The 143,565-nt window shown below is 41.8% G+C and overlaps 5 protein-coding genes across 11 annotated transcripts; 2 read left to right on the forward strand and 3 right to left on the reverse strand.

Annotated features, from left to right (window-relative positions):
- The first annotated feature begins 7,902 nt into the window (after positions 1-7,902).
- Positions 7,903-64,150, forward strand: ACO1 (aconitase 1). 2 transcript variants are annotated; one of them, XM_032860343.1, is made up of 21 exons: positions 7,903-8,027; positions 29,209-29,327; positions 30,397-30,565; positions 31,846-31,983; positions 38,342-38,411; positions 38,539-38,722; positions 39,429-39,568; positions 41,328-41,499; positions 42,272-42,372; positions 43,490-43,606; positions 44,716-44,875; positions 46,155-46,290; positions 47,384-47,468; positions 48,209-48,365; positions 49,787-49,911; positions 51,935-52,039; positions 52,734-52,876; positions 55,649-55,796; positions 60,343-60,465; positions 62,249-62,434; positions 63,290-64,150. In XM_032860343.1, the coding sequence occupies exons 2-21, from the start codon at positions 29,231-29,233 to the stop codon at positions 63,401-63,403; spliced, it is 2,670 nt and encodes an 889-aa protein (XP_032716234.1). In that variant the 5' UTR covers positions 7,903-8,027; positions 29,209-29,230; the 3' UTR covers positions 63,404-64,150. The 2 variants fall into 2 exon arrangements, with proteins under 2 accessions (XP_032716234.1, XP_032716235.1); XM_032860344.1 differs by lacking the exons at positions 55,649-55,796; positions 60,343-60,465; positions 62,249-62,434; positions 63,290-64,150 and adding an exon at positions 55,411-55,545 and having other exon boundaries at positions 7,928-8,027.
- Positions 64,151-68,306: 4,156 nt separating this feature from the next.
- On the reverse strand, positions 68,307-105,521 carry DDX58 (DExD/H-box helicase 58). 5 transcript variants are annotated; one of them, XM_032860348.1, is made up of 18 exons: positions 105,407-105,521; positions 100,122-100,256; positions 95,358-95,539; positions 94,150-94,297; positions 92,539-92,661; positions 90,946-91,044; positions 90,369-90,522; positions 89,527-89,785; positions 88,417-88,579; positions 86,866-86,985; positions 83,527-83,684; positions 82,458-82,593; positions 81,311-81,459; positions 77,978-78,068; positions 75,571-75,741; positions 74,162-74,313; positions 70,918-71,061; positions 68,307-68,880 (listed from the first exon to the last, which is right to left on the reverse strand). In XM_032860348.1, the coding sequence occupies exons 1-18, from the start codon at positions 105,510-105,512 to the stop codon at positions 68,584-68,586; spliced, it is 2,787 nt and encodes a 928-aa protein (XP_032716239.1). In that variant the 5' UTR covers positions 105,513-105,521; the 3' UTR covers positions 68,307-68,583. The 5 variants fall into 5 exon arrangements, with proteins under 5 accessions (XP_032716239.1, XP_032716238.1, XP_032716241.1 ...); XM_032860347.1 differs by having other exon boundaries at positions 90,946-91,047; XM_032860350.1 differs by lacking the exon at positions 105,407-105,521 and adding an exon at positions 105,074-105,090 and having other exon boundaries at positions 90,946-91,047.
- Positions 105,522-115,932: 10,411 nt separating this feature from the next.
- Positions 115,933-126,558, reverse strand: TOPORS (TOP1 binding arginine/serine rich protein, E3 ubiquitin ligase). 2 transcript variants are annotated; one of them, XM_032860345.1, is made up of 4 exons: positions 126,446-126,534; positions 125,339-125,457; positions 124,750-124,947; positions 115,933-119,490 (listed from the first exon to the last, which is right to left on the reverse strand). In XM_032860345.1, exons 2-4 carry the CDS (start codon positions 125,375-125,377, stop codon positions 116,560-116,562), a joined length of 3,168 nt encoding a protein of 1,055 aa, XP_032716236.1. In that variant the 5' UTR covers positions 125,378-125,457; positions 126,446-126,534; the 3' UTR covers positions 115,933-116,559. The 2 variants fall into 2 exon arrangements, with proteins under 2 accessions (XP_032716236.1, XP_032716237.1); XM_032860346.1 differs by lacking the exon at positions 125,339-125,457 and having other exon boundaries at positions 124,750-124,944; positions 126,446-126,558.
- On the forward strand, positions 126,317-127,053 carry SMIM27 (small integral membrane protein 27). The gene is made up of 2 exons (XM_032860352.1): positions 126,317-126,491; positions 126,833-127,053. Exons 1-2 carry the CDS (start codon positions 126,447-126,449, stop codon positions 126,953-126,955), a joined length of 168 nt encoding a protein of 55 aa, XP_032716243.1. The 5' UTR covers positions 126,317-126,446; the 3' UTR covers positions 126,956-127,053.
- A 457-nt stretch (positions 127,054-127,510) lies between these two features.
- On the reverse strand, positions 127,511-138,757 carry NDUFB6 (NADH:ubiquinone oxidoreductase subunit B6). The gene is made up of 4 exons (XM_032860354.1): positions 138,471-138,757; positions 136,327-136,419; positions 131,153-131,197; positions 127,511-127,690 (listed from the first exon to the last, which is right to left on the reverse strand). The coding sequence occupies exons 1-4, from the start codon at positions 138,648-138,650 to the stop codon at positions 127,622-127,624; spliced, it is 387 nt and encodes a 128-aa protein (XP_032716245.1). The 5' UTR covers positions 138,651-138,757; the 3' UTR covers positions 127,511-127,621.
- Between the last annotated feature and the right edge of the window lie 4,808 nt (positions 138,758-143,565).

Here is a 143,565-nt window from a genome sequence, read left to right on the forward strand (position 1 = left end):
TGAACAAGGCCAATTTTTAGTACGGCATATATGGAGGAATTGTTGAACAGCCACAAGGCCCCAAGAGACACTAACAGGTTTGCACTTAGCCAAACCCATCCCGTGAACCAGGCCCCAACGATAAGGGGAGCCTGGGTGAAGAGAGGACCCCATCACACCAGTGGCTTTACTTCAGGGGCTCTAATGTGAATCTAGTATCCCCACAGTAGCAGCTGTCGCTTTTCCGTATCAACGGAGATGCTGCTGGAACCAGGCTACTAGGTCCTTGAAGATCCAATTTCCAAGTGTGGGGAAAAAATTTTCAGTTTGACAAGTGAGGTATATCGGGGCTTTTCCTTATTCGTTGTCAAGCCCGCTCTAACTCAAGCCCAAATGGGGACATTTTGCAAAGTCACACGTCTTTATGGGTCAGGCTTTCCTGTAACAGGTCAGTAGCCATACACCCTCCCCAACCTTCAACCTCCCATCTCCCCTCCGGCAAGCCCAGTTTTTATAAAAGAGCACTTGGAGCCTGGAACAGCAGGTGGCGATGTTGTACTAGGGAACTGCCTCTTTGACTTTTGAAATTAACTAAAGCCGTGATTTCCATTTCTTCTCAGATTTTATATTCCTTTTTGCTAGACCACCACTAAGAGGACAGAGATTACCTCTCTACATGCCACCATCCTTGAATGAAAGAATCCTTTCTGGACTTCACACAAGTATTCACATATAACAAGCACATAGAACGTAAATATCAATTATACACTTGGCAGTAACAGACAGTAGTACATTGAATCAGTCCAAAAAGCCCTCCCTACCAGATCACTTGAATTTTCCTACTTCACAGAAAATGTTACCCAAACCCCATCAGCTGATTTTTGGATGCCCCCCACCCGTCCTCCAGCAAGGATCCCATCCTTGGCATTACTAACATTTGGGGCTCGATAATTATTTGTTTGGGGAGCTCTCCGTGCACTCTAAGATGTTTAGCAGCATGTCCTTGCTTCTACCCACTACATGCCAGTAGAACACACCCTCCCTCCTCCAGTTGTGACAACCCAAGGTATCTCTAGACATTGTCAAATGCCACAGAGTTCGAAGCGAGGACTAAATCACCTGGTTGAGAACCACCAGCCCATGGAACATGGACCAATGGACCAATGAGTCTAATAGGCATATAAAGGGTTACAGCTGTTGGAAGTCTAGAAGGTGGGAGGACAGAGGAGGAGGAAGGTAAGCTTTGGAGGATGGCTTTTTTCTTTCTTTCTTTTTTTTTTTTTTAATCCTTTGTCTCTTGAAGCCAGGCTCCACCATATTCTTGCAGCTTTCTCCTGAGTCCTGGGTGCCTTCAGCTACCCTAGCACCTAGCACCCCAACCCCCTCCACTAACTGGGAAGGATTCCAGCCTGGGCAGTTGGATACAACAAAGCTAAAAATATTTGAGTTTCTTTGTCCTTGAAGTTCCTCAAGCACACTTAGCTTTCTCCTTAAAGCAGCTAAAGTTGGGGTGTGGGGGAAGGGAGGAATCAGAAAGTGCGAGGAACAGAGCAATCCCTCGCCAGTAAGCAAGGCTTCTTACCAACCCCCAGGTTCAAGCGGCTGCCAGCAGCCTGGGCTCATCCAAACCAACACCGGTTTCAGATCCACTTAAGTTTCCATCCCCATACTGCCGACATCATTAATCTAAACTTTGGGGATCCCCTGACTCAGCTGCTTTTGACTGCCCCACTGTCACATAACATCCCATTCTCTTCCTACTCTTGAGGAGAGAGAGCACCATCAAAACATCATTAGGGTAAATTGGGTTGTTGGTTTTTTTTTTTTTTTTTAAAGATTTTTATCTATTCATCTGATAGACAGAGATCACAAGTAGGCAGAGAGGCAGGCAGGGGGGGCGTAGGAAGCAGGCTCCCTGCTGAGCAGACAGCCTGATACAGGGCTGGATCCCAGAACCCTGGGATCATGATCTGCGCCAAAGGCAGAGGCTTTAACCCACTGAGCCACCCAGGTGCCGCTGGGTAAATTGTTTCAATCCTGCTTTTTATCCCTTATCCTCTAAATGTAATTAACAGGGTCAGGGGAGGGCACACTTTGCACCTTGTTCACGATTTGAGTAAAACCATTTGCTACTAGATCCTGGAGAGTGTTCTCTTGCCCACTAACACAGCCCATTGGGTCTTCCAGAAAGGCATATCTCTGCCAGCATCCCATCCTGTCACCAAAACTGTCAGAAACTAAGATTTTACCTTACACATGCTAATAATTTAGCCTGTTACTGTTGTCGTGGATGTTGGCAGAAGACACAAGATTCTTGGGCCAGAGATAAAGTACTTTATTACTCACACACAGCAAGTAGCATGAAAATAATGTCACATCAGTTGCCTGTGGGGACAAGGTGTAGAGGGCCCAGGTGTTGCTATGCATACAGGGAGTCTGCTTTGTAGCTTAGGAAAAATGAGTTTGGGGAATCCAGTGCTTTTAGAGTAACTGCAAGACAGGAAGAAAGAAATACCCAGAATGAAGGACGAAGAGAATGAGGAGAACATAGGAGCATAGAGGCTGTAGTAAGATTTTTGAAAAGTGGTTACCCTAACACACGAAAACAGTCTCCTCATAAACTGGAAATGAAATGAGTCCAATTAGTGACAAATTTGCTATTTTTCTAACTCTTATTTGTCAATGTTAGCAAATAATTTTCTTGGAAAAAAAAATGAAATAAGTCAGTAGCAGCTGTCTCAGAATAACGATGTTACTGGTCCTGACTTCCAACATCTCCATCCCCCAGGACAAGGAGCATTTTTACCTGTGTACACCTAAGTTATAGGGCTGTATCAGGGATCTTTGGACTATAATCAGGGAGAAGAAGTCCTGAAAATAAATGAATAAGGAATTCTGGACTAAATGGTGTTGGACCAAAGTTCCCTCCCAGAACACGCAAGTTCCTCTTCTTTCCTGCGAAGGATAATTTATAACCTCAGATCATCCAATGATTTCACTTAAATAAAATTATACTTCGTTGCATAGAGGTTAAAAGCACAGGCTTGGAGTTAAATCAGCCTTTGTTCAACCTCAGCATTACAATTTGCCAGTTTGGGGACCAGAAGTAAGTTATAAAATCACTCTGCATCTGTTTCCTTATTGGTGAAATGGTAACAATGTCACCAAGCCTCAAAGGGTGGTTGTGAAGATTCAGTGGGACATTTAATCACATTTGGCTTTTATCAGTAGTTATGTTGAGGGGGGTGATGTTTAAAGCAGATGACCAGTTGTTCCTAGTTCCTTGGGAAAGCAGCTTAAGGATTCAGGCACTGAGGCAATAAGAAAGGGAGCACAAAAACTAAGTATATGACAGGTGTGGAAGGGGGTGGCAGTTGGGTATTTGTGGGGGGCCAAAATAAGGCTAATCACTACCTTTCTTTACTATGAATAGAGTTTTTGTTTTTTTTTAAGATTCTATTTACTTATTTGACAGAGAGAGAGACAGCAAGAGAGGGAACACAAGCAGGGAGAGTGGGAGAGGGAGAAGCAGGCTCCCTGTAGAATAGGGAGCCCGATGCAGGGCTTGATGGATGGGGGGCTCAATCCCAGTGCCTGAGCAGAAGGCGTAGACGCACTGAGCCACCCAGGTGCCCCTGAATAGAGCATTTTTTAAAGGAACGTAAAACATTTCATTTCAAACTTCCTCAAGTATGAGGAAGATATACATTTAGTGATGAACACAGGTATTCTAGAGTTCCCTCAAAAAAGAATTTCAGGAAGGACCACCTTATACTTTATGCATTGCCAAACAATGTTTCTGCTGTGTGCCATGCTAAAGAACATGGAACAAAGTATAATAAAGCAGGCAGGAAGAAAGTGACATGGTCTCGCCCTCATGGGCATATATTTCAGACAGCTGCTCCCTAGTGCCAATCTGTGGACATGCTAAAGTAGAATCACCTGCAGGGTTTAGATTCCTCCAACACTGAGCACCGATCCCACCCCTGACCTGATGAATCAACATTTTAGGTGGTGGGAGACATAGGAGGCGGTGTTCTTTTCTTTTGGGGGGTGGGGAGGGGCAGAAGGAGACAATGAGAGAGAGAGAGAGACTCTTAAGTAGGCTCCACGCCCAGGATAGAGTCTCACTCGGGGCTTAATTTCACCACCCTGAGATCAATTTCATCAGCCTGAGCTGAAATCCAGGGTCAGACACTTAACCGGCTGAGCCACCCAGGTGTCGCAAGGAGGCACTTTTCTTAATAAGTGCCCTCTCATGATTCCAAGTAACAGTCTGGGAACCACCACTGGTGTTTCTCAAAAGATGGTCAGACTCTCAAACTCAATCTGCAAGAGAATGGCATGTGAATGTATGTTTTCAATGCACCAGGAGATATGAGAAATGTGCTCTCAGATTGCCTTTCTCTGACACCATTTCCTTTTTATAAAATGATATGTGTCAAAGTGCATTATAAATTCAAAAGTGTGATACTAAGTTAGTTGGGTAGTTTTTAGGACCTTTCTATAAACTGAGGAAGACCAGTTTACACAAGTAACTGAAGTCAGTGTAGAGTACAACAGGGCACTTCTCAGAACCTAACAGGTCTCTGACCACATCTTCATGGTTCTTCTTATGGCAGCAGAAACTTCTGGCAGGTGAGACTGCTAGAACAGTGCAGTGGCCTCAACTGAAGTCCCTTCTGCACTAGCCCCTGGAGTTATCTGCGGTCCCTGAGCAGCTCCACACCTGGATGACTTCTTCGAAGAAGATCCATAAAGTCTATACACTCCTCTAGGCCACTTGCAGTCTTTTGTGCCACGACAGAAATATTTATCAGGCGAACCCTGTATCAGTCTAGTAACATGGTTCTAAACCCCATCAATGTTTAGCTTTCTTAATGCACCATGAGATCCAAGTTCAAGAAGTGAGATGCAGAATGAGGAAGACACTAGACGGGAAGGAGAGGACAGACTGAGGGTTAGAGAAGACACTAAATTCCCATTTTAGATGCGAAGAATGGCAGGTGACTTTGGAATATCTGGGTGGTGCTACCCCACAAATGGCTGGAAATAAAGCATATGGAGATCTGAAGATGGGTAAGAACAGTGACAGAGACCTGACAGGCTTCCACTAGACGTTGCACGGAGTTTGCGTGGAGAGAAAATAAATTAAGAAAAACTCACCAGCATATGGAGTCACATGTAAAAGGAGAGGAGAATAAGTGCTGTAAAGGAGCCTACGAAAGAGGGATCGAAGACAGATGCAGTGATCACCAGAGCCAAGGGCTCTGAAGCCAAAAGGAGGTTAAAATTTCAAGGAAAGACTAGTCACCAGTGTCAAATAACACGGAGCAGTCAGTGAGGACAAGAACAAAAGACAGGCCAAGTGGATTTGCAATCTGCATGTCACTGGTGACTTTCCTGAGAGCAATGGAGCCCTGTGATGTGGGTACTACAGGTTTCTCCCTCTCTCCTAAAGTGGAGCGTTCCTAGGAAACAGAAATGGCAGAAAGCAAAGAAGCAATCACCATTAACTTCTGTGGAAAATTTTTTGAGCGTTCTGAGACTTAAAAAAATAACTTCTTGGGTGCCTGGGTGGCTCAGCAGGTTGAGCCTCTGCCTTCAGCTCAGGTCATGGTCCCAGAGTCCTGGGATCGAGTCCCGCATCGGGCTCTCTGCTCAGCGGGGAGCCTGCTTCCCCTCCCCTCTCTGTCTCTCTGCCTACTTGTGATCTCTCTCTCTCTGTCAAATAAATAAATAAATAAAATCTTAAAAAAAAAAAAGAAAACTTCTTTTAAGCTTTTCTGGTACCTTAGGACACATCTTGCTAAGGGATGCACAAAATCAATCGAGATAAAGCACAGTTGCTCACAGACACGGTCCAAAGTTATGGTGGCTTGATGTTGGGTTGCTGACTGAGTGTAGTTCTGGGAGAAGGAGCTTGGCGGGGCCGCTCTCCCCATATAACAGCTTGCTGCAAAACAAACATTGGGGGCACCTGGGTGGCTCAGTGGATAAAGCCTCTGCCTTCGGCTCAGGTTATGATCCCAGGGTTCTGGGATCAAGCCCCACAATCGGGCCCTCTGCTCTGCACAGAGCCTGCTTCCCCTCTCTCTCTGCTCGCCTCTCTGCCTACTTGTGATCTGTCTCTCTGTCAAATAAATAAGTAATTAATTTAAAAAAAATGAATGCTATTTTCACTTTTGTCTTTTTTGTAAAATTCTTTTAAGATTTCTTTCAGTTAGCAAAAAAAGGTAAGAATATAGGTCTTTCATAAAATTGAAGTGGTGGAATACCGACTCTTAAAAAGTAAGAGATACCTGGATTTTCTTCATGGTTTGGGCCAGTGTTTTACTAATAAATTCCAATTTCCTTTAGAGTTTTGATTTTATCATTTTCTGTCAAGGATTATCAGTTATCATATTAGATGTCTGTTATCATTGAACATTACCCTAACTTCCAAGGGAACTCTATAATTATTTTTCAGAGTTTGTGGTGGAACTCTGGCATACGGTAGACACTCAGGAAAGTTTGTTCAATGAATGTTCATAAGAAGAACGGGTGAGTGCGAATTTAGGAAGCATGTGGGAAGAAAGTCTTCTTCCATATTGGAAATACAGTAAATATCTCATCTTTCAAAGTTAAATGTAACCCTTTATATTTAAAAATTAGATGCAGGGCACCTGGCTGGCTCATTCGTCGGGCATCTGCCTTCGGCTCAGGTCATGATCCCAAGGTCCTAGGATCGAGCCCCATATGGGGCTCCCTGCTCAGCAGGAAGCCTGCATCTCCCTCTCCCACTCCCCCTGCTTGTGTTCCCTCTCCCACGCTCTCTGTCAGATAAATGAATAAAATCCTTTTAAAAAAAATTAGATGCAATTAGGGAATAGCTGTAGCTTGGAAGACAGGCATGAAGACTGAATCCCAGCTATGGGGCATTCTGCATCTGCAAAATGGGGTAATACTCTTCACTTCACAGGACAGATGGGGGAGTTGAATTAAATAAGACACGTAAAGATCCAACCATAGGACCCTGCACAGAGAAGCAGAGTGGTAACTAACCGGTAGCAGTGTTAGTATTAGCTATTCGCTATTCGTCCTACAGGCTGTTTATTCAGATGCTCAAGACAGAAAACTACAGTAATCTTCGATATAAGTTGGCAGGAAAACCTCGCCACTTTCGACCTAAAGGTCTAATCACTTCTTTGTACTTACATTTGCTGAAGAAGAAGGCAACCCCAACCAACCTATCGATTGATAAAAAGCGGATCTTGTGACGAAGGCGCACACAGTGTCAACTCTCAGCCATTTCTCTGACATCCGACCAGTGATCAACCTGCATTATAAAGTGTTGTCACACGTTTAAAAAAATTTTTTTTACACTAGAAATTCTGCATTCATAACCATGGAAACGTCGAAGTCCTATGATGTTAGCATAATTCTGATGCCCATCTGGTACGTTTTGCAAGGAATTCAGGAGGGAGTAGGCGTAGGGGGTGGACACAAGAAGGTGAAAGGGGGCGAGTCGGTGGGGAGAGGGGTAACGTGACTACAAGTACCAGAGCAGCCAAAGAATAAAGTCTCCACCTTTACGGCCAAGTCATTTTTAAAAGCAAAAAAAAGAAAAATGACTGCATTTCTTCCCCACGCCTTCGGCTCACTTCCCAGCGGGAACCGGACAGTCGCACCCTATACCTCAGAGTGAGCGAAAGCCACCCGCGTCCCAGGCTGTGGTCCCGCAGGGGTGGACCCAGCCGAGCACGCGGCGGCCCGCTTCCTGCTGCGGAGCCCTTAGCCACCGCCCCCTGCCGCCGAGGGCGAGGTCGCCGGAGCCGGGAGGGGCGGGGCAGCCGGGACAGACTCCGCCCCGCCCCTCCGACCGTAGCCCGGCTGCGCCCGAGCCCGGCGCCCCCCGCTCCGCCCCTGCTCCGCCCACCCGCCGGTGGCCCAGGGGGACGCAGGGGGAGGGGCGCGGAGGCGGCGGCCCCTGGAACAGCGCGGCGTAGGGGAGCGCGCTCTGCACTTGGAGCCTGCCCGCCCGTCAGATCCTGGCTGTGCATTCAGCGGTGAGTACCGGCCCGGCCCGACGGATGTCCCGGGGCGGGAGCGCCCGCCGGCCTGTCCCCGGGGCAGTTGGAGCGAGCCTCTTCCGCGGCGCCTGAGGCTCCCTCCCCGAGAGGGACTGACGTGAGCAGAGCGGCCCGGGGCTGGAGAGAAGCCGGGAAGGCCCAGGGGAGAATCGGGGAGGGGACTAGCTCCGGGCAATCGACCTCTCCGCTCGTCTCCAGCCTGTGCCGCGCGGGCGACAGGATTCAGGGACTGGAAATGGCTTTCCTCGTCCCTCCTTGCCTTGACTGTGCATGCCGCTGGAGAGTCCTCGCCGAGGTTGTGCGGGCCTCAGGGGGAGTCCTCACCCAGGCTCTGCAGGCCGGCCGAACTGGCGAATCCTAACCTAGAAGAGGGTGTGCGGGCCTCTCTGGGGTGTCCTAACCCCAGGAGGGTGTCCGGGCCTCACTAAAGGAGTTCCCACCGCGCCCGGTCTTACGGAATAGGGAAATCCTCACTGAGCCGGCAGGTCGGGGAATCCACACCAAGTGATAAGGGGCAAATGGAGTGAGGTGGAAGGGTTGGGCACAGAGCCTACCTTCATAGATTCAGAGATCCCGGAAGGAGCATGGGCTGCCTTTCCTAATTGAGCCAGACATCAGAATGGAACATCTTTCCTGCAACACACATAACCCTCCTCTCAGGCTTGGGGGCGGGGAGACACAGCCTCTAGGACAGCAGTGCTTAAACTTTTGGGGCTCTCAAAAACCCCTTTACGCTCATGAAAATTCCTATACCAAAGAGCTTTTTTTTTATGTGGGCTGTATTTTGTATATTTACCATATATATAAAACAAAATTTACCGTATTTAATAATCCATTTTTTAAAATAGTGGACCTATTATATATTAACATAGCACTTTATGAAAATATCTGTATTTTCCAAAACAGAATGTTACTGAGAAGAGTGGCATTGTTTTATATTTTTACGCATATCTTTGATGTCAGGTTTATTAGAAGGCACCTGGATTCTTATATCTGCTTCTTCATTCAGTCTTGCAATATCCCATCATGTTGCTTCTGGAAAACTCTACTGTACACTCCTGAACACATGATGGTGAAAAAGACAAATTGCATCTTGGTGTTATAATGAAAGTTGTTTTGATCTTGTGGATACCAGCTCCACACTTTGAGAACCACTGGTGTAGGAAATGCTTTGGAGGCTTAAGTCATTTGTCCTGCCTGTTGCTTGTGTTGCTTGCTCTAAATGGAAACACACACCACCCCATGCATGGACAATGTTAACCTCTGGAATTTGGGACCAAGCTTGATCTCACTTTGGAAACTAAGTACTAGGTTCCCACATAAGAGATGATGAACCCCAGTAGCCTCCTGAAAACTCAGCAAGGCTCACAGATGGCTTTGGTTGTTACTGTGCCCATAGAGCTGGCCTGTCTGTGTGCCCTGATTGCAGCGGTGATATGGCAGAAAGGACCTGTGGGTTCAGAGAAGTGGCCACGGGGAGCCCATGCCAAGTGTGTAGGGGTTGGTGTGAAGTTACCAAGTAGTCAAAAAGTCATTTCCAAAAGAACATTGCCTTCCTTTCCTCCATGGTCAATGCTGTTTGTACTTGTGTAGCCTAAGAGCTTATTGAATTAGTATCAGGATTCCCCAATCTTGGTGCTCTTCCACTTTCCACTTTTAGAGGTGTACCAGCTGGACCAGCCCTGCCTCAGCCCCTTCCAGAAAGCCATGTTCAATGCCCTGGTGTGTCGTGGGTGGGATCCCTCTCTGGTTTCTTTCCTCGGCTTCATGCTCTGTGAAAATAAGTTGCAGATAGAAATTACATACATGTGTACACCAAAGGAGAATGATTCCCCGACTCTCCTCCCTTTTGCTCCGCCATCCACAGAGCCTCTCCTGCTCTGATGAAGCAGCTTGGATACTGAGAAATGTTGAGAAATGTTAAAGCTGATAGTTGAGAAATGTTAAAGCACATAAGTGGATTGCATCTGTTGTTGCCCTGGCCCCAGGTGGGAGAAGGGAATGGGATCGCTGTGCACCAGCTGTGTTTTTGGAGTAAAACTCCACTTTGGTAGTAGGGGGTCTCTTATCCCTTCTGCACTTGTTTATTGACTGCCTGCTTTACCAAGGGCCCAGTCCCTACTGGACACTTCGGAGTAGTGAGCACAAACAGATGCAGTCCCAGTCTTTCTGGAGTTACGGTCTGGTAGCTTAGGTAACTGCTGGTTAATGGAGCCAGTCCACTGTTGAGTGTTTGCATGAAACCTGGTCCTGCGGGAAGAACACTACCGCTACCAGTTGTGTGATCTGAAGCACATGCTGAAAAAGCCAGAGTCCCAAGCCGTGACGATAACGATAAAACCAACACTTACTACTATATGCCTTCTTTTCTCTGTTCTTCCTTTTACGGAGGAGGTGACTCCCTGGGGGGCAGCCAGACCCTGTATTGGGAAATGAGCTCTAGTCGGTTCCAGTCACTGGGGCAGCCTTGGGCAAGACACTCTCTGGGCCTCAGTGTCTACATCTTTAAAGTGGGTGGTTAGGCCACTGATAACCAAGGAGCCAGTGGTTTGCATTGGCATTTGTACATCTCTTCCCAGCTCCATGTTCAAGGGCATCACATTTTTTTAGCTTTAAGTTGGCCGTTATGGGAATATCCACACCACGGAAATCAGGACATGGCCGAATCAGGGCTCCCGCACCACAGAGAGCAAGTAGTTAGAGGTTTCCTGGCACACCGGTGCTGTCGTGACAGCCCACGTGCTTTTCGTGTGTTTGTACAGCTGACCCTTGAACAACATAGCAGACAGGTCGGGGTACTGACTTCCTGCGCAGTAGAAGATCCAGGTATAACTTTTGATTCCCCAAAAACTTCACTACTAATAGCCTACTGCTGATCGGAAGCCTTACCAATGATACAAACCATTACAACACAGTTTGTCTGTATGTGTATGATATGCTGCATTCTTATAGTAAAGCTAGAGAAAATAAAATGTGAAGAAAATCGTAAGGAAAATAACATTTACTTTACTGTACTTTGTGGATCAGTGGACCCATGTAGTTCAAATCCTTATTGTTCAAGGGTCACCTGTATTTTTTAAAAAAGAAACTCTTTAAGGGTACCGGGGTGACCCAGTCAGTTAGGTGTCTGTCTTTGGCTCAAGTCTTGGTCTCAAGGCCAGAGGATAGAGCCCTGTGTCAGCAGGGAGCCTGCTTCTCCTTCTCCTTCTGCCTCCCCCACCTTCCCGCTTGTGCTCTCTCTCTCTCTCCCTTAAATAAACAAACAAGATCTTTAAAAATAATTATAATAATAAAATAAATTCTTTCGCCTGGACAAAGACACTGAATATGGGGTATGTGATTCAGTTCCTCCAGAACTTTTCACAGGGAACAAACAGTCTGTTTTCTATCATATCCTAGAAGATGAATCAACAGACTTTTCTTTAGGCTTTGTGGGCTCTACAGTCTCTTACTGTCCTTGCACCTTTTCAGCTCTGTTGTTGTGTGAAAACAACCACAGACAATATGCAAATGAATAGGCACAGCTGGGTTCCAATAAAGTTTTATTTATAAAAACAGGGGCTGGGCCATAGTTTACAGACCCATCTTAGAATGTCAGAACAGGAGCCACGCTTTGAGGAGATGATTTCATGGAAAGGGACATTCTTTAGGACTTTATCCATGAATACCACAGATTTGGTGCTCGAGGACACACAGCTGGAAGAGCCAACTGCAAAGGATTTGGAGTCGATTGAAAAAGAATCCATAGTACGTTGTTTAAATCAAGGCCAAGTATGTTCCCCTTTTGAGGACACAGCCATGGATGGTGAGGAGGGAAGATGTCTTTATTCCCAACTGCCTCTCTCTTAGGAGCCAGCTCAGATATTATGCTGGGACTGATAGACCTGCAGTCTAAACCAGCATGTGAATTTTGGGCATTCTTGGGCAAAAATCAATAGTGTTTCTAACAGGTATTCTGATTCCTGGGAGAGGGACAAAAGTGTTAAAAACAGGAGGGGAAATCATCATTACATGTGTTTATATTATATACATTGTGGATTACATTGTGTGTGTGTATACACACCTATACGTGCATATTTGTCTATATATGAATATAAGATATGTGGCTGTGCGATTATTGTTCCATGTATTTAAAAGAGTCTTAGGAATGTTTAGAAGACAGACATACCAAGCTGTTACCAGTAGCCAGTTCTGGGCAGTGAAATGGGGTAGAAGAAAGACGGGAACTCTTCACTTACTACTCTTTGTAATACTGTGTTTGCCTACCCTGCAACATTCAAGTATTGCTTTTATAACCTAAAAATAAAACAAAAAACTAAAATCCCAACAACCGATACTTTTTGAAAGAAAATAGAATTATTTCTCTGGTGAGAATATTACTACCACCCCTTCTCCCCTAATAAAATAAATTATTTTAACTGTCACATCACAATTCTGAACTAGCATATATACTACTATATATATTAATTCAAAATAATATTGGAAGAGAGGCCTCTCAGATCAAAACATGTTAGTAGATGACTTAACCCCCTGTCCAAGATTACAAGAACCAGACGAGTGTTCTTTTATGGACTATTATGCAGCCCTTAGATTACTTGTAAACATTGTAAAATGTTTTTTCATGAACCTGTCATGAAGTATAGTTTTTAGATTAAAACCAGGTTACCCAAGAATAGTTTCCTGTGGTCCTGTTTTCATGAGGAGAGAAAGCACATGCATGCGTATATGGGCTGCACACACATGCACAAAGGCAAATGATATGCCAAAGGCTCCGTGGTTTTCTCTTGCTGGTGGGGTGAAGTTGCTTTTTAAATTTTCTTCACTTTGCTAATCAGTATTTTCTAGCATGTATTAAACAAGTATTAAATTTAGTAGAAGTAGTAAATTCAAACAGCTATTAAATTTGATAGGACCAAAAATAACCACCCAGTTACTTGTATCTTGGGGACAGCACAGTTGCCTTCATTTTCTCCTGACATGTCTCATAGCAGATGCCTGCCTACTCCCTTTCTCCAGTGGGAAATAGAGAAAAAGTATGGAGCAAGAGGCATGGGGAACCAAAAACGGGCCCACGGACAGACCTCAGTCAGGCTGTGCTTGTCCACTTCCCTGTGGAGCTGGCTCCAACCTCAGCCCCTCCCTCTTCCTCCAGGTGACCCAGAGGTTAGAAAGTGCATAGGATTAGTGCCATTACCTGAGAAGCTATCAGCTGACCTTCTTCCTAGAATAAATGGCCTTTGTTTCGTTTTGTTTCTTTTCTTTTTTCAAGTAGGCTGTATGCCCAATGTGGAGTCCAATATGGAGCTTGAACTCAGGACCTTGAGATGAAGTTATCAAAAGTCAGACATTTAACCAACTCAGCCACCCAAGCACCCCCCTTTTTAAGCTATTTTTATTTTTTTAAAGGTTTTTTGTTTTGTTTTGTTTTTTTATAAATGCTAGCTGCTTTTTTTTTTTTTTTTTACAGATTTTATTTATTTATTTCACAGACAGAGATCACAAGTAGGCAGAAAAGCAGGCGGGGGGGGGGGGGGAAGCAGGCTCCCTGCCAAGCAGAGAGCCAGATGCGGGGCTCGATCCCAGGACCCTGGGATCATGACCTGAGCCAAAGGCAGAGGCTTTAACCCACTGAGCCACCCCGGCGCCCCTTTAAGCTATCTTTAATGGAAAATTTCAGATATATAAAGAAGTAGAGAGTATAAACTCAGCTTCAACAATTGTGAACATTTGGCCAATCTTGGTCCATCTATACCTTTCCCCAAATTCACTTATTTTCTTCCCTCTTTGAGGAATTAGCATCTTACTTTCAACTGTATAAATTAACAAAAACTTATTATTTATGGTGTCTTTTTTTAAAAGCATGCACTGATGCTGTAGGAAAATTCTTCATATTCTACCCTAATGTCAGCCCAAATGAACAACTGCCCAGCCCTTGAGCCCTTGCTGTGTTTCCTGCCTCCCTGTGTTTGCATTCATTCTTCTCTCTGCCTACGAGTCTAAATCAGTCTGCTCTCATTTCTTCTCCCAGTGCTCTGTAAAGCCTTTCTCAGTTCTCCAGGCTATAGCTGTCTCTTTCCTGGACCTTCTTTATGACCCTTATTTAGCATATCATAGTTATTTGTGTCCTTATCTTGGATAAGCACTGTTAGACTATACTGTTCTTATGAAACAAGGAGTATTTTCCTGACCTCCCTCTCCAGTGGTACTTCACAGTGCTTAATGCAGAGAAGGTGCTCAGAAATATGTGCTTAATTAATTTGACTTGATTACATTCACTGAAGAAAATTTTCGATTATAAAAGAAACGCATCACACTTAAAGGAAAACGTTCAGATACAGCCTGGTACCGAAAACATTTGATCTCACCTGCAAGGATTTTATTTTATTTTTCTAAAGATTTATTTATTTATTAGAGAGAGGGGGAGAGCATAGGGAGAGGGATAAGCAGACTCCACATTGAGCATAGAGTCCAATGTGGGGCTCTGACCCAAGACCCCAAGACCATAACCTGAACCGAAATCAAGAGTCGGGAGTCCTAACCAACTGAGCCACCCAGGTGCCCCTCACCTACGAGGATTTTAAGACTTTAAAGAATTGTAATGAAAAGAATTTTCAATTTGAGCCAATATAGAAAGGCAACTTTTTTTGAGGAAAATAATTTTTCTTTATGGTCACTTGTCAGTTTTTCACATATATATCTGGAACCTATAGCTCTTCTCTGCTTTGTTAGAATGCTTTTTTACCCCAGCTAGGTAAGAGTGACTCTGACTCTATTTTAGAATATCCATTGTGTTTTAAAACGTAGATTTAAATCTTCAGTAACAGAAATAGGCTACACGTCGGACGCACAGGCCACATGAAGTAAGTTGATACCAATCTCATGGATGCTGGTAGCTCATAGGTATAGAGTTCCCTGTGCACACCGTGCTGCACTGTTGCTGTGTATAACTATCAGAGCAGCCCTCGGGAGCTGGACAGAGCAGCCCAGGGCAGGTATGGTTACCTTAAATCTGCAAGGATACAAACCTGGGTTTAGGGAGATGGAGTGAATCTTGCCAAAGGCAAAAAGAAGGGGAGTGTGATTTTAGGCTTGGATTGGAAACCCTAGGGCTTTGGGATTAGGTGTTGCAAATGTGCAAAGATAGGAAACTGTCTTTTTCAATATCGTATGTCTTTGGGAGACAGACCAGGTTGCTGAGGTAAGTTATGTATCCCTTAAGGCCATAGAACCACCGAAGTGATCTGGTACTTCTTGAAGCAGTCATTTCTCAGATCCCTCCTCTTCTGCCTTAGTCTTTTGCCATAAGAATGAATCCACTTTCTGATGAATTAGCAAGGCTGCTATGGCTAAGTGCCGGTGTGGTTCTGTCTCATTGTCTTTTCTTGGCTTAAGGAGAGCTCTGAGCAGGCCCATCTTTGGATAGTGTGACTTGCCTAGGCTCTTGCTCAAACAGATGTGTATGGAGGACTTCGTTACTCCTTTGCCTCATCATCCTTTTATAACCTTTTTTTTTTTTTAAGATTATTTATTTATTTATTTAACAGAGAGAGAGAGAGAGAGAGAGAGAGACACCACAAGTAGGCAGAGAAGCAGGCAGGGGGCAGTGGGGGGCGGGGAGCAGGCTCCCTGCGGAGCAGAGAGCCAGATGCGGATGCGGGCTCGATCCCAGGACCCTGAGATCATGACCTGAGCTGAAGGCAGAGGCTTAACCTACTGAGGTAGTCAGGCACCCCCTTTTATAACCATTATTGTAAAATTACAAAGCACAATATGTACACTGTAGTGTAGTTCATGAAGAGGTTTTGTCAGCCTAAGGGTATCCTCCTACATGATCACCAGGTTTGAATTTTGGTTTGAGAAGAGGAGAGGTGAGTATACCATTGCTGATGGTCTCTTACATGCAAGAGCTATGCTAGGAGAGACATACAGAAAGTACAGTTCTGTAATAGTGGTGGCAGAAGGACGAGTCTCAGGATTGGTTTTAAGGGTGGTAGGTTTCATAAAAGCTTTATTTGTTCAGTGAAGTAATCAGTTGCATTTTTTTTTTAAGTAAGCTCCACATGCAGCATGGAACCCAGTGCGGGGCTTGAACCCACAACCCTGAGATCAAGATCTGGACTGAGATTAAGAGTCAGACGTTTAAACGAATGAGCCACCCAGGTGCCCCATCAGTTGCATCTTAAATGCTGGTGTTGTCTGTATTACTGACATCAGCTCATCCTTTCAAAGTTACCTATCATGCCAATTTTGCCAAAGTCAAGGATATTTTAGGGGAAATAGAGATTGACTTTCTAGTCTTGACACATGTCCCTTGGAGTGTGAAGATTGTTTTAATATGAGATTTCATTTTTTAAATCCATTTGATTAACTTGGGTTTTCGTATGAGGAGTGACCATAAGTTCCATCACTTGTGCCGCTGACTTGAGGCAACACAGTGCGAGAGTCAGCCCGGCATCACAGGGCCTGGTTTGACCCCCAGCTTAGCCACTTACCAAGGCTTACCAGCCTTGGCATATTACTTAACCCCTCTAGTCCTCAGTCTTACTGCTTGTAAAATGGGATTGTGATGCCGTTCTCACAGGGTCGCTAACAGACCACGTGAGACAACGTAGCTGAGGTGCCTGGCACCCCCAGGCACCCAGCACGTGTCCCCAGCTGCAGTGCTCACAGACAGATGGAGAACTTTTGGCACAGTGCCTACATGCTGCTTCCATTCTCCCGAACTTTTGTCCCAGCCCAGAGCTCCTGAGCTCCAGACCCACATAGGCAGCCACCTGCCAGATGTCTTCATCCCAAAGCCGCCACCACTAAAACCAGTATCTTGGCTCCGGTCTTGGTAATTGGCTCTGCCAGTTTGCCCAGATGAGTTACATGGGAACTGTCCTGGACTTCTTCCTCATCTCTCTTCTTCAGTCCATTCTGCTTGCTTTACTCTCGCTGAGATCACTTGCCTCTGACCTCATTTTCCAACTTGGTGACAATAACATCGCGGTAACCTGCCTCCCCAATACCAGTCAGCATCCTTCCCCTGAGGCAGTCCCTGTGACTCCCAAGTGATCTCAGAAAATCAAATCAGGTCTCTGGGAGTTCAGCCTCGAATCCTTTCATGGTGCCTCCTGTCTTCAGGATAAATCTGAGCCTTTTTGTGATGTAGACCCTGCCCTTCACTTTTCGCTCCTCTCTTAGCTCTGTCCCCATGAACCCTGTACCTCATTCACCTGGGACTTTCTGACTTCCATGAGGTCACACTTGCGTGCCTTCGCAAGTCCTGTTTTCTCTGCAGAATATTCTTTCAGCCTCCTTCTGTGTAGTTCTGGGAGGCTTGTGGCTGGTGTTGCCTATCCCTGGAGGCCTTCCTGTGCCACCCTCCATCCTACGCTGTTCTTTATCACCATTCACCCCTGCTGTAGCTGTCATTAATGCCTCACCAGTCTATATGTGACCGAAGAGGAATGGGGACTAGTATCCCTTTATCCCAGTGGTTTGTAAAAGTCCTGTGTGTGAATGAACTTGCATCCCTTCTCTAAGACAACCCAGAGAGGCTCAGACGCCAGGTGTGTCTAATGCTATTTTATTGCTTGTCACATCTTTGAGGCAGTGAAGTGGCAATTGCATACAGATGCCATGTCACTGTGTGGACCACCAATGGAACTAGGGCAGAACTGCCTGACAGGTGGGCTCTAGGGTCTGATGCACTGGATTTTGAGTTCTAGTTCCGCCTCTCGACAAGCCTGCCATCTAGCTTCAGATTTCCAGCTCCTGACCACATCGCTGTACTGCTAATGGGGGAAGAATGTGATGGTCCAAAAACAGGAGCATTGGGTCCTCCCAGCAGTTGCCTTGCTTCTGGAAAATCAGCAAATAATGGGTTTATACCTCAAGCTTCTGGGAACTCTACTAGCGTGAGTCATCCTTCTCTGGTCCAAGCAGTTCCGAGGTGGGTGGGGGTAGATGACCTCAGATAGTGGGTGAATTTGTGGGGATAAATGCTGCCCTGTGAGACCCTAGCAGCCTGACACCTTGCCTTTTGCGGTGACACTGTTTCTATTTCCTAAAATTTGGGTTAGAAAAGTTCATTACCAAGCATCTACAAAATTAGTTCAGAAGCTTGAGGAAATCAGGCAGCTTTCTTAAAGAATGGATATCAACTAGACCTGCTCCATAATGCTTTTAAAAGTACAGTTGTCTGTCCCTATCCCACTCCTCCTGCTCTCAGAAGTTAGATCCAATAGGATGTGATTCTGCAAATGTCATTTCTGGGTTGTCTGCAGGTGACATTTTTGAAGCCCCACTGATCGCTGTGGGTTGCTACAGAGTAGGGGACCCACATTCCGAGAAGGGGCTGAGGACTGACCTTAATGAGGAGAGGATGAGGTCAGGAGCCGAGGCCTGGGTCAGGATGACTGTGGGGGGGCCCTGCCCCGCTTCTTCCTTCCTTTCTGGCCAAATGTTTTATGACCTCACAATGACTTTCTCTTCCCAGTGCAGCTTAGGAATTATAAACTCTGAAGTTCACAAAACTTTTTGTGAAACTGCTTGTATTAGCCTGCAGTGATTTCAGAAATTAAAACTATTTCTGTTCTTTCGAGTTTGTGCTACTGCAGTTAATATAAAATGAGCTTAAAGGATGTGTCAGGGAAGTCTTTCTCCTTTGGGAATCAGCAAGCCTAGAACTGGGAGTCTTAATGAGACAGGGGCTGTTGGATCAGACAGCGCAGTGGCCATGGCCATGGCCATGGTCCCCCAAATCCTCACTGTTGCCTTTGGCAGTGGCTGTATACATCTGCCAAGTGAGTCATGATCATTTTTATGACACATCATTAAAAATTTCCAGAGTTACTTAATAATGAAGTTTAAGGAAACAGAAGGGTTAGATTTCAGGAAGTAGCTACTTTTTAAATGCCATCTAGTATTTTCATGCTATGACTTAATTTCACATCAAACTTTAACAAATTCTGACATTGGGAATCTATAATTTAAACCAAGTGTAAAGCTAGGACAGTGCATTGTAGTTGGTCTTTAGTCACAGTTCCTAGAGTGGCCAATTCTGCAGCCTCCCCACCTTGTTTCCTCCTTTTCTGCCCTCACTCACCCTCTTCAGGCCTACTTGCCTTCCTCAGACCCACCTCAGGGCCTTTGCACATGATCTCACCCCTCCTCCAAATAGTCAGTAGCTTGTCCCCTCACTTTCTTCAAGGCTCTGCTCAAGTGGTTGCGTATCAGTGAGATCCTCCTTTCATCTCCCAGTATCCTTCGCGGCCCAACATTCCTTACTACCTTTATCCTGCTTATCCACAGAGCTGGTCACGCTCTGACATTCTGTGTCTTTATTTAGCTGTGTAGTCTTTCTCCTGCCCCTACTTCCCTCCCTTCTCATGGAAGCACCACCAGGGCAGGGACTTTGTCACTTCTGCTCCTGGGTATATCCCCAGTGTCTGAAACAGTTTCTGGCACATATTAGAAGGTTAATATAAATTCATTCATTCATGTATGAATGAATGAATCATGGAATTTTTTCACTTAGGAGGGACTTTTTAGGATCATTGTTATGTTATGTTACAGATTGGGAAACTGAGGCACAGAAAGGTTGTGTGGCTCATTCGAAATGGAGCTCAATCATTTCACCACTGTTAACAGCTCTTTTTAAAAATCCAGGAATACATGTGGAGCCTTCTGGTCAGTTGTCCAGGATGAGACAGGAGAATAAATGAAAACAGACTGATAGTTTAAAAATTTAACAAAAATAAGACAGGTCATTGTGTAATGGCAAAATTTTCTAATACAGAAAGCAGAGTCTTGTTCATGTTCACACTGTAGAATGCACCTCGCATATAATTAGTGCTCAGGAGATATGTGTTCATGGATTTGGTTACATTTTTATAAAGCCATTCCTTTCTGTAAGACCCTGCTTCTGTGCTCTTTTTCTTTTTTTATTCTCTCCCCAAATAGACGATTGTTCTTAGGGCTTCTCATTCAAACTTCTTTCAGTTACAAGTGTCCAATTTATGCGCTTTCTCTATGTGTGTGTGTGTGTGTGTGTGTGTGTAATTTCTTCTACAAGTAGCTAGCAGGATCAAAGAGGTGACCTGGTCTCTGGGAAGATCGAGAGATATTTAGTTATTCCCGTTTTCCAGATGCAACTACATCAAATAAAGCAAAGAACTAATCTTTCTAGTTCTCCACTATGTGGAAAAAATCCAGCTGACAAGCCATGGTGGTTTGCTGGCCTGCATGGTTCTGACCTCAGTCTTATTTATGCTTACATAGACATCCTTGGAATCTCACTTTTGACAAAAAGTTGTTTATAAGTAGAATGATGTTTAGATACACAACAGTCAGTTTGGGAAGTGGGACCAATTAATTTCTCTTTAAATAGAAAAGAAATGAAGCATAGCCAATCCTTATAGTGACCTGAAGTGAACTTCAGAGATGCAGTGACCTTAACTTTAAGAGTTGGAAGCCATGAAAATTCAGGATGGGTATATTTAGGAAAAGTGAGAAGAGAAATGGGCAACCACATGAAATAGAAACCTCGTTATGTTGTTAGTATAGATTTTAAAAAATCCACTCTTGTGTGTCTTTAGATATCCTAAATAAATAAACAATTCAGAGGATGTATTGTCTGCACTTTAGACCATTCTCGACTAATCACCTGCAAACTCAAACTATACAAGCTCTCCTGGAATCCGATATGCACACTCCCCACCCTTCCCCAAAATAAACAAAACCTCTGTCCTCCACACCCTACCACTGGCAGGAGATGACTCTCCTCGGCTCCTTCCTACTGGTCCGCGGAAATCCTGCAGTTGGTTGTGGGGCCCATTCATATCTGTGCCTCTTTCTCTATCATAAGATAACCGAAGAGGATTCAACTCTGATAACAGAAGCAGCTAAATCTTGGATTTATATACTCCAATGGCTGGAAAGTGACTCGGAGAGCTAAATCTTACTGTATCTGTCACCAGCATTTAGCCAAAGTCGCCTTTTTCCATGCGTTTCCACAAATCTGACTCTGCGGGATAGCCCCGTGGTGCGGCATTCCCTGCCATCTGGGTGCGTGGTCCAAGATGTGCTTCTAGCAAGAGTGATGGTTTAGCAGTACGCTGCCCAGACCCCAGACTCTGTCTCCCACACAAAACCTCATGTAGGAAAGACATTAGGGTTGGAAGCTGACAGGGACAGGACCCATGGGCAGAAAAAGCTGCATGGCCCATTATATACCTCCAAGTTGGGAGGGGGTAGGGATAGTGTAAGCCTCCCAGGTGTTTTGGAAACAAGGTTCTCAGGATCCTGAGGGGACTTATCTATTGTTGGGAAAGGTCATTTAATATTGTTTAGTAAAAACACAGTCATGGGACCTTTCAGATGTATACCAGTGAGTCATATGCTTGGAGGGTGATTTCTAACATGTATATGGGGGGGAGGGGGGAGAGATAAAGGAAGTTCCCAAAGGAATTTTTTTATGTTAAAGTAGACCGACAGGATCTTGGGGTTTGGGCTAAGATTGCCTTCTGCCCTTAGCAAACAATTCAACATCAAGGGAGCTGAGTCCCTAGAAGAATGTCACTCTGCCTGTTTCAAAAACTTGTCAATGGGCTGGAATTAGTAAGGAAATTTAATAATCTTTCTTTTGCCTTTGTTTCCCACATCAAAACCCATCTGCAAGATTGTTGTCTGGGCTTGGAAGTTAAGTCGGCCTAACAGATAGCAAAGCTCGCTGAACCAAATGGGGATTTTGCCCATGATTTAAGGTAAAGGGACCACCTACCTTGCTCTAACCATCTAGGTTCATGACATACCCCAGCATGGAGTCAAACTGTCTAAAGATTTTAGGGCCCCATTAGAGTTTTGGGCTCTGTTCTTGCCTTTACAGGGTTACAGAGCCATGTCTTAGCCACATTAATAGCTCAGTCAAGTCCCCCACAGAGATGAGAACATTTGGTCACCAGAGGCCATCTCGGTTTGGCCTGTTCCACAGACAGTTCACAAAAGAAGAAATTCACATGGTGAAGGGACAGATGAAAAAGTATTCACCTTCATTCACTAGCAATTAAAGAAATGCCCAAGATTAGCTTTTTAATCTCTCAATTTGTCCAAAGAAAGAAAGAATTACATTACCTGGTTGAGGCACTTGCATTCGCTGCCTCAGAGAAGGGTCCTGAGTGGGAACAGTCTTTCCCAGGCCACGTGGTGACGTTGAACAGAATCCAGACATGCAAATCCTTTCTCCCAGCTGCCCTACTTCTAGGAACCAAAAGCTAGGAATTTATATGGAGGAAATGGGTTGAGGACCTACTCAAAGAAGAGTGTACAAAGGTTGCAGCATTGTTTGAATGTTAATACTTGGAAACAAACTACGTATTTTAATAATAAGAGATTTAAGTAAATTGTTGTATATCTGGATGATAGATTTTTATAGTGTATTTAAAAGTGATATAAAATATCACATGCTGGCCTGATAAAGATATATTGCTGAGTGAAAAAAAAAAAAAAGCAATTTACAAAACAACGTGAGGTCTAATCCATTCTTTAAAGAGATCCAAATCCATTTAAAAGTCATGTTAGGGGGCGCCTGGGTGGCATAGTCGTTAAGCAGCTGCCTTCCGCTCAGGTCATGATCCCAGGGTCCTGGGGTCAAGCTCCGCATTGGGTTCCCTGCTCGGTGGGGAGCCTGCTTCTCCCTCTCCCACTCCTGCTTGTATTCCCTTTCTCACTATGTCGCTATCAAATAAATAAATAAAATCTTAAAAAAAAAAAAAAAAGTCATGTTAAGTGAAACTCCAAACTCCTATGGTGACTTTTATTTACTTCTTTTTGTTTATCTTCACTTTCTAATGTTTCTGCAATGATCATCTATTTCTTACTGTAATATTTTTTATAACTGCAGCAGGTTTGGTCTCCTGCTGGGATTGCTGGGGGAGGAAGGAAGTGGAGATGGGGCTGGGGAGGGTGGTGAGTAGGAAGGGGTCCCACCTGGATTGATAACGTTCAATGGATACGAAGTATGCAAGAAGTCCGTCTAAAGTTAGATGTGAACCATTCACAGATTCTCTTCAGAACCAGTGCACTGCATCAGTGGTGACAAAGGACAGCATTTGGGGAGCAGAATGGGTTTACTTTTAAATAAATTCTCATCATTTTTTTTTTTTTTAAGATTTTATATATTTATTTGACAGACAGAGATCACACGTAGGCAGAGAGGCAGGCGAGAGAGAGGGGGCAGCAGGCTCCCTGCTGAGCAGAGGGCCTGATGCAAGGCTCCACCCCAGGACCCTCGGACCACGACCTGAGAGATAGAGGCTTTAACCCACTGAGCCACCCAGGTGCCCCCGCCCCAGATTTTTTAAAGTAAGTGACAAAGAAAACATGCTTGCAGAAAATAGAGCCGGGATTCTGTTCAGAAGTTAAAAGTCCTCCCCACCCCGCCCCGCCCTGCTCTTTAAACCATGTATTCTTTCTTCTATCTAGGGATAATCAATGTTAACTTTATTCTAGATCTTTCTTTTTGTATTCATTTACGTATACAATGGTATGTGTGTATATGGATGAATATATACTAATAGTCTTGTGTTTTTAACTTAAGTTAGATTCTAATATACATATTATTCTGCAGTTTTTTCTATTCCACTTATATTACTTGATGTGAGTCTTAGCTCACATTTCTTATGTTGAATCTGAGTAAGGAATTATATGTTCGATATTTGTATCAGTAAAATTTATTTGCCCTTACTCCTCTGCCTCTCGGAATAAACTCAGTCACCCAGGGCAGATTGTTAAAAACTTAACCCTAAGTTGGGAAAGCTACACTTTCCCAAAATGTAGCTGACAGTCGGTTCTCTGTCTGCAGTTTGGAACCCCATGGAAGGCTCAGTCAGTGCTTAGAGAACTAGCTCACAAAAGCTCCAGAAGATCGTCATATGTGAAAGTGCTTTGAGTGGTACTTTTTCAACTTTACTTTTGAAGGATTTTAAGCATTCTTTTTCCCCCTGCCAGAAATTTGCATTTCACTGGAGAGAAAGTCATCTGTATGTTCTTCCTAGGTCTACCACTCATAAATCCACTGACCCCGCTTTCTTCCTGGGGGCCTGTTTTCTGGTCAGGAGCATGCTACGGCATGTCTAAGGTTCTTTCCAGAAGGCTCAACATTCTCTGATCCTGTCTCATCACCTTCCTAGCACCTAGGACAAGGTGTCCCGAGGGCATGGGGGGGGGTCAGTTAATGCCATACCACGTAGCACAAATGGTAGTGCTCTCCGAGTCACGTGCAGGCATCCAGAATTGGGACCAAAGGTTGACTGGCAGTAAGACTGTGGTTGGGGTGGAGCCGTGGCTCTGAACTCCCTGTACCTTTTTTACCGACAGCATGGTTCATTTGTTAAATGTCTCAGATCTGTCTGCCTGTGTCTAATGTTTAGTTTGTTTGTTTGTTTTTAGAAATTAACAAAAAAAAAAATTTTACCTTAAAAATCTGGTGTTCAGCACTCTCTCCCCACTCCCGCTCTTCTTTGTATCCATGCACAAGATGGACCCGAGGGCATCATGACATTGGACACGTCACCCAGCTGGTATTTCAGGATGGGTTACCTTCCACAGACACTGTTTCTCAACCAAATAATTCTCTTGATTTTAAAGAGTATGAGCTAGGTGTAGTGAAGGGTTTCAGATACAGTGCAAGTGTCTCTTTTTAAAATTCCTTTTTGCATAAGCACTGGTCATGGGTCCTACCTGATTCACACTCAGGGTGGGTACTGTTGAGCCCTCCCAACGGTTCTGTTCATGAAGCACAAGCTCCAAATGAGCTCAGTGTCACTGCTTCAAAGATATCACTTCCCTTCTTAACTTTCTTCTTTTTAAAAAAATTTCTTTTCTCTTTTCCTTTTTTCTTTTCCTCTTCTTTTTTTCCTTAGCCTCCATGCAATCCTGTTCTTAATCTGTGGAACAGAAAACGGTAGCACCCAAGCAGATTTCCATGCACACGAACCCTTCCCCTCTAAAAGGAAAAAAAAAAAAAAAAAAAAAAACTAGGATAACACTCCACCCTCTTCCAAAAAATCCACAGTGACTCCCTCTGTTCACGCCTTCCTTTTATGAGCATTGAATGGGGATTAGGTAGAACAGAAAAAAGGCAGGAACAAAGCAGAGGGGAGGCAGGGTGGGGGAATAAGAAAAGAAAGGAGTTGAAACAGTGGGGTGTGGACTTTACGTGGATGTGGGAGGTAAGAGGGCAGGTTTCTAGATGAAACCCAGACCACAGGTAGTTTTGGAGTCTGCAGGATTTGCAGTAGTACTTGAGGTTTGAGGATGAGGTACAATTCTGGCCAGGGGAAGGCAGACCTGGGAAGCGTTCATGATGCCCAGATTCTACTTTGGGTCTGGACTGTTCCCAGGCCAAAGATCTCTCCCTCCGACCCTCCTTGGAACATGATTGATTTTGGCTTTCTCTTGGGATTGCTGAAGCACGGGGAGCTCCTGTAAAGCGATTTAAGACAGGAGTGATAGCTTGAGTGAAACTGGGAGGGATTTCCAGAGCCCTCCAGGTGGTGTGAAAGGACTGTTGCCCAACTTGGAAGCAAAACCAGTTTTTGGTTGCCAGAACACAGCTCCTGTTGCTTTCCATTGACCTGTGGTTCAGTAAAGAGTGCAAGGGACATGTGACAACGCTGAGCTCAGACCGACCTGCTGGGTGACCCTGGGAAGAAGGAAAGGCAACTCCAGGATTCCAAAGTGAGTTCCAGGAGGAGGAGTTCTCAGGTCCCTGAGCCTCTTCTGGCATTCTCTTTTTAACCTGTGGGGCTGGTTGGTGACCTCTAGCCAGCACGCCCCTTTAAGAACAGGAGTTGTTTCTCGGAGGGAGGATTTAAAACCCAGCTCTGCCTCTTACTAGGTATATGTCCTTAGGCAAGTTCTTCTATCTCTCTGAGCTGCAGTTTTCTCAGGGGTAAAATGGAAATAATGACATGCTTTCACTTACAGAGATGTCGCCAGAATTAGAGAAGATGGTGTAAAGCCCTGGGTATTTATGTTTCGGTACCCAGGTACTTACATGCGGCTACTGAGTAACTAGGGACTGATTTCTTTCTCTTTTAGCTTCTGCAAGGAGAATTTGGTTCATTAATATAGTGGAATTAGACAATTATCTAGCTTCTAAGGAAAAAGGGAAGCAGACGTTAGAACACCTTAGAAAGCCATTTTCCATAAATGCCGTGACGGTCACTATGTCTGTCCTGGAACACTGGCTGGCTCTGTGGTGGGAGGAGCCGGAATGGACTGAGTCTTCGGACGTTCTGCCCCAGGGCCTTTGTAGGCTCGGGGAAGTGGATGGACACATTTCAGCCTCGCTGATTCATGGCCAACATGGGTACAACTTAGCGGTTGATTTCACCACAGAATTTTGGCAAACTGGAGGCGCCTGGCCTGTTTAGGGTTTGACACAGAGAGAGGAATGATTCAGAGCCTTGAGGCTTTTTAAAGATGTGAATGACCCACCCTGCCCGGTTCTGCCAGCGTCCCCCACGTCTTCTGTGGCTGCAGAGATTCTCACGGGTCCCGTGGCCTCTGCGGAGACACTGTTCTCTTGATCCATCTCCCTGGGAGGCAAAGAGCAGTTTTACTCTTGCATCTGCTGCTGTTTGGAGTGGTTAAGTCTAGGGGCAATGGTAGCAAATCCAAGGGAGAATAGGATGATTGCCTTTTCCAGTTGACACCTTTTTAAAATTCCAGTTATTAGTCTTGTTTCCTGAGCCCACAGATTTGTAAACTCCTGCACACGGGCGAACACATTTCTTACTCAACAGCGTATTTCTAGGTTTTTTGTCCTCTTTCCTGCCTCCTCATTTAGTGGGGAGGGGTGGGAAGTCTCTCGGATCTGTGTGGCACTGAGAGCGCTCTCCCCTCAAAGGGGCCGATTCGGTGACTCCGCGGCCACCCTTTCTCCAGCCTCTGCCTCTTCTTCCATTGCAGCGGCCACCCTCCAGCGGCTCAAGCGGGTCACCACTCGCCTCCTCCCTTCCCATAGTTCCCTACCCGAGTCTTCTCTCTCTGGTGACCCTGCGGTCCTCCAGCCCCTGGGTCACGCAGCGCCCGCAGGCATGTTCAGTTTGGCCGTCATGCAGCAAACCCACACCGTCATTTAGAAACCTTTCCTTACCAACACTTCTAAATCAAGGGAGTCCATGTGGAAATCCACACTGCCAGACTTGCTTGATAAATAGGATGATCTTTCCCCATGGGGAATTAGGAGACAAAAGCAGTTCCCAGCACAGCCACTGGCAGAAAGACACTCTCCCCGGCGTTCTCTGGAGCCGGTGACAGACGTCTGGCTTGTCCTCCGGCCTCCACAGAGGCAGGGACTGCTTCTCAGCCAGCGCCTCTCTCGACAATCACCTAGCACCAGCCTTAGTACATGCACAAAGAGCTATTTCTCTAAAACTTGTGCCTTGTTTTCAAACAGTGGCATGTGCATGCGGGTAAGAATGCACACGATATGAAAGGATGTACGGTGGACACTGAGTCTTACTCCCAGTCTTGACTTCCCCGCCCCAGTTGCAGCAGCCAGTCCCTTTTGTGTTTTAATGAAGAAACGGGCCTGTCTGTGGAGACAAGAACCAGTTGTCACTTTTCATCCCCCCAGTCATTTCCTGTACAGGCAGACTTCATTTTATTGTGCCGTGCAAACACTACGGTTTGGACAGATTGAAGGTTTGTGGCAACCCTGCATTGAGGAAGTCTCCTGCCACCATTTTCCCAACAGCATTTGTTCTTGTGTCTGTGTGTCACATTGTGACAATGTTCATGATACGTCCAGTTTCTTCACTGTTGCATTTGGCGTGGTGCTCTGTGGTCCGAGATGACGACTACCTGGAAGCTCAGATGATGGTTAGCATTTTTTAGCAATAAAGGTTTTCTTCATTAAAATCGGTACATTATTTTTTTAGACATGACACTGTTGCGTACTTGCTAGATTACAGTATAGTGTCAGCGTTTAAATGCACTGGGAAACCAGCAACTTCAGTGGACTCACTTTACTGCGATATTTGCCGTATTGTGGTGGCCGGGACGGAACCCACGTTATCCCCCGAGGCATGCCCACACGTGTTTTTTCATTTTACAGTAATATGTTGATCACACCACATCAGTCGTCCCCAGTATATGTTGAATATTTAAGTATTCATAAAACTCCTGGGTTAATTGGGTAATGTTACTATTTTCTATTTAAGATTTTCTCTTTAAGTAATCTCTACATCCAGTGTGGGGCTTGAACTCACAACTCCGAGATCCAGAGCTGCACACTCCACCAACCGAGCCAGCCAATCACCCCAGAAATGTTACTGTTCTTATCTCAAAATTAAGACTGTTTTCCCAAGGGGTAGGACTGGATAGCAAGGTCTTCCAACTCCTTCTCCAGTACGTCTACTCTCAGTTGTACGGTTACTTGAAATTGCCGTCTGTGTGGTGGAGTCCAGGAACAGTGTCCTCCTATGTTCACTGCTTACAGTTTATACAAAGTTACGTAAGTCCTGGCTGAAGCTGGGGTAGAGGGTCTCCTCCACACATATCTGGGTAGTTTGGGCCTTTATGCCCCTCTGCAGGAACAGAGATTCCCCGATTGAACACTGCGTTGCCACCACATGCAAAAGTGAATCAGGAAGACTTCAAACTAACACATTAATGTCAAATGCTACAGAGACGGTTACAACAGAAAATAGCTGCTTCCGAGCCCCTACTTCCAAAGTTCAAGTTTTATACAATTGCATGTCATCTGTATGGACATTTTACCTCCTGTCAAGAAAGACAGGAGTCCAGCTCAGAAGTTTGTTTCATGTATTCAGGATTTACCATGAGACACAGCATACCTTATCAGTGGAAGAAGGTTGGAAAGTTGTAGCCATCAGACAAAAGAAGTTTGGGATTTTATGCTCTCTTTAGAGGTGAATGCTAGCTTTCGCGATAGCTTCACAGAAGCCCATTTTATTTGCTAAGATGCCATTCTTGGAGTCATGTATATCCCGCCCTCCTCCTACTTTGAAAAGATAAGTGATGTCTTGTAAGTGATGTACCATAATCATTAAAGAGGGCAAATACACCTCAGAATCAATGAAATCCAGCTTTGAAAGTAGAAATTAAATGTTCTCTTTTTTTTTCTTTTTTCTTTTCTCAGGGATACGTGGCCATCAAGAATCATGAGCAACCCATTTGCGCACCTTGTTGAGCCTTTGGATCTTGCACAACCAGGAAAGAAATTCTTCAATTTGAATAGATTGAAGGATTCAAGATATGGTAGGTCCATGGCTCTCTGACATAATTATTATCAGAGCAGTTAGAGTTTTGTTTACATAATAATTAAGCTATATAACTAATTAGCCTTTAGGAGAGTTGAAAGAGGGAGTAGCAGAAGTGTCTGAATGATATTGGATTAAGCGCACAAACTCACACACGCACATATCCTTCTTACGTTGCCCATTTTCAAGTAAGTAATAATAATTATAATCATGTGATATTTATGTAACATTTATAGTATATAGAGTGTTTGTACATACATATTATATTATTTAATCTGTATAACAGCCCTGTGAGGTCACATTTGTAAAACATAAGAAGACCTGAGGAAGCTGAGGCCCAGAGAGGGTCAGTGACATGATCAAAAAACAACTATGTGGGTAGTAGAATTAGACAAAAACAGGTCTCTTTTATTCCAAACCCTCTACTTTCTACCTGAGCACTCTAATCTTTTCCAAATAGTATTGGTGAATAATTTTCATAGATCAGGATAGAACATTTCTTTTATAAATAAAATCGTTTTTCTTATGAATTACCATTGTCTTATCCTTAGACCCATTACCAGGACCGTCCTATGTGGTATTCAGGCTTGTATTTCCTTTGAAAGGTGCATGTGACTGTCTTTGGTCTTAATTACAACAGTTGTAAAGGAGTTATTTTCTATTTTCTTAAACACTAGTTTTCATAAGAAATATTACTTTGCATGGGTGTTACTTGCCAACATATAATACAGTAAATATCTAGATTGACTTCTTTCGTGATAACTTAAGGGAAACTCTGTTTTTGGAATCCAAGGTAGGGCAACAATTTATTATGAAAGAATTAACTATAAATATATATATTTATTTTTGCTTAGTCTGTGGGTATTTTCAAGTACCAAATATCTCTTAAACCCATTCACTATGCTTATATTTTAAACTGTGGAAATCCCTCTTTCCTGTTTCCCTGTTGGAAGAGTAGTCTGATGCCTTATATCGAGTTTATATAGAGATTGGCTTTAACTGGCTCTTATGAGAAGGTGTCTCGTGGCTTTTGTTTGTTTTGTTACGCTTTCTCCTTTTTCCCCTAGAACGCTTACCATTTTCAATCAGAGTCCTCCTGGAGGCAGCCGTTCGGAACTGCGATCAATTTTTGGTGAAGAAAAATGACATCGAAAATATCCTAAATTGGAATGTCATGCAGCATAAGAACATAGAAGTGCCATTTAAGCCTGCCCGCGTCATCCTTCAGGACTTCACGTGAGCCTAATGTCACTCCACTCCCCTCTTCACCACCTCCCTTGTCAACCTTTAGATCAAACTTCACACACGTGCGTGCACACACACAGAGTACCTGTATAATTTATCACCCAATATCCAGACACTTGAAAACGTAAGCGGTGTGTTATCCTGGACAGCAAAAGATTGTCTCGGACACACTGGGATATGTGGTCACGCTGCCTCTTCCAATGGCAAAGGTCAGCATCTTTGGTCTGGGAGATCCTAGTTTTAGGTACACTAGAAGAAGGTGGAAGAAGTAGCATTAGGTAGGGCTAACTTGGAATCTTCTCTCCCTCACATCCTGTTACCCACATAGCCAGTTTCAAACAGCTGACTTTAGAACAGTGATGTGCTGTCCCCTTAGGGGAGACTTGGAGGCCGCAAGGCCTGACCTGTTGCCGTTAAGCCTCAGTTCACATCCTGCTATTCCCAGGAGTCTTTACTCCTCATCATGGCCTATTTTTTTAGACACTGCCTTTCCTTTTTTTTTTTTGTTTTTGTTTTTGTTTTAAAGATTTTATTTATCTGACAAAGAGAGAGAGAGAGAGATCACAAATAGGCAGCGAGGCAGACAGAGAGAGGAAGGGAAGCAGGCTCCCCGCTGAGCAGAAGCCTGATGTGGGGCTCGATCCCAAGACCCTGAGATCATGACCTGAGCCAAAGGCAGAGGCTTAACCCACTGAGCTACCCAGGTACCCCTGCCTTTCCATTTTTAAATGATGATTTTTTATTCCTTCTAGAGACCAAATTTCATTTTTCTAGAGGACAGTCTAGAGAACAAATTTTACACTCTAAAATAATAAAATGGAATGATTCGACCTAGTCTCAATTTGATTCATAGCATACTTCTCTGAATTACATCCATTTCTTGAAATTTGGTCTGAAGTTGGAGGTAAGATCCATGGATCTTCTCTAGGTTTTTGTCTCCCCATCATATGAATGGGAATCAGCCATGGCAGTAACGTTCCCAGAGTTTTTTAAGTGCCTGCTTTCCCAAAGTCTCTGGTTAAACCCTACTTGTTGTTAACTTTAATGCAATGACAAAACTTCATGTAGAGATACCACCCAGTCATGGCACTTACTACCAATGTCTGCTCAAGGAAAGGTGTTTAGCAGCTTCCACTTTTCTGAGTCATCCATTGCTCACCCCACTGATGAAACTGGCTCATGGCCAGTGTTGTCAGTGGAGGCCAAAGCTGACCATTCCAAGGACACTTGTTCAACAGTTTTGTCTTCTGCTTAACGCTCTGTTTTCTTAGGGGTGTGCCAGCTGTGGTTGACTTTGCTGCCATGCGTGATGCCGTGAAGAAGTTAGGAGGAGATCCCGAGAAAATAAACCCCGTCTGTCCCGCCGATCTTGTAATTGATCATTCCATCCAGGTGGACTTTAACAGAAGGTGAGAGATTAGGATCAATACTTGGGTTTTCTGTTTTGTGCAGAGTCTTACAGTTCAAGTCTTCCTTGTTGGTGTATGTAGATAAACAGAAGAAAATCTTTAAAAGATGTGTTCAGAAAAACTCAAACTTACTATAGATTTTCCAGTGAAGATTTTTTATTGTTATTTTTTTAATGTATTTTTTTTTTCTTTTTACTTCTTCTGGGGCCCAGGCTGGAGGAGAAAGCAGCTCTCTGGTGATCATCACAGAGTCTCAAGAGGGCAAGTAGGAACCCACAGTATCTCTTGAGGCTTATTAGATCAGGGCAGGCATAGAATCAATTCTCTTCACAGTTACATTAATCAAAGAAAGTACGGCCCTAAATTAGGGGTGGGGAATACACTCCATCTGTTGTAGGAGTAACTGCCGGATTATACAGGGAGGGCAACCAGGTACTGCTAGAAGAATAACTGAATAGTTATTATCAACTATGAGTGGGGAGAGAGGGAACTATACCACACTCAGTGCTGGGGAAATTAATTATTTGGGAGAGAGAGCGATGCCTGTGAATTAAAGCTTTAATATTTTTTAAGTTAAATCATCAAAAAACTTAGAAGAAAATTATGTATAGGTCAAATGTCTTGAGGAGACCTTTCTAAATTTAAAAACAAAGAATGAAGCAAAGAAGAAAAAGGACTGTAGTTTTAATGACTTCAAAATTAACAGTAAATATCTTTAAAAAGACTTGCCACAAATATGACAGAGGGTTAATATTCTTAATATATAAACAGTGTGCATAATCCATTCAAAAATAGTAAAACTCAGCAGATAAATGGGTAAAGGAAAGTGGAAATTTCACAATAAAAGGAAAAGCAAGTGAACACTATATAAATCCTTTTCAACTTCAGAAGTAATAAAAAAGTAGATTAAATTCTTGAGATACCATTTTCTCTTATCAATATAATTAAGGTTAGAAAATAAACATTATTAATTATAAAGGTGTCATGAAGGAGACACTTTTATGCACTGCTAATAATAAATTAGGAATGATGAAAGCAGTGTGTATGAAGATTATTAGAAATTGTCATATCCTTTGTGCTAGAATTTCCACTTCAGAGCATTACCCCTTCATAGATAATCTGGAAATTCAGGAGTAGCTTAATCACTAAATAGTGTTCATTAAATCATTATTTTTAATAATGGAAACCTAGAATCATTCTTAATGTCCAACAAAGGAGAATGATTTATTAAATTATGGTATGTCCTTAAAGTGAATTATTAGGTAACATTTACTGTTATAATCATAAAGTGTTTAATAACACTTGGAACATGCTCATATCAGAGCTCAATGAGCCAGATATAAATTGCATGTATAGTGTGATCTCAGCTAGATGAAAAGTTATACAGAGATTAAAAGATTAGAAAAACTTCTAAATGATTTATTTTTGGGATTGTAAGAAGCTATTGTTTTTATAATAAAAACTCATTTAACAGTATGAAACAAACCATTCACAGAGGAAAAAAAAAAAAAACTTGCTTCCTTGGAGATTTAAATGGGTTCCATACAGCTTCAAGAGAACTGGGATAACTGGCCATTCTCAGATTAAGGTTGCCATTGTAAAAACCAGATAAATTCAGAATAAAGAAAAATGTGCTTTGTCCTCTGAATTGACGATTCTTGGAACAAACGGATCCTTAGCAGCTGTTCCCTTTCCTTTGGACTCTAACCTCATTCTTAGGCAACTTGTCTTTTTTTTTTTTTTTTTTTTTTTTTTTGTCCCTTAAATTACATGAGCTCAATTTAATGGTTTGGTGTCAAAGGGAAGAATTAAAAATACATCCACAAAATGTTATTCAATTTGAGAAAAAAGATATTTCCCAACACCCCACTGCAGAATTTATACAAGTAGCCTCACAAAATCATGGGCAACTTTATCTTTCTTTATCTTTTTACTTTCTCATTGGCATTGGCATTGATGATTTACCTTGATTTCACTGCCTGGAAGGTGAAAGGACTGGTGGGGACAGAATTGTAATTGTTTTAATGTCTAAAGTCTTTTGACTCAAAATTCAAAGAGCTCCTGACTGTTGATTAAGCAGTATGAATCTGGGGCATACAAAGTTTGCTGTAATTTATTTTTCCTCTTTAAACCTTGAAATCTATCAACTCCAGTTTCAGTTTTTTTATGGACCCTTTTCATTTATACTGCACTACTGAAAACATTATTATGAAAACAGCAAAGTCCAGTGGGGAGCTAGGGGGAAGGACTTTGATCCAAACTGATACCCAAATCTGGGAACACTTTTTTTTTTTTTTTAATGAAAGACAACATTTCTGTTAGAAGTATTTTCATTGGTGGTGTTTTGTTTTTATTGCTTGAATCTGGTTTTGCAATTTGACCTCCCAGTCTCTTTCTTCATTTTTGTAAGGAATTAAATATGATATGTCCCAACTTTTGTGGAACGGTGTACTATGGGCTGATTTCCAGGTATTTCCAGACATGAACTAGAAAAACTGTGGATGGGGTGCTCAGATGATAAGTATTCCCATTTAAGTATTTCTGAGCTCTTTGCCTGGTTTGAATAAAAATAATTGGCCTCAACATTTTTAGGAATGAAAGGTCTAACTAACTCATTATTGTAAAGTTTTTCAAAGTTATCTCAAAAATAACCTTTAAAAAAAAAACCAACAATTTTTATTATTATCATAACAATTTCTGGCTAGATTTTATGGGTATGGAAACTATCTCCTCTGTAAATACTGTTTTTGAATTTCTGGAGTACCATTAAATGTAATACTCAGAAAATTTGAAATACATCCAAATCTGAATTCAAACTATGTAACTAAGGAGAAATTTCCTCTTTAGTCTGTGAGGCCATTCATATTCAGAGACCTTATTAAAAGCTCAGTTGATTGGTGAATTTAGGGAAGTCCTGAGTGGTGGAAAAATCTGAATTCTAGGTCTATTTACTCATTCATTCCAGGAACTAGTACTGTTAATTTGAGCCAAGAAAGGTGTTTTGTTGTAATGAGTAAATAGGCTTTCACCTGGAATTAACCTGTCTTAAAACAGCCTAAGCATTACTGGCTTCTGCTTGTCCTGTGAATATGCTATTTATGTCAGGCTGACGTGCCAGCATTCTCCGGGGTTAATGTCGCCCTTCCAACCCTGCTTTTCTGCTGTCCTTCTAGTGCTGGGAAGGATCAGTGAGGGAAAGAGACCATGACTGGTCATCCACAAATGTTCCGAGTAGGAGAGCTAGAACCTGGGGATCCGGGGTGGCTCAGTGGGTTAATCCTCTGCCTTCAGCTCAGGTCATGATCTCGGGGTCCTGGGATCAAGCCCTGCATCTGCCTCTCTGCTCAGCGGGGAGCCTGCTCCCCGCTCTTTCTCTGCCTGGTGTTCTGCCTACTTATGATCGCACTCTTTCTCTCTGTGTCAAATAAATAAATAAAATCTTTAAAAAAAAGAAGAAGAAGAGCTAGAGCCAGAGAAGAGCAGAGCCAGAGGCATATGATTAAGGGCCCCATATGATTAAGAGCAATGTTCCAAGATGGCTTCCTTAAATCTATTTAAGACTTACTGTGTTACTTGTTTAAGAAACAGGTTAGTTTAGAAGAGAGAAAATTAAAGAACACATAACTTCAGTGCAGTTGCTAAGTGGAGTAATCATGGAGAAGGAAGCAAATCATCCTGACCTGAGGAGTCCAGAGGGTTCTGCCGGGAGCATCACGTGCTCCAGGTCCTGAAGGAGCTTTACAAGGGGGGAAGCGCTGGAAAAGGCACTCGGCACAGAGAGAATGGAGTGTGAGGGAAGTGAGGTTTGGGAGAGTATGAGGGCTTCACTGTGGCTAAAGCTGAACAAGGTTTGGACTAGGTGATAGGAGAGGGCATATAAAGGAAGCTTGAGGTCACACGGAAGGACTTCGTTTTTTAAGGCAAGGGATTCGTACTTTATGTAGAAATGGAAAGCCATCGGCAGGTTCCAGGTGGGTCATGATGATCTGTGCTTTAGAGAATGGATTCTGGCAAAGGTACAAAGGTAAGCCAAACAGACTGACAGGAGCCAGTTAGGCTTTTTCTGGAATAAATGCTTTGATAGTTGCAGAAACTAAGTGGTGGGAGGGGAGGTCATTAGATGATGTAGAAAAGTGGGAGTGGGGATGAGATGCGGGAAGGAAACTCATGCATTAGGGTTTGACCCATTGACGGTGTGGTGTCACGGTATTCCTAATACAGGAAATGTGGATGTGGATGGAGCCCTCAGTGGACTAGTGAGAAGGAGATGAGTGCCTGGAGGAGTAGCCGCCCTGGTCCAGAGACTCTGCTGTTCCGGGAGCAGCATTCTTGTCCTGCCTCTTCCTCCTGTGCTGGCATCTCTCCTTTCTCTCTCTGCCTTTTGCTTTTCTCTAACACATACACTCACAGGCATTCATACTCTACATCAGGGATCAGCACATCTTTTTAAGGACCAGTAGTAAATAGTATAGGTTTTGCTGGCTGCATACTGTCTCTGCTCACATACCCTTTTTTTTTTTTTTACAACCTTTACAAATATAAAAATTATTGCTTGCTTGAGGGCCAAACATGGACAGGTATTGGGCCAGATTTGGCCTGTGGAGCTAGAATTTATGGCTGCCTGCTCTAAGGCACCCTTAGGAACTGATTCCATCAAAGCAACTCACACGGGGGCCTGGGTGGCTCGGTGAGTCAAGCGTCTGCCTTCAGCTCAGGTCATGATCCTGGAGTTCTGGGACGGAGTCCTGCATTGGGCCCCTTGCTCAGCGGTAACTGAATGTGTTCTTTGTCAATGCTAAGTGCTTCCAGTCCTTTTTTGCCCAAGGAGCACCTGCCTATCTTTATCTGGTTGATGCCACATGTCCTTCAGACTGCCTCAATGTCACTTTCTTCTGGAAGGTATCCCCACCCCCAGTCTGAATCTGCGACCTTTTCTGAGTGTTCCCCCCCACCCCGTACCATAGCAGTGACAGTCACATTCTTACAGTTGCCTGATTGCTTCTCTGCGTCGCCCAGCAGGCTCTGAGCAGTGCACGCACTGCTCTTACACCCTTGTGTTTCCAGCGGGGGGCACAGGGTAGGCTCTCTGGGTCATTAATAAGTAAAGGAAGAGCGTGGATGCAATGTAGAGAACAGCGGTCAGGGGACAGGCCCCAGGGCCGTCAGACTTGGGCTCAGACGACGGCTCGATCATCGACAAATGTCTGGCCTTGGACAGGTGAGCTCAGTTCTCTGTGCCTCGGCTCCTCTTCTGCACATGGGGCTAAGAGTGGAACCTCTGTGAAGGATGGTTGTGCACACTGATGAGCTCATGTGTGCAAAACACATGAAGCCTGTGACACGACTGTGTGCTGCGGCTACCAGCGTTCCAATTCCGGTTCCAGCATATACTAGCTGCATGGTCTTGAGCAAGTCTCTTAACCTCTCTGTATCTCAGTTGCCTCTTTTGGAAAAATGTGGGTGTTTGTGGCATCTAATTTAAAGGGTTGCCATGGAGACTAGATGAGAAAATAAATTTTAAATATTTAGAAGAGTGGCTCATGCCCAGTGAAGTCGGTAAGCATTAACTACTAATTAATGAAGTCTGACTTAGGTCTCAGCTATTAATGCTACTATCCTTTCCTATGTGCACGCAATCCATGGTTTGGTTTATGAGTGTCTTCTGTGGGCCCGACCTGCCAAGTCGTAACTCTGGTTTATTCTACCTTGACTCAAAACAATAGATGTGATTTGATTATAAAAATCCTGGAGAGGCTTCTTGATGCCCTGCTCTGCCTGCGTCATTCCTGATGGACTGAATGACTTTGAGTAAACCTCAGCATGTAATCTGCCCTTCACAGATGCTCTTGGGTAGCACCATCCTCCTCGGAAACCTCTGTGCAAGAGCTAGGAGATGGTGATTCTATAAATGCCCGTGCCTCCTGGCACTGCTGATCCCTGTCTCCCAAGAGAAGCAGATGAAAATGCCACCCGGACCCGGCTCAGCTCAGAGAGGTGTTGTAACGAAGTCACCCATGGGAAAGGAGTACAGAAACAACAGTCCTTTCAATATCAAAGCTGCTGTTGTCATCATAATTGTCTGGAGTCTGTTCCTAAAAGTCAGGCTTTGTGATTAGATTAGTTTCAACTTAAATTCCCTTAATGTTCGCTACTCACCGTGTACTGTAGGATCACTTGACCCAAATAATAATTATTCTTTCTACTTTTGGCAATTCCCTCTCGTTTCCCATGTGAATGAATGCATCAGCACCACCCAGCAAGCCTGTGGATGAAATTGCCGGTGCGTTTATCACCAATAAATTCGACTGGTAACATTTCAAGCCTTAAAATGTATATATTTACCTTTTGTCTCTGACAGGACAGACAGTTTACAGAAGAATCAAGACCTGGAATTTGAAAGAAATAGAGAACGATTTGAATTTTTAAAGGTATGGGCGGAGTTTGGTTCCACTGGTTGTTTCTTTATATACGTGGGTACAAGGAGAGGTGCCAGGGAGGTGGGATGCACAGAAACACATCAGGTTTTCATGGTGTTCTTTCCGTTCTCAATCCTAGTGGGGTTCTCAGGCTTTTCGCAACATGCGGATCATCCCCCCTGGCTCAGGAATCATCCACCAGGTGAATCTGGAGTATTTGGCGAGAGTGGTATTCGATCACGATGGCTATTATTACCCAGACAGCCTCGTGGGCACGGATTCGCACACTACCATGATCGATGGTTTGGGCGTCCTCGGTTGGGGTGAGCATCGTTCCAGGTTCCTCTTCCATATAAGCTCTTCTCTAGTGTGTAGCTTGATTTCCACTCTTACCGTGACATCCCAGGAGCATGACTTTGCACGATCTTTTGTCTGTTTTGTTTACTGCTGGATTTCTAGTGCCTAGAAGACTATCTCATGTCTCCTAAGCACTCAGTAATAATGTTTGGAAGAATGAACTGGCATAAAGGTTAGGGACATTTAGAATAAATGCAGATCACCTCTGTTTGTTAAAAAATGGAGACTCCTGAACCCCATTTCTTTTTCTTTTTTTTTTAAGATTTTATTTATTTATTTGACAGAGATCACAAGTAGGCAGAGAGGCAGGCAGAGAGAGGAGGAAGCAGGCTCCCCGCTGAGCAGATAGCCTGATGTGGGGCTCGATCCCAGAACTCTAGGATCATGACCCGATTGGAAGACAGAGGCTTTAATCCACTGAGCCACCCAGGTTCCCCCTGAACCCCATTTCTTCACTTGCTGTAGAATCAAGGGGATTTTGATGCAGGTGTCCCGCGGACCACACTCTGAGAAATAGTTGTTTAAAATTCCATAGAGGGAAATAGGGAAAAGATAACTGTTCTTTACAGAACCCAGATCTGCTCTAGTAAAGCTCTGTAAGGGGATTGGATTATGCTTGCGGGATATAGTAAGGCACAGTGAGAGCGTTCCTCAGTCATGCCTTCCTTGCAGGCGTAGGCGGAATCGAAGCCGAAGCCGTCATGCTGGGCCAGCCCATCAGCATGGTGCTTCCGCAGGTGATTGGCTACAAGCTGGTGGGAAATCCCCACCCCCTGGTGACATCCACTGACATCGTGCTCACCATTACCAAGGTAACCATACGCTGCCTCTTCTTGGCCATGGCCGGTTTGGGGGACACACAGGGAGCGAATGCACGATGGAGTCCTCTTGGTTTCCATGCGCTCTAGGAAACAGGATGTTGATGATTTTTAAAAAGAGATAAGGGGAGAGTTCTGCGGTTAAGTGTTAGTTAATGTTCATTTTACTCTTCCGTGGCTGCATGGATCCTTTTCTTTAAAACAATATTTTGAAAGTGTGAAAGAGTTCAGATACACAGAAGTTAAAATGACATGCGTATGCGCCACCACAGAGAGTTAACAGATGGTAACATTTCCCACGTTTCCTTCGGAGCTTTCCCTGTGTGCATATTTTTTAAGAAGTAAAATGAAATATTTATGGCTAAAGCCGTCCTCCGCATTCCTAGAAATAACCGCTATCCCAAGGTTGTAAAACTTGTTCCCAAGCGTGTTTATACTTAGGCTACATTTTTCCACATGGTTCTTCTTTATGTGTAAATAACAAACTGCTTCTGTGGATTTAATGTCGGACTCTTTTAATTCCCTTCTCTGTATTCGAACTTTCATTGTTATAATGGAAGTTTCTCCAAGCTGGAAATAGTATTCTTTTTCCTTTTCTTTAGCTTTTGCAAGAAATTATTTTTTATTTTATTTTATTTTATGATTTGCTTGCTTTGCAAAAGTAGAGGAGCATTTTGCAAGATTATTAGAAAAGAGTGTTTTGTTTTGTTTTTATTTTCACAATCCTATTTTTGTCTGGTTTTATAGTTAGGAGGCTTGGAATGTTAGGGATAACTACTCTCCTGTTAACAGACAAAAACTATTTCTGTTTGATTTAATCTTTATGGAATTTGGAATTGCATTTATTTGAATGCTATAGGTTATCATAGATGTCTGTGCATTGTTCTTCAAATGCAGAATTACGTAGGACTTTCCCACCGAATTTAGCAGAAGCCCACGTAACCCGAAGAGCCTGTCCGTGTGGCTGTCCACACAACTGGTGAGACTGGCTTAATACAGGCCAAGTGAGCCACAGAGGTCCCAGCCCTGACTGATGGCATGTCTGGGAAAGAGATGGGAGTCAGACTGGCTGAACTTTTGGTTACAATGAACTTGTACTTGTGTTCAGGAAATTTTTTCATTATACCCTTGAAAATAAGCCTGTTACTTAATTACTAAACTAATGTAAGACTATTTAGGGTGGAAGAATTTATTTGATTTTTTTGCACTTGCAGGCACTTCCAATGATCTTATAAGAGAGGAAAAGTCCTTCTCATCATGTAAAACTTTTATTAATGTTATTTGTGTTTTGGGCATTACTTTTTCTTTCTTTTTCTCTCTCTCTCTCATTTTTTGGGGGGGTAGAAATTGTTTTTGACATAATTTTAGATTTACAGGATAGCTGATGTAAATACAGATCAAACAGGAGAGTTCTGTTACCTTTCTCCCAACTTCCCCAAACATTAACATCTCACATAACCATGGTACATTAATCAAAATGAAGAACCTTAGTATGACACTATTAACCAAACTAGAAACTTCTCCAGTTTTTTCAATAATGACTCTTTTCTGTTCCAGGATCCAGTCCAAGATTCCCCATATTTAGTTAACTTTGCTTTTTAAATTCTATTTTTTAAAGTAATTAAAAATATGTTGGGCCAGTTTATTTTTTATGTTTACTCACCAGGCTAGCTGATAAGAATTACAAAGTGCTAGTTCTGCTTCTTAAAGATGGGCTCTTGAGTCTCAAGCTTTCTCTTATTCTGCTGCTCAGCACCTGCGCCAGGTGGGGGTCGTGGGCAAATTTGTGGAGTTCTTTGGGCCCGGAGTAGCCCAGTTGTCCATTGCTGACCGAGCTACCATTGCGAACATGTGTCCAGAGTATGGAGCCACTGCTGCCTTCTTCCCGGTTGATGACGTTAGCATCAAGTACCTGGTGCAGACAGGTGAGTGCAGACAGCCCTGGGTCAGGCTTCCTGGAACTCCAAGGATCAGAGCACTGCCTTCTGCCTCTGCCCCTTGGGAGTGCACAGGGTCTCACTTATAGGTTATTTTTTACTTTTATCAATGGAATCAAAATGGTCGTTGGGAATTCAGAAGATACGACAAAGACATGGTGTAGCCAGCCGCAAGGGCTCAGGTATTTGGAAGCCTAAGTGTTTGTACTGGTCTTCTACTACTGGTTATTTGATGGGAAGCAAGTGATCTTAGTAATGAAGGTGTGCTCTGACAATTAACTAAGCCTGAGGTCCTCTGAATGGACGATGATAACCAAAGAGAGGGGGAGTATTTACAGACAGGACCAGAATCTGCTTCAGAAAAGAGTCCAGATCAGTTAATGACCCCTAGTAAAGAGCACCATCAGCCAGAGAGTCAGAGTATTAGACAGAAAGTTGAAATATCAGCAAAGGTTTTGGTGTGTGTGTGTAAGCAGAATGCACCTTACTTGTATAATTACCGGTGGAGACATTCATTTCACCAGGACCTCTTTTACTTATTTACTTATTTGTCAGAGAGAACACGAGTAGAGGGAGTCGCAGGCAGAGGGAGAAGCAGGCTTCCCGCTGAGCAGGGAGCCCGATGTGGGACTCCATCCCAGGACCCCGGGATCATGACCTGACCCAAAGGCAGATGCTTAACCAACTGAGCCACCCAGACATCCCTTCAGCAGGAAATCTTAACCTCTGTTACTTGTTATTTCTTAAAATGCCCATTTAGGTCGTGATGAAGAAAAAGTAAAGCAAATGAAAAAGTATCTTCAAGCTGTAGGAATGTTTCGGGATTTCAGTGACCCCTCTCAAGACCCAGACTTTGCCCAGGTATGAGAGAGTGCATTTCCTTTTCCTCTAGGCGGTGATTTTAGTTGTGTATGTTTTTTTCTGAGGGGGAATACTTGTAGGAAATTAGTCACTGCCAAGTCATCACAGAAGAACAAGGTTTTAAAAGACTAAAACAATTAAGAAGATAAGGAATTATAAACCTAAAATGACTTCTTCCTTTTTTCTTGGCCATTAGGTTGAATGTGTGTCCCCTTTCTGACCTACTGATTGACTCCCCTAATGTGGAAGACCTTTGGAGAAGGGCTTCACCAGAGAGAGTAGGGCTGTTTAAGGGGCTCATCTCATCACTATAGATGGAAAAGAAATGGAGGTCAAGCATAGCAGTTAGTTCTGGTTTATCCAGTGACTTACCTTCATTCATTCTCCAGGGGGCAAACTGATTCCACATTTGTCTGGATTGGCAAGCCTGGATGGTCACCAGGTCACCCTGGTTATGTTTCACAGTACACCTGAGGGAAGGAAATACACAGTCAGACCCAGGCCCATTGCCTGGCATTGATGACTGAATGGCAGCATCCTATCAAATCAATTTAGAAAAAAGTACAGTGGTTTTTGTATCATTTTAGTAGAAAACCCATCTGAAACTAAGCTAAGCATTAAAAAGGATGCATTGGCTTCTTTGCAAAAATGCATGCATAGAAGATGCTAGCCAGCAGCTATGCACACACTCTGGTCTTTCTGGGAGGTGACAAGACTTCCTGCCTGTCCCATGCCACTTACGTGCCCATCCTGAACTTCGGAAATTCATTCCTTAGGGATTAAGAAAAACGTTGAGTCCTTGTTTATGAATGTGATGGCTTAGTTGTTGTTTTTTTTTTTTCTTAAAGATTTTATTTGACAGAGCAAGAGAGAGCACAAGCAGAGGGAACAGGAGAAGGGAGAAGCGGTCTCCCTGCTGAGTAGAGAGCCTGATGTGGGGCTCAATCCCAGGACCCTGGGATCATGACCTGAGCTAAAAGCAGAGGCTTAATCAACTGAACCACCAGGCGCCCCTTGTTTTTGTGGTTGTGGTATTTTCAGTTCTCTGGCCCAGCTTGCATTTTTGCTCTGAGAGTACAATGTCAGCTCTTGACTTCCTTCTCTTTTGGGGAGACAGGTTGTGGAATTAAATTTAGGAACAGTTGTGCCTTGCTGCAGTGGACCAAAAAGGCCTCAGGACAAAGTCGCCGTGACTGACATGAAAAAGGACTTTGAGAGCTGCCTCGGAGCCAAGGTAGGGGCTGGGGAGAGACAGGTGGAAGTCCCCCCTCCCCACCCAGCCCTATGCCCCATGTCTTAGAGCCACACTGCTTTCCACTCCCGCCCCACCATGACGAAGGCTCCCAAAGCCTGATGCTGACGGCATTTCTTCTCCATCCTGAAGTCTTCAGTGCCTGTACCATTGGCCAAGAGCCACACAGCTTCCTTAGAGCCCATTACCGTCTGTGAACACAACCCAGACTGAACGTCTACTTTTCCTTGACTCTCATCATACTGTACACTCGACTTGCCCCAGCTTTTCTGGCCATTGTACTTCTGTTCATGCCCCCCCTTACCCACCTGCCTGGCTCCTCCCCCTCCCTTCATGTCCATGTCCCTCAGCCTCCACAGTGTGGCCTCACATCTCACAGCAGAAAGTCATTGGTCCCCATTTGAACCTTCCATGGCACTTGGTCTGAAACCCTTGGATGGCATCCATGTTCTTGAACTTACATTGCTGGTCCTTTATATTATTTGTAGGTCTGATTTCCCTTATTGGACCATATGTTTGAGTGAGGGTTTGTGTCAGCATCACCTTTGTATTCCACAAAGTACCTAGTGTCTTGTGTGCAGATTTTCAATGAACATCTCCCCAAATGATGATTAAGATATGTGATACATTTTATCGTGGGTCCATCAGCATGACACCAAATGTTCAGCTGTACTTGATTTGCCTTATTGACCACGGTTAGTTGAATCTGTCCAAAAGGACACCTTTTTCTAAATTTCCACCATGTTAGAATCAGTGACTGTGGTTCATATCCATGAAACTCTACAATAATGTCATCTGCTTTAATTAGACTAACTTGGAACTAAATTTGTAGTTGTAAGCAAGTCATTGTTAATAGGACTTCAAAGCAGAGTGAGAGTCAGAAATTATGACTGTCTTTTATAAAGATTTAAAAACAATAAAGAGGCTTTCATTTTTCTGTAGCATTTCAGAGTTCATTGGCCGAGATATTTGTTTTGCTAAAAATTGGCTTTTGAAATTATACGTACAAGGTATTTCTTTTTCTTCTAAAGTGAGAACATTTCACAGTGTTTTTTCTTCCTTTTTTTTTTTTTTTTTTTCCTTTCCCATAGCAAGGGTTTAAAGGATTCCAGGTTGCTCTGGACCGTCATAATGACCACAAGACGTTTATCTACAATAATAGCGAATTCACCCTTACTCATGGTTCTGTGGTCATCGCTGCCATTACTAGCTGCACAAACACCAGTAACCCATCTGTGATGTTAGGGGCAGGTGAGTGTCGGCCTCCCTCCCCGAGGTCATGGGGACACGTGGGCGGGAATCTTTCAAGACACTACCTTGGGGCTTACCTGAATCTACGTGCAATTCCCCAAACCTTTTCTTTTCCTGATGCAGAAATGTGTTGGTCCAAAAGTGTTTACACAATAATGAGTGTCCAAAGCAAAGTATGTAAAGTAGAATACATAATGCATACTTGTCTTTGGAATTAACGCAGAAAATAAGTAGAAGAAAGCAAAAAAAAAAAAAAAATTTTCTGGTAAGCTTAGAATCTTGTGTCAGACTCTAAAAGAAAAAAAAAACTATTTTCATATCACAGATTAGTGTCTGTAAAAACCCTGATAGGCCTTTTTGTACACCAGACTTCAGTCTGTCTCAGAAGTATTTTAAGTATCTCTGAATTGGGGCACAGGGAGCTTACTTGGCTCTAAGCAATTCTGGTCAAGTAGTTGATATTATATACAGAGTTTTATTAATAGAAGTCTCTTTAGTGTCAAGATTTTTTTGTCATTCCCAAGAGTTCCTTTTGTGTCCATAAACCAAAATCATCAAAGACTTCTTTCTTTAAAAAGTGTACACGTACATATGGAACACCTTTGTCCAAGAATTCATGCGTTGATCCCTAAGCTTTTTGTGTCTGGAGCAAATGAGTTTCCTTAAGACAAGTCAGTAGCTTGTCTGTAGAGTCTTGTGCCTTTTTACCCCCACTCATTTCTTTCCAAATTCTCTGATATGTCATAAGAAAGCACCCAGCGTCTCTGCAGTAGTCTCTGTATTTGCCAAAATTCCAGCAGCCGAGAGCTCTTGATTTTCTCCTTTAAAAGAATACCTGGGGACTAGATTTTTACTCTACCCTGACCGTACTTCTCACTAACCAGTACACAGTTTATATCCTTTAAGAAAGGGCCCTACCAGTTATAATCTTCATCCAAATAAAACATAATCAGAAAGATTATTTTTCCTCCAAAAGTTAAAATCTTAATTCTATAATATATTCCTTAATATTTTTAGGTTTATATCTTCAAAAGAAAAAGCCTATCTCTTTCTTCATTTCCTTGACTAATTTTGAGTTTACTGTGTATCTGCAAATACCTTTGGGTCAGTGAGTTGTTGATTTGTGCTAGGTAGCAAAAGAACAGTCAGCACCGTGATCAGGGCTTTGTTGGGCGGTGGTAGGTGACACAGACGGAGGGGTCGGTCTCTCTCCTAAAACCGCCCCGGCACCGAGAGCGGGAGGCCACCCAACACTGTGTCGGTGTTTACCATTTCACAGGACTGTTAGCAAAGAAAGCTGTGAATGCTGGCCTGAACGTGAAGCCTTACATCAAAACTAGCCTGTCTCCTGGAAGCGGTGTGGTCACCTACTACCTGCGGGAGAGCGGGGTCATGCCATATCTGTCCCAGCTTGGGTGAGGAGGCATTTTCTTTTATACCGTCACTTATGTTGTATTTTATTCCACACGTATCACACCGCATCACCTTCTCTGATGGTATCTGATGAGTCTCATCAGCCAGTGAGCAGACTTCCACCCTCACATTCCCACAGAGTCAGGCCCTCCTGTGGACAGTTGTGCTTGTTGTTCATCAGACAAGCGTGCCCTTGAAGGGCAAAGCAGGGCTGAAATAAGCCTGTGCTTTGATGTGGCGCCACAGCCTTCTGGAGGGGGGGATGTCTCTTCTCAATTGGCAGAGATCATGAGACGGGCTAGTGCTGGCTCAGCAGCTGAGAGGCTGCCGTTTGGCATGAAAATAACTGGCTAGACATGTTTTAATTCCTTGGTTTAAACAAGTCATTTGTTACCGAATACAATTCCTCCAGTTTCCCCACTATTCCTGATTTGGATGAGAAAGATTTTTTTTTTTTTTTAAGATTGTATTTATTTATTTGACAGAGAGAGATCACAAGTAGACGGAGGGGCAGGCAGAGAGAGAGAGAGAGAGGGAAGCAGGCTCCCTGCTGAGCAGAGAGCCTGATGCGGGACTCGATCCCAGGACCCTGAGATCATGACCTGAGCCGAAGGCAGCGGCTTAACCCACTGAGCCACCCAGGTGCCCTGGATGAGAAAGATTTTATTTGGATGTCTCATAAAAGTCGAAGTCCTTATTGATTATACAATCAAAGTAGTGATGAGAGAAATTAAATGGTGATGTGATTTCAATTTTTAAAAAGCCTAGATAGGCCCCTTTTTACAATTTACTCAGAAAAGACTGAGTGATGTAGAATAGATGAGTAGTATATTAAAATGCTCTACCTGGATGGCTCACGTAGAACATGCGATTCTTGATCTTAGGGTTGTGGGGTCAAACCCCACGTTGGGGGATAGATAGTACTTAAAATTTAAAAATCTTTACAGCACTCCTGAGAATGAAAGCTTTGTAGAAACAGGACTATACTTATTCCACATGCCCCCGTTCTCTGTGAATCAGCTGTCTCTAGAACTGTCCCCAGCAGAGCAGCTCGCTGGGACTCATTCTCCGTCTCGCTTCTCTTCCGGCGGCTAGGTTTGATGTGGTGGGCTACGGTTGCATGACCTGTATCGGCAACAGCGGGCCCTTACCTGACCCTGTGGTCGAAGCCATCACGCAGGTAATGACCGAGGAGCCTGTGGGGCTCTTTTCATGTGATGTGTGACCTGAATGCTGGTCATCTCAGGAAGTCCCATGGCAGCAGGGGGTGTGTTCAGACATATGGTCTTTGAAGTCAAGCTAACCCGACTAGCTATCGACCTTGTACCTCAGTTTTCGCACCTGTAAATTGGGGATGATGATAGGACCTGTTTCACAGAGTTGTGAGCATGGAGACGACAGTGGATGTGAAGGACTTGGCACAGTGCCCACACACATGGGCTCTTGGACTACACACGGCTCCAGGACTCTGTGTGCCTGGCCATCTGCAGCCTGGCTCAAAGTCAGGTGTGTCTCTACACAGTGCAGTCGAAACTGCATTGCATGGCCTTGATTTCTCTCCCATAAATTCTGTAGCATTGAGAAGCACCATTTGGTTTGCATGAATTACAGAACCTATGGAGGTCAGTGTGGCTTCCTTTAGCTTTCAACTATTGGACTTTCCCTCCGGTTCTCAGGCCCTGGGTGGCAAAATCACGAGTATGCTGCCTTCTGACACACCTGGGATTTCATTTCTCTTGGTGTCCTTCGCCACAGTCTCCCCAGGGACACCCATGCATGCTCTTCTCCCAACAGGCAGAGGACCAAGGCAAAGGGAGGTTAAAGAACTACCCCTGTGATGGGAGCGTTCTGTAGGTGGTCTAAGACAGAAAGCCTGGCCCCCTTCTCCGTGTCACCAGATCTTTCTCTTGCCGGACACAGGGAGACCTGGTTGCTGTTGGAGTACTCTCTGGGAACAGGAATTTCGAAGGTCGAGTCCACCCCAATACCCGCGCCAACTACTTAGCCTCTCCGCCCTTGGTGATAGCCTATGCAATTGCTGGGACCATCAGGATCAACTTTGAGAAAGAGCCGCTGGGTAAGATGTAGTTTGTGGGGCTGCCTTTGTCTGTTTTCGGGCGAATTCAAAAATATTACTGGAGGGAGAGTAACCACTTTTGTTAATAGATAATGAGGCATAGGTAGGTGGTCGGTTAGTTCAGCTGGTTAGAGCATGGTGCTAATAAATAATGAGGCATAGAACTGACAAAGATGAGAAGAATATTTTCTTTTCTCCCCATACACAGCCAAGACAGAACTGGAACAGACAAAAATCGAATGAAGGATAAGGGATGACAAAAGGAAATCTGAAAAGTCAGAGAGAGTGTCCTATTCTGGCTTCATCCCCAATTCTTCTCTTTCTAGCTCCGATTTTTTTTTAATTTTTTATTTTTTTAATTACTTTTCAGTGTACTAGATTTCATTGTTTATGCACCACACCCAGGGCTCCGTGCAACACGTGCCCTCCTTAATACCCACCACCAGGCTGGCCCAACCTCCCACCCTCCGCTCCTTCAAAACCATCAGGTTGTTTTTCAGAGTCCATAGTCTCTCATGGTTCATCTCCCCCTCCAATTTCTAGCTCCGATTTTATCTAACATGGGGCACTGTTTTAACATATCCAGTGTAGGAACATGTCTCAAATAGTTCAGCCTCCCCAGATCCAGAGAAATGATGCTTTTTGTTTCCTTTCCTCTGGAGGTCTTGCTGTGTCCTCCTCTGTCCAGTCTCAGCAGATTCAATAATATGACAACGGTGCCCCTTCAATTTACTGTTAGGAGATCACCACTAGAGCTAGAGTCGATCCTCATGTGTGGATTCAGTATTTGCAAATTTGCCTCTTCAATAAATGTAATTGAGCCCCCAAATCAAGACTCGTCTTGCCTCCGTAGTAATTGGCAGATGTGCACAGAGGGGTAAAGCTTTTGCGTCACTTCAGCTGCGGCCGAACGAGGCAGGGCCCTGCCTTCTCCTTTCAGCTCGCATATCCTGTTCATGCTCTGTGTAGTGCCATGTTTTTCCACATTTTTGTGGTTTTGGTGATTTCACTTTTTAAAAATAGCCCCCAAGCATAATGCCGAAGTGCTGTCTACCGTGCGGAAGCCCAAGAAGGTTGGGGGTGCCTCATGGGAGGTAGACTTTGTTCAGGCATGAGTTGTAGTGCTGTTGGCTGGGACTTCCTCGTAAATGCTTCAGCAAGATGACCTAGATGAGTGTCTTTAAGCAGAAGCACACGTGAAGCAAGATTACATATTGGTCGGGTTCTGAAAGTGTTGTGACAAGAGGCTGTCAGGAGCCTGACCCACGTCCTCCAGTGCCAGCAATTCACACTTCACCACACGGTGTTGGCATGGACTTTACAGAATGCTTCTACCACAGCGAATGGGATTAGACTGGTTGGGATCATGAAAATGGGCTATTAAATGCAGTTTTTCTCCTTAATAAACTTATTTTCCCCAGGGGTCAATGCAGAGGGACAGCAGGTATTTCTGAAAGACATCTGGCCAACCCGAGACGAGATCCAGGCGGTAGAGCGTCAGTACGTGATCCCGGGCATGTTTAAGGAGGTCTACCAGAAGATAGAGGTGAGGTCCCCGTCCACTCTGCCCACTTGTGGCGAGGGGACAGCCGTTCCTCTGTGGCATCTGCAGATCCCAAGGCCGATGGTGGTAGAAACTAGAGGAAGTCACATTTCTTTCTTCAGATAACCAAGGAGGTAGTTCTCAGTCATTTTCTCCTGTGACTTCCATTTTTACACACCCCACACGCTCCAGATCTTCCCAGATTTGGACAAAGGTCCCAGACTTGGCAGCAGTCTCAAGAAGAGAGGTTGTAGGTTGTGTGTGATTCCTACCCAGTTCGCCAGAACCTCCCTGCCTCAGACCCTGGGTGCTGTGCCGGCTGTGGTTGGGGATCCCTCATGTCACTATAGAGTCTCACTGACGTAGAGTTCATGGGTTGGATGCCCCTCCCAGAATTATTTGGATGCTTAAAAAAAAATTTAAAAAGCCACTAAGGAAAAAGCACCAAACTACTGAATTAAATAAACCTTTCTGCACATTTGATAAATAGGGAGAAAATGTGTGGGGCTCAGTATCATTTTCTGAGACCCTTGGATGTTATTCCTTTCTCTGAGAAGGAGAGTTGTGTTAGGCTCACCCAAGGAATGCTGACTGGGTCTTGGGTTTGAAATACAAGAGCAGACTATCTGGGAAAGAGGGTCAAATTGGGATCACATTCATGGACCATGATCTCCCTCAGGGTGCTCACTGGGAAGTGGTATGAACAAGTTTGCAGGGCACTGGGTTAAATGCATTTCTCCAAAGACTGAAGTTATGGCCCCATGGAAACAGTTGAAGCTGACTTTAATGCATAGCAGCTGTCATTTGCTGTCCCGTGTCCCTGTGACCTGGACATCTACTTCCCCAAATCTTGAGAGAGTAAATAATTTCCCCTTGGGTACAATCTGGATTATTTTTTCATAAATTATATTATGTATATGGCTTAGTTATCTCTTGCTGTGCAACAAATTATCCCAAAACTTAGAAACCGACTTTATTAAATTTCATGGTTTCTGTGGATTAGAAATCCACGTGTGGCTTACCTGGGCGCCTCTGCCTTCACAAGGCACCAACCGAGGTGTCCTTTGGTGTAGAGCTCATCTGAAGGCTCAGCTGGGGGAGGATCCACTTCCAGGGCAACTCGAGTGGTTGTTGGCAGGACAATACACCTCACAGGCTGTCGGACTGAGGGTCTCCGTTCCCTTCTGATGGTTCCCTAGAGGCTCTTCCCCATTGCCTTGCTCAGGGGTCTCTTCACAGCTCACAGCATGGTCCTGGCTTCCATCAGAGCAGGCCGGAAAGGGAGAGTCAGACAGAAGGCAGTCTCTTTATAACCCAGTCTTGGAAATGAGTCACCAGGTTCAGCCCACACTCAGCAGGAGCCAATCGCTTAAGGGTGTGCAGTGGGTGGGGGCAGGTCCTTAGGGCCATCTTCTAGGCTGCCTGTCGCAGTGTTTGTGTATTTTGAAGTCATCTGGCATGACAGTGTCTTAGTGTCAAGGAGCTCTTTTATGTGACTAGAATAAGAACTATTTTGGTCTGGGTTTTATTGAAGTACAGTTGACACACGGTGTTACATTGGCTTCAGGTGTACAACATGGTGATCGGACAACTCTGTGCGTTACCCAAGCATAGCCACCATCTGTCACCATTCGACACTATTACGATACCATTGACTGAATTCCCAACGCTGTACCTTCATCCCCGTGACTTACTCATTCCGTAACTGGAAGCATGTACCTCCCCCTCCCCTGTGCCCCTTTTTGCCCATCCTCACACCTCCCCTCCCCTCTGGCAACCATTAGTTAGTTCTCTGTGTTTATGGATCTGTTTCTGCTTTGTTTGTTCACTTTGTTTTATAGATTCCCCCTAGCAAGGAAATCATAGTATCTGTCTTTGGCTATTTCACTTTCATACCTAGAGGGTATTATGCTAAGAATGGTTTTTATTGTACTCTTAGGATATATAGTTTCTGGTTTCATGTCACACTTAACTTTGAATGCAGTGTAATTAGATTTGCTTTCCTTTCTTCTTTTTTGTTTGTAAGACCGTGAATGAAAGCTGGAATGCCTTAGCAGCCCCGTCGGACAAGCTGTATTGCTGGAATCCCAAATCTACATACATTAAGTCACCACCATTCTTTGAAAACCTGGTATGACTTTTTTATTTTTAACAAAATGAGTTTTTCAAAATTCTCTTTCCTTATAAAGTCTATCTGATTACCTTCTACTCTTACTCTAACTATGCATTCCAGTGAAACCTTTACCAACACGAGCAGACAGTACTGGGGAGAGTTCTGAGACACTGGGGTACTTGGCTCTACAGTGTCTCTGTCCAGGGGATCTGTGTGTCTGAGCGGACACGCCCTGGCCATCCCGTACCACCTGGACAGAGACTCCAAAAAGTCTGAGGACTGACTGTTTCAGCAAAACATCCCCGGGCCCGCTATATTTAAACTTTATACTCAAAAAAAAAAAAAAAACAAGGGAAATCTTACCTATAACTGATGATCAAGGAGTTTACGCACTGCTGGTGGGAAGAGGAGGGGAGTAGAAGCCAGGGTTCTGGTTGTCCTCAGCATCTCCGTTCCCTGGATGTGGAGACACAGAAGGTCATTTGCAGCTGCATTCCTGTTGCTTTCGAGGGAATAGTCCCAGTACTTTGCCTCCCTTCAGGGGTGGAATGTGAATGTTTGGAGTAAATTCACCTTACTTTTGGAAGCACCTCTGCTAAAACCAAAAACCTAGAATTTTCTGTACAGCACCGTAGGGCTGTCACCCAATTCAGGTCCACCCTGGTGACTGGAGAAAACCTGAACTGGCACTGACTGGCGTATTCTTTGCTAGACTTTGGCTCTTCAGCCGCCCAAATCTATAGTGGATGCCTACGTGCTGTTAAACTTGGGAGATTCCGTAACAACTGACCACATCTCTCCGGCTGGAAATATCGCAAGAAACAGCCCTGCTGCTCGCTACTTGACTAACAGAGGGTAAGTGTGAGCGAGGGGAAGAAAGACTAAGCAGCAAAAATGGAGAGAATGAGGCCGGTGTTTCTGTTGACATGTTCTCTTTTCAATCAAACTCTGGTTTTTCACCAAACCTTGAGGCTTGAAAACCAGTCACGTTTTCTGTTTGCTGCTTTACAGCTTCCTTGGGAGATTCCATGAGTGAGGAAACCCTAGCACAGGGACCTTCTTTCTGTGCCAGTGTCCCCACTGGAGTCCAGGCTCTGCTCTCAGCCTGCGGGGCACTCAATGGGGTGTCCTCTGCACTGCTGCCCCCTGCCTGAGACATGTCTGACTGTGATTTGCCGCTGACACATCCATTGATGGATTCATCAATCACAGACTGACGTCAGCGGGTACCAAACCAGTATTACGCACTGTCCTCTAATACACCGAGAGTGGTCAGAGTCTGTCCCAGAGCTGACTTTCCCTGAGAATTATCTGGGGAGATAAACATTCCGGCTCCGCTGGCACCTCCCATTTCCACATCTTCAGGGATGGGCCCAGAGCTAATCTAAGAACAAAATTCAAAACTTATTCATTCTTTCTTTCCTTTTTTTTTTTAAGTCAGTGCCAGAGGAAAATGGCCTTGACCCCATCTCGCTTTCCTGGTGGCTGAGGTGTTTTCTTCACACCTCTCCATCCTGCTGAGCCCCACTCAGCCTCTGCCTCCTCCTGGTGCATCCTATAGGACAGTCATGTTCAGAGCAAAAGTAGTCCACGTTCCCCAGAGACGGGAGTGCTGTAAGCATCAGAACCTAGCCCGCCTCTAGAGTAAGGGATGCACAGGAGTCTATCTCAAGATTTTTTTTTAACGTGGGGCAACATTGTATTAAATGTACAGGGACTTGCTACACACAGACACAAAGGATAAGATTCTGAAGGGAGGGATTGTGCTTTGAATGGGAGACCTAAGTGCATCACCGAGCAGAGAAGGGCAGGGGATATTTGAGAGGGGTCCACGAATTCCTGCTCTTTCCCCTCCCCACACTGCTCTGGCTACATTGGTGGGTGCCTCAGTTGTTGAATATTCCAGGTGAGTTCAAATACCCTTCTGCCTGAGAGCCTTTGGTTGAGCTGGCTGTTTTTTCCTCTTGGATGCTCTTCCCCAACTCCCTTGCCACTTCAAGTCTTCCTCCATGAGGTCACCCCCACTGTACCCCTGTTTTCATCTTGATCTACTTTTTTCCCCCTCAGTTATTAACCACAATGTAGTAACACTTAGGTAAGATACTCATTTTAAAATTATGATTATTTGTCTCTACCTTTTAAAGATTTTATTTATTTATTTGATAGAGAGAGAGAGATCACAAGTAGGCAGAGAGAGAGAGGGGGATGCAGGCTTTCTGCCGAGCAGAGAGCCTGATGTGGGGCTCGATCCCAGGACCCTGAGATCATGACCCAAGCCGAAGGCAGAGGCTTAACCCACTGAGCCACCCAGGCGCCCCTGTCTCTACCTTTTAGAAGTAAGCCCTGCAAGGGCAGGAATCCTCATCTGTGTTGTTCCTTGATCTACCTCAATCCCTGAGAATAGTTCTTGGCATGTAGCTGGGGCTCAGTAGTTGCTGAATGACTGACTGAATGAATGGGAGAAAAGGATTCACCAATAAACAGAGACGGCGGTTGAGGCTGGAGAAAGAAACTAAGGAAAGAAGCAGTGACCACTACTTTTTTTGATTGGTGATGGTTGACACTTTTGAGATATGGACTCTAGGGAATTGAATGAAAAGAATCCTACCTTCCTAGAAAAGTGCACATATCCCCAACATTCTGGATACAATTTCAGGAGTTTGTAGACATGCTCACCTGCTCCTGAATCCCATTCACAGACTCTCTCCATCTCCAGATCACATCTCACGGTGAGATTAAACTACCACTCACACACACGTCCTAGCATTTTTAAAGAAACCCAGTGAGCCGATCGCTGTGTTACTGTAAAATGTTCCTGCTGTCACAAAGTGTCCTTTCACCGGGGCCCCCAGACAGAATTTTTCTTTGATTTCAGGACCAGGAAAAGCTGTTCTGCCTCTTTGGCACCACTCTGACTTTTATCTTATGAAAATTGTAAATCATGTTGCCTGTCCTGTGTTCTTGATGACTTGAGGACAAATGTATACCTCCTTCCAGTTAGTTTACAGAGCATATTTTATGTTTCCCTAATTCTTGGCTCCACCCCACTGGCCCATGCTGATTAGTCTTTTGCTTTCCTTTTTCTTACCCATTTTTAATATTTCATCTTTTTTTTTTTAAGATTTATTTATTTATTTATTTGAGAGAGAGACCGTAAGAGAGAGCATGAGAGGGGAGAAGGTCAGAGGGAGAAGCAGACTCCCCTTGGAGCTGGGAGCCTAATGTGGGACTCGATCCCGGGACTCCAGGATCATGACCTGAGCGGAAGGCAGTTGCTTAACCATTGAGCCACCCAGGTGCCCTTTTATCTTTTGTGACACTTTCTAGGCTACCCTATTGAATCAGTAAAATGAATACTCATTAGAGTTCCTCCTGGTTTTTCTATTCAGATTTAAAAGACTAGAAGTTGATCCTGAGACAATGTTGATTTCCCCCTTTCACTGTCCCACCTCTAATCTCTGACTCTACGCTCAGCAGAAGATAAAAGAACCAGCTTTTCTGTCTTGGAGAGTGATGCTTAGTAGACTTAGATATCTAGGTCGGTGATTTTTCCTTTTTCTTGATGGAAGCTAAGTTTTGTCTTTGCACCGTTCACTAACCTAGCTCCTCTCCTGCTTGCATTATTAGCTTGACTCCACGAGAATTCAACTCCTATGGCTCCCGCCGAGGGAATGATGCCATCATGGCACGGGGGACGTTTGCCAACATTCGCTTATTAAACAAATTTTTGAACAAGCAGGCACCACAGACTATACATCTGCCTTCTGGAGAAATTGTGAGTACTATCCCTTTGTCAGGCTCTGGGTGATTGGACATTTACATGGTTGCTTTCCTTTGGGCCTTGTTTTTTCTTTATAGCCCCGTGGTACCTCTTGTTTCGAGAAAGTTCATCATGGATAGAGATGCCCTTTTAAAGTTTTACAACTTTCTCTTCCTGCTTAGAGATTCTGCTTCATGGCTTCCTGGGAGTTGAGTTTATGAAGCTCTGAGTGAAATGCCATCAATTCAGAGTATTTGAAGGGGAACTTCAGGTTAAGATAGAGGATATTTATCAACAGGTGCTATTGTATGACTTTATTAGCATTTAATTAAGTCCCCATAGAGGAACATAGAGTCCCACTGAGGCCTGCAGCTGTCCTGACGGAATCCCTTTGCAGTTGGCCTGTTACAGCAGGAACTGTTCGTTCCCACACGGGAGGGAGGCATGTGACAGGCGGGAGAGTCTGCGCTTTGAGTCTGACAGACCGGCTGTGGAGGCTTCAGCAAGTTATTGCCCTCTCTGAGCTTCATTCTTCTGACCTCCGAAGCAGGATATCCACCCTGTGAGGCTGGGAGGCCTAAGCTTAAATAGAATGATGTGTATTAAATACAGAGCAGAGGATCTGGCACATGTCGTGGGTCCTCGGTGTTGCTTCCCTCTCCAGCAGGAGCTGCCAAGCTGCTTGAGAACTGTTTGAGTTACTTGAGAAATCACCCTCCTGACTTACTTAAAAATAATAACAGCTAGGATTTCTATAGAACTTATTACATCCCACATACTCTTCTAAGCTCTTTGCCTATATTGACTTCTTTAATCCTCATAACCACCCTTTGAGGGAGGTACCATACTTGTCCATTAAGATAATAAAAATGGAGATTAAAACCCAAGGAGTCTGGGGACACCTGGGTGGCTCAGTCAGTGGGGCATCCAACTCTCGGTTTTGGCTTAGGTTGAGATCTCAGGTCAGGAGATCAAGCCCCACAACAGTCTCCGCACTAAGCCCAGAGTCTGCTTAACCTTCTCTCTTTTCCTCCGCTCCTCCCTGCCTGAAATCAATCAATCAATCAATCTTCAAAACAAAACCCAGGGAGTCAGGCTCCAATGTCAGTGTGGTTTACCACCACCCATACTACCTCACTTCTAACAGATTTTGGTAAAGCAAACTCTTCATAGGTCATCACTGATCACCAGGACCCAACAGAAGTCAGTGCCTGGTAGGTAGGTGTTCAGGGAGGAGCAGGGATGATAAGCAAGCTATTAAATGGAAAAGATACATTTAGGTGGTGGAATGCCCTAGAGACAAGGGGAAAGACGGGCAGTATAGACACTGGCGGGGTGGGGGGAGGGGGAGGGGCTCCAGTATACTGAATGTCATAGCGAACCTCACATATTTACAAACCCTCCATGACACAGGACTTCTCATCAGATGTTCAGGGCCTCCTCTTACATAAGGAGACCAGACTCAGAGATGAACAGCCATTTGAGCCAAGACTTGAACTTGAAAGATAAACCTAGACAAAAAAACAGAAGGGGAAGGGAAAAGAACAGAGATAATGCAAAGAGTACAAGAAAATGATAAAATGATTATCTTCTCAGAGTGATGAAATGATTTTCTGTTGGCATAAAGTAATCAAAGGACAAGAAAGGGCTCTTGGTAAAAAATAGTAATTAAAAAAGAAAGAAAATGCTGTTTAAAAAAAAAAAAAAAAAAGCTCCTTAAAAAAGTCACAGGAAAAGCTGATTAGTTGAGAAAATCTCTCCGAGTATAGAACAGAAAGACAAAGGAAAAATTAGAGAAAATATAAAAAAATTAAAGACTGAAATGAGGAGGCTCAGCATCTGACTAAACAGATGACGAGAAGAGAAGAGAGGTTATTATCCAGGAAGTAACGCAAGGAAAACTCCCCCACTGCCAGATCCAACTCCACAGAACAGCCACTGCATACCTACATGATTATGGAAGACCACCTCCAAATCGCTCTGGTGTGAAGTTAAGAACAGCAGCGATGAGGACAAGATCTAGAAACTTCCAAAGAGGGAAAAACAGCTTCTGTGCCATGTGCTGGGGATCAGAAGTGCTCAAACCAACACTGGAAACTTAGACTGGTTGCACCCCAAAATTCTGTGTCCCATGTTAAAGTAATAACACATTCAGATTCAAAAACTTTAAAAATACTCCTCAGGAAGATACTTGGTGAATGTTTTTTACCAAAATGATGAAATAAGGCAAAAAGGGGTAAGATTTAGGATCCAGGAAAAAGAAATGCAGGGAATCCCCAAGATGTTGGTGAAGGAAGATTCTTCCATCACAGGAATGCACTACCTCTAGAGGAGAATCAGTCGAAATTAGGACTGAAGCTCCTGGAGAGAGATCTCCATGGAAAAGAATTTTACTTCCTTTTTTAGTTTTAATTTTTTTTAAAGATTTTATTTATTTGAGAGAGAGAGCTTGAGTGAGGTGAGGGGCAGAGGGAGAAGCAGACTCCCCGCTGAGCAGGGAGCTAGACTGACGGGATCATGACCTGAGGCAAAGGCAGATGCTTCACACTTTACCTACTGAGCCACCCAGGCATCCCCATGGAAGAGATTTTTAAATGACAGACTTCCTGATACAGTTGAATGTCTTTAGAGAATTATCCTTTAGGCAGAGTGGGGATTAACTGATGGGTTGGGACATAGAAACAGGTGAGCACACATACAAAAAGGAAATTATTAATTCCAGTGGAAATTTTTCTTAATTACCAAGAAAAGGAAATCAGAGTACATTACTTGACTCAGCTATAAATAACATTCACATGGTTAAAGTAGTACAAACACCAAATATTGACTTCCGCAAAATGTATGACATAATTATATTGGGAGGCTGGGGAGAGGGTACCCAGGGGAATGGTAATTACAAGAACTAAATCCCTGGGGTGTCTGGGTGGCTCAGTCCTTTAAGCATCTTGATTTCAGCTCAGGTCATGATCTCAGGGTCCTGGAATCAAGCTCTCCCTCAGACTTTGCGCTCAGCGAGGAGTCTGATTTAGGATTCTCTCCCTTTCCCTCTGTCCCTCCTTCTGCTCGCACACACTGTCTCTTTCAAATAAATAAATAAAATCTTTTTAAAAGGAGAGAGAACTAGGGGCACCTGGGTGGCTCAGTGGGTTAAAAGCCTCTGCCTTCGGCTCAGGTCATGATCCCAGGGTCCTGGGATCGAGCCCCGCATCGGGCTCTCTGCTCAGCGGGGAGCCTGCTTCCTCCTCTCTCTCTGCCTGCCTCTCTGCCTACTTGTGATCTCTGTCTGTCAAATAAATAAATAAAATCTTTAAAAAAATAAAAAAAAAATAAAAGGAGAGAGAACTAAATACCCATCAAAGCAGGAAATTGATAACAAAAACGGAGAAATAGAGAACTGGCAGTTTAAATATAATACTGAAAACACAGAGGCACAGTAACGGAAGAAACCACCAAATTTTACGTCCTCTTCTTTAGAAGAAAGGGCATGTTGCTTTATAAGCTCCCCAGATTTCGGTAACACCGTGTGGAACTAACCACAGCCTCCATCAGCCCACCAAAATAGTAATTTGTGAAAGCTTACTTGAAAGGTTGATTATACACCTTTCTAGAGCTTCTTTTGAAGGAAACCCTCTCTTGGGGGATTTTTTTTTTTTTTTAATTTTTTTTACTTAAGTAGCCAGGAAGAACAGTTGTTTCCTGTCACCAGCAATAATATCCAATGTCTTTGTCTTGGCACAGCAGAACATTCAGAGTTCTTGTGAGAAACAAATGAAGACATTTGTGGAAGATGTTTCTCATATATACCAAAATATTAGTTAATCCTCTTCTGTCCCGTATTGATCTGTGCTTCCACCTGTGTTTCTGCTGTCTCTGCCTTGACCTCCTTATAGAAAGGTGAATAATACAAGTTCACATTTGGGGGCACTGGGTGACCCAGTCGGTTAAGTGGCTCAATGTTGATTTCTGCTCAGGTCATGGTCTTAGGGTCCTGGAATCAAGCCCCGCCCCAGGCCCTGTGCTCAGCAGGGAGTCTGCTTGAAGATCCTCTCTCCCCCTCTGCCCCTCCCCCCACTCACTTTATCTAAAATAAATACATGTATGTATGTTTGCATTTTATGTCATTTCAGAACATGTCACCTTCTTTGTGGTTGCTACCCTACATAAGTGACCATCACTGAGTCCCTGAGAATGAGTCAAAACCCAGGTTTAGGTGGGATTCTCTGTTTTCTAAGCTGTAAAATAGTTAAATCAGTGGAAGAGGGGGGAAAAAATCTGATCTACTTTATTTTTTTTTCCCTTGATGCCTTAGGATTTGATGCTTTAGGTTTTCTAAAACCAGGACAAAAACTAGGCATTTCAGTTAAAAGAATATAAAGCTCATGGGAGGGGTGAATAGACAGGAGCTAGTTGGAGATCTGTAGAGCAGGCCACTGACTGGTTGAGTGTTGGCTGTTGGCTTTGTGTTGACTTGGGCCCCTGAAGACCCTGTCCTTCCCACCAGGTCGCCCGGCCTGTGTCCACGCTCTGCTGCGTGTGTAAACCTTGCTTTTCTCTTCCTCAGCTTGACGTGTTCGATGCCGCCGAGCAGTACCAGCAGGCAGGCCTGCCCCTGATCATTCTGGCCGGCAAAGAGTACGGCTCAGGCAGCTCCCGAGACTGGGCGGCCAAGGGCCCTTTCCTCCTGGTGAGTGTGACGTGGAGGGAGCCCACAGGCAAGCTCAGGAAAGCAGGTGCTGTTTGTTCAGCTCCTGCTTCTTGGCAGATCTGCCTTTACCCCACTCAGTGAAGGGTAACGTAGAGTTGAACCAGTTCCTCAGATCAGATACTCGTATTCTACGAACTGTGGATCTTTGGGGGTGTCTGTGGAGCAGTTGGGAGGAGGGTCTGTGAAGTCTCTGAAATTATTTTCAAATATGTGTAAACATGACTTTTTTTATGGGGAAAAATGGCACGGTTTTCCTGTTATTCAGGTTGAGGACCCGCAGTGTATTTTAGGCTATTGTTCCAGGAAGCAGTAAGCCTGGGCCACTGCTCCCGTGTTGTCTCTCAGGAGGTTCACAGGAGGGTATAAGTAAGGAGCCTGTGCTCTGGACGGACTTGGGGAGTGCACTTGTTACAGTGGCTTCCACTGCCTCTGAGTCAGCTTACAGACTCTCTAGAAAAGGCAGCTCTCTCTGGACGAAGACAGGCAGCTCCTCAGAGGCCTGAGCCTCATGAGGTGTCCCCATGGAGGGGCCATGCAGGGAGCAGACAGTTGTTAACTCTTGAGCATCGTCCGGCCCCAAAAGCAGGGAAGAGTCCAGCTCAGCTTCTATCCTCAGGGTAGGGTAAGATGACCTAGCTGGTGCCAATCTCTTATTTATGACTCGAGCAAATTAAACCTTGGGAAACACCTCATACGGTGATTTCCACACATACGGTAAAGAAGGCAGGGTCTGGCAGGCAGCCCTCCGGGGATCCAGGCTTCAGTAAATCTCTGTGAACATCACACTTATTGCTTTGTTTTGTTTTTTATCAATCATTTTGCTCTGTGGAGGGAACAAAAGATGTTCTTTGATTACTTGGTAAGGTATCAAAAGCCTGCCTTTTCTAGAAGCTGCTGAAAAGAACCAGAGAAATTACCGAAGAGGAAAGGGTTTTAGGGATGGGGCTGGAAGCTGGCAGTGCAGCCGCTGGGGGCTGTAAGAGCTGAAGGAAGCTGAGAGGACTGGCGCATGAGGGGTCCCCTGGGCTCTAGGCTTCTGTACAGAACAGCTCCGAGTTCCGGCCTCCCCGGCCAGGCTGCTCAACAGTGCTGGGCTCTCCTCATGGCAGATGGAGCTGGACACCTGGTCTGCAGCCCTGCGCAGCCCTCACCCAGCCTAGGGACGTGCATAGTATGTGTTTACAAAGCTGCCACTCCCCCCAAAGTGAACACATGTGTACACAGATCCATACGGAAGACCTCCTGTTCTTGAAACAGGATTCACAAAAGCAGCACATCAGTTCCTTCCTCTGTAGTTTGTTCTGAAAGTTGTTTTCCATTAAAACTTTTCGTGTCTGCACCTATTCAAGGGAGAGAAGAGAAAAATTTGTTATGTTGTTTTGCAGTGTGGATTCTAGATACGGTGGAAGTGTGCTAAGAGATGTTGTATCACAAAGCAGCTAAGTATGTGGTCGAGCTGCATGGGTTAAATACCAGCTACCACCACTGACTGTGGGGGTGATGGGACAGCAGTTGCCTCTATCTCCTAGGGCTGGTGGGGATGGGATGAGAGAAGCCACTTTATTTTACTGCCTGTACATTGTAGGCAGTCCGTGCAGACCAGCTGCGGTGTTATTTACTAGAGTAACTGTTTATGTAAATGACTCATTGGTACTTAGAATTTAGGTGTGAGAGGAGTTTTGAATGAAGAAGCCTTTTGTCAAGTTTCTGCGTATCTAAAGAAAACGGAAACTGTGTCCAAAGTACTGTCTTGGCTCCTCAGGGAATCAAAGCTGTCCTGGCTGAGAGCTACGAGCGCATTCACCGCAGTAACTTGGTGGGAATGGGGGTGATTCCCCTCGAATACCTCCCTGGGGAGACTGCAGAGACCCTGGGACTCACGGGGCGGGAACGATACACCATCATCATTCCAGAAAACCTCACACCACGAATGAAAGTGCAGGTCAAGGTAAGCTGGAGCTCCTCCCCCCATGCCACGCCCAAGTCACAGGCCCCTGTGTTCATCTCAAGGCAGAAGGAAATGAGTGGATTTGGAAGGAAAACAATCACTCAGTAGGAGTGCGTTAGACCTAGGAGTTCTGCTATCACCTGCTCTGTCTTCACAACACAGTGAGGAGGACACCTGTTGATTGATAACCTATTTCTGTTTACTCACAAAATTACCATCGGTTCCTTTCTTACTCCCCAACCCCACCAGCCCCACTGTCTCCTCTGACTCCCAATCTCTCTTGAACCCAGAGAAGAGTGCGGGAGGCTCGGAGACAGGACATTTTCACATGATCTAAAAAACATCTTTTTTTTTATCAAAACGTGGACATACCCCATTCTTAAGCCTCACCTCAGGTGCCAGGTTTTGGTTAGCCCAAAGGTAATGCGACAGCTCCTGAGGTGAGGCAAGGCAGGGGCCCAGAGCTGACGTCCCAGGGTCAGCAGCTGGACCAGCTGCCTAAGGGACCACCTCAGTGAGACCTCTGCTGACACATGGCTCCCAGAGGAGGTCTAATGTTACTAGGAGCTGCTGCCCCGAGAGACTTGGCCCTTGGGTGTCCGTCATCTCCATCATTCACACCCCGCGGTGCTTTGCTGCACAGAGGAGTCGGCTGGGGGCTGGTCCAAATATAGCCCCTGATTCACTGGGTCTGGGCTAGAGCCAGGACAGCACGTGCCCCCATGTGCCACTGGCTCTGCTGGTGTGCGGACCATGCTTTGAGGGGCAGCTCTGAGGGCAGAGGGGGCGTCCCTCCTGACACAGCTGCCCGGCTTCCTCCCCCACTGGTTCTCCTCTGCTTCTTTGTCGTCACAGCTGGATACTGGGAAGACCTTCCAGGCCATCATGAGGTTCGACACGGACGTGGAGCTCACTTATTTCCACAACGGGGGCATCCTCAACTACATGATCCGCAAGATGGCCAAGTAGGCGAGCTGCGCTCAGAGCCCTGGGCTTGGAGCTGCACCAGGGGAGCAAAGCGCCACTAGCCAGCCGGGTCCTTGGTGCAGAGCATCCCTGCATGGAGGCGTGTGAGCACTGAAGTACTAGTGCCATTCCTCCAGACACAGAATGAGCAGTTTCTACATTCTCTATTTTTGTGGATCTTTTTCTCTTTTTCTAGAATTTGGAAGCTAGAATGGTGGGAATGTCAGTAGTGCCAGAAAGAGAGAACTTGAGCTTCTCTGTAAAGTCATTGATCACAGAATGTTGATTTTTCACTCTTGGCCTGTTAATGTTCAGCTCGACACTAGTCAGTCTTCTCAGAAGGCATCCCCTGTCCTCGTTTCTGTTCCTCTCTCTTCTCCTCTGCTCCATGAAGCCTTCCCTTGAGGGCCACTGGTCCTTGCCTGTTATACCAGTATGAACTGACATGATAGATGAAAACATTCTCACGCAGCAAATCACGGCGGGGATTGTGATTCTCCCCTCCGCCTTTTTCCTTCAGATGGAATGATCCAGGCACCTCGTGGACAGGTCAGACACTGACATTTTTTGATTATGTACCTTTTGATGGATCAACACTAAAAAAAAAAAAAAAAATGTGATGTTTTCTTTCACTCTCTTCAGAATTTTTCCCTAGAAAACTTTTCATTTGTCCAGAGGAGAACTTTGGAGGTGGTTTTGGAGAGAGACATAGAACATTTGTAATTTGAATAAGATTAAATCTATTTTCAAAGAAAACTTGTTGACTTTGGAACTGAATTGTGTTGTGTGTAAAGCTCTCGTCTGTAATATCTGAGCAGAGCAAGTCTCAGACTACAGTATCTTGAAGCCGGGAGACCTTCAAGTTCTGCTTTTACAACATCTGTACTGTGGGCGGGGGGGTAGGGGGAGTGGAAATGCTGAGGAACAGGATTTCTCTGCCCTGCTTGGGAGCAGACAAGAAGGTAGCAGTAGCAAATATGGTAAGCAGATCTTTTTTTTTTTTTTTTTTTTTTTTCATTTTACGTTCTATAGTTTACCTACTTGCTTATGTTCATCATAGTCTGCTCTGGCTACCATAACAAAATATCATAGACCGGGTAGTGTAAACATCAAAAATGTATTTTCTCCTAGTTCTGGAGGCTAGAAGTCCGGGCTCAAGTTTCTAGTCAATTCATTTTCTGGTGAGAACTTTTTTCCTGGCTTATAGACAGCCACCTCCTCCCTGTCCTCTCACATGTCTTTCCTTCATGCGTGTGTGAAGAGAAGGAGGAGGAGTTGGCTCTCTGGTGTCTTCTAAGGACACTAATTGGATCAGATCGGGGCCCCAATCTTATGACCTTATTTAACCTTAATCACTTCCTTAGAGGTCCCATCTCCAAAGAGACGCCCTGGGGGTTATGGCTCATAACAGTTCACCTTATAGCTCCCAGGTTCATCTCTTTGTAACAAATTTTAAATCTCAAATTTAGCACTCAGCGAATGTGGCCTGGCCATCCGAACACCCAGGACTGAGTCCTCTCTCTGCCTCTCCTGAGATGAGGAACAAGACAGGTTATTGAGCAACCCTGCCCCTGAGGTTCCTGGGCCCCAGCTTGCGTTCCTAAGATTACAGACAGAACCTTGTTGTATAAAAAAGCCCATGACCTTTAAATAAAGATCAGTCCTAACATAAAAACACAAAGAAGGGCTGAGAAAACAGACTTCTACTGCCTTAGTTCTCCATTACTGTGCTCCTGGGGAGCTGTCTAGCTCCTCACATTCCGTGGTTATGTGGAGACAGAGTCTTGTGTCTATGACTTCTAGAACAGGGTCCCTTCACTTCTGGACTCCTCTGCCTCCAAACTCATTCCATATCCTGTTCATTAATAAAATGTCTTGCCCAGTGTCACACCCTGGCCCATGACAAGACCAAACAAATAAGTTCCTTTGGCCTAGTTTCTCAAGAAGGCACTAGTCCTCTCGTTCCAAACTAAATGTTTGCTGCTCTTGTTCAAGGTGCCTGCCAGTCCTCTTCTTCTCCTTGGGATTCTCTTCTCCTTTGTTAACAGTTTTCCAAATCCATTACGCCTGACCCTTCCTAGGAAAGCAGGCATTCTTCGGTGTGCACACTGTCTTAACCAACAGACTTATTTAATGCAGCAAATAAGCACATATGTCTTCGGCTATGGGACAGCCGTTAGCAGATGAGAGTCACCTCCAGGAGGGGTGTAGTAGTAATGACTCACAGTGATTTTAGAGGCACAGCTCAAACTGGTTAAGCAAAAATGTTAATAATAACAATTGGCTTGGGACGCCTGAGTGGCTCAGTGGGTTGAGCCTCTGCCTTCAGCTCAGGTCATGATTCCAGGGTCCTGGTATCAAGCCCCGCATCGGGCTCTCTGCTCAGGAGAGAGCCTGCTTCTCTCTCTCCCTCTGCCTGCCACTCTGCTTACTTGAACTATCTCTCTGTCAAATAAATAAAATCAATAATTGGCTCATAGAATGAAGAACAGAGGTAGCCACAGCCATAGGCTTGACTGGATCTAGTGAATCAAACTCAGCTTCCCTCCCTATCATTTCTCCTCTCATCTTACCTCATTCTAGGCTGTTCCTTGTGCCTGGGGAATGTAGCCACCAGCAGCTCTGGTATAATAGTTAGTAGTTCATAATCTTAGAGATTTATCTCCCAATATTCTCTATGCTAAAGTTGGGAGTTTCCAGGTCACCAAAATGAAGAACCATATCTTGAGCCCAGTTTCCCTTTCAGGGTTATGTTAGGACAGTGGAGTACCCGGCAGGGTTACGTAGAAGCAATGCAGACTTACTTCCAGAAAAACAGTAAGCTTCCCTGGCTGCTTTCTGAGGAAGCTGTTAAATGTCATGACCATAAACAGTGTTTAACACCCAAGTAGTTTTTGTTCACCCAGACAGCCTAATTATAAGCAACAATTATATAATTATAGCTGATAGTTTTAATAGTTTGCATCCCAAGAACAGAGGTCTACCTATTAGGAGCAGATTTGCTGAGTGAGATGTGTAGTTTTACTACGTGGTATCATAAAAGAGTACCTGATGTGATCCTGAAATTAACATTCCAGTTGGGCTCTATCTGCTCTGTGGCAAGACTGCTCACCTGCTGTGGGACTTCCACAGGATGGGAGTGGTGTCCCTTGGAGAACAGGGTTCCAGAGTCAGCGTCTTTGGGAACCACTGAGTTAAAGGGGTCTTGTTAGCACACAATGACAGTCATGGTGTAAATCACTCATTTGAAGGGCGGAGTGGCAGCATTTGGTTCAGAAGCCTGTCTTGACCACAAGAATGTTTTCATCAGAGCCTCTCACAGAGTATATGTTTCACAGGACTTGCTGGAGGAAATGCTGACCTGATGGTTTGTCTCTTAAATTCAAGTAATAATATCAGTTTTACCCCCCTGAAACTAATAATACACTACAGGTTAATCAAATTGAATTTAAATTTTAAAAAAATTTTAAATAAATTCAAGTAATAATACCAGTTGTAAAAACAGGAATCAGAGTTTACTTATTACACAGGCATTTGACTGAAGGCAACTTCTCATTTCAGGTGAAAAACCCATCACAATGTCAGCACTAGCAGGAACCAGAGAGAAACAAGGTCCTGCGGGTGTGTAATGGGTTGTATCTGAACCACCTGAGGAACCTCACTAAGTACACATGGCTGGACACCCTGCCAAGATGTCCTAATGGGGGTGGGGCACGTGCCCATGAAGACTCCCCACTTGCTTCTGACATACAGCTTTTGACCGAGAAATCTTATGACCAGCATTTAGGCATCAGTCAAGAGTCTGCATTCTATCTACCAGGTTTTTTCCTTCAGTAAATAGTAACCGAGTGCCTAACTCTGTTCAGGCTCTGTGCCTGGAAGTGGCTTGACTCAGGGCAAAAATCCAATAAGGAAATTCTAAGATTTTTTTTGTTTCACCTTCAGTCTGCCTTCTGTTGGCTGAAGAGAGGACCATTCACCTTCAAACAAATTGGACCATTTAGGTACTTGAAAGAACTTTTCTCAAATCTCCAGTAGGTGTTTTAAACATCCTATTAGGGTTCTTAACAGCATCCAAAAAAGGCAATCACATATAAAAAGAGATACTTGTGAGATAGTGATTTACATAATAAATATCTCTTTGGCTTTCATCCCCAGCTCTGGCACTGAGCTTCTAAAACCCTTGGAATTTCCTAAGTGACACAAGTGACAAAGGGTCTCTTGTTATGCTAATGACATGGCTTTTGTACCACACCTAAGGATGGACCTGGTAGAACAACCAACTCAGATTCTAGGGCCGGAACTCTCAGTCCAGCCCCCTAACAACCGGGGAGTGAAGTTGGAGGTTGAATCAATCACCAAAGGCCAATGATTTGATCAGTCATGCTTACATAAGAAAGCCTCCATAAAATCCCAAAGGATAGGGTTTGGAGAGCTTCCACCTGCTGAACAGGTGGAGATCTGGAAAGGACATGGGAACTCCTTGTCCCTTCCCACACCTTGTCCTATGCATGTCTCCCATCTGGCTTTTCCTGAGTTATATCCTTTCCTAGTCAACCGGTGATTTAGAAAATACAATGTTTCTCTGAGTTCTGTGAGCTCCTCTAGCAGATTAATCAAAATTCAAGGAGGAGGTCAGGGGAACCTCTAATCTATGCCATCAATGAGAGGCTCAGGTGATTCCCTGGATTTGCAACTAATCCCTGAAGTCGGAGGGGGTGGGACAGTCTTACAGGACCGAACAAGAACAATTTCAGTTTTGTTAAGGGCAAAAATCAGTTTATGGTAGAAACACTTTCAACATTTCCTTCCTTCCTTCCTTCCTTCCTTCCTTCCTTCCTTCCTTCCTTCCAGTGTGTACTGAGTGGCTACACTGACAGTCAGTTGTGAAAGGAAAGATCAGAAAAGAAGTTAAGGCTTTTTAATTTTTCCCAAGTACTTAGAGCTCCATTGGCCTACAGAACATTAGTGCTGTTATCACTTGTGTTGTACATATGTGATACAGTTCAAACTGCTAAAAACAATAAAAAGAGGGTGAAGTTAAGTGACATATTCAGTTTGATACAAGTTTGGGTAAAGTGTCTTCACAGTGGTATACAAGCAATCCATGACTGTACCCACTGGGGCTAATTTCTTCAGTTAAGTTCACCCATTGCCTGTAGCTAAAGACTGAGGACCCAAGGTCATTTGGACATTTCTGTAGCATCAAAGGGTATCTTCTCAAAAGGAAAATCCCTCCACTTTGCATATAGCTTCTGAGCTCCAGTTGCAATATCCTCCACCACAAAGCTTTCTATTTTTATAACTGGAATCTCAAATGTCTTATACTTCACATGGATTCCCCAGTCATGGCAGCAATTCTCTCTGGCACAGAAGATCTTTGCTTTCTTCTCAAAATGCCCAAAGGTCTTTGGTTTGGGGTGTAATTTGCTCACATAGCACTTCCTGAAAGCATCTCCAACCACAGCGTAATGGCAGTCCTACAGACAAAGAGATTGAATAAAACACAAAACAGAACATTAGAACCAGGACCGAACTGTGATTTTAATGATCTCCACAACAATCTGAGATGAAAAGCAGGTAGGATCCCACTTATGTGACAGATGGGGTAAGAAGGAAATATGCATTCACTGAAGGCCAGACATGCAACTTGACTCCCAGTTCCAAGGGTGGAAGTGAGCGTGGGGATGCCAAGTGAGGAAATAGGGGCCATCTCATGAAAACGAGGACTAAGAAGTTTCTGGGCAACCGAGCTTCTGAAAGTAGATACTCTTTATTAGTTCGGAAACAAAAGCGGGTATTTCTTGAAGATCTCCAATGCCTGAGTTTACCTGACAGGCACAATCCAAAGGATACAGAGAACAACGAAGGGTCAGTGCAGATCTGCAGAGGGTCACAGACTAATGTGTCCAGAGGCTCCAACTACAGTCAACTTTAGAGTAAATCTGAGAAACGCCATTCTGTACAGAGCAAATGCAGACCCAATATACGGGCCCCTGGGAGGAGGCGGGGTGGGGCAGGAGGGAAACAGTCACAAAGACCTTTGCAATAGAAAAATCACTCAAATTGGAGCTGAAAGGACATTTTCTAGCTAAAGAAGCGATTTACAAAGGCACGGGAATTTGCTAGTATCACCCTTAATATTATGCTTCTTGCTCTATGGGACTGATGAGAGACCAGCTTTCCAAAGACCAAAGAGAATCCTAATAACTCATCATCGGAACCAGCCTCTCTTCTATCAGGAGCAATGGAGTTACAGGCAGTTTTTGTCTTTGGAGATTATTCTATCCAAAAATTTTTTTTTCAATTTTATTTATTTTTTTGACCGAGAGAGAGAGATCACAAGTAGGTAGAGAGAGAGGGGGAAGCAGGCTCTCTGCTGAGCGGAGAGTCCGATGTGGGGCTTGATCCCAGGACCCTGAGATCATGACCTGACCCGAAGGCAGAGGCTTAACCCACTGAGCCACCCAGGTGCCCCTCTATCCAAAATTTTTAAGGAGGAAAAAAAATCCAAAAAACAACTTACCAGCAGATTTTCTAAAATAAGGAGATACTTTGTTTTCATTATAAAAGTGATCTATGGGGCGCCTGGGTGGCTCAGTGGGTTGAGCCTCTGCCTTTGGCTCAGATCATGATCTCAGGGTCCTGGGATCGGTCTGCATCGGGCTCTCCGCTCAGCAGGGAGCCTGCTTCCCCCTCTTTCTCTGCCTGCCTCTCTGCCTACTTGTGATCTCTCTCTGTGTCAAATAAATAAATAAATTCTTCAAAAAAAAAAAAAAAGTGATCTATATCCCAAAAAGAAAGTTTAGAAAACATAAAATAGGAAAAATCATGGAGTCTCACTGTAAAATATATATTTAGTATATTTCCTCTAGTCTTTTTCTGGACAAGGAAATGTCTTTGTTACAGTTGAGAGCAATGCGGGTATTGTCACTATTATTTCACACCCCAAAACTCACAGCATATTAACAACTTTGTTTCCTTGTTATTTTTTCTACTTCACCACAGTCTGTAAGAAGTTTTTCATTATACATAAGCTTTATGTTCATTTCGTTTAATAACTCTACTTTGGAGTCCCATTAGATTTATAGAAAAGGGCAAAGTTGTCCAGGCCTTTCCTGTATCACATTCACCCAGCTTCCCTGAATGATAACATCTAACATACCTCAGTGTATTTGTCAAAACTAAGAAATTAGGATTGAAACGTTACTGTTAATGGCACTACATATATTTACTTTTTCTAATTAATATTCTTTATCTGTTCCAGGATTTAACCCAGATACCCCATTCATTTAGCATGACCATTATTATTTTTAATGGCTACGTCATATTTTATTAAATGCCTTCTTTTTCTTCTTCATTGTTACAGGTTTCCTTTCAAAATTTTTTGGCTTTTTAAAATATCATGGCCATGATAACAACAAAAATAATTATATTCTTCCACAAACATCTCACCAATAGTAAGTTTAATTAGTGCTAAAAAATGACCCAGTGCTCTTTGCTCAAAGTTCGCTTACCTCTACCACTCTGATGTCAGCCGTGTAACATGCAAAGCCCTTACACTTTCTGCAAAGCAGTTTTTTATTCTCCTTATCGGGTACAGGTTCTACTTTTGCTTGACTATCCCTGATGAATTTTTCTTGCATCTGTATCTGGAGAATCTACATGCAAAAGTCCAAAAAAAACAAAAACAAAACCTACCTTATCAGTACAATGGTATAACTAGGAGGTATTTATGCATGTGTGCATGCAAATACACACACACACACACACACACACACACACGTATTATCATTCATTCATTTACAACTTCCATGAACATACAGTACCTGACTTTGTTTATAAAAATCCCATAGATAATTTTATTGGGTTCTCCTAATTCTTTATGTAGTTAGTGTTTAACTGTGACCTCCAATGAGCCTTTAAATTTTTGCATCAAAGATACCCATAAAGGGAGCACCTGGGTGGTTCAGTTGGTTAAGCAGCTGGCTCTTGGTTTCACCTCAGGTCATGATCTCAGGGTCCTGGGATTGACCCCCATATCAGGCTTAGTGCTCAGCAGGGAGTCTGCTTAAGGATTCTCTCTCCCTCTCCCTCTCCCTCTTCATCTGTCCCTCCACTCTCTTGCTCTCTTGCTTTTCACAAGAAATAATCTTAAAAAAAAAAAAAGATGCCCATGAAATACTAAATATGTTCATAAAACAATCATGTGACCCCTACTTTCTACTTTAGTAGTTGGCAAAAATTTTTAAATCATTTATAAATATAAACATATGTATTGACTGTTTCAGGTATAGTTATACCCACTTCTAGGACAGAGACCCATTAAATGGAACAGCAGGCAGAAGAGTCCCCATCTCCTAAATCATTTTTCTCTCTCCCCTTCTGACCACAGAGAGTACTTTGAGTTACAGTAAAGTTAAATGCTTGTATATAGTATGACTGCATTCTACTTCAAAACTTAGGGCATGCCTATGTACAACTAAGAACCCGGACATTATAGGATACCTGGGTGGCTTAGATGGTTAAGCATCTGCCTTTGGCTCAAGTCATGATCCCAGGGGTCCTGAGATCAAGTCCCATGTCAGGCTCCCTGCTCAATGGGGAGTGTCTGCTTGTCCCTCTCCCTCTGCCTCTCCTGCCACTCTCTCTCACTCTCTCTCTCTCTCAAATAAACAAAGTTGTTTTTTGTTTTTTTTAAAAACCTGGACATTATAGATAAAATAAACCTAAGAAGATTTAGAAGGGTCAAGAGAGGAAGGGAGACAGCTAGAAAACACAAAACCCTAAGAACAAAATGGTACTGAGTAACCTGGGTTTTCTTTTCATCTCCTATTACCCCAGATTTGAGACTGAAGGAACTGGCAACCGGAAATGCCTATGGACACAGATAAAAAAGTGTCTCAAAAAAAAAAAAAAAAAAGTGTCTCAACAGAAGCCTACTTTACTCTCTCTAGTCAAAGGACCAGGAAAGAGGCAGCCTAGCAAGACAAAAAACTTTTAGACAATGGCTGTTCTACTTCTGCCAAACATCACAGAATGGAACAAACAGCTATGGTCTAACCCCAGCCCATGCCAGCAAAGACTGAGTGGGCACCTAGATTTCCACTTTAACAAAGCGTCTGCACACTCCCACCTAGCAGTGTCAGAGAAGGCCAAGGAGGGAGCCATGCTCTGCCCTGCCACACGGTAGCCGCCCTTGCCTATGATGTCAGGGCAGACCCTTCAGGGAGCCACAACGCCCAGCCCCACCCACGGAATGACCAGCCACCAACAGGTCCTGGCTACACTGGTTCTGGGCTCCCTCTCATCCCTTCCCACCTCTGCCCATTTTCTATGGCTGTTAGGGGAATCCCAGATGCTCTTCAACAGATGTTTAACCTGTTCTCTCTTCATCCCACTCCTCATCCTGGTGAGCTGGCTACAAAAGAGTCTGGGTATAGCTGAGCCTCCGTCTTCCTCAACAGGCTTTTACTCTTTCTCCCCTGCCACACATGAGTCTATGTCATTGATCACCCAGTGGAAGAGACAAAAATTATGTCATGGGTAGTAAAGCTATTACTGTTTTAAAAATTTTACTGCCAACATCAACATATGCTACAAAAGGGGAAGATGACTCAGTGAAAAACCTCTATTCTCAGTAAAGTTCAGGAAGAAAATTAAAGAGGAACTAAAAAATTTCCCTGCAATTCTCCTCAATTAAAATATGGAAGAAGTATTTTTAAATATTTTAGTCTCTAAACTTAGGTAGAAATTTTCTAAAAATGAGTGAATACTGACATAAAGCTGTCCTTTTATGTCCTAAAATAAGCGTTAATTTGCTTTAGACCACTGCTTCTCAAAACTATTTTTGAGCAAAGAGATTATGACTTTTCAAAATTATGGACACTATGGAGTTGGTCTACTGAATTGTAAGGTTCATCTCTGTGAAGTTAGTGTGCCTCATGCCTCAGTCCATAACAGTTCTCATTTTTTGAGCACTTACTTGATTCCAGGTACTGTGCTGAGCAATGCATATACCCCCATTTTATCCCTAAAACTGCCCTGTGAATTAAATACCATTACTTTCCCAACTTTACGAATGAGGAGACAGATTTAAGAGACAGAGTAACTACCTGAGGTCACACATCTTCTAAGTGGCAGAGATCCCAAGATGAAAGTCTCTGCAAAGGGTCTAGAGAAAGTGTGGGGGTGCTTGTATGTGCATGCACATAAGCCTGTGTGTGTGTGTATTTGCGTGTTTCTGTTTCTTGACCTTCCCCATTCTGGTTCCATGCTTCTGTGTTATAGAGGAAACTGAAGTAAAATGAAGGTCACTACCAAGAGGCTGAACTAAACAGATACACCACTCCACAGTGTGCGTTCCTACCCACACCTACCAACAGGCATTCTAACGTGCACTGTGCATGGGGAGCTTTTCTCCAAGGACTCCGGATGTTAGCCACAGATTTGAAGGCTGTGTTTTGCCATGTTAGGGTGCAGTCCTCAGGATGAGCTACCAACTTGAGGGCCATCTAACTCAGTTTGCCCTTTTATAACTAAAAACCTCACTCCAAGTATTAGCGCTAATAACATATATTTTAATCTCACTGAGACCCAAAGCAGAATGAGTCTGATGTTTACTGCAGGGACAAAATTTTAAGCATAAACTTAGTGTTCTCATGTAACAGAGCAATATGATAAAAGACACCAACTACCCTCACATTCTGTTTGTTACTCATGGTCAGATTCTGCAAGAGTGACACAGATTAAAAGACTTACCTTTTCTTTAAATACTGCTTCATTCCACGTCTGAAGCCTTAAAATGGATTCATTCATCATGTTTTCCTTGTATATGTTTATCTTTTCTTTTTCGATTACATCAGCATTGCTGGTCAGAAGGAAGCACTTGCTCCCTCTTGCTCTTCCTCTGCCTATCAGAAAATAAGTATTTGGTGTCTTTGACTTAAAACTCTGATAAGTTTGAGAAGAGGTAAACAAAGGAGTACTCCTAAAATTCAATTCTGATTCACTGATACCCGCTTTCATAGGAAAGCTGAGCTGTTAGAGCACAAACTCCCAAAGCAGGTGTGTGCCTCCATATTAAACTACATGTTAAGCCAGGGGCGCAGCTTAGGCTGGCTTCCTTGGGGGGTCGGTCTCCAGGCAGTGTAACAGGACAGCTACATTATCAGAGACACTGCCTTAAAGACAATCCAACTTGAACACTCAGGAGGACACCGTGAGCACTCCAAGATGAATAATGAATAGATCCTCCCTCAAGACCCTTCAAGCAGGTGGGGAAATAGATATGTTCACAGTCACCAGAATACAGGTAGAAATACTAAGTAAAATAAGGAAGATAAATGTAAAGAAATATGGGCATTCAAGTTTATTGCCAGCTGGGGGATCAGGGACAGGTGATACAGAAGCAGGGGGAGAGGGAGGAAGTAAAACAAAGGTTATGAGTAGCAGTACATGAGCGCTTTCTTTGACAAGGAGAAAATGATGAAGTCAGGTTGGCAGAAGTGGATAACGAACAAAGGGGAAGAATGGGAAATAGGTTGGAAAGATAATTTGGTGCTGGACTGTGAGCTTTTTAACACCATGTAAACTGGGAAATACTGGAGTCTCTATACAGGGAAGTGACATGCCCAGACATGCCCAGTGACATGCCCAGCCCCAGAGCTGTTTTTCAGGAAGTAAAATGCAGGTGTTGTTACAGAAATTGGAAAAAGGAAGAGAGGCTAGTTGGGAGATTACCTAGCTCAAGTGAGAAGAATTCTATGGAGTATCTCTTCTAGAATACAAGGGCCCATCATTACCATAAGCACAACCATGAAGGGTCCACACGTTGGCTGCCAAAGTCTCAATCCAAGTGGGAATTATCTTTCCATAAATATGTCAGTCAATGTTGGTCAAGTAAACAGTACTCATCATAAACAAGAATTAAAATGGGGCATATATTAGTGGGCAAAACTGTACCCACACAATCCTGATCAAGTAAGCCACCTTTGGGGCCAAAGACGCCAGAGTCCATGGTGCCAATGGTCCTCAGTCACAATGGCTCAGTAAAGGAGAAAAAGCCAGAAGCACAATGACTAGGACAGAGTATGCTTCTAAATGACAGACACACTCACAAATCAGAGAAATCGCCAGCCGTTTAGTAATGGAATCAAAGCTCTTCTCACCTCTGGTTTGAATCATTCTGATGACATTGCCCACATACTCATACAAGATGACCAAATTACACTCAGCAATGTCGATGCCTTCATCAGCCACTGAAGTGGCGATCAGAATCTTTTTATCTCCATCGGTTCTAAATGCGTCCAATGCACACTTCTGTGCTGGGAGCGTCATGCCTGAGTCAGAGTCAGAGAGCATTCATTACACAACTTATCAAAGAGGGAACTTTACCCTTGAAAAGTAGCCATTAATAACGGAGTGTTATTACGTGCCAAATACTGTGATAAGTGCTTTATATTCATGATGTCAAAACAACCCTAGGCAGTAGGGTCTATTCCTATCCTTGTTTTAGAGAGGACATTAGGGTGATGTTCAACAATTTGGACTCTGCCACAGACTGCCTGAGTTCAAATCCCAGCTATGGTACTAACCAGCTGTGCAACTCTATCGCAAAACAAATACGGATTTTTTTTTTTTTTTTTTTTTTTGCAAAACTATCAACAACTATCAACAATTCATAGTTTTTTGCAAAACAATTCATTGTAATGCCTTTGCATGTGTATAGGACTTTACAGCTGGCAAAACAGTATCACAACTACTTAATGGAATTTCACAAAGCCCTTTGAGGCTGATGTGGCAAGTATTACAATTCTCCTTTACAGATGAAGACCTTGAAGTTTTGGAAGTATGATAAACTCACAGGCTAGTTAGTGGCAGAACCAGGCCTTGAATTTAAGTCTGAAACTCTAACAGTGTGCAGTCCTCAGCCAGTGATATACTGAGAAGGAAAAGAATTTCAGTGGTCTCTACCTCCGAGTTAAGAGAATTTATAAAAGTTCTAGTTTTTTCCTGTACGTTGGCAGCCAAAATCTTCAGATATATTTTGTTAAGGCCAAAACAATTTCTTTTTACCATCATTTTCTAGTGAATAATGAGCATGCCCAAGACAGACACCATACTTCATGAATTTCTAAATTTAGTCATCTACTTATTCATCATTTATTCAGCAATTATAGTTTGTCAGATACAAATACAATGGTTAAAAGGTCATTTTTATCTACAAGGATCTCATGGAAGAAGGAGATCAATAGGAAGCTATTGAAAAAATTGGTATAATATTGATATCATAGGAACTGCATCTGTGGGACTCTACCAGTCTTGGGGTTGGGGAAGACTATTTGGCAGAAGCACAATAACTGGTACAGAGTAAGTTTCTAAATAAATGTGGATGGATGGGTGATGGATGGATAAACGAACAAACAAGAAACTATCTCGAATGCTTATCTGCAAAGAAATAACAAAGGTTGAAAATCAACTCATGGTAGAGTCAGACGGCAGAGCTTTGAATTCCAACTGCAGTAATGTGGTATTGGACTTCGTTTGGTAAGCCAAACTTTCGAAATCTGAATATACTTATTATATTCCCAAAGTTTAAAAGCTGCATAAGGGGAAAGTGCAAGAGTGACGCCTGAGGACTGACAGGATGGGGACTGCTTATTAGACACAAAACGGAACAGGAGGAACAGAATGAGTATCTGTCCTGGCTGGTCGCTGAGGGTTGGGGAGCACGGCTACGGGAATGTCAGGTGAGGGCTGGCCACCCAGGGATCCTCCTAGAGGATTATAGAGGCACCCCTTCATCCTTCAACCACTGCAGCTAGACTGCAGGATTTTGTGCCTGAACTTTTTTTTTTACATTAAAAAAATATATAATACACATAAAAGCATCTCTAGCTTAAGAAACAATAAAATAGAAACAGAACATTTTTATTTCCAGCTAATCTAAATTTACTGGTTGAAAATTAGAGAAAGAGAGTGACGTGCTCAAACAATATTTTAAAAAATAACTTTGGTTTCATCCGAAGAACCTATGGGAAGAGGAGATGTCTGTAAGTTTTTGTATTTGAGCACTGTGATGGCTTTTTGCTGTGGCTAGGCTGAACTACAGTACCCGGTTATTGATCTAGGTGCTTCTGTGAAGGGAATTCACAGACGTAATTAAAGTTCCTAATCACTTGACGTTTAAGTTACAAAAGGGATTCATCCTCGGATGACTTGACATAATCAATCAACCCTTTGAAAGAGGGCTTAGGCATTAATTAGTCCAAGACCTCAGAGACTCCAAATAGCTCACACCTGTGGGTTTCAGACCTGCTCCTGTCCACCTACCCCATGTATTTCGGACTTCCTTTGCCAGACCAGTTGTGCATGCTAATTCCCAAATCCCTATGAGTTTGTGTGTGTTTGTGTCTACACACAAGCAACATATATATGTATATATGTATGAGTGTATAATCACTTAATGGTTTTGCTTCTCTAGTTGAACCCTGACTGATGCAAGCATTAAAAAAGAATTTGAATATATTATAAGTAATCTTATAGTATCCTAAATCTAATTCACTAATATAGTACCTGTGTTCTGATTTGTTTTGCCACGTCCAGTCAATATGCCAGGGTTTAGAAAGCTGAGCTCAGAATTTTCTTCAATCCACTTCTTCAAAGCCTGAAAATCAAAAGCAATTATCAGTTGGACAGTATTTGTTGGTTTTTTTTTGTTGTTGTTATTGTTTAAGATTTTTTATTTATTTATTTGACAGAGAGATCACAAGTAGGCAGAGAGGCAGGTAGAGAGAGAGGGGGAAGCAGGCTCCCCGCTGAGCAGAGAGCCTGATGTGGGGCTCGATCCCAGGACCCTGAGATCACGACCTGAGCCAAAGGCAGAGGTTTAACCCACTGAGCCACCCAGGTGCCCCTGGACACTATTTGTAGACCACAATTGTGTAACTATTAATTCGATATTGATATACTGCAAGAAGGAAAAACTTTTAGTAAGTAGTTCTCTGACTGACAAACCTGAGAAAAAAAGTCTTTTGGAATTGAATTCTATGCAATTAAATATAATGTTAAGATTTTTGTGATTTGATATAATTTAATCTCTGAGACCTTTTTTAAATGAAAAAAGCAGTGTTCAGGGGCACCTGGGTGGCTCAGTTTTTAACTGTCTGCCTTCGGCTCAGGTCATGGTCTCAGGATCCTGGGATCAAGCCCCGCATCGGGCTCCCTGCTCAGCCAGGAGCCTGCTTCTCCCTCTCCCACTCCCCCTGCTTGTGTTCCTTCTCTGGCTGTCTCTGTCTGTCAAGTAAATAAAAAAAATCTTTAAAAAAAAAAAAAAGCAATGCTCAGAATAGTGATTGTGTAGAATAAGTGAGTTTTAGCAAGATCCCAGGACATAAGATAATGTACAGAAGTCAGTTGTATTTTTTCTCACCAGCAACAAGCAACTACAAGCACAATTTACAACAGCATTAAAAAATTGACACTTAGGTATAAGTCTAATAAAATACGTGCAGAATCTGTATGCTGCAAACGACAAAACAGTGATAAAAGAAAGCAAAGAAGATGTGGTAGGTGACCTCTCGGGTGGCTCCCAGTGATCTCCACCTGCTGGTCTTCAGATTCTTGTGTAATCCCCTCCCTTCAAATGTGAACTGAACTTACTGACCTGCTTCTAATAAATAAAAAATGGAAGATGTGATCACTTCCAAGTAGAAGTTAAAAAATGACTATGACCTCCATATTAGGCATACTCTCTCAATCTCTCTTGGATCACATACTCTAGAGGAGGCCAGCGGCCATGCTCTGAGGCAGCCCTGTGGAGAAGCCCCCATGAGTGAGCTCAGAAGCACATCTTCTGAGGCCTTCCACAGCCAGGCAGATATGGTTGGAAGTTAAGCCTTTCAAGTAGGATCCTTGAAGTGACTATAGCCTGCTGAAAGATCCTAAGCCAGAATCATCCAGTTAAGTTGTTCCCAGATTCCTGATCTATAGATGTTGTAAGATAATAGTTTGTTGTTTCCAGCCACTAAGTTTCAAAGTAATTTGTTACCAGCAATACATAACTAATACAGAAGAGAGAAAGATATACTATGGTCATGCATTGGAAGACTCCATACTATTTTGTTTTGTTTCATTTTTTAAAAGATTTTATTTATTTATTTGACAGAGGGAAAGACAGTGAGAGAGAGAACACAAGCAAAGGGAGTGTAAGAGGAAGAAGCAGACTTCCCGCTGAGCAAGGACCCTGATACAGGGTTTGATCCCAGGACCCTGGGATTATGACCTGAGCCGAGGGCAGATGCTTAACGACTGAGCCACCCAGGCACCTCCAAGACTCCATATTGTTAAGATGTCACTTTCCCCCAGTTTTATCTCTTGATTCAATGCAATCCCAAACAAAATCCCAAAAGATTTTTCATATATGTGAATGAGCTGATTCTAAAATATAAATGGAAAGGCAAAGGAAGATAGCTAAAAAAAATTGTGAAAAAAGGAAAAAAAGTTGGAGGACTCACACCATAAAGCTAATCAAAGCAGTATAGAAAGGGTGAAAGGATAAATGGATGTAGATGAATGTAACAGAATAGAGAATCCAGAAATAGACCTACATAAAAAGACCAACTGATTTTTCGAAAAGTTACAAAGACAATTCAATGGAGAAAGGACAATCTTTTCAACATACAGTCCTCCATCAAGTGGATAGCCACATGAAAAAGATAAAAAGCATCTCAACCCATACCTCAAAATAGATTGTAACTGTAAATTGTAAATTGCAGAACTATAAATCTTGGAGAAGCTAACAAAGCAAATCTTTGTGATCTTGGGTAAGCAAAGGGTTCTTATATACAACACCAAAAGCACAATCTCCAAAAAGAAAAAAATTGGTAAAATAGAATTTATGGAAAGTTAAAATTTTCAATCAGTAAAAGATAATGTTCAGAGAATTAAAAGATCAGAAGAAAATATTTAAAAATCACATTGCTGACAGAGGACTTTTGTCAGAATATATAAAAAATATTTTAAACACTCAACAATATCATGATAAACAAATCAATCAAATCCTATTTTTATTTATTTATTTATTTTTAAATTTTTATTTATTTATTTGACAGAGATCACAAGTAGGCAGAGAGGCAGGCAGAGAGAGAGAGAGAGAGAGGAGGAAGCAGGCTCCCTGCTAAGCAGAGAGCCTGATGCAGGGCTCAATCCCAGGACCCTGAGATCATGACCTGAGCTAAAGGCAGAGGCTTTAACCCACTGAGCCACTCAGGTGCCCCTCAAATCCTATTTTTAAATGGACAAAAGAGGGGCGTCTTCGTGGCTCAGTCAGTTAAGCATCTACCTTCGGCTCAGGTCATTATCTCAGGGTCCTATGATGGAGCCCCACTGCTCAACAGTGAGTCTGCTTCTCCCTTTCCTTCTGTGATCTCTCTGGCTCTCACTCTGTCTCATATAAATAAATAAAATCTTTAAAAAAATAAAAATAAAATAAAATGGGCAAAAAATATGAACAGACACTTCACCAAGGAAGATATATGGATGGCTTATAAGTTTATGAAAAATGCTCAAATGTATTAGTTGAAACGCAAATATAGTAAAATGAATTTTAAAACCCTAGAGAGATGCCATTACATGCTCAGAGGATGGCTAAAATTGTTTTTAGTTAACAAAAAATTTTTAAAAGTATGAAGTCCTTGCTCTACAGGTACCAAGACTTACTATAAACTAGTGTGATGAAGATAGTAAGGTATTAGTATAAGGATAAACAAACAGATAATCAGAACAGAATAGGAAGCCCAGAAACAGACCCACACTTAATTGGGTGAGTGCCTGATTGCAGAGCAGTGAGGAAAGGAATGTCTTTTTGTACTGGGTCGATTTGTTATCCACAAGAAGAAAGAAGCTTACATCCACAAGTGCTCTGGTTTTCACAAAGAGGATGGTTCTACTCTCTGGGTTTAAGTGGTACTCTTCTTGCAAGATGAAGGAGAGATCTTTTAGTTTAGGGTTCTCGTTGCTGAGATCCATGGAAACACTTTCCAGTTCCTTCAGTTTTTCTGCAAAAAGGGAACATTCCGTAAGTGGCTTATAAAGTCTAGAAATTTAGAACACGTGACCTTATCTATAGTTCAGTTAATCTCTCAATCTTTGACCAGAATCCCAAGAGTAATAACCACTGCTTTAATGCATATATTAAAAATGCAGCAATAAATGCATACTTATTTTTCCCCAGACAGCTGGGTGCTCAAAGCATAGCAGCACACCACTGGGCTACACTTATGTATACTTAATACTTTGATATAAGCCAAACAAATTTATTAGCAGTAATTACCTTCAGGAAAAGAATTTGGAGAGAGGGAGAAGAAGGACTTACTTTTTATTTCAAATCTTCCTATATACTTCTTAATCTAAAAGCAATAGGATTATGGGCCATCTCGGTTTTCTTCTATATATAAATTTATATATAGTATATATAAATTATAATCTCTTTAAATCATTAAAACACTTTTTTAAAGCTTTGTAAAATTACTAAAAGTTGAACAAAAAAATGCCACCACCTCTCAACAATAAGAGACTCTGGACTCTGGGAAACAAATTGAGGGTTGAAGAAGGGACAGGGAAGGGTGGCGGGGGAGTAACTGGTGATGGGCATTTGAGGAGCACACATGATCTGATGAGCCCTGAGTGATGTACGCAACTAATGAATCATTAAATACTACATCAAAAACCAATGATGTATGTTGGCTAATTTAACTGAAAAAAATAAGAGTCTCTTACAGATGGAAAAAAATTGCCACTACCTATTATAATTTCTATGGGATGTGTCCTTTGCAAATCCCATTTTTCCTTTTTCAAATTAAGAAATAGTGAAAGCAGCATATTTTTTCCATAAGTAACATATTTCACTGAAGCTTAATAGTCCTGGTGTCTATAGTTGTCTTCTTAAGCCCAGGACAACTCCCTGAGCATCATCATAAACTAAATGCAATACAATATAAGTATCCTGCCCTGGAGTTGCCAGGCTCCAATGGCTTTTTCCTCTACCACCACCCACCTTCGAATCTACGAGTGAGGTCCTGCTCAGTCTCATCAAATCCTGCACTTCGGACATCAGCGAAGAAGTCTTTTAAGTAATCCAGAGCATCTTTCATCCGTGCATGCTCATTGATAATGAGGGCATCGTTATATTTCTGTTTGAAATGAAAACAGAGTTTTCAATGTTTCCAGTGTCCAATGCATTTGCTATACTCACATTCAATTAGTTTTTTAAGATGAGTGGTTTCTAATGGTACTGCAATAAAACCTTTGAACCAAATACTATTTTAAATACCTTTATTAGCTAGGATCATTAGTCAATTAGGATCATTTTGGAGTCTAGAATTCCACCTTGGACGGGAAAGAGAAAATTTACAAGAAAAATGCATGTCAAAGATTAAAAAACAAAAAACAAAAGCAAATCAACTTCCACATCAACTTGCCTCTTGATTCAGACACTGAATTTAATCTCTTCATTCATCCAGAGCCATCAGTGAATTGCAACAGCACCTGTTCCTACTGCTGGCGCTGACCAAAACATGCAACTAAGTTTGTTAAAATTCTATAAACGCATGCTGACTGAGTGCATTTTTAAATACTCTGAACAGCATGATAAGCAGAGGTGATAGTTATTGTTTCTTAACTTCTTGGTTAACCGGAAAACAACCAAAGACCCTGGATTTCTGAGCATGTGGCTTTGCCAAAGGTAAGAGCACCCATGCTTCAAAATAGGGCAAAAGCAGTCGTTTACTGAACTCTCAAGATGGCTGTCACCAACCGCATATCTACAATCATGTTCATCATCCCCCAACTTTTTCCAGTCGTGTCAATCATGGGAATGCTAGAGGCACAGGGTATAGAGCCCCAACATCTGTTTCTATCCTGTGGCTACTAGTGTTAAGTTTCAGTGAGCAGACAGAGAAGATGCTGAATGGGATAACTTTAAAGTTTGCTTCAGAAGAACCTCTCGGAAAGTCCCTAAGTGAGCTCTTGGAACAGGGTGAGAAGTTGATGTTCTCATGGCTCCCAGAGCCAACCTCCCAGGAGGTGCTACAACTAAAATATGTCACTACAAAGAACCCACATACCCGCAAGTGGGAAGTGTACAAATACAGGGCTTTACAAATCCTGCTCTCTTCATCTTTGTCGGGCAACTGAAACACCATGCACGCTTTCTGAACGCAAACGATCCACTGCTCATATTTCTGTGTTCCAAAACTTCTATTTTGAATTTGAGATACATTTTCTGGAAAAAAGAAAAAAGTGTTTCATTGTGCCATGTGGTCAGTCATTTAAAGTTCTAAGCAAGCCTCACCCTCCGATTTTCTTCCTTTCTCTCCGTAAGCAGAGTACTTCTTCTGAAACAGGCGGTTTTCTGTAGTGAATCTGGTTGGCACAGGGCTGCTTACTGAATACTTACTCTGCACCAAGAATCAAAGTATCTTACACTCATAATTTCATTCATTTTCACAAACCTCTGAGGTGGATATTATATTTTACACGTGAGGAAACCGAAGCTCAGAAAAGCAAAGTAATTCACCCAAAGTGACATAGCTAGCATGGGGCGGAGGGTGCAGGAATGCAGATCCAGGTGTGTCCAATACTGAAGGCTTGCTGGCTCTGTGAGCTGATGAGCAAAGCAGCCCACAGGTAAAATGATGGACATGAAAAAAATATCTAACTTTGCCTTTAACAACAAAGCAGCGAATAAAAGTAATAGGTCTCAAGAGATTCATGAGGAAGGCATCTAAAAGCAAGAGAGACAGAACTCAACACAGTCTCCTCTGTCTTGGTGTGAACTCAAGCTCTCTGATCTCCACAGCATCATTCACAGGGCCCAGCAAAGAACAGGCACTCCAAAGATGCTTGTCATGGGTGCTTCGGTGTGTGTGCATCTCCTAAGCTATGCCTCAGTTGCTTGGTCCAAAAATTAAGCATCAGCTCTGGTCCAGGCTGTGTGCAGGGCGCTGGTGGTAAAAGGATGCAGAAGACAGAAGAATCCTATTCTCAAGTGGCTCAGATCTCCAGGGCTCCCTGGGAAGAGCACAGTTTAGTAAAACTCACAGGCAAGAGCTCTGTTTCTGGGTTAAATTACTCTTCTTACCCATTCATGTTTGACAGGAGGAACCAAGGAGGCTATTCAGACAAGTATCATTGACATGCTTCTTTCCCAGCTCCAACTACAGACAAGGTGGCCAGCAGTAAACCAGATGAATTAACAAGTATTTCTTGAATGTGAGTAGGTGTGAAAATGAGCTAAGCAATCTGGAAATGAACAGCTGACAGGATGTAGACTGGAGAAAGGCGGAGATAGGGAATTAGAAGTGGGAAGAATAAGAAGGTAGAAATTCATGGGGCGCCTGGGTGGCTCAGTGGGTTAAGCCTCTGCTTTCGGCTCAGGTCGTGATCTCAGGGTCCTGGGATCGAGCCCCACATCGGGCTCTCTGCTCAGCAGGGAGCCTGCTTTCTCCTCCTCTCTTTCTGCCTGCCTCTCTGCCTTCTTGTGATCTCTCTCTCTCTCTCTCTCTCTCTCTCTCTCTCTCTGTGTTAAATAAATAAATAAAATTAAAAAAAAAAAAGAAAAAAGAAATTCATGTCTTCCATCCTTCTGCCACTCCCTAGTTCAGACCACATCATAATGCTCCTGGATAATATGACAGCCTCCTAAGTGGTCTCCCTACTTCTTGCCTTGGCCCCCTCAATTCACTGCCCACTCAGCAGAGAGAGTTTCCAATATTACAGATAAAACATTTTGTTACCCTACCACTTAAACGCTTTTAGGGGAGTCCTCTAATCAAAGTCCTACCCAGCTCCCAGGATCCTCTGTGATCTAGCCTCTGCTTCTGATTCTCATCTCCAGCTTCACTGCTTCCTTCATTTGACAGGACTAATGGATGTCTTCCTACTCTCTCCACTTTCTTGGCCTTTGCACATGCTGTTCCCTCTGCCTGAAACACACCTGATCACCACCACCCACCTACCCTTATCCCATTGTTTCATTATTCCTTATCTAACTTTGGCTTTACCGTTGGATTGGAAATGCCACAAGGGCAGGAGCTTGTCTCAGGGTCCATGCTATCTCCCCATCAGCTATCATACTGCTGAGCACCAAGTGGATGACAAGAGAATGAACGTGTTTAAGGAACCGCTAAATCAAAGGACTGGAGTAGGGAAGGATTGGAATGTAAAACTGGAAAGATAAGTAGAACCAGACTGTGCAGGCAGCGCCCAGACTGGCAGGTTAGAGGCTTAGAGAGCTTTGCTTGTAAGGCAGAGAGATTCAAGAAGGATACTGACATGATGAAACTGGTATTTCAGAAAGCTCAACCAGATAACGGGGGGGCTGGATTGAAAAATGAGTGGGGGTGGGCAAACTAGCCAGATAGCTGTTAGCGTAAGTCCTAAAGAAAGCTGTGAAAGAGAAGAGAAAAACCAAAGTACATGTGAGGAAAGGTGAATTCACAAACTCAACATCTCCAAAGTTGCTCCCCGTTCTGGAACCAGCACTCCCCACTGCTATACCAACAAGTGTGCAAGACAGAAGCCTGGTGCAAGTCACCCCCCACTCCCACCCAAAACCAGCTGGCCATGAAATCGGAACACTTCCTGTTTGCAGCACTTGGCACAAGGCTCCTCCCTCCACTAGCTGTCTTGACTGCCTCTGACCCTCTTTGTTCACTGGTATCCTCATCACATCATGGATCGGGTTAAAATCTTTAGATGCTTCCCCCTGCTTTTAGGACAAAGTCAAACTCAGTTTGGCCTCCCAGGCCTTTCCTGCCTGTCTGGTCCCTGCCTCTGTAGCATCATTCCTTTCTGCTACTCATGTGTTAAGAGTACCCAAAATGCCTGCAGTTCCTGAAACTCTTCCTTCAATGCTTGATGCCTTTTCAACCTCACTTGGTTGTCTCTCCTTAACTTGGCTGACTTCAAGACTGCCTCAGACACCACTCCACCCCAAGAAGCTTTCCCTGCAGACCATTCCAGGCCAAAGTTCCCATGAGCTACCAGGGCACCCAGTGTGTACCTCTTCCCTGCTGTGTGGAGGCTGCTCACATCTGATTCTCATTATTTGACTGAGAGTTCCCCGAGGATAGGACTTTGTCTTTAACCTTGTTCTTTCCATTAAATGGCAAAATGAGTATCTGGTTAATGAATGAAGGAACAAAAGAGAGAAGAACAGAACTTGGTAACTTCACAAGAGAGTCTCAAAAGAAGAAAGAATCGAAGATCTCTGCCTGTTTCAATCTGAGCCATCAGGGAAATGGTGGTTTCATTCACATAAACAGGGAAGTCAGAACAGAAAGCTAATTTGGAGGATTAAGAAAGCCATGAACCAATTTAGATTTGGTATTTTTCAGTTATGTATGTTTACAGAGATTTACTTTGAATTTAAAAAGAAAAAAAGAAAAGGAGATTTATCTCACCAAGAGTTACGGTACCGAGTTCGTCAAAGATACTCTTTGCCAGACTCTCTGTCTCCCTCATCAGCTGAGATATGATGCATTTAAATCTGTCAGTAGTCCGGGATTCTACTTTCCTGAAAACTAGAGCCATCAAAACAAAGTGAGTATTTTTCAGGAAGAACACGTTATATAGTTCAAAGTAGGCATCTGCACACCTTTCTCTGCCTCTGTTATTTCTTCTGCAAGACCTGAGGCCCCAACCTCAAAGGCAGGTAGTCTAAACGATGTATCAAATGCTCAAAAACCTTGCAATAGCTCCCTAGGGCTTACTGCACAGATTCTAACATCTCCATCTTTCATGGTCTATGTTGAATCCAACTTCTCTTTCTGGCTTTCCTGTTACTCAGCATAGAGCCTCTATCCTGACAAGGCTGGTATCCATCCCGTCTCTGCAAATATGATACTTTCTAAACCTCTCTCTTCTCTGATTTTCTCCTTTCCCACCCAACCCCCAGAAGTGCTCACACTGTTCCTAAAATTCATTACTGCATTGTTTCAGCAGAAACGTAATAACTGCCTACCATGTGCCGAGTTCTGGTGATGAACAGTTGAAAAGAGCACAGCCTGTGCTCCAGACAGGTCTGTGCTCTCAGGGAAGAGAAAGATACACAGCCAAATAACCATAGTAAAGAGCTGTGCCAGGTGACATGGAGCACAAGGAAACACATCTCTGGTTCTTCCAAAGGAAATGTTGTGGGATAAACAGGGGGAGAGGAATGGAGGAAGGACAAGATGCACTTGAGGAGCTCAGAGGAATGCAACATGGTTGGGCTTATAGGGAGGGGGCAGAGGGGACTGGATTACAAAGAAATTTGTACTTAATACTAAAAAGCTTAGATTGGGTACCTTCCTTAAACTCCTTATAGAAAGCTCCCAGATAAGAACTGAACTGTCCCTATTTCATGTGTGTTTACTCTGCCTTATACAATCCTACACTATCCCCAGAGCAAGGAGGAAGGCAAGTTTTGTCTCCTCTTCCATTCTCCCTCAATGGGTTAGTACAGCATTGGAATTTAATAAACATTTGCAAGCCAATTTTTTAAAAAATCATATTCTGATCTGAGGAAAAACATGATTTCAACCCAAATCATCAGATACACATTCAAATAATGAATGAGCACACAGCATCCTCCTCAAGCTTGCAACACACAGAAGGACTAAGCCAGCTCTTGGCCATTTATATGCTTTGATTTTCTCATCATGTCTCTCTCATTGTTAGTATCCTTATAAGAACTTTATCAGAAACAAACAAAAACAAAACAAAACCAAAAAAATCATCAAACCAAGAGTAAGAATGTTTGCTTTTGACAGTCCACTCCTGAGGTTCATCCATTTACTGAGGATAGAGCTCGGTTGAGAGAACCATGAAGTGTAATTATTTCCTAAGTTTGGAGTTAAATATTTTCTACTAAAAAGAAAAAGTAAAAATTCAGTATTCATTCAAATGTCTCTGAGCTAAGAAAAGCAGAGGATAACAAAGTTCTAAAGGGCTTGTTATGGGATTCCACTTACACTTCTGGGGCTTATAAGCAACTTCTTCCAGTTCCTCCAAGTTGTCTTTGACTGTTGCTATCACCGCCGTGTCAAGAGAGGCACACAGTTTGCAGATATAGTCCATGGCTTCCTTTGTGTTTTTGGCATCCCCAGTGCCAACCGAGGCAGTCAGCCCAATGACCTGTGAGAAGCATTCCAAATTGTCAGATCTCTGGAAAACAGCATGCCATTTCCACAATCCCCCATGCAACCCTTTCCTACTAAAGTAGGGTTTGGGTTTTTTTGTTTGTTTGTTTTTTTAATAATTTCAGATAAAGAGCAAGAACACAGTTTTTTTCCCCCTGATATTCTCTAGGACATTGCAAATGGAAAGGTCCCTGTTAGGCAAAGCACTAAATAGATGCAGGAATCACAACTTAACAAACATGAATTAGCAAAGAAACTAATGGCAGAAACCCTTTCAAGGCAGAACTTCTCTCTTCTCTATCCTTGTGTCCCCCAAGATGTGTAGAACTAAAAGGAAAGGGACTGAAATCAGACACAACTCCATTCTAAAGGCAACCATGTCACACTGGCTAGGATCCAAGAACAAGTACCTTCAGCTCTCTTTAAAGCTGGGAAACAATAGCTATTCAGAATGGTAGGTGTGTGAATTCAGCAAGGTAACATTTGTAGGAAAAAAATATATAAATTTTATACATGTATACATATATACATGTATAAAATTTATATATTTTTTATTATGTATATTTTATATATTATATAATATATATATTATATATATTTATATATATTATATATATTTATTTATACACACCACACACACACACGTGTGTGTGTGTATTAGCTTAATGGTCACGTAATAATTTTTATCTTACTTGAATAGCAACTCAGTCAATACTGAATAATTGACTCATTAGCAAGGAATCTAATTAACCACCAATTTTTATCTAGAAGAAGAAGCTGTAAAAAATGTGACTACTACTAAATTTTATCTACGGGTACCATGCTGAATTTCTTCTAACCTATGCTCCCTAAACAGACAGTGATTAGGGCGAGAGAACTTCATGCGCTGCACTACTGGTGTACTATAGCTCTTCTGAGAAATCCATGCGGCTCTGGAGATACCTGAGGCAGTGGGTCTGAAGATCCTCCAAGTTTCTGATCTATATAATTAAACATGATCATATTGTAAGGATGGTTTTTACCGGTGTTGTGACATTCATCAAATATCATCAAAGTAAAGACAGAGAGTGATGGAATGGTCCCATTTCTAAGGCTATTCACAAGAATCTGTGGAGTTAAAATGATGATGTCATTGTTCTCAACCATCTGTTCCACTGAGACAGTCTCAGCTGTTACTCCAGAAACACCTGCAACTTTATACCTGAGAAATGACAGAAAATTCCCTATCACTAACCATGATGTGAATGAGGAGCCATGAAGACATGAAACAGTAGCTCAGAGCATCAACTGATTAAGTTCCCCCTACCTCCAAAAGGAATATATCTGGAGACAAGTATTTAGTTTAGCACAGAGTCATACATACAGTTAAAGGTCAATAAATGCAAACAAATTTGTTTTTTTATGCAAATAAATAAATACAAACAAAATGCAAAATTGCTAGCAAGTATGTTAATTCCTTCAAGTCTTAAGAAAGAAAGTAGTACTTACAAGAGTAATATTGAAGAAGTTATAAAATCATTAAAAAGTTAAATGTGTCACTGAAATGTAAAATTGATCTCAAGTCATTGACTTACAAAGCAAGAGCTAACCAAAGGAGTTTAGGATTTCAAGCATACCTACCCAAGCATACTTGCATCCATGAAAAATAAATTACATCTAAATTATATAAAAGCTAAATCTATTATAAATTTTTGAATCCTAGCTTTCCAAATATTAAACAAAGCTGAGTACACACCAGTTACATGAAGCCAGAGAAAAAGAAATGGATCAACTGTTATGCCTACCCAAGTTTTTCAAAATAATCGGAGAACGTGGATTTCTGCTGTTCATACAGTGGGAGTTGAATAGCAAAAAAGACAACTTTCCCCTTTTGTCCTTGTGGAAATTTTTTAAGATGATGTTCACATATAAGAAGGGAAACAAGGGTTTTTCCACATCCTTTGAACACACAAAGAAAAAGAAAACATGTAACTGATATTATACTAAAATATTTCTACAGAAAGGTAATTAGTTTTGGCTCCCCTAAAACCACCGCTCCAACTAATAAACTAGGAATGTCGATGGGTTAACTGCAGCAGAATTTGTACCAGGACAGAAAAAGACCAAGCTACTTCCTAGGTAACATGCAAATAAAATAGTCAAAGCATTGAGTAAGCTGAAAGAGGGCATTTTTCTTTCCCTCCTCAGGATCCTTAAAAAACCTGGAGACTATGTTAGTGGGAAAGTTTTCTCAAAAGATATATGGAACAAGGAAAAAATGGAAATTTGCACGTTTTGTCCCAGTATTCAAATCAAGAAAAAAAAAGTGTGGGGGGGAGCAAACACAGAAACAAACCACATAAGTAGTGGCAATCAGCTTACCAGTAGGAGCACATATTAATGTGTTTTTTCCTTCCTTAGCAGGCAAAGCGAGCTCTAGTTGGTAATTTCTTGGCTTCAGAGGCGTGCAGGTAGGAGAGGCTGCTATAATACAAAAGGAACAAAATTACCAAATAGTTACAGCTCTGAGGAATCAAGGAAAGAGCTATCTATCATCAAATAGACAGGAATTCAGACTTTAGCAAAAAGGGTGTTGTTTAAGAAACTTTAGAATCCTTGTCTCTTGTTAACCTTTCCAGGCTCTGCACTGATGTGAAGTACAAACTTCTCCCTCAGTGACTAAGTACCAATGGCAAGAATTCTTTTAAAAAGCCACAAAGATTTCTTTCTTAAATAATCTTGGAGGTCTAGTAAGGAGAAACTAAAGCAAAAATGGCCTAATTCAGGGCAAGACAGATGGCCACTGGTTAAAAGGAAATGGTATATGGAACCAAATAACAAATCCCTCCTAGATCTATGAAAAGCAAAAACTATCAACATTGAATTCCCAGAGCCATGGAAATATTGGACAGCAACCATGCTTCCAATTCTGCAGGCTCTCGCACGGTATCTTCTCTCAAAATGACCAGAAGTTTAAAAAAATAACCAGAGGCTTTTTTTCACTAACAGATAAGCATATAGAATGTTACTGCTAGAAAAGACTTTAGAAATCATCTATTGACCCCAACCTATTTTAAAGAAAAGGAACATTTCTAAAAGGGTAAGTGAGTTCACTAAGGTCTCTTACATGTCAGAAAAATTTAAAGCAATTTACATTCAGTGATTTTACTCTGAAATGACAAAAAAACAAAACAAAACAAAACTTGTATCATTTGGTTGCAGAAGTAATCTGTAGATCTTCTTCTTGTGGTGTTATCACCAAATCACACTTTTCTTCTCACACTACTCAGTATTAGTCAGAATGTCTTCCCTGATGTCCTTTTGTAAAAAAAAAAACCAAAACTTTTTACTGTGGCTTGTTATGCAACTTTCTGGTCCCCTCATGATAACATGCTTCTAGAAACAGAAGGTGGGCCTTATAACTAAGTTATTCAGTGCCTTTGTGTGAAATTAGAAAAAGGAGATCTTCTGGGAGGGTACAGCCCCTCCGTGCCCTATCTGGCAAAGAGCACAGGCTGGATCTCAGTCCCCACTTAAACTCAGCTGGGCACATTTGTTTAGTGCACAAACTTCATCAGCTTACAGGCCAGTCCTGGGATAATAAAAGGAAAGTGAGCAAGTGACTCACAAACATTAGTGTTTCTTTAGAGAGCAGGGCTGACTTTGAATTGCATAGACACTAAGTTTCCAGGAGGACCCTATTTGCATTTTCAATATAGACATGCACATATGTCTTAGTGACAAAAGAAAATAAAAGAGGCTGACAATAGCTTTAGAAGTGAGAAAACAATATTTTTAATTATAGAAAAAGTATCTATTTTAATATAAGTTATATTTTCTTTAAAGAAAAATAAATGATCTTTTTTTACTTTTCCTTTAAAACCTTTCATAACACTATGACTTTGCGTACCGCAAGCCATGTTCCTACACAAAATACCTGAGGAATATCATTATGGAAAGAACAGTGCTGGGTACCTGAGGGTGGAGATGAGTTCTGACTAAGATTCTGGCATTCTGGTTCTTCCTTATAGAAAATCTGTATGTCAGAAGTTTCCATTTCATCATCCTCAAGAACTTTCGGTTCAACATTTTTTGCATCTGTATGAGACCAAAAGACACTTTAGAATTTTGATCTAATCTGATGATTGTCTTGAGAGCACAAGTCCTACAAAGAGGTCATAATCCTAAAATTCTCAAATTCCATTAAAATTTCTCACAACCACACCCTTCACCTTCTAAAACAATGAAAAAAACCTTTTTTAAAAAAGATTTTATTTATTTATTTCACAAAGAAAGACATGGCGAGAGAAAGAACACAAGTGGGAGGAGTGGGTGAAGGAGAAGCAGGCTTCCCACCAAGCAGGGAGCCCAATCTGAGGCTCAATCTCAGGACCCTGGGATCATGACCTGAGTTGAAGGCAGATGCTCAACGACTGAGCCACCCAGGTGTCTGGAGAAGAATCTTTTTGAGTGTGATGTCTCAATCTGGAGTCTGAACTCTAATATCATTTAGGACTTAATTATTCAAACTGTGGAACATGGGCCAGCAACTTCCTGAGCTTGTTAGAAATGCAGGCTCTTGCATCCCTGCTAAGTCAGAATCTGCATTTTAACAAAATCCCCAGGTGATTCTCACATAAAGTAAACAAGAGAAACAACACTTTGCAGACATTTATGGCTTCCATTCCTGACCTAATCCAAGAAATCAGATGGGTATTTATATAGACATTTTCTAGAACAACTTGTGATCTAAAGCAGCCTAGGACAAGTGAAGACCAAACAGTTGCTTTACCAAACTCAGATTTTAAAACAATGCTCTGAGCAGATTAGCTACAGGAAATCACATGACAGCACAGATATCTAATCACAACACATTCCTTTTTCAATCCTGTTCTGGCTTAGTTCCCAACGGCGCAGGCAAGAGAAATAGGCTGTCTCTAATTACAATTCTAATCTGAACAGGGGGCAAATTCTGGAGTTTGAACCTTTCACTCAAGAATTTTAAAGCTAGGGACGCCTGGGTGGCTCAGTTGGTTAAGCTGCTGCCTTCGGTTCAGGTCATGATCCCAGCGTCCTGGGATTGAGTCCCCCATCAGGCTCCTGGCTCCACAGGGAGGATGCTTCTCTCTCAGCCTCTGCCTGCTGTGCTCGCTCGCTCTCTGGCGTGCGCGCTCTTTCTCTCTGACAAATAAATAAAATCTTTAAAAAAAAAAAAAGAATTTTAAAGCTATTTCTCTGATGAGTGAGCTCAGATTCTGCCTTCCCCAAATCCTTTGAGCCAGATGGGCTAATTCTGGATGAGAGCAGTTTGCCCTGGTCCATTTTAAGGGTTACACACAACCATATTACTTCTGTAGGCAAGTAGCCACTTGCTTCTGAGAACTCAATTTCATGCTGCTTTCTCACTAGAGACTAGAGAATGTAGTCACCATGTAGCCATGGGTGTCTGAAGGACAAAATGCCTCTGACACTGAGTGATGGACAGGCAGGAATGAAAGAGGCCCTAAGTAGAACTATGAGAAAGGCGGAGCATGTTTTCAGACCCTCCCAACCCTTCAGGGCCCTTCGCTGGAATATCCTACCCACCTTTGTCTACAATCCACAGTTCACTGAACTTGCTCTCTTCCAACTCCAAAGCAAGTTTCAAAGTTTTGGGCCAGTTTTCCTTGTCTGATCTGAGAAGGCATTCAACCATTTTCTCTGCACCTGCCATCAGCCCCTTGTTGGAACTCACCTAAGCAAGACAACTGGAGTTGATCAATCATTTTAAAAGTTTTCAAAAACTAAAGATGTACTGTATGGTGATTCACATTACACAGTTAAAAAAAAAAAGTTTTCCTTTTGTGAGTTTTTATTGAAGAAATAGCAATTCGAGCACTATCTGATTTAAATTAATTGTATACTGTGATACTGTGGTTCAATAGGTCTTATTCATGACCATTTTTTGCCCCATCCAACACAGTGTCTTTTAAGACACCCTTTCCTTTGTCTTTGTCTTTCCACGTGGCAATGCTAGGTCAAGCCAGGTGCTCCCAATCCTCTGAGACCGTTTATCTATCTCTATCATCATCAGCAATATTAGGAAACAATCCATTTGACAACCATTCAGACTATGGGTGTATTGGTACAGAGAGATATTTGGGAGAATATAACAAAATACTACCGATATTTTTTTTCAGGGTAATGGGACCTACATGATTTTTATTATTCATCATAAAAACTAGAATTAATCAAGCACTTATAATTATGTCAGGCATATGTAAGCACCTTACATACATTATCTCATTTAATCCTTCTAAAAATATCGTGTTAACAAGGTACTATTATTATTTCCATTTTACATGAAGAAATAGGTTTAAAGAAACTAACTTGCCTAAGATCATACTACCAGTAAATGGATGAACTAGGATTCTAACAAAATTTGTGTGCAGAGCCCGAATGTTCAACCATGAGAGTCTATAGCGTTTGTTCTTTTTTATGTGCTAACTTGTTCAACTTTGCTTAAATTTGTATAAAACATTATTCACAAAAGTAATAATAATTTTAACTGAAAATAGGCCAAACCTGAAAAAAACTCATGACATTAAAAATTACTCAATTCACAACTAAAAATACTATTCCAGGTAATTGTGCCTTAGATTTGAGGACTTCTGTGGATTTCAATGATCTTTCTCGGGTCTAAATCAGTGGAGAAAACAGAAGACATTTCCCATGTTCAAATTACCTCCCCCCAATTTAGTATTTTATATTAAATTAATTATAATTAATTGTGTTAAATACATTAATTAAATTACCTGTATAATTTCTTCGCACTCCTGACTAATTAAACATTGCGATATTTTAGGAAGGATATCTTTTGGATTAACTGTGGTTTTAAATTCTGGTTGTAAACGCTTTAGAAGCGATCTGTACTCCTCTAGACTTTCAATTTTTTGGAAATCCCAAGTTTCAATGGCTTCATAAAGTCCAGAATAACCTGGAAAGAAAGAAGAAAACAGGGGCTTTTATGAAACCAACTAAAAGATATTTTAAGATTGTTATCATAGGAATTATGTTTGAATGTATAGTAAGAGAAGTCAAAAGATATCTGTATAGCACCTCAATAATTAATGATCTTTCAAAAAAGAAAACTCAACATTTATTATAAGCACCCAACATTTTAGGTCCTCTAACAATGTTTATCATCTCTTAGGAAAAAGTAACAAGGATAATGTGAACTCTTACTTTTGGTCTTAGTATAAAATTTTCCTTCCAAAGTGCCCCATGGACTTCGCTACAACCTCTGACTTGTCCTCCAGTGAGTCAAATCATCATGCAATTCAGTATCTTCCCAGTGCAAAGTAGCAAAGCCGGCAAAACGAAATATAAATCTTAATTCCTGTCCCATAGGAATTTAACCTTCTACATTACTCCCAGAAAAGAATATTAAGTATAATGGGAAACTTGAGGAGAAAAAAAATGATTTCCAACCGTAATAATTCAAGAATTCTTCTTCAATCTAAGGTTCTCAAACAAAATCACCAGATTTGTCTGACTACACAGCCCACACTCTTCATTTGGCTATAAAGAGCATAACAACAAAATGAACACATGGGACTCCATTACCCAACTTAACAACTAGAATTTCCCAATACTTTTGTGGGAGTGTGCTTCCTTTTTTCCCAATCTTCCATCTCCCTGCAGAGAGACTACCATCCTGTGTTTGATGTATTACTCCCTTCATTTTTTTGAATAGTTACATGGCATACACTCATTACCTCAACAATGTATCTTCAGGAGCACCTGGGTGGTTCACTCAGTTGAGTGCCTGCCTTCTGCTCAGGTCATGATCTCATGGGTCCTGGAATGGAGTCCCAGGCAGGAGCTCCCTGCTCAGCGGGGAGTCGGCTTCTGCCTCTGCCTTTGCCCCCACTCCCCAACCATCACACCACCCCCATTCATGTGCATGCTCTTGCTCTTTCTTTCAACTAAATAATCTAAAAAAATTTTTTTTTAAATAAAGACTTAAAAAAAAAATATATATATATATATATATAAAATGTTTGGTTTGTTTGGAACTTCATAATGACATCCTACTAAATGTAATTTTCTCTGCTTTTTAAAAAGTTTAATATTACATTTCAAATCTTCACCTGTGTTGTCATACATTTTCATTGCAGTACAGTGGACGATCATGTGACTATAGAATTTTATTGTTCATTTTCTTCTTGAAAGGATACTGGATTGCTTCCAGTTTTATTTGGTTGCTTGCTTGCTTCTGTTATTACAATTATTCTATGAATATTCTTTAATCAGTATGCTGTAATATATGTGTTAAGAGTTTTTCTAGGGCACATACTTAGAGTGAAACTGTTGGATAGGGGAATACAAGAGTTCAGTTGAACTATGTAAGATGACGACACGTTGGTTTTTTGTTGTTGTTGTTGTTTTAAGATTTTATTTATTTATTTGACAGACAGAGATCACAAGTAGGCAGAGAGGCAGGCAGAGAGAGATGAAGGGAAGCAGGCTCCCTGCTGAGCAGAGAGCCAGATGCGGGGCTCGATCCCAGGACCGTGGGGTAATGCCTGAGCTGAAGGCAGAGGCCTTAACCCACTGAGCCACCCAGGTGCCCAGACACATTGTTTTTCAAAGAAATTGTCTTAATTTACACTCTGTATAATGACACTTAAGATTTCCCATGATTAAATAACCTCTTCAAGCCTTAGCATTGTTGGACTTCCTAAGTTTTGCTGTCTAGTAGTTAATAAAATGCTACCTCATTGAATTCCTAATTCACAATTCCCTAATTGCTATTTGGGCTGACAATCTTTTCATATGTTTATCAACCTTTCTTATTTCCTATTCTTTATTATGTAAGTTCACACTTTTGCCCTGTAGATGTTTTCTTTCTTTTTCTAACTGATTTTAAAGCCTTTTTAATATATTCTAGATATTAATCTTTTTGGTGATTATATATTTTGCAAATATCCTCTTCCAGTTTGTGCCTTGTTTTTTCATTTTCTTTCATTTTTGACAAAGAGATGTTTTTAATTTTAATGTCAACAAATATATCAGTTTGTCTTTTATGAATAATGCTTTAATGTTTGTTTCACAAATCCTGCCACACCACAAGGTCATAAAATATTATTCTATATTCTTTTTTAAAATTACTAAATTCTGGCTTTTAGAATTAAGTCTTTAATTCTTGTGAATTCATTTTGTGGCTATGTGTGAATGGAATGAGCTAAGGAATACAAATTTATTTTACATGGATATGTAATTTAGGGTTTGTTTGGGTTTTAACATTATCCTGTTTATAATGGCCCACTGCAATTTATTAAAACCCCTCCATTCCTTTTTTTATTTTTTTTAAGATTTTATTTATTTGAGAGAGAGAGAGTGCGGGAGAAGTAGAGAGTCAGAGGGAGAAGTAGACTCCCGGCTGAGCAGGGAGCCTGATGCGGGACTTGATCCTGCGACTCCAGGTTCTTGACCTGAGCCAAAGGCAGTCACTCAACCAATTGAGCCACCCAGGCATCCAAAACTCCTCCATTCCTAATGATCCTCCTTTCCCGGTGATCTCAAATATTTCAAGTTTTCATAAATATATGAGTTTAATTGAAGGCTCTATATTCTGTATCATTGGTCAGTTGGTTGACGCCAAGACCAACATTATGCTGTTTCAATGCCTAGCATAAATTTTGCTATTTATAAGTGGAAACCCCAGCCTACTTAATTCTTCTTCTTTAGGAAATGTCCTGACTATTCTTGGATCATAATTCTTCCATCTACCTTTTAGAATCGTTTAGAAATTTGTCAAGCACATGAAAAAGCATGTAGGATTTTTATTAAAATTGTATTGAATATAGAAATCAATGTTGGAAGAGCAGATATTCTTATGGTATCAAGTCTTTCCATGTGCATGGGTCTATATCTCCACTTAGATAGGACTTCTTTAATATCTTTCAATAACATTTTATCATTTGCTCCATTTGAACTTTACACATCTTTTGCGAAGTTTTTCCTAACTATATTACAACTTCTGTGACTATTCTAAGTGGTATTCATTTTGGACTACATTTTCTATTTGCTTCTAGTGGCTAGAAATACAACTAATTTTTGTGCTTTATTTATTTTTATTACAGTATAATTAACATACAGTGTTATATTAGTTTCAGGTGTGCAACACGATTGAACAATTCTATATATTACTCAGTGCTCATCACAAAAGTGCAACCCTTCACCTGTTGCACACATCTTTCTACCTACTTCCCTTCTGGCAGTCACCAATTTGGTCCCTATATCTAGGAGTCTGTTTTTCATTTGTCTCTTTTTTATTTTGTTCATTTTGTTTCTTAAATTCCCCATATAAGTTTATCTTTCTCTAACTTATTTCACTTAGCACTATACCCTCTAGATCAATCCATGTTAGTACAAATGGCAAGATTTCATTCACTTTTATGGCTGAGTAATATTCCACTATATATATATATATATATATACATACCACATCTTTATCCATTCTTCTATGGATGGACATTTGGGCTACTTCCATATCTTGACTACTGTAAATAGTATTGTGATAAACATAGAAGCATCTGCATCCCTTTGAATTAGTATTTTCATTCTCTTTGGGTAAATATCCAATAGTGGAATTACTAGATCATATGGTAATTCTATTTTTAATGTTTGGGGAACCTCCATACTGTTTTCCACAGTGGCTGTAGCAGTTTGCATTCCCACCAACAGTGCATGAGGGTTCTTTTTTCTCCACATCCTCTCCAACACTTACTAGTTCTTGTGTTGGCCATTCTGATAGGTGTGAGGAGATATATCATTGTGCTATCTCAATATCTCATTGTGGTTCTTGTTTGTATTCCCTGATGATTAGTGATGTTGAGCATCTTTCCATGTGTCTGTTGGCCATCTGTATGCCTTCTTTGGAAAAATGTCTATTCATGTTTTCTGCCCATTTTTTAATCAGATCATTTGATTTTTTGGTGTTGAGTTGTATAAGTTCTTTATATATTTTGGATGTTAACCCTTTATTGGATATGTCATTTGCAAATATCTTCTCCTACTCAGTAGGTGTCTTGTTTTGTTGATGGTTTCCTTTGCTGTGCAAAAGCTTTTTATTTGGTGTAGTTCTAATAGTTTAATTTTGTTTTTATTTCCTTTATTGAAGGAGATAAATCTAGAAAAATGTTTCTATGTCTGATGTCAAAGATATTACTGCCTATTTCTTCTAGGAATGTTATGGTTTCTGTTCTTACATTTAAGTTTTTAATCCATTTTGAGTTTATTTTTGTGTATGGTACAGAAATGCAACTAACTTTTGTATACTGATCTTATACCTGATAAACTTGTTAAGTACTTCCAATAATCTCTCTGCAGATTCCTTTGGATATTTCAGGTAGACAATCATATTATGTGACTAAGAGTAATCTTAAATTGCCTCAGATTAAGAGACATGAGACACATGAGGATAGCTCAAAATTAATAGCATTTCACTTTTACAGCATTCTGAAACAGTTAAGTAATATCCTCTGATTCATGAGTAAGAAGAATGAACTAACCTGCATGACCAAGGGCGTCCAAAAAGCCACGGAACCAGCCTTCTTCCTGGAGCTCCAATAGAAACTTAAGAAAAAGTGAGGCAGCCTCCATTGTGCCCTTATTGTTTTTCTCAGCCTGAATATGCTGCACTTCATCTACAAACAGAAGCAAGAGGGGCTCATCAAACTGCTCAACTAATCACTGGAAGACAAACCTGAAAAGGGCTGTCAGACTTTCTCAAACAGGGATGGCAATTGTAACATATTCCATTGTGGGATAGGAACTGCAAGAAGCTAGCAAATTCTCTGTTCAGACAGATGATGCCTATTCTTCACCAACCATCCTTCCCTCCTATCCCCCATCCTCTCTAGAAACTTCTTTTAGATTGGTGTGGAAGTCTGGGAACATATTTCAGGGCAATCCTTTAAAAAGGGAGCTTCTTAATGGTGTATGAAAAAGTACCCCCATAACAAGTCACTATTAACACTGTATTAGGTAAAAGAACCATGGCTTCCTCCAACACTTTTTTTAAAAGACTTTATTTATTTATTTGACAGACAGAGATCACAAGTATGCAGAGAGACAGGAGGAAGCAGGCTCCCTGCCGAGCAGAGAGCCCAACTCTGGGCTCGATCCCAGGACCTCAGGACCACGATCCCAGGATCCCAGGACCACGACCTAAGCCGAAGGCAGAAGCTTTAACCCACTGAGGAACCCAGGTGCCCCTTCCTCCAACATGTTGATACTCCCTTGTTCAAAAGTCTAAATTAATTGCAGGACTACAAGATTGTGAGGACAGGATTACCTCCATGGCATCTTTAATTACACCAGACTCAGAATGAAGAGTTAGAAATAAAAAGATACTTTCGTGGTCCTCTTTCCAGGTTTTTGCTTAGACAGTATGAAATATGGGAGAAAAGAAAAAGCAAGAGGAGTTAAAAAGAAACATAAGGTCAGGGAGCAGAAAACTATCCACCCAGCTGTGGATGGTCACACGACTCTGTGTGTGTCTATCTCCATGTCTGGGGCAGTGGTTGCCTACACATGACCTGGCATTTAACAGTGTTCCTTTTTTTCCCCCTTATTGTCAGTGGAGTGTAAATTCCAAGGAATAAGCCAGTTGTCTGGTTAATTGCTGTATCCTCATAGATTAGAATAGGACCTTCTAGTACATAACACTCAACAAAGGTATACTGAATGGATGAAGAAAGGAAGGGATAGTGTCCTTCTCTGCCAAGGTCTCTGTCTTGGGAACAATAACATTTTAATGTGTAAAATCCAATAGTTTTTAGAGTTGTGGATCCATCACCACTATCTAATTTTAGTACACTGTCATTACTGTAGAAAGAAATCTTGTAGCCCTTAGTAGTCACTTCCATCTCCCTTTCCCTTAAACCCAGGCAACCATTAATCCACTTGGGCCTCTACAGATTTGCCTGCTTTGGACATTTCATACAAGTAAAATTATACAATATGTGGTTTTTGTAACTGGGTTCTTTCACTTAGCATAATGTTTTCAAGGTTCATCCACAGTTGTAGCTAGTAACATTCCATTATATGGATGCACTACAGGTTTTCTACCCATTGACCAGTTAACGAGCATTTAGATTGTTTCCACATTTTGGCTATTATGAATAGCAATGCTATGAATAGCCATGTACAAGTGTTTCTGTGAACATATGTATTCACTTCTCTTGAATTTGTGCCTAACTGTGAGATTGCTAGATCATATGGTAACTCCATTTAATACTGTCAGGAATTATCAAACTGCTGTCCAAGGGAGCTTCACCATTTTACATTCCCCCCAGCAATTAACAAGAATTCCAATTTCCAAACATCCTGGCCAACACTTCTTTTTATTTTTTTTTTAGCTATCTATGTTGGTTTTCTGTGCCTGCAGTAACAAATTAGCACTAAATGGTGGCCTTAAAATGACAGGAACTTATTCTCTTCCAGTTCTAGAGACAGAAGTCTGAAATCAAGATGTTGGTGGGCTACACTTCCTTTGAAGGTTCTGTGGGACAATACAACCCTTCCTGCTTCCGGTGGCTATTGGCATGCCTTGATTTGTGGCCACATCAAATCTTTGCCTCTTTCTTCACATTATTTTCTCCTCTGTTTGTCTGTCTTGTGGCTGCATCACTACAACCTCTGCTTCTGTTTCCACATGACCTTCCCTTTGTGTCTTTGCATGGCTATCTTCTTTTAAACACACCAATCACACTGATTAGGATCCCACCCTACTCCAGTATATCATTTTAACTAATTACCTCCATATAAAGATCCTATTTCCAAATAAGGTCACATTCTGAGGTCCTGGGGCTTAGGACTTCAATGTATCTTTTTTTGGGAGGACACAATTCAACCCATAATAGCAACCTATCTTGTCACATATCACAACTCTTCTGGGCACACAACTCTATTCCTTTGAGAGAGTTAATTCTGTTACTAAACCCCATCCTCAGAACTGGGTTCTTAGTCCCAGGTCTCCCTGCTGTTTGTTCTTTCCTTACACATGCTACCAGCCATTACTGACACTCCACCTGAAGGTTCAGACATATCCCAGTCACAGCTGAACCCTTCCCAGTTGAACTGTCTTGCTGTATCGGGGCAGTTTAGCTTTTCTCTGCACATGGTCAGGCCTGTCCTGGTGCTACCTGGTCCGATAACTGCTCCTAAGTAGTGCTACTTTCCTCAAAAGCACTGGGAGACCAATGCAGGAAAAATTCTATTTTTGGCTGTCAGTATTTCCCACTACCTTTGCCATGCTGGCCACTCTGTGATGCCATCCTCAGCTTCCCAAGGTAGAATTTCTTCATTTCTTCATCTCTTTTCCGTGCTTTCTTGGTCTCTTTACATGCTTCTGACTAGAGCAGTGACAATGCTCTATATAGTTTTATACACACACACACACATAGTATATAGTACCTTGTATATATGTGTGTGTGTGTGTGTGTGTGTGTGTGTGTATATACTCTCTCTATACTGTATACACAGTATATACTATATATACTCTATAAATACAGTATATATATACAGTATATATACTCTATATATGCAGTTATATAGTAACTGTCTGTCTTTCCCCATTGACTGTGATCATTTACATGTTATATTCATTTTTGCCTTCGTCTTTGTATTCTAATCATCAACAAAGTGCCTGGTTCATACATGTATCCAGAGAATGTTACTAAAGAAATGGATAAATACTCAGAATACTGCTCCCTCCCAGAATACTACCCAGGATCCCTCCAGGATAAGGGTAAGCTTTTGAATCCAAAGGGATACTGCAAAAAATTTGGAGCCCACAACCTGGTCTACCTTGAAACATCCTGAATAACCTATGAACAAGCAAAGCCCCGCAGTACCCTAGTCGCCATGCAAGCTCTCCAGAAGACATATGGCTTCAATTCTCCTTCCCCAAGATTCAACTAGAGCACAATACCCAACACGTGGAGACGATTATGGTAAAAGACATACTGGATATTGCTGGTGTAATTTAAACATATTGGTGTACTTGCGTGTGCATGGGGGAATGTGTATGGGCATAAGGAGAGTGTGGATAAGCTCCCACTTATAAAAGCAAAAAAATGAATCAAAATATTTATATCCAGCCATAACTCTCATGTCTCAGTTCCCTGACTGAATACTGACTGCTAGGATATACTTGTCACAATTATGGTTAACTAATAGAATCCTGAGATTCCAAAGCATCCAAAAACAAAAGAAAAAGAAAAAGGGGGACAGAGAAAACTTTATCAATCTAACAGAAAACAGAAAAAGATGGGAAGAAAGAAAAAAGTTTATGGATACATGTACACATGATAAAGTATGAAGAAATGAACAGGAAAGATATAAGCCAGCTAAATGATAACAGCTTCCTCTGGGAAGGAACTAGAAATAAAAACTCTATGGTGTCTTTAACATTCAAAAATAAGACAGTATCACACAGTGTTCTTCAGTTTGCTGTCTCTATTTACCTTTTGGTATTTTTATTGTGATTGCTTTATAACTACAAATTAAAACTATATATTAAAAACTATGCCACCTTTGCACACTATAGTTTTCCAGCAGAGCACTTACCACGTTTTGTCATCTATGGTTTATTTAGTAACTTGCCTTCACATATGCATTCTGATCTCTATTAGGGGCCATTTCTATCACACTCACGATGGATTTCTCAGTTCTTAACAGGACACTTCTTATTAGATAATATGTGTAGTAATACGAGTCAATTCTCTCCAATGCAAACACAATGTCTAAAACATTTGAGTTGCTTGAATCACACATGAGCCCAAGAAAGAATGGGATTCACACCAGTTTGTTAGAGTTCATTTATGGCAAGATTTCTAAAAGATGTCCTGAAGGGGCTTATGCTCTTCAGGGGCCCAAGCTACTCTGTGGTCATCAGGGTGTTACTTTGTTACCTCTCTCTAAGCACAAACAAAGCAGAAGCCCACTTTTGTTGGTGGTATTCTTTCACTCCTCACTCCACAACCTGTGCCTTTGCAGAGCAATTAGCATTCAAATTACCTTTCTGCTTTCACTCAATTTCCCAAAACTACCTCACACTGGGAAATATTTTTAGGCACTTGGAGCATGAAAAGGAGTTGCCAGATCCCCTCTCTCATTTCAACTCCTTCCAGGTACTACCTCCTTTTTCCTCTTTGCTCAAAGCCTCTGCTCATCTCCAGCATAGTGCTCCTGGATTCAGATTTAAAGTGGCATTCATCCATCACCAGGTGTCTCAAAAGCTAAACAAAAACACCAGAAGTGAAGCCTGCAGCCATTCAGTCCACAAAGCCTTGCCCCTCTCAAGTTTCCAGTTACTCCTAAGTACAATTCAGACCTGGCAAGAGTAACTGTCAATTACCTTGGAGCTCTGAGAGCATTTTATAGTCATTTATGTACATCTGTCCTCACTAGTAAATCTTGGGCTACAAAGTATGTGAAAGAAGGGCTTATATCTCACTCCTGAATCTCTGTCAGTAGAAAGCTGAAGACATCCTAGACATAATCATTAGAGAAAATAAATGAAATGGACAATGGTTTGTTTCCCCACCTTTCAACCTAAATAGATGCGCAATCCTACACAAGTCATTTCACTTCTCTGGGACTGTTTCTCCATCTGGACCTCCAAAGGCTCCTCAAATTCGCCTGGCAATCTCCAGTCTAAAAATGCCGTTAGGATCTTGCCTCAACACCAACCTTCCTAGCGGGCTACCTGACGTTAATTAAAAGGGGAAAAATAAGTCCTGAGTTGTTCCCTTGCTCCAAGGAGCAGGTGTCACTGGGGACCACTCACCGTCCTTAAACCAGGGGGCCATGTAGCTTAGGATATAGGTAGGGTCCAGAGTCTTCATAACATAATCCCGGAAAGCGTGCAGATTCCGCCGGTCCTCGGCCGACATGCCGGCGGGTGGCTCGCTTGCCAGGGCCGCACTGCCTTCAAAGGCCTGGAGACCGCCGGCTTGCGCGGATCTTCTGAGAAGCAGACCCAGAGCTGAGAGGCGGAGCCGCTGGGAAACCTCAGCCGCAGACGGGAAATCGAAACTGCAACTAGCGGCCTACGGGCCAGGGCGAGTCACAAATGCTGGACGGCAGCAGGTCCCCGCCTCCCCAAATGTATTTTTCCGAGCTTTCGTGTTCTCTGGAGGCCTGGTTTGCCAACCCGTGCGCACTTTTTTCATTTTGCTTTTATATCAGGAAAGGTTAGACTCAATAAAATGCACAGATTTTAGGTGTATTATTCCATGAGCTCTGAAAAATATGTCTGGGTGTAATTGCTTCATCCAGGTCTTGTAGGTCACATGGTTAAGTGCATGTTTAACTTCACAGAAACCTGCCACCTGTTTTCCAACATACATGTACTACTTTGTATTCCCACCGGTAAAAATAAGAGCTCCAGTAGATGCTTTGGTCAATTTGCCATTTTGGTCAGTGTGGAATAGTGTTTCACTGTGGTTTTAACTTTAACTCCTGTTAATGATGTGAGCACATTTACATCTATTTATTGGCCATTCGTTCATCTATCTTCTTTTGTGAGGCATTTGTTCCCATCTTTTGCATGATAAGAGTTTTCTTTGTACTACAGATTTACAACTTATTTACACTGGATATGAGCCCATTGTCAAATACATGTATTCTAAATACCTTCTCCTAGTCTGACTTACAGCTTAATTTTCTTAAAAGTGTCTTTCAAGCAAATATGAAATGATACAAAGAAAGCAAATGGAGTCATAAGACAAAATAATGGAAGTTGGAAAAAACTATTTTAACACAGTGGTAAGGGCATATCTCTCTGGGTCAGTTACATTTTAGCTGAGTCCTTAGGAATGAGAAGGAATGAACTATTCAAAAAAGTAGGGAGAGAGGGCTTCCTTGCAGGGGGGACAGAAAGCACGAGTGAGTCAAAGAGCAAAAGTGAACAAGGGATACCCCTTCTTGAACAAGGGATAAATGGCATGCAGTGCTGAAATGGTAAACAGGGCCTTGTAAGGAAATGGATAAAGGAACACACTGCAGGATTTTAAGCAAGGAGTAACATAACTTGATGACTTTTTTTTTTTTTTTTAAGACTTTCTCTCTGGCTCTTATGCAGAACAAGTAGATCGATGAGAGGTGACTCAAGAGATGTTGAGAGCACAGATAAGCACAGTGGTGGTGGAGAGTATAAGAAATGAAATGTTTCAGATATAGATAGAAGTGAGTGAACAGCAGTGGAAAGGAAGAGGGGGAAAAAATACGCATCAAGGATATATTCCAGGCATCTGGTTTGAGCAACTAGAATGGCAGCACCATGACTAAAATGGAGAAGACAGGTTTACAACTTATTATATCCTAGTGTGGAAGATAGGCAAGAAAGTAAGTAACAGTAAGTTCAGGAAGGAGAAATAAAGCAGGATAAGGGAATAAACAGTAATGAGGGCTGTTTATAGAAGATGAGCTAATCAGGGAAGGCCTAAAGGAAATGAGAGAGAATGTCATTTGGGTGAAGAGCATTCTACTAAACAAGCAAAGCACATAGGAGAAAAAAAAGAAAAGTACCAAAAAACAGGAGTGAACCAGGCCTGCCACAGAAAAAGGAGGTGAGCAGAGTGGCTAGAGTGAAGTGGGCTGGGGGAAAGAGAGGAAGGTGGCTTAGGCACTTCACATACAGCCTGACCGACCACAAAAAGGACTTTGGCTTTGATTTTAAACATGATGGGAAACCATGGCAGGATTTGAGAGGAGTGTAAGATCTATTTTTTTTTAATATATTTTTTTAAGATTTTATTTATTTATTTGACAGAGAGAGATCACAGAGAGGCAGGCAGAGAGAAGGAGGGAAGCAGGCTTCCTGCTGAGCAGAGAGCCGGATGTGGGACTCGATCCCAGGACCCTGAGATCATGACCTGAGCCGAAGGCAGCGGCTTAACCCACTGAGCCACCCAGGCTCTATTTTTAAAGGATCACTGTGGTTGACTGCAAGAAAACGTGCTGCCGGAGGACAAGTTGGAAGCCAAGTAATGAGGTAAGAAGCTGGTACCAACACTAGCCCAACTGAGAAATTATGGCATCTTGGATCAAGATCAAAGCTGTGGAAGTGGTAAAGTTGCAGGATATATAATCTTAAATCACATACAATTTGGTAATTGGACATGTGAGAATGAAGTCAAGGAAAATTCCCATTTGTTTAGCCTTAGCAGTTGCATGAATGGGGGTGCCATCCATTAACATGGGACACTGGAAGATGGGCAGGCTTGAAGGAGGAAATCAGGAATATGCTCGCTTGCTTGCTGATGAGAATTATCCACAGGCAGTGCTTCCCAAACATGAACCTCCACACAAGTCTTTAAAGTACAGATTCTGACCTAGTAGGTCTGAGACTGCATTTCTTACAGACTGACATTTGTGATGCTGATGTTGCTGGTCCACAGATTCTAAGTAGCAAAGTCATTAAAAAAATGAGACAAAGGAAAAGGGAGGGTAATTTAAATATAATATTCCCACTACAGTGGGTGTAAGTGAAAACCTGAGCAGATGTGGAGGGTATGTCCTAGAACAGTGGTTCTCAAACTCTGGTTTATAGGCCAGTAGCATTAGACCACCGGGAAACTCAGAAAAGCAAATTCTTGGCCAGATGTTCTGAATCAGAAACTGTGGGTTTGGGCCTCAGACATCTGTTTTAACAAACCTTCCAAATGATTCTGATGCATGCAAAAGTGTGAGAACTAAAGGCCTAGAGGAGGAGCATTTCATTCATTAATGGAGTGAAGAGGGGTGCTATGGTAGGTTGAACGCAAAATTTACAATTCTTCACTTTTCCCAGTATTTACACCACTTGCTACAAAGGCATTGTTTAGGTAAACAAGTAGGGTTTATGTTTGCCCAAACCTGGCCCTGGCTAGAACTACCCAGCCACTATGGAAACCATGTGGTAGAGACAAGTGGGAGGTTTGAGGAAGAAAAAGGTGTGAAGGGGCGCCTGGGTGGCTCAGTGGGTTGGGCCGCTGCCTTCGGCTCAGGTCATGATCTCAGGGTCCTGGGATCGAGTCCCACATCGGGCTCTCTGCTCGGCGGGGAGCCTGCTTCCGCCTCTATCTCTGCCTGCCTCTCTGTCTACTTGTGATCTCTCTGTGTCAAATAAATAAATAAAATCTTTAAAAAAAAAAAAAAGAAAAAGGTGTGAAAAATATCCATTATACCAATGAGCAAGAACACTATAAAGAAACTTGTCCACTAACGTGTCATATGAACTGGAACCTGAGGACTGTGTTTTCATGGTGACACCAATCTGCAGTTACTCATTTCCTTCAAAAACTCAGCAGGATGCATGCAGGCACAACGGAAGAGTTGGGTTGATCCAGACTGAGGTCTTGCTGGGTGAACTATTGCTGTGGAATCTGGCATATGACAAGTTTTTAAACAGGCCAAAGCATAAAACTGTTTTAACATTTTTAAAGTGTTGCAAACAACAACAACAATAAAAGACTATATAACAGAGACTACATATGGCCCATAATATTTACTATCTGGCCTTTACAGGAAAAGGTTGCTGACTCCTAAACTAAGTGAACGAGGAGAGACATATAAGGGCAAGAGAGTTGGAGGGTATTGCAAGGGAGTGATTTAAATATCATCTGGAAAATCACAGCTAAGCAAGAAAGCAAGCATAGAGAAGGGGGGGTAATTGATAGAGTAGGTTAGAATAGGATAAAGAAGATTATACTTTCTAGTTCTGTATTCTAAAAAATGGCCTTAGATATTCTTGTAGGTAGCCTAATCTGCTCCATCCACAGCAGAATTCCCTGATTCAATGACCACATGAAGGTGACAGTGACATGCTCCCAACAATTTAAAATGAAGAGTAACCTCTTGGAAATTCTGTTTATGTCCTACTGCATACGGGGCACGCATTTGATACAGTAAATAGAACATAAAATTGAAGAGGCAAGAAAGTATATGGAACTAGAGGGAACACTTTTTGGTCTCTTTTGAAAGCTGTCCTCCTTTTGCCAGCCTCCTTAATCTTGTATTCTCTAGAATCTTCTCTCATGCCTGCTCTTCTTGTTCTACTCTCTCTGGGAGAGCTCATCCACTTCTATAACCTCACTAGTACTCTCTAGTTTCTTCAGTGACTTCTAAGTCACTAGTCCCTAACCTCCCTAGGCCCAATCTCTCCTTCAAGATTCATTGTATTTCCAGCTACCCATTGGAAATCTTCATCTGCATGGGTGTCTTCCATTCTGTCCAACAGAATTTTCTGTGATGACGGAAATGCTCTCTACCTGTATTGGCCAATATGGCAGCCATAAGCCTCATTAAACAAAATTTAAAATTCAGTTCCTCAGTTTTACCAGCCACATTTCAAATAATCAATATCCATGTGTGCTTAGTAGTTATTATATTGGACAGTGCAGCTCTAGGCAGCTGACTCTCAAACTGAAATCACTGTTCTCCCTAAACTATCTCTATTACTCTATTTCCTACCTTGAATATTATCACCAGGCATCTAATTCTCACATGGGAGAAGAAGAATCTCATCAGGGGCACCTGGGTGGCTCAGTGGCTCTGCCTTTGGCTCAGGTCACGATCTCAGGGTCCTGGGATCGAGACCTGCACAGGGCTCTCTGCTCAGCGGGGAGCCTGCTTCCCTCTCTGTGCCTGCTTCTCTGCCTACTTGGGATATCTCTATCAAATAAATAAATAAATCTTTAAAAAAAGAAAAGAAAAATCTCATCATACCAGACTTTTGCCTCTTCCTCACAGCCCATCCTCATCTAAATGGTACCCAAAATTGTGTCTAGTCTGCCGCAGAAATATACTGACTCCAGCCTCTGCACTGGATCTCTATTCGTCTACAGGCCCTTGATTTCTGGTTTGAGCTACTGCAAAGCTTCTTAAGCAGTCTTTCACTGAGGCTTTCCCTCTCCAAACTTTCTTCTACTTTACTGCTGATTGTTTAGGAACAAATCTAGTTGTTCCATTCCCACCTTTAAAATTCCTGTTGGTTCCACCTTATTCATCATCATACCTCTAACATTTAGCACAGACTTGGACCACATGTACTTGATGTTTGATGAATCAACGAGTTTTACAGCCAGAAAAGCAAAGAGATATCCTTTTCCCTAGGAGAGAACTGTTTATCTATTTAAAGTGCAGATGGTCAGAGAAGCAGCCTACTCCAGGCAAGTACTAGATACCCAATTCTGCTCCCTCGTGTCTACATAAAAGTACATCATCTAATGTTGTGGCAAACATCACAGCTGCAGCTTCTATGGGGATAAATTAATCGACTCAGACCTTGGCCTAACTGGACTTCCACTTTCCTTGCCTATTGCTTTTCTCAGACACAGATCCAATGGATTTACCATTCCCCAATACCCTTGTAGGTAAAGTAAGAATTTCCTAATTTTCATGACATTGTAACAATCTTACTGTACTTTTTAAAATGGTCATATTGCACTGTTTTCTAATACCTAAATGGGCCATGCATTGACTGAAAACTCAGAATGAGGGAATAATTATTTATCAAGTTTTTATCATCTTCTCTGTACTTGTGCCAGCTGCTATAGCAGAACACAAGCCCTGTTTAAAGGACAAGCTACAATACCCATGACACAACTCCCCTTTCCTTCTCTACCCTTTACCTGCTGTCATCACCCACAGCATCTTCCATGTGTACTTCCAGCCTCACTGATCACTATCCCTTCCAGTCACCTTAACCTCTACCCATTCTAGGTACTTTCAATCATGCCTAGAATTAGGCACTTTCTAAAGTATTCCTTCAGTCTTCTTATACCTAACTCCACTATAGCTACTTGAAACTCCCTGGAAAACAAATTCTTTGGTATCTCCCTGTTCTTGAAGTCTAACAGTCACTTCAGAGCTTCACTTCCTTCCCCACACAGCCAAGGTGCCAGAATGCATCAATTCAACTATACTCACTAGTATCTCTCTCAACTCTCTTGCCCCTGCTGTTTCACTAGTCATCCAGCAGAACTCCAACCATAAGTCATCCATTCATTCATTCACTGTATAAATACTGCACACACACTAAATCTCCAACATTAGTTTCTGCTTCTGCTCCCACAGCACTGAATGCTACCGGACAAAATCACAAATCTTGGTTGTCCCATACAATATCCCATGCCTCAGGTCTCAGCACTCATCAGCAATTCTTAGCTAACCTTCTCTCCATGGCCCTCAGTGGCCATTTTCTCATTCCTTTCCTCAAGCCCTTTATTTATGACCCACCTTTCTCACAAGTTGGCACTGCTTCCTACTTCATGGAGAAAAGACAGCCTTTACAATATGAACCACTTCATCTCAACGTTCTACTCACAAACATTTCTTTGCACATTACCCTCTTCTGCCACTTTAGACTAAGACTCGCCTCTGCTTCTGCCCATTACCAATTCACTTACCTGTGTTCTGTGCTCTGCCGTTCAGGAACTCTGCTGCATGCTTTACCTCTCTCATTTGCCTTTAACTTTTCCTGCTCCAAGTTCTCCTTCCCAGAAAGCTTGTCTTCCCTCCATCCTAAATTTAAGAAAAAAAACTCTCCTTCGATTTTATACCCCACAAGCTTGCTTCTGAGCATGGAACCAAAAGCAGTTCTATATATCTCAGACTAACATCTCAACAGGCCAGGCCTTAGGAAGTGGGACCAGAATACCCCTCTAATGACTCTTCCTCACAAATTGGCTTTAGTATTTACTGCTTGTTTGCCTTTGTGACTTTTCCTTTTGCTGGGTATACATGACTGAAAACTCTGACACACTCATACAGGTAAAACTGCAGGCCTATACAGGCAATTTTATTAGCTTGTTTTGGAATTATTTCAAACTTACAAAAATAGAAGACTTCTTGTATTTGTACCCTCTACTTTTTAACATTTTGCCAGTTTACTTCATAACTGTCCCCACCTACATATGTAGTATTTTTTTCTGATACATTTGAGAGTAGGCTACATACTCGATAATCATTATTTAGCTTCCCATGCAGGTTTTTCTAAAGGTATAAATCCCTGAACAGGTCTTTATAGTAGTGCCCTCCCCCAACCCTTATCTGCAGTTTTGCTTCTTGTGTTTCAGTTATCTGCAGTCAACTATGATTTGGAAGCCTTCTGAAGTATCTTGAGGTCAATCAATGGTAGCCAAATGCTGCATCACAATGCCCAAGTCATTCACCTCATTACATAGGCATTTTACCACCCCACATCACAAGGGTCAGTACAAAGCTATTTTGAGAGACCACATTCACGAAACTTTTACCATAGTGTATTGTTATAAATTGTCCAATTCTTGTTTATCTCTTATTGTGCTTAATTTATAAACTTTATCATAGTTACGTACATACAGAAAACACTACGTGCAGGGTTGAATACTATCTAGCTGCGGGCATTCACTGGGGCATCTTGGAATTTATCCATTGCCAAGTATGGGGATACTAAGTTCTGGTCTCAGTGATCGCACATTATAGAAATTTAATCAGTTAATATTTCAGTTGTAGCCTTAATGAGCTTAATGTTAGAAATAGACCCATCCTCAGAATTCTGATGAAATCTGGTTTGTGAAGAGGAACTCTTCTCCTTTACTTCCCACCCCCTGCCCCTAAAGGTGGGAACATGGTTTCTGGTATCCTGAAGAACCTTCTGAAAATTCTTCTGAGTCCAGGGATATGCTGACTGGCTCAGGGTGTCCATACTCACCGGCAGAGGACTGCAGTTATTCCCCACGATGGAAGAACTCCCAGTAAGAATGGGCCATCACCTTACCCTGAATAAGCTATTGCCCCTTTGTACACATAGCCCATCATTATTACACATTAAATGGGTGGGGGAGGCCTTGGGATTGGCTCCCAAAGAACTTCCTGAGAATGGGAAGTGAAAGTAAGAAAACCTTTTCCCATCATGAATCTGAGGATTGATGAGGAAGTGCAAGTGCAAACGGTTGGCTGCTTTTCCTTTAAACAAAAAAGTCACAAAAGTCACAAAAAAAAACACTGAAAACCCGAGGTAAGATAAAATACCTCCTGGACACTGAATTCAGACGAACAGGTTAAAAGAAAATAGTGTTAGGCTAAAAGTTGACAGACATGGAAGCCCTCTGAAAGCAGAAGCAGGTCTTAGCCAATTTTTTAAAAGCCCTACCACCTGGTCATCCATCCAGTATGGGCTTTAAGCACTTCCTATGTGAAAGATAACAGAAGAGATTTACCAGTACACACACATACCGTTGCCAAAGAACTTGCAGACTGATGAGAGAACACTTAGTAATCAATTACTACAGAAGAGTCCAGGGTTATTAAGAGAGCCAGTAATTGGGGGGAAATAATGGAAGAGGGCACACTTTACCAGAAGCCTCCTTTAGCTAGGATGGAATTCAGTTCCCAGCAGAAGAAAAATCCACATATGAAGGCTCTGGAGTAGCAGGTAGCAGCACCTCCATAGACCTGAAGCAGGTTAGGATGGCCAGAGCACAAGTGAGGTGAGAGAAAAGCTGTAACAGGAGCTAGAACCTGACTAGGCAGAGGTATGTAAACCATGTTATGCTGTTTCTTTGTTTTTTTCTTATTTTGTTTATTTGACAGACAGAGATCACAAGTAGGTAGAGTGGCAGGCGGGGGGCGTGCAGGAAGCAGGGTCCCCAAGCAGAGAGCCCAATGCGGGGCTCTCTGAGCAGAAGGCAGAGGCTTTAACCCACTGAGCCACCCAGGTGCCCCTATGCTGGATTTTTGTTTGCTTTTATTAAGTACCCTAAGAATAACAGGAAGTTACTAAGGATTTTAAATAGGGGAATGAAAAAAAAAATTTTTTTAAAAATATCTATCTTTTGAATGCTACATCGAGAATGGCTGGAGGCAAATGGGTAGGTGTAGAGCAAAATGGAGAGGTATGGATGCAGAAGACCCATTATCGGAGCACAGGTGAGAGATCATGGCTGCTTGGATTGTATGGTACTTACACACTAGAAATATTTAGTGATCAGGATCTGGGGATTGAATGAGAGGGCTGAAGGAGGAAAATCGAAGACTGGGAAATATTTGGCCTGAACACCATCAAGAGGATGATGTGATGGTCCCTGTATTAAGATGAGTTTCATGTGTTCGACAGAAAACATTAAGATAGGTTTTCACTAAAATATTTTACTAGAAGTATCATGTAAAATCAGAAAATAACATTGTTTTTAAAGCTTAAGAAAAAACTACAAATCATGTCATAATTTCAAAGTATATTCCTTGATCAACTACCCTATAGCCCTCCCATAATTTCTCAGTGTTTGAGCTTACTAAAAATTGCCAACATCAATTTAGATGGTCACTTTAAAACAATTTCCTACTGCCGTTAGAACAAATACAAACATGATCTACAAAGCTTGGTCCCACACACTTTATCCTTTGGTTAACTTTGCCTTCTTTTAATTTTTTTTTTTTTAAGATTTATTTATTTGACAGACAGTGATCACAAGTAGGCAGAGAAAAAGGTAGAGAGAGGGAGAAGCAGGCTCCCTGCTGAGCTAAGAGCCCGATGCAGGGCTCGATCCCAGAACCCTGAGATCATGACTTGAGCTGAAAGCAGAGGCTTAACCCAATGAGCCACCCAGGTGCCCCAACCTGCCTTCTTTTAGTTCTTGAATATGCTAGACTACCCTTCTTATTTTGGATCTTTGGACATCTCTTCCTTTGCTAAGAACACCTCCACTCCTAGCTAACATCTACTTGTTTTCTGAATCTCAATTCAGCCATCACGTCCACATGAGTTTAGGTCCCCACTGAATGCTTATAGGAAATTATATTTTCTCTTCAGAGAACTTATGGTTTATAATGTTTATATATGTCCCATGAGGCAAGGAGCAGATATGCTTTGTTCTATCACTGAAATCCTAAAAACATAGTCTAGATCCTGTCACACTGCAGGCATCCCAACTTCTGTTCAACAATGAATATGGTAGCAAGGCAATCTGAAGGCTGAATTAGACTTAATCCAAGTTCTGTTCTTCCCTGGCAATTTCACTTTAGGCTAGATGGAGAGCACTTTGTCATCTCTAAAACAGAATAAAACAGAAACGTAACCACTTTGTGTACAAGAATTACCAATGTAAAAGATGTCTGGCAAGCTGTTTTTAGTAAGTTAAAAGCTACATAGCTGCATTTTGTTGAAAACAGACATACCTTATAATCAGATTAAAGAACTAAAATAATTAAAGCTGTGCAGTTAAACGCAGATCTCCTGAAATTTAGTATTTACGACAAGTATATTCTTAACTATTTTAAAGATTTTAGCTCCTCTAAAATAGTTTTTTTTTTTTAAAGGTAATACTGCATAGGAAAATTTCTGGATTCATGTTTTAAAGTGTTATTATTTTATTTATTTTGTTGAATACACATTTCTTTCACTGGCAGTCCAGATGAACAAGTATATAAAGGAAATATTTAAATTTTGCTTTTGGCAGATGTCAAGATAAACTGTGCAGATTAAAATGCCTCAATTTAACCCGAAGAAATGGTTTTGAATCATACAAATTTTTAAGAAGAAAAATAAAGACTGTCCAAAGGGATTCTCCTAGCTTATAACACATTTCCAGAATAACTCTCAAAAAAAAAAAAAAATTCAAAAATACTCATTGACTACTTTAAAAATAGGTCAATACCATATGGCTTTATGAAATAACTTCTAAAATTTATATTTTTTTATTTAAAAAGGACCCCAAGTTTTAAATAAACTGCTAGCAATATCATTTTCCTCACTTAAAAGTGCATATCTCTGAGGGTGGGACATACATACTTTTCGAACAAATAATGATTTTTACAAATTTTTAACACACACACACACACAAAATCACTTAAAATATTTTTAAGGGGGAAAAGAGTTTTCACCAAAAGTCATCTTTAAATAGACTGCAGTAGATGACACTGTTCTTTTTTTTTTTTTTTTAATACCATCAGAATTCTCAATGAGATGCTTTGGCAGTTTTAAGACATATCACGGTCTCTACCAAGTGACACTGACATTAATGATGTCCGTGGAGATGGCAACTGCCTTGATGGCTCAGTTTGAATAGACACGTTACTGGGCTGATTCTCCAAATCAGAGGCAAAAGTACGCTCTTCTCTTACATCAAGAGTTTGTTCAAATGAAGCTGGCTGGTGTGGAATATTATCCACAGTTTTGTTGGCATTATTCAAGTTGTTATTAAGTGTGGGAATATTACACTCCTTGTCTAAGATGCCAAATTCATCTTCTATTGTAACTACATCTTTAGCTTCAAATGGTTCCAAGGGAGGAGGCAAAAACTCATTTTGTAGACAGTCCTGAGGACCACTATTGTCACATTCTGTATCCTCTTTTACTTCAGAATCCTTATCACTATCACTGTCAATGGTAATTACAACTGGCGAACGTGAAGGATTGTCCCCGTGATGTTTCTTATGCTTCTTCTTGTGCTTCTTCTTTTTCTTTTTATGATGTCTAGTTGAATCAGTAGCTTTCCCTTCATAAACTATCTCTACACTCAGGCTCCGGGTCCTCCTTTTTTTCCTCTTATGTTTTGTCTCTCTGTCTGATGACCGGCTGTCTGAAAAGCTGTCACTCTCATTTTTGTGGCTGCCATCAAATTTTGATGAGGATTTTTGGTAATGACTTTCCTTTACTTTAGAAGCAAATTCACGAGAAGGTTGAGCCACTTCGTTAGTACCCTCCAAATGCCGTGTCTTATATTTTCGTTTCCCTCCAGGCTTTTCATTTCTTACCCAGTCAGGCCCTGTAGATGCAGTCTTTGATCTATTACTGGATAGGCTCCTTGATCTGTGCCGTTCATAGTAGTAATACTTCCTTTCACTGTGATTATTTTTTTTTCTAGCATTTGTTCTTTCAGAAAAGGACTGAATTCTAAATTCTGGACTTGAGGACTGTCTGGAATAATGAGCTCTGGACAGAGTCCTCCTCCTGTAAGATGATTCATAGCCATCCCTGTCCTTGTTTCTACTATAGTAAGTATACTCCCACTTGTATCTGCTTCCATAATTATTTCTTAAATAATAACGATCTCTATTTCTGCTCCGTGATCTTCTTTTACCATGATCACTGCTACGAGATCTTGATCTGCTTGTGCTCTCACTACTGAGAGAGAGAGTTTGGCTTCTTCTTGACCAACTGCTATCTCTAGTTCTTGATCTCTTTTTATCTCTTCTACCTCTAGGTCTGCTACTCTCCCTGCTTCTAGATCTTTTGCTTTTCATCCTTTTCTTCCCATGATGCTTTCTACGATTTTTCTGGTCATGCCCACTTCTGCTCTGGGAACGTGAATCTGAACTTCTTGATCTTCCCCTCCTCCTGTGTCTACGGTTATATGGGGAATATACTCTGTCTCCTCTGACAGATGAGCTCAGGTCTCTGGGAGATGACAAAGATGTAGAGTGTTTCTCTTCCTTCTTTGACTTGATTCTTTTACCAGAACCACAATGACCTTTATTTATTTGCTCATCCTTTCCAAGGACAGAGTGTGGAGATGAACATCTACTAACATCACTATCACCAGAACTGTAAGACTGTTCTTGTGTCTTCACAGTCTCCATTTTTTCATAAGACCCTAACTCCTCAGAATCAGAGGACAGTTCGACAAGTTCTGGGGTCCTCTCAGCTAGTGGTTTAACAAACCCAACAATGACACAATTATCTGAAGAAGAATCACTGTCATTATTTAGGTCTTCATTAGTTTGTACTCCTTGTATCTGAGATGTGGCTCTTCCTGTTACAAGTTCTTCATCTGAACTATCAGAAGTATTTAAAAGGGAAGACATGGCAGCATGCACCTGCTCTGAGCTTGAGTAAGATGGTCCTGGAGTTTCATCATCCCACGGTGCCTGACTAACAGTGGTCACATTGATATCCAGCTCCTGAGTCTCAGCTTCATCAGGAGATATTGTTATGACTGAAGAATCAGAATGGCTACCTTCTTCATACGAAGGAGCAGGGCAATCATAATTAGCATGCTGGTCAAAAGCTGCCATGTTAAAAGGAGATCGCGCAAAACTGATAAATTCATGTATAAAATGCTCAGTCCGATTAAGCAGAAACGGTCTTAAGTCAGACACAAATTCCCGACTCTCCAAGTCATAGCGAGTGACATTACTCATGATGATGTGCTGGACAATATTCACTAAAGATCCGTGAGCTCCAAAAAGAACCGTAAGTTCACGTTTTAACCAGGGAACTAATCTGTGAAGGCAAGCTGGATTTCTACGGAAAAATTCAGCTGAAATATCCCTGCAGCGACCACCATCTTCAATATTTCTAACACGGGCACCAGCACGGTAGAGAGTTCGTCTAAAATTAATAATATCCTGTTCCTGAATTTTCCGCAAAGATCTTTCATCTGCAGTTGGCCTCCTAATTGCAATCTGTCTCATAAGTTGAGGAACTTCACCATTTCTAGGTCTTGTTGAAATGCCTAACCCTTCAAATAGTACTCCACTATCTGGTGGAGTTGTTGTTCTTCTATTCATGGTATTATTAGGTGAATAAACAGAAGCACTTCGATCCCTTGTCATAGTTGTACGATAGCGAAATCTTGGAACATCAGGGGTTGCAAAAGAACCATTATATGAAGGCCTTAGGACATACTCCTTGAAGTCATCTTCTGCCCTCACAGAATGGAAAATAGAATCAAAGGGCTGTTTACACAGTGGACATTCAGCTTTGTTTTTTGACCACTCCTGTACACAGCGAAAACAGAACTTATGTAAACAGCGATCTAAGTAAGACACATTATCAAACCTATCCAAACATATAGGACACTTAGAATCAGGAGATGCATCAGCTGGTACTGTCTGTTGCAATTTGCTAGTACCAGCTTTAGGTGAAAAGTTGTCCATTTTAAATTCCTTAGCAGCTGATGCCATTATCTGTAAAAGGGAAAAAAATACATCAGTAACCGGATTAAAAAAAAGACAAGACTAAATCTGAAAAAAAAAAAAAAAAAAAAAAAGGCAAATAATTACTGTGAAATATACTTTGGTGAAACAGTTGAGTAGCTCATTATCCTTGTAATATGAAGGAGCAGGGTAGCATAGTAATATAGTACTTAAAATACAAACCCTAAAGTCAGATACTTCCTGGCTTTGAATCCTGGTTCCACACCAGCAGTGTGACTACGGAGATCAGCAATAATAGAACCTGCATCACAGGATTTATGAAGATAAAAAAAGGGGGCTGGTATACAGTAAGCTCTCAACTATTCTGTATCATTCTGTTCTTTTAAAAGAGAATTAAACTGCGAAATATTTAACTGAAATATTAACTGAAAATAACTGAGGATAGAAAATCCACCAAGTACCCAAGTATCCACCACTCAGATTTAACAACTTAACATTTTCTCATGGCTATTCCCCACTTTTTAAAATGCCCCTTATCTTCCCTTCTCCTATTCCTCTCTAGAAAACAAAAACCCAGAACCCCACAATCCTCAGTGGGTGTTATTTCTATGTATGGTTTTAGATCTTTCATACATAAGCCCTGAACAATATACACTATCACTACTTATTTGTGGAAAGCATTATATATGCACCTTTAAAAATAACTGTAGCAAGATAATTTGCATACCAAAAAGTTCACCTTTTTAAACCAATTCTGTAGTTTTTAGTGGAAGATTCTTTCAAACACAAAAAATACCTTTTAGTGAAGATTAAATGAAATAATAACTGTAAAAGCATTAAAAGATAGTTCCTGACTTCCAGCAACTACTGTGTACATGTTAGTTGCTGTTATTACTATACTACTGTTACACTACCACATTCCGTTCCTGATTCCTTACAGCATCCCTAAAAAGCCTTGCTTAGCTTGGCCTTTCAATCCAAAGTCAGCCACAAAGTTTCTTGAAATCATGCTTCCAGTGCCCTTACCTCATTTTTTCCCACATGGATCACTAAAATGTTAACAATTAGTTTTGTTTGCTTTAAATTTATCAGTTTATGTTGACCCATAACTTTCAAAATGAATTTGCCAGAGCTGAAATTTGGTGTGCATCACATTTTTGGCCTTCTTACCTTGTAAAATCACTCTTTAGCTGCATTCTAAACTAATCATTGAGTATATATTAAATATTTGCTTCTTCCTTTATGTTTTCTGGGCCTATTATTCATCTTTTCCCATCTCCTCTATCACAGGAAGTTTCATCAGTGGTCAACTGCTACCAGGTTAGTCAAACAACAGATTTTTAACTTTCTAAACTATGGCCATACCGAACTCTAACAAAAACAAAATCCACAACAAAAATTCATGACTGTGAAATGTAACTATTTCATCATGGTTTTCATATTAAACTTTTAAGAGCTCATCTAGGGCCTCTTAACTTTCCCAGAGATATAACTTAATCAGAAATCAATTAATGCTGAACGAATGCTTCTTCAGGGATCCAAGTACTTCTAGTTTTCCATTTTCTAGACTAGAAATAAGAAAATCACTACTATTCTTGAACAGCATATAATGATAAACTTCTTGCTAATATACTGAACTATATATAATACTAATTGTTAATATACTTAAACCTTAATATTACATAAATTTCTCAGCATTTGCCCCTACTTCTAACACTTTTACTCTTCCTCTGAAGGAAAAAAAAAAGCATAAAAATAAAAATTTTTAGGATCACAGAATATTAGGGGAAGGAATGAAGAGTGGAGGAGGAAGTGAATAGGTTATCAGAGAACCTGGACTGAAGACCAGGTTTCCCCTAAAACTAACTCTATAAACTGGAGCCATCTGATGAGATCTAGATTTCAGTTTGCACCTCTATGTAATACTTTTTAAAAAAAACTAGTGAATATAAGTTAATAATTGTATCTTAATTTGTATCTTGGAAATTAGAATTTTAGTGCTTACTGAACACTTGCAGTTCACATAAAAACTGAATGCATTTTATTAAAGGAAATTAGTAGGTAGTAATCTTGAAGTTCAAATAAAATCTCACCTAAGCAGAATTTAAAAAAAAAAAAAAAAATGCAATCTTATGGGCATGTGAGTGGCTAAATCAGTTAAGCATCTATCTTCGGCTCAGGTCATAATCCCAGGCTCTTGGGATTTAGCCTCACCTCAGAGTCCCTCTCCCTCTGCCCCTGCTCATGCATGTACTCTCTCTCTTTACTCTCTCAAATAAACAAAATCTTAAAAAAAGGGGGAAAAAAAAGGAATATTCGTCTTCCCTTTCCTAGTTTTATAAGTCTGTCAACCACTTTGGCAGCACAGAATAAAGCTAAAGAATGATGAGTAATGTCCATAACAAATAAAAAGAATAAACTAGATTTGTATTGTATTTCTCACAGCAATTATCTGTAGCTATAAAGAACACCATTCATCAGAAATATCAAACAATGGCAATGGACATACATAATCAAAGAAAGAGATTTACTCCTTCAAAAGCATCACTAATGCTAAAATTAAAACATCTGCTAATAGAGCATCAGGCGGGCTCAGTCAGTGGAGCACGTGACTCTTGATTTCAGGGTCATGAGTTCAAGCCCCACACTGGGTACAGACATTACTTTAAAAAAAAAATTTCTTCAAATATTTGCTGAGATACAAATGAAGCAGAATTACCATATGACTCAAGGACTCAACACCTTAATTTAATTTCCAAAAGAAATTAAAACATATGTCCACACAAAAACTTGCCTGGGAATGTTCATAGCTGCATTTGTCCTAACAGTTCAAAAGCAGAAACAATCCTATCAACTGATGGAAAGATAAATAAAATGTGGATACAATGGAATGTAAATGGGAAATAAAAAGGATGGAACACTGATACATGTTACAATAAGGATGAAACTTTTCATTAGGCTAAATGAAAAAAAAAAATTAGGGACGCCTGGGTGGCTCAGTGGGTTAAAGCCTCTGCCTTTGGCTCAGGTCATAATCCCAGGTCCTGAGATCAAGCCCCGCATCAGAATTTCTGCTCAGCAGGGAGCCTGCTGCCTCTTCTCTCTCTGCCTACTTGTGATCTCTGTTAAATTAAAAAAAAAAAAAAAAAAAAGTCACAAAAGACATGTTGTATGATGCCATTCATATGAAATGTCCAGAACAGGCAAATCTATGGATGGAAATAGACTGGTGGTTGCTGGAGGACGGAGAGGGATTACAAAGTTTATTTCTGGAATGATAAAATGTTCAATTACAGTTGCATAACTCTTTAAATATACTAAAACCCGCTGATTATATACTTTAAACAGGTGAATTTTATGGATGGAATATAAATTATATCTCAACAAACCCGTTTTAAAAATACAAATCAAGGCATAAAATAGGAATGGCTAAGAGTCAGATTAAAATCTGTAGGTTTATAAATTCTGGGTTTGGGTAGTAAAGGTGGACCTGATGGCGGATTTAGTGCTCAGGTTCTAGAAGCCTGCAATAAAGGTTTCTCTATCCTAACACTCTAGGAATTGGGACTTCAAGTTAATTTCCCCATAGACATAAAGATGACATCAATTCTTCTGATCCCATATCCTTAACCATCTCCCAAATTCTAAATAAAGTTTACCATCTTTAGGATACAATGATTAAGTCAAACCTTCCCCAAATTTTCACATCTACTGGCAGTAACAGAGGTAAAAATCCTTCCTGTCACATTTTGGGGGAATTCTAGGTAATTAAGACTCATACTTACCTAGGGAAATGGATAAGAGGGGGTAAAGAATCAAGAGGCTGGACATTATAGACTGGACATTTAAAGACTGTGCTGATTATATACAGGGGAATGACATTAATTCTAATGCAGAGCCAGGGTTGAAAATCAAAACCACTTAATGATGTGATCTGGAGGAAAGTATTTAATTTCTCAAAACCTTAAATTTTCTCAATTCTAAAGTGGGTTAAGTACTAGTACCCATGTGAAAAGGTGGTTGTGTGAAGGTATATATTCTATGTAAACCCTTAGCATAGTGATTACCACGCAGTAAAAATTTAATAGTATTTCCCTATGTTATGTGAAAATAAAGTTAACATTAGTCCTTTTCATCACTTGCAACTGATTATAAAGACCCAGAAAGATGATAGCCTATAACAAATCATCTTTTTTTCTTAATATAATTACTGTATATAAAATATCCAAGGGGCTAAAAAGGGTTTACAAGCAGATGAACTAGAATAAGCCCCAAGTATTAAAAATATCTGGCTTCTAACTCTTACAACCTTTCTGAAATTACTGTACCTCCCTCAACTGCAATTTAATCACCAGTTCCAAAGGATTATACGGATCTTACAGGATCTAATAACGAGATCCTATAAATGTTGATTCCAATTTCAACCATAAAAAGAACTGCTAGGGAACCATGCTGCGCTAAAGCCACTCATTCCAGCTAAGCCTGATTGTTTTTGGCTGACTACAGCTTTGAATTTCATTGACTAAAAGCAAAACAAAACCCAACCTTCACCATTAACTTAAATCTTGGGTAACTCTTAATTTATCTTAAATAATACTGAAAATTACCTACCAAAAATTCTGCTCACTCCTGCCCTTAAAACATTGCTCCATCTCAGCACTGCCCCCTGCCAGTCTAGGAATCAGCAGCCCACGAGGAAAGCTGCAGTAACTGGATGGATGGAGAAACCACAGGCAAGCGAGCCCAGCCCACAATGTGTAACACAGCAGACAACTCCAAGAGTCACGGTGATAGTGGCTTCCTTGGGTTGAGAACGGCCATCCGCCAAGATCGCAGATAAGGCCCCCGTGCATTACATAATCACAACGAACTAAAACACTGTTACTCCCATTTTACCGGCAGGCAGTTAGATTAGGGCACCTCAACTAACCTCTGGCACACCTCTGAGAGAGGCGATGCCACGAATGACACGCGAACGTTTTGTTTTCTGGGGTTCCCCCCACCCCAAAGAGACCAAGCTCTTTCCAGTACACCGCTACGCTCGCGCCCCACGTGAAAGGTTCTAGGAAACCCAACTCTACCCCGCCCACCCGCACAAATCCACAGGTGCGCCACCGGACCGCCAGCCCGCCCGCTGGGAGCCCAGCCCCGCCCCGCCCCGCCGAGGCCCGGACGGCCCCTCAGGCCCAGACCGCAGCTTCCAGGTCTTTGGGCCTCATTCCAGGCCGGGAACTACGGCTCGCCCAGCCCTTCCGACCCCCGCGCCCCATTGTTCGGGATCTCACTCACCTCGGAGGATACCGACGCAGTCCCGGCTGGGGCGCCCGTGCCAAGCTCCCGGCGGCCCAGAAAGCTGGGTCGGTGACGGCAGGATCCGCGAAGGCGTACCCGGCGACTTCTCCGCCGGCCCTCAGGAGCGGGAGCAGGCGGGGGCGCTTCACCCTCCTCGCGAGACAGCGGAGACCCCGGCGGCTGCTGCGAACCCTGTGACGTAAGGAGCTCATCACCAAAGGCAGCTTGGGGGACGGCAGCAGAAAGCGAGACCCACTCCGCAGCCCCCCGCGCGTCAAAACACAACACCCGCGTGCGTAGCGCATGCGCAGTAGAAGGGCGCCGGCTCAGAGGGCGGGACTTAGAGCGCTCGGCCAAGCACGGGCCCTTCCCCCACCTCTCCCTTCCGTTCCTGGAATAAGAACGACAAATCACTACCATCACCATCATTCTTGTTACCATTAGTTTCTGGGGGGTACAGGCGCAATACTTAATGTTCGCTCCTAACTTACCCGGAAAACACGGTAACTAGCTTGGTCTCATTTAAACCTCACCGAACTCCGCGAGAAGCTACTAAAATTATCTCTATAAAGAAACTGAGTTACAGAAGGTGAAGTGACCGCCTCCAGTTGCACATCTGGATCATAACACAGGGATTCGGATGGAATCCAAAGCCAGAGCCCAAGCGGTGTCCTATGCAGTCTTCATAAAGAAATCTACTCCAGTCTAGGGATAAACAGGGATTACCTAAGAGAACAGGGCCTTAAAATCTTCCCAAGACAGACGACATTTTTCTCTCAAAGAATACTTTTCCCCTTCTCCATTCCCCTCAATCTGGATTAAAAACTTCTTTAGGTGATATCTGAGATGTACAGAGCCAAAGTCTGAGCCTAAAGTGGCCCACTGCCCCATTCTACCCACAGGCCTCAGATGTGAGCGTCCCAAACATTCTCGAGCTTAACTAGGTATAAACCGCCCGTGTACAAAATGCCGTCTCTGGCTTACTATCTGATACGCGCTACCGTTCTAAGCACATCACAAACGCTCAAAACACACTTGTTGATTGGCAGGTACATTATGCCAAGTAATTCGTGCTACGTTATTTCGTCTTAGAAGTACCATTTACATCCACAAGCCATTGCGTTCTCAAAGATTTTTGTTTCTGGAAGAATGGCTCAATTAACAGGGCCCCCCGCAACGATTCGTCGCTGTTATATAAAAGTGGGTGTTCCTCTTAGGTCAATGATGAATATACGAACCTCTCTCTTTATTATGTGGAAACAAGTGCGGGAAGAAACGTTAATCCCTCCAGTGTCAGAAGCCCGTGCACTATCTAAGATGAAGATTTTTTTCAAATAAATTTTTAAATGCACACCACGGTACATTATCTTTCATGAATACTGCACCCCAAATGAAAGAAAACCGGATGACAATGCACGCCCATGTAAGTAGCGAAAAAGGCCATTTTTAACGTGTTTTCTCCTTTATTTCATCCCCTCCCTCCACCACGAACTAGGCCCCCATGTCACGTGAGCCCACCCCAGCTCCGGGCGGAAGAGGCCGGCCCCGCGGATGGGAAACGCGCCCAGAGGCGAGGGGCGGGCGCTTTGCCCGGCTGAAAGATGGCCGCCGCCGCTCGGCAGCCGCCGCCCCGGAGGTTACACTAGGGCCTGCAGTTTCCCTCCGTTCCCGCGGGCAGCCGCCGCCTCCTTACCATGAAGCCAGTGAGTCGCCGCACCCTGGACTGGATTTATTCAGTGGTAGGTCCCTGCTCTGGCGAGGCTCCACGGGGTTCACTCCGTAGGCCCGCAGGCGGAAGGCCCCCTATTTCTTCAGCGCCCAGAAACTCCAAAATCCATTCCTGTGTTAAGGCTTTCACTCTCCCACCTCGACTCCGCCTCTTCCTGGAAGACACGCTCTTCCGCTTCTTACGTAAGGGTGGCTGGGTGTACTCGCCTCCGGAACCCCATTTTTTCGAGTCTTTAACTGTAATTCCCACCTTAGCAACGTACACGGCAACCTGTTGGGGCAAGGGGAGGGAGGGAAGTATCCTTTACAGTATTTTTTTTTTGCTTGTATTCTCCTTCTTGCATTTTTTTAGTTGCTCCTCGCCATCGTATTGCTCTCCTGGGGATATGTCATCTATGCATCAACAGTAGCCGCACGACGACAGCTCAGCAAGGAATACCCAGACAAAATCTCGGGGATGAATGAAAATTTGTAATTCCTCTGGATTTAATTTTGTGCACACAGTTCTTTACCTGATGTTTGTCTGGCATGTGTCTCGATTTAAAGTAAAATTCATTATGCAAAGTTTCCAAATTTATTTTTTGCATAGTCCTTTATAGTAACCACTGATCTGCTAATTTTCGCAGAGGTTTGTCTTCCACATTCTTACATAAAACAAATCAAGCTAGATCTGACCGCATGTGAGTACTGAATCATAGATGGAATGACATGCTTTTCAACCTAGAGTTCCTAAATAACCTCTTAAAATGCCTCAGTCTTCTCTAAAACAGTGTGTGGAATTGCTGTTCTTTTATAATTCTTTATTGCAACATTTCATTCTGTTACATACCTTAACATAAGATCAGATTAAGTACTGCATAAGCAAAAAAAAAAAAAATCTATCATGTGACTACTTTTCTATCCTGTTTTTCAAGTGGAGAATGGCCAAGAAAAGGTGATCACTCATCTTTTAAAGTGTATCCAATTTTTACTTACTGTTAAATAATTCAAAGAGTTGTAAATTGTACGATATTTGTGAAGAAACAACACGTATCTCAGAGTAAACTTTATTAAATTTACTTTTCCAGAAAATATATTCAGTAAATACACTAATACAGCAACAAACTTGGCTTTATATGCCTTTGAAATTTTAAAGTAATCTTCAATGATGTTGATCAGGAAATTCTTTCATTGGTGGAATTACTTCTCCAGTCTCCAGAATTGTATCACCCTAAAAAAACAAAGATGCATTAGTAGAAAAATCTTTGTCTGCAGAGATGATAGTTCCACTTGATCAGATCTCACATGGAAAATCTAGTTCAATTCTGGCATTGACATTTTGAAAGGGACTTAGACAAAGTAGAAGCTGTCTAAAGATGAGCAATATTCAGAATCTTAAGGTTTACATGAAGGAAGTATAAGGGGGAAGTTTCATTCAAACAAAATGTCCAGAAAGGGCATGAAAATGGTCTTCATAAAGTGATAAAGAGATAATGTTTATTTTGCATGGCCCCAAGAAATAGGAAAAGCCCTAAAAAGAAGTTACAGGGAGACATCTTCAGTCCAATATAAGGAGGTAATGTATTCCTAGCAACTGAATGTGTTAGGCAATCATGTTTACCACTTGGCTCAGATGTGAGAGACAGAATACAAACTTTGGGTAGCCGATTCAGGTTATCTTTTCAAATGTAGATACAGTGTGTGTTGTAGAAAGGTCATGGACAAAAAAAAAAGAAAAAAAAAAAAAAGGGCATGGATTTTGGAGCCAGAAATAAGAGGGGAGAATCCTAGAACCTTCACTAAGAAGCTGTATTATTTTAGGCAAATTACTTAGCTTTAGTTTCAGCTTTGTGTTTAAGAGGGCAGATTTTGTAAGCCTAACAGTCCATGAATGACTGGGTAGAGCAGAATTATCCCCATCCCCACACTTGCCATTCCTGACCCTGGTAGTGTTCAGGACTGTTATCCGATGAAATAAATTTTTATTATGTTTAAGCCATTATACATTTGGGGGGTAATTTATTACTCAGTTTGCATTACCCTAACAGAGCAATTAGTACTCTAAAGTGGTACTAATGCTGCTATAATAAAAATCGAACCAATGGCACTGGCTTAACAGTGGAGACAAGGACACTGGCACTGGAGGCTAAAAGATGGGGCCCCTGTGTTTTGGAAGCAGAGTGTCTAATGCATTGAGGTTCTAGGAGAAGTAGCTGAAAAAGTTACAGTTATCTGTTTGACTGCTACTAGCTGCCTTGGGAATGTACTTTAAGAAAAATAAGTTCAGGCAGAAGATGCTGATTTAAAAGGAGAAATAAAAATGGAAAGAATAAAGAAATTTAGGACCTTGCAATATTGAAAATCAGGTTGCTTCTGGTTCTCTAAATACTGAGTTAACAATGAAGAGATCCTTAGATACAGAAGCCCAATAAAAACTAAAACAGAGGGACTCTGTCCCATGGCAAAGATCAGACTGATCTTGAACCAGTTTTTCAAATGTCTTCCATGTAGTTACAGAGGCAGCTGAGCACAAAGAAATGAGAGAACATGGTAACTACACAAAACAGATGCATATGGGACTGACTAGAAGCAAATAGACTCCCATCAAGTATTTTTCTTTCCATAACTACCAACTGTTGCGGAAACTAGGTGGTCAAAGAAACCAAACAAATAGGCAACAAAAGCCTGTGAATGTTTGAGCTTAAAACAAGCTCTGGCACTCAACATATGAGGAGGAGGCAAATTTTAAAGGCTATACAACCCTAAAAAGGGCATGCTTCCTAGTACCCATTTTAAACGTGGTCTAGGTTGAAAATGGAAAAGAAAAAAAAAAAAAAAATCCCATGACGGACCCAGGGGCCAGGAAGAACAAGGAACAAAGGCATTCCAGAAAACAAAATCAGTGCCCATTCAAATAACATACTGCACGCGGGGGTTAGGAATCTTTATATTTGACCACTGGGATTTAAGAATTGCCAAGAACTAATAACTGAATTCCACCACTGAGCAACAGGTGTGTTTGGGGGTGGTGTGCGGGAGACAAGGCATATAGTTAACTGGCCTTAGTTCACTGATGCTTAGATCCCACGGGAAGTCACATCTAAACCTGTACAAATGGTACAATATCTGGAGGTCCTACATTTGGGGCTGGTTGCAGTGAAGGTATGGGACTCTGGAATTTCTCCCTAGGGAAGGAACGATGTTATATGTGTGGGGAGAAGAAAGCAAAGAGCTATTTGGTAATTAGAAGGATGGACTGTGGCACAGACTCCAGGCATGGTAGACTGGGAAATATAATAAAGCATATAGATATGTGGGACAATGACAATGAGTTCTGGCCAACAGGATCTGAAGAGAAGCGATGTAAGCTAGTTCCAAGCTTAGACCTTAAAATCCTTCTGAGATGTCCATCCCTCTTTCCCTTAACATGATCTTTAGAAGTCTCATTATAAGACTGTGGAAAACACCTGATGCATATCAGTCTATGATGTCAATTAAGAAACAGACCTTTGTTTTGTTAAGCCGCTGAGGTCTGGGGTTTGTTACTGTCTATCCTATTCTAGTAAGTATACAAATGAGCATTCTTCAGGTCCACACAGGGGAAGTTTCTTAAAGGGTCAATGGCACAGAAACAGAACCACAGTGGCAAAAAACAAAACAAAACAAAAAACCAGAACTAGGCAAAATGCCATAGAATCACTTTGGTCTTCTAAAGAGCCTCACCCTTCTTTCCCTTTGAACAGCAATGGCAAAAAAAAAAAAAAAAAAAAAAAAGGTGATAAATATGTCAATGGAAGATTAAATAAATTACCCAACTAGTGAAACCAGTTAAGATAATTTCTTATTTTGGGACTACCCAAACCCTGACACATACACACAGTTATTATACACAACAAAATACAGAAGAAATATCCTGATTCTTAAAGCTAAGTTTCAACCAAAGGGTTAGTTAATTTTGGTGGTTCACCTTAAGTTCCCTTCTGTTGCAGACAATTATGGATTACCGTGACGATGTCATTTGATCGACGCAAGAACCAACAGAGTTCTGTTTTTTAAAATTATAGAACTTAGAGATTGATGGTAGTTCATTATCTAAGACTAGAAATAGAACAAGAACATAATCTGCATTTTGGTATGCTTAAATAATAACCTCGCAAAACCAGTAAAAATACCAACTGATAACTAAGTAATCTTTTAATGCTTTAAAGACCCAATTTTAAATTAGGATAATAGCTTACATGGTCACATCACAAAACTTAAAGTACATATTAACAGATTTTGAATTCACAGATGGACTGGTTAAGGTCAAACTGCCATAAGAAATGACGGTTTGGAATTAATAACAGAGGAATTCAGTCGCTGTTATTATGCTTAAGTGTCTGCCCAGGCTAGTGCCCTAAATCCTTAACCCTACATGAGAACAGGGGAACCAGTGAAAAACTGGTGGTATCTTCAATTCACTTCAGGACTACAAAGGTCATCAAGTTTTACAGCCGGCTTCAAAAGAAATATGCTCACCTCCCATTTTCAACTATAGCTGCTGCCTCACAATATTTCCTTTTTTTTTTTTTAAGAATATACAAATCAGGTACTTAAAATGACAATGAGAAGAAAGGAGCACTTTAATGATCACTTAAGGACATAAAGGAGAGAGAAAACTAATAAAAGAAAAATCAGACATATTAAGACTTACTGGGAATATCCTGGGCTTCCTTTCAACAATGCTGTATGGTTTTGTCTGCAATAAAAGTAATGCTCTATTAATTATGGTTTGAGAGTTTCTTCTAAAATAAAATACATCATATCCCAAGTTTTTAACTTAAGCTCCAAACTTTCACCAAATTCAACTCACACATTTAACTGTTCACTCAAGATCTTTACTTGGCTCTCTCTACTACTCATCTCAAACTTAACCAGGTCCAACTTATAACATCCCCTCAGCCCCAAATGGTTCCCTACTGTAGCAAATGGCACTTTTTTCTCCTAGTTAACAAAGGCCGAAAACCTTGATTCCTCAGCAGATCCCTTTGGTTCTGTCTTAAGATTATATAATGAATCCAACCTTCTCACAACCTAGTACTACTACCCTTGTTCAAGCCTCTGGCATTTTTGTTTTACCTGTATTAGTATCCGCCATCCACCCATGCCTTCTTACTCTATTATCCACAACAGCAGAGGTGACTTTTTTTTTTTTTTAAAGATTTAATTTATTTATTTGAGAGAAAGAGAGAACAAGCACGAGAGGGGGAAGGTCAGAGCGAGGAGCAGACACCGCCCCCCCCCCCCCCCCCCCCCCCACCGCTGAGCAGGGAGCTGGATGCGGGACTCCATCCCCCGACTCCAGGACCATGTCCTGAGCTGAAGGCACTCACTCAACCAACTGAGCCACCCCAGCTGGACCACTCCTCTGCTCAGTTTCATAACTCGTAAAGCAAAGGACAAAGTCCTTGCTGTGATCTCTAAAACCCTATACAATTCGGCCCTTGGCCACCGCTCTGATCTCTTTCTCTCTCTGTATTGTAGCCACAGTGTTCCTTTACTATTAGTCTAATCAGTTGGGCCTGCTTATGCCTCATATGTAATGATTCCTCTACCTGAAATGCTCTTCTAGGTATCTGCTTGATCTGTATCATCATCTTATTTATGTGTCTCTTCAAACAGCACTTCCCCAGAGAGACCTAGTCTTTTACCCTGTTTAGTTTTCCTTCCATAGATTATCATTTCCTGTAACACCATTATATGCCTCTTTATTTATTACCAGTCTCCAAGACTAAAATACACACTTCATGAGGGCAGAGACTCAATCTGCTTTGCTTACTTCTATATCCCTGTGTTAGAACAGTGCTTTGCACACAAGAGGTGCTAAAAATGTTTGTTAAATAAATGTATTTATTAAGCATATACATTTGCACAAGGTACCACATGAATAAAATTTTATTAAAAGATGACTGGCATAATGTAAGACTCAAACTGGAGCCAAAAGCAGGAGATAAAGTCAGAATACAATGTAAATACATTAAACTGTCTCTTAAGTACTGGGGCCAGTGACAAGAAGACACTGAAATGTCCTTAGAGAGAACATAAAATTTAATTAGTCAGGAAAGGTGTTAGCTGAAGCAAACTGGCTGCAATAGTAATGAGGATGCAGCCCGGGATGCCTGGGTGGCTCAGTCAGTTAAGCCACTGCCTTAGTGGCACTAAGCAGTGGCACTGTTCAGGTCATGATCCCAGGGTCCTGGGATTGAGTCCCACATCAGGCTCCTTACTTGGCAAGGAGCCTGCTTCTCTCTCTGCCTCTGCCTGCCACTCTGCCTGCTTGTGCATGCGCGCGCGCTCGCTCTCTCTCTCTCTCTCTCTCTGACAAATAAAGAAATAAATAAAATCTTAAAAAAAAAAAAAAAGAGGATGCAGACCTACCCGAATCCAGAGAAAAAGCAAGGTAAGGAAGAGGCCTTGGGACCTCTACTGACACAAAACCTTTAATTACATCCATCTGTGGCTTAGCAAAAAAATCATCTGGAAGTATGACTCTCTCAGATAAGCAACTATATTAAAGTCTTGAATTGTCAAACCAGTAACTGCAGCTTATTGAATCTGCCTAGAAAAATTCAGTTAAATACAGATATAACAAAGATTAAAACTACAGAATAAATAAATAAATGTCAAATTTAGTTAAGTTCTTAAAACACAGGCATAATCCATATATTCTGTTATTTAGAGCATTTGTAACGTTTAAGGTAATCAATCTGGCTATGAGAGGTTCTAAGAGATTAGTTTTAGGATTCTGGTTACAAAACATAATTGATTTAGGCTTGTGACTATAAGTTTAAAAAGATTTTGCTTCTTAGGGTCATTAATTTGCCCTATAAATACTTAAAAAATAAAAATTAACATGTAAATATAAAATGTATAAATGCAGCTTAAAACATAAAAGAATATGATTATGTTTGTAAGTGGAATTGTTTTCAGAGAGTTCAACCTGAAATAACCCAAAGACAATAAGAACAAAGGAGATCGTTCATATTTTACTAGATGTTTAAATAGTTTAAAAGAATTTTAAAACAATATAAAGAATTATGAAAAAAGGAGGTTTCTAAATTTGAAACTAACAAAATGAATTTTAATTTATATTCCAGGTAACTGTGAACAGTTCTTCTGCACGTAAAAACCAGTCTTGGATGTTAAAAAAAACTTGCAGACAGAAAGTAGTGACATATTTTTCTCCTCTAGAGTCTCGCATGTTAAGAGAGTAAAAAATAACAGACATGATGATATGAAATGGCCTGTGGACTTGCAGATGGATATAAATATAAAATTTTGTTTAAGCCCATCAACAAGAGAAACAAACTATATTCTGACCCTTAGACATATAAACTGTTAGCCTCTTTTAATGGTTGTGGAAAAATTTTCTGGTGGTTTATGAAGTGAAAACACTAAACTACAATTCTAATTCCTACTAGCCTCCACTAATTTCATGTTTTTAACACATAAGACAGGCCATGTCCACTTGGACATCCCCAAAACATATTAACAACACATGCTACTACACAAATTTACCCCATTGCAAAACCCTATTTATAACTTCCAAGGCTAGAAATTTTAGAGTCATAAGTACTTTTGGTTTCATCCCCAACTTGAGCTATGACTTCCTTAAATGATGTCTTCTGGCTTCAATTTTCCTTTCCATTTCTGCCATCTTCACCCTAACCAGATTCTCATCAACAAACATCTACTACAGTACAACAGCCTATAGCTGATTTACCTGATGTCAGTACTTTCCTCCCTCCAATTACCCCTATTATACGAATTTTTTAATGTTTTCCTAAATATAGTACTTTCATCAACTCACTCACCTACTGAAAAATGGAAAGATTCCCATTGCCTACCAGATAAGCGTCAACCTCCTCTGCCTAGCTTTCAAGACCTTCCATTAAATGGTCCTAGCCCATTGCGCCAAGAGACATGCTATTCTAGTCACTTCCTCAGTCTTGGGTAGATATGATATGCACATTACTGACTCCTTATCTTTCCTCCTAGCTGGAAGAACTTTTCTCCTCCATACTCTTACCCACATCATACCCATCTTCCAACTTTCTACAAACTCCAGGAATTTTATCTTGCCTATTCTTTCCAGAGCAATAAAGGAAGATGACATACTAGGTACTCCGTATATAATTTATTGATGAACGAACATAATCTGCTTAGTGAAGAACAAGAATGATGTCAGCAATCAGAATTTTAAAAAGAGTTCTGGATCCTTTCAGTGGAGAATTGGATAAGACCAGGCTGCTAGATATGCTAATTACCATACAGAGGCACTGCTCCCAGGCCTGTCAGTGGACAGACCTAGACTATCCACATTTACATCTATAACGAATTCTATATCAGTACATATTAAAAACCGTATGTTCATACCAAATTCCAATTCCATTCCAGTACCACAAGGTTCTCCCAGTCCATGTGGAATTCCCTTTTCTGACAATGAGAATTCTCGGTCTGTTATCATCAATACATGTACTTATTTGATCAATCTTCCTATATGTAACCAATCTCCTGTGACTACCATCACACACCAGTATAAATAACCTCACCTCATTCAGGTCCTGATATCTTACTGTAATGTAGATTGCCACCTTCATCACTGCCCCAAACCACCCTTCTTGAAGATGTTCTCCTCCCCTTCCTTAGGTTCCAATATCCTACCCCAGGTTACTACCATTGCTGCTCTCCAAACAGGTATATTCACCAACCCCAACCTCACCCCAAGTTCCCTCCTCTCCCTGAGACTTAATATCCTCACTGGGTACCAGAATGCCCTCTTCAATCTGTTTGGGTCATGACAATCCATGCCAGGCAGCCACCACTGCTCTCCCTTCTATACCATTCCCTGAAACGCACTCCTTCCTCATATTGCCTTGAATCCAACACCTATACCAGACTATCCCTTGGCTTTAAAACATGGCAACTGCCGGGGTGCCTGGGTGGCTCAGTGGGTTAAAGCCTCTGCCTTCGGCTCAGGTCATGATCCCAGAGTCCTGGGATCAAGCCCCACATCAGGCTCTCTGCTCTGTGGAGAGCCTGCTTCCTCCTCTCTCTCTGCCTGCCTCCCTGCCTATTTGTGATCTCTCTCTGTCAAATAAATGAATAAAATGTTTTTAAAAAAAAACATGGCAACTGCCTCAGCTCAATCACCACATGTGAGATCTTTCCATCACAAAGTTCAAGCTTTTGGACATCCTGGATTCTAAAGAAAGAAAATGGTAAAAAATCAGACATAATGAAGGAAAGGGAAATGGGATGATGACAAAGACAACCTTTGTCTAATTTGAATTTATCTTATATCTTTGCTCCCTTATTATTTAGAACCCCAAGTTTATGTTAGTATTATTGGGTCAGCTTCATTCTGATTATTTAAACATTGTTTTGGGGTGCTTGGGTGGCTCAGTGGGTTAAGCCTCTGCCTTCGGCTCAGGTCATGATCTCAGGGTCCTGGGATTGAGCCCCGCATCAGGCTCTCTGCTCAGTGGGGAGCCTGCTTCCTCCTCTATCTCTCTGCCTGTCTGCCTACTTGTGATTTCTGTCAAGTAAATAAATAAAATCTTTAAAAAAAATAATTAAAAAAAACATTGTTATGAGAAAATGCATTTCAAGTTGTAATCAACTAATATAAATTTTTTGAAAAACCATACTTACTTAAGTTTTATTAAAACTTTTACTTAACTACTTTATTTAAAGCAGTTCAAAACCAGTTATAAGTGGCAGATTATTTCCACTAAGTAAAGCAGCATAAGGTATGCCAGCATAGGAAATAATTCTGTACAGTATTAAAAGTAAATTCTGAAAAATACATACTTTAAACATACTTACATTCACATGATATTTAATATAATAATGAATAATCCAGGCAGGTATAAGTACATGAGTAAAAGCAAAGACACTGTGTCGGTACACCTTATAAATCTGGAGGGAAAAGAGACATACATAAACAAATATCCCATTTTTTAATGTCTGTGGCAGAAAAAAAGCATCAGTGGTATAATAATATCATGAGTATTTTAAAATGTCTACATACTACATACTTCCTTACAGTCTGTAACTAATCTCACCCATTCAAATATTTTCATTAAACATAGGACCTGCTAAGGGATACCTACAGACTTCAGAGTAAACAAGGCTTAAGACAAGTAACATTTAGCAAAGCTACAGTAAGGTATTCATAGATATATATAAATATTGTAAAGACTTCTAAAAACATCCTTATTATAAGTTTACTAAAGATAAACATAACATAAATAATGAAAGAATAATTTTAATCAACTTAGAGTAATCAAACCTACAGAATTTTTCAGGTATAGTCAACCCCTTAATTCATCAATTTCGGATACCCACAATCAATGTCACTTGCACCATGCTAGGTGTAAGTCAGATGACCTTGAGCACACCAAAGCTTGAAAAAGAATGTTTTACATACTGGGATAGGGGTGTACCAAGCTCAGTTTCAGATGCTTTCAGGCACACTATTTTAAAAGAGAAAGGCAAAATAAAACTGAAAATGGAACTTTTCCGTGGCAGCCAATTTGACTGAAACACATCTATCTTTCCAGGGATAAACTAGATTCTGGGTGTTATAGTACATATGATTATGGGAGAAAAATTAACTCAAAGTAAGGAAAAACAGACTAAAATATTTATTTACTTCCTTACATCACTGGCTGATGGCTGGGATGTCAACTTTCAACCAGCAGCTGCTAAAATCAACAAGTAATGTCAAGGATACAAAAGGTGAGAAGAGGGTTGAAACAGAGTTTAATTTTACCACCCTAATTAAGTGTCTAAGAACACTTGCTCAGAAAAATTTGCACAAGACTTGGCAGCACAGTAAGAAAGTAGATACACTTAGGGCACCTGGGTGGCTCAGTTGGTTAAGCCACTGCCTTCAGCTCAGGTCATGATCCTGGAGTCGCGGGATCGAGTCCCCTATCGGGCTCCCAGCTCCACAGGGAGTCTGCTTCTCCCTCTGACCTTCTCCCTTCTCATGTTCTCTCTCACTGTCTCTCTCTCTCAAATAAATAAATAAAATCTTAAAAAAAAAAAAAAAAGAAAAGAAAGTAGATACACTTGGATCTCAGTGGGAACTCCTTCAATTCCTAGCTCTGTGACCACAGATAACTCACTCAGTTTTTGTAGGTCTCATTAAAATAAGGATTAGGAGTCGTTCTACCTTACAGAAGTAAAGAATTAAAGTAACACATGTCAAACCCTCAGCAAAATCCAGGACAGAAAGTACGTAAGTGTTACTTAATAGTATCATTAGCCAATGTCATACTTATTGAAAACAATTCTGAGATACAGTGTTCATCATTAAAATTGATGTAATTTAATGACCTCAAGAAAATGTCCAGAAACCCTGAAAATAAAGAGAGCTCTTAAATGAGTGGTTTTCTTCAGTGCAAAGTCCAGGCACTTTTAAATTAAACTGCGTTAAAAGAAGATAGTGGTAGTTCAGAAAGGTGGCTCTTGAATATAACTCATTAAGCATACCAATTAAGACCCTATCTTTCATGGTGATCACATGGGGCTGCACGACCAATTAGGGGCTCCCTGTGACTTCTGGTAGTTGGGTGTAGTGTCATTCTCTATAACCTCAACCTTGAAAAGCAGACAGGTGTCCTTAAATACTAAAATCACAGAATTTTCACTCAAGTGAATCCTTCTATCATTCTGTAAAACCTAAGCAAAGATTGGCCCCCTCTTCATCATATCTGACAGCAAAAGGGCATGACTCTCCCAAAGCCATACTTGCTCCTGAACTCCAGAGCTCTCTTGGGACAAGACAGCGTCCATGCTAAATGTAAATCTCAGTTGAACCCTCTTCTCCCCCAAGGAACTACCGGGACTTGCGGGCCTAGGGATGTCAGTCCTTGGTGTGGCTACAATGAGCAGGCATCCAGCAGCAGGCCGGAGGTCGCGACGAGGTGTGTGCATCAGAGGGTGGGAAGCCCATCACTCACCACGTTCTTCCAGGAGGTGTGTTCCCGCAAAAACGTATTCCAGAATTTCTCCATAGGTGACATCCGCTGCGAGGGCAGCACCGGCTCCCGGGAGCTCAGCTCCTGGTCTTTTAGCCATCGCCTTCTCAGCTGTTGGAGCTGCTGCAGCCGCAGTTTCTCGTCCGGCGTGTACCCCGACATGTCGCCACTGGTACCAAAGCAGGACACGGAGCACCCCTAACCAGGGTCTTGTCACTTACCCGCGCTCTCCGCTTCCGAGGCGACCTTGCGAGGACGCCTGGGAGAGGCGCGCGGTTATGACGTCATTCCGGTCCTGCCTCCGCACCTGCCGCAATTTCTGCCGAGCCGCTGCGTTTGCGCGTTCTTCATCCGCCCAGATTAGCCGGGGGTAGGTGAGGGGCGCGTTTTAGTAGTGGGAGAAGAGGGGAAAGTGACGGAAAGAACAAAAGACGAGAGAGTAGAGGGCTCGAGTGGTGTACTGGGACCTGGAAGGAAAGGATACGTGATCCAAAGAACGTGATGTCCAAATGCACATTCTTCACCTCCTTCTCCCACCTCGGTACTCCTCTTCGAAGCCATGACCTAGAGAGTGTGGGGAACGTTTACTTCCCGGTTTAAAACCCAGCTGTGTCAGTGACTGATGAGGTAACCTCGGGCAGTCTCAGTCTGTTCCTTCATCTGTGCTGCGGAGGCTAAAGGAGTAGCTAAATATCTCACAGAATTGGACACATTCATGCTTTGACCCAGCAATCCCGCATCGAGGACTCTATCCAAAAGATAAAATGCTAAAAATGTGAAAAGAATGTGCATGAATATTCACTGCAGCACGATTTACAATAAAACACTGGAAGTGAGCCCCCAAATCCTCAATAGTGGCCTGGTTGAATAAATTATGGTGCAGTGCTCTATATTACAACTGTGGAATGATCTCTAGGATATATTGTTAAGTGAAAAACTAAGTGGAGAGAAGTGCATGTAGTATCTACCTTTTATCCAAAAAGAGAAGAATGGTAGTAATATGAAATATATATATATATATATATACATGTTTGCTTAGATTTTAAAAATAAAAGAAAGAAAACTATTGCTTTGTTTTAAAACGTTACCAATTGGGGGAGAAAGGGAATAGGATAGAGGAAACAGGGATAGAAGCCAGGTGTCTGGATATAGTCTATGTAACAGAATTTACTTTAGAACCAGGTAAACATATTATTATAAAGCAAAATTAAATTTACAAAATTTCCTCTAAAAATCAAAAGTAAGAACACATGAATCTAACTGATCTGCTAGGTGGCATAACCAACCCCCCGCCAAACACATACCATTTCAAGTAAATTTAATACATCAAATTATTGTACATCTATATAGAATGACAAAGGAACTGTCAAAACAATCTTAAACTGTTTTAGGTAATTATATTGTTGGTAGTGGTATTATTAATCTGACACTGAAAATAAACACTTATGCTGGAATTTTTGCAATGGGAGAAAGGAGATACAAATGTAAACCGTATGAGTTCAGAGTTAACTCTAAAATCCTGAATTTGAATTGAAAGACTCAGTAACAACTCATGATGTATTTTATCTTTAAATATATTTATCATTTTATCTTAGCTCTGCCCATTGAAATGGCCTAAAAACAATGGCCAATCCAGTAACTGAACATCTCTAGCTCCCAGATTGTGACTTTTAAATATAATTTTCTATTAAAAGAAGTCAGGACTCCTGGGAACAGCGGTTCTCAAACATTTTGCTTCCCAAATTTCTTTAAACTCAAAAGCTACTGAGCGCCCCAAAGAGCTTTTGTGTATATGGGTTATACCTTTGATGTTTACTACATTATACATTAAAATAGATTTTAAAATAACAAAATATCCATTAACAAATTTATTTAGTGAGAAGAGTGCCATCCTTTTACATTTTTATTAATCTCTTTTAACATCTGGCCTAATAAATGACAGCATAATTTTTAAAACTTCTTCTACATTCAGTCATAATATCATACACTTGGTAGCCCTTGGGAAACTATATACATTTGTGAGAGACTGAAAATTAAGAAGGGAAAGTAGCATCTTAGTATTACTATGAAAATCATTTTGGCCTCACAGACCCCATAAAAGCATCACAGGGACTCTCACGGATTCCCCCATCACACTCTGAGAACCATTGCCATAGAGAAATAGCTAATTCCAGGTCTGAATTAATACATGTAAAGGAAACCAGGAACATTTTGCCTTAGCAGAAAGTAGGGAAATTTCTAAAGACAGGCTCATGTCAAAAGGATTCAGGAGCCAAATTGAACAGACTTCCTCTGGTCAAATTGATACTTATTGAGTATCAATAAGTATAATGACTACAGTGGAATGAAAAATATCAAATAGATGCACATGGGGCACCTGGGTGGCTCAGTCGGTTGACAGTCTTCCTTCTGCTGGGGTGAGTGATCTCAACCCAGGATGGAGCCCTGCATCTGGATCCATGTTTGGTGGGGAGTCTGCTTTTCTCTCTCCCTCTCCCCCTCCCCACCGCTCATGCTCTCTCTCACTCTCTCTCAAAGAAATAAATAAAATCTTAAAAAAAAAAAAATAGATCCACATACATGAGTTCATAATGAGTTAAAATAACAACTCATTGGTCATTTGAATGGTGTTAGGGAAGCAACTCATTATTTTGAAAACTGTTAAATGAAGAGAAAAAAATCAAGCATTTTTCTGGCATCTCTCTATAAATTGCATCTTGGAGTAACAAAATAGTTGGTGAAGGAAAATTTAATCAAAGAAGCATAAAAGCGTAGTAAAAGAAGGGATTGCAGAAGTAAAACGTCACTATTCAGCAACCATTAGCTTGTTAATTAATCAATACAGTGATCATCAAAAGCTGCTGAAGTCTCGGCAGTTAGAGCATGGGCCTCTTAATCTCGGGGTCCTGAGTACAAATTCCACATTTGGACACGGAGACTACTTACCAACCCGCTCCCCGCCCCTACCAAAAAAAACTGCTGATGTCCCAAAGAGAGCATGTGCGCCTCCTGGTGGAAGACAGCCTCACCGCTTGTGAAGTAGTCTTGCCAAACAAAAAATCGAACTGAATCATACCAAGTTTCTAGATCGAACTACTCGTTTTAACGAAATAATACAGGGACAGACTCCTCTAATTCCTAAACAACACCAAAATGATACATTCAGAAAAGCCCATTTATCTTAACTGTATACAAGTGACTGTTTCTTGAACAAAAATATATTGAAGGGCAGACAAAATGAGAGAGGGAGAGCAAGAGAATCTATAGATTAAAAGAGATGATAACTCAACAGTAAGAAAATGAACACGCAGTGTAACAAATGGGCCAAAGACATTAACAGACAGCTCACTAAAGCAGATAAACAGGGGCGCCTGGGTGGCTCAATCAGATAAGCATCTGCCTTCAGCTCAGGTTATGATCTCAGGGTCCTGGGATGGAGCCGTGGGTCAGGGTCCCCACTCAGTGGGTGTTTGTTTCTCCCTCTGCCTCTCCCCCTGCTCATGCTGTCTCTCAAATAAATAAATAAATCTTTAAAAAAAAGATATACAGATGGTCAGTAAGCATATGAAAACATGCTCCACATCGTATGTCATCAAAGAAATTAAAAAACTAGAACAATGAGATACCATTCTACAACTATTAGAAGGTCCAAAATCTGGGATCCTGATAACGCCAAATGCTGGTGAGAATGTGGAGCAACAGAAACTCTCATACACTGTTGATGGGAATGCAAAACATTAGTCACTTTGGAAGACTGTGGCAGTTTCTGACAAAACTAAGCATACTCTTACTATATGATCCAGCAGTCACATTTCTTGGTATTTAAGGAAAGGAGTTGAAAACTTATGTCCACACAAAACCCATATACAAATATTTACAGCAGCTTTATTCATAACTGCCCAAATTTAGAAGCAACCAAGATGTCCTTCTGTAGGTAAATAGACAGAATATTATTCAGACAACAGAATATTATTCATCACTAAAAAGAAATGAGATACCAACCAATGAAAAGACATGAAAGAGTTTTAAATGCATATAATTAAGAAATAAGCCAATCCGAGAAGGCTGAGTACTGTATGACTCACACCATATGACATTCTGGAAAAGCCAAAACTATGAAGGCATTGAAAAATTCAGTGGTTGCCAGGTCAGGGGGCAGGGAGTGGTGTATGAATGGGCAGAACACAGAGGGTTTTTAGGGCAGTGAAAATATTCTGTGTGATACTGTAATGATGGATATATGTTATTCTACATTCGCCCAAACCTATTGAATGTACAACACCAAGACTGAACCCTAAGGTAAACTATGGACTTTGGGTGACTGTGGTATGTCAATGTAGGCTCATCCTTGGTAAAAATAGATAAATAAATAAATTAATTAATTAAATAAAGTACTATTCTGGTGAGGGATATTGATAATGGAAGAGGCTATGAATGTGTGAGAGAGAGCAGAAAATAGAGATTTTCTTATTAGAGATTTCTTAACCTTATTCTCAGTACAATTTAAACCTAAAACTAAAACAATCAGCTCTTTTTCTTTTTTTTTTCTTTTTTTAAAAAAGATTTTATTTATTTATTTTATAGAGATCACAAGTAGGCAGAGAGGCAGGCGGTGGGGGTGGGGGGGAAGCAGGCTCCCTGCTGAGCAGAAAGCCCAATGTGAGGCTTGATCCCAGGACCCTGAGATCATGACCTGAGCCAAAGACAGAGGCTTAATCCACTGAGCCACCCAGGGGCCCCAACAATCAGCTCTTTTTAAAATGAGAGACAATGAGGGAAATTTGAACACCACCTTGATCTTTTATGACATTAAGGAATAATTGTTATTTTTTACATGATGATATTGTGGTTTTATTTTTAAAGAGGAGTTCTTATCTCTTAGAGATATCCTCTGAAATATTTATGGGTGAAAGGATACAATGCCTGGAATTTACTTCTAAATAACTGGAGAGGGAGGAAAAAGGTTTGAAGGAAATAAGATTAGTAATGAGTTGGTATTGTTGATGCTGTCTAATAGGTAAATGGGGGGATTATACTCCTTTCATATACTATTTTGTATATGCTTGAAGTTCTTCCA

The sequence above is a fragment of the Lontra canadensis genome, unplaced genomic scaffold (genome assembly GCF_010015895.1).
Source record: "Lontra canadensis isolate GAN:19392208 unplaced genomic scaffold, GSC_riverotter_1.0 scaffold19, whole genome shotgun sequence".
In the NCBI taxonomy this organism is placed as follows: domain Eukaryota; kingdom Metazoa; phylum Chordata; class Mammalia; order Carnivora; family Mustelidae; genus Lontra; species Lontra canadensis.

Coding starts and splice junctions, on each gene's coding strand:
- ACO1 (XM_032860343.1), top strand. CDS start 29,231: ATGAGCAACCCATTTGCGCACCTTGTTGAGCCTTTGGATCTTGCACAA. Junction 49,912..51,934: donor AGGTCTACCAGAAGATAGAG/GTGAGGTCCCCG, acceptor TTTGTTTGTAAG/ACCGTGAATGAAAGCTGGAA. Junction 55,797..60,342: donor ATCTGCCTTCTGGAGAAATT/GTGAGTACTATC, acceptor TCTCTTCCTCAG/CTTGACGTGTTCGATGCCGC.
- SMIM27 (XM_032860352.1), top strand. CDS start 126,447: ATGAAGCCAGTGAGTCGCCGCACCCTGGACTGGATTTATTCAGTG. Junction 126,492..126,832: donor TGGACTGGATTTATTCAGTG/GTAGGTCCCTGC, acceptor GCATTTTTTTAG/TTGCTCCTCGCCATCGTATT.
- TOPORS (XM_032860345.1), bottom strand. CDS start 125,377: ATGATCCAGATGTGCAACTGGAGGCGGTCACTTCACCTT. Junction 124,948..125,338: donor GGAGGCGGTCACTTCACCTT/CTGTAACTCAGT, acceptor CTCCTTACGTCA/CAGGGTTCGCAGCAGCCGCC. Junction 119,491..124,749: donor CTGCGTCGGTATCCTCCGAG/GTGAGTGAGATC, acceptor TCCCTTTTACAG/ATAATGGCATCAGCTGCTAA.
- NDUFB6 (XM_032860354.1), bottom strand. CDS start 138,650: ATGTCGGGGTACACGCCGGACGAGAAACTGCGGCTGCAGCAGCTCCAA. Junction 136,420..138,470: donor ACACCTCCTGGAAGAACGTG/GTGAGTGATGGG, acceptor TTTTCCCTCCAG/ATTTATAAGGTGTACCGACA. Junction 131,198..136,326: donor ATATTAAATATCATGTGAAT/GTAAGTATGTTT, acceptor CTTTTATTGCAG/ACAAAACCATACAGCATTGT.
- DDX58 (XM_032860347.1), bottom strand. CDS start 105,512: ATGTCGGCCGAGGACCGGCGGAATCTGCACGCTTTCCGGGATTATGTT. Junction 95,540..100,121: donor GGACGCCCTTGGTCATGCAG/GTTAGTTCATTC, acceptor CTTTCTTTCCAG/GTTATTCTGGACTTTATGAA. Junction 81,460..82,457: donor CCTCACTCGTAGATTCGAAG/GTGGGTGGTGGT, acceptor CCCTTTTTGCAG/AAAAACTGAAGGAACTGGAA.